General features: G+C 36.6%; 5 protein-coding genes and 1 long non-coding RNA gene across 6 annotated transcripts in view; 4 read left to right on the top strand and 2 right to left on the bottom strand.

Moving 5' to 3' along the window:
- LOC144961762 (uncharacterized) overlaps positions 1-4128 on the top strand; it is a 15432-nt gene extending 11304 nt beyond the window's left edge. The window contains exon 3 of the mRNA XM_078894849.1: positions 3826-4128. Within this exon, the coding sequence (XP_078750975.1) occupies positions 3826-4093 (268 nt within the window). The 3' untranslated portion in view covers positions 4094-4128. The remainder of the gene's footprint in view (positions 1-3825) is intronic.
- The window catches only part of LOC144961763 (uncharacterized), a 49181-nt gene extending 27400 nt beyond the window's left edge, over positions 1-21781 (top strand). Inside the window, exon 3 of the mRNA XM_078894850.1 lies at positions 20495-21781. Within this exon, the coding sequence (XP_078750976.1) occupies positions 20495-20632 (138 nt within the window). The 3' untranslated portion in view covers positions 20633-21781. The remainder of the gene's footprint in view (positions 1-20494) is intronic.
- An 11448-nt stretch (positions 21782-33229) lies between these two features.
- On the bottom strand, positions 33230-70905 carry LOC144961759 (exosome complex exonuclease RRP44-like). Its single transcript, XM_078894847.1, has 12 exons — positions 70732-70905; positions 68921-69258; positions 67211-67318; positions 66402-66473; positions 65842-65916; positions 55107-55193; positions 53053-53210; positions 48786-49003; positions 42415-42505; positions 41489-41566; positions 39878-40039; positions 33230-34839 (listed from the first exon to the last, which is right to left on the bottom strand). Exons 7-12 carry the CDS (start codon positions 53140-53142, stop codon positions 34765-34767), a joined length of 714 nt encoding a protein of 237 aa, XP_078750973.1. The 5' UTR covers positions 53143-53210; positions 55107-55193; positions 65842-65916; positions 66402-66473; positions 67211-67318; positions 68921-69258; positions 70732-70905; the 3' UTR covers positions 33230-34764.
- A 5097-nt stretch (positions 70906-76002) lies between these two features.
- Positions 76003-108147, top strand: LOC144961758 (transmembrane reductase CYB561D2-like). The gene is made up of 6 exons (XM_078894846.1): positions 76003-76126; positions 79509-79664; positions 85304-85341; positions 88720-88852; positions 93149-93310; positions 100132-108147. Coding segments are annotated over exons 2-6 (402 nt in total). The 5' UTR covers positions 76003-76126; positions 79509-79597; the 3' UTR covers positions 100134-108147.
- Positions 108148-110077: 1930 nt separating this feature from the next.
- On the top strand, positions 110078-113426 carry LOC144961760 (uncharacterized). The gene is made up of 2 exons (XR_013643271.1): positions 110078-110122; positions 112079-113426. It is a non-coding gene; the product is annotated as an uncharacterized LOC144961760 (long non-coding RNA).
- A 2469-nt stretch (positions 113427-115895) lies between these two features.
- The window catches only part of LOC144961764 (uncharacterized), a 22501-nt gene continuing 15896 nt past the window's right edge, over positions 115896-122500 (bottom strand). The window contains exons 8-11 of the mRNA XM_078894851.1: positions 121142-121270; positions 117934-118003; positions 116625-116683; positions 115896-116083 (exon numbers count right to left, since the gene is read on the bottom strand). Coding sequence (XP_078750977.1) covers positions 115896-116083; positions 116625-116683; positions 117934-118003; positions 121142-121270 — 446 coding nt within the window. The remainder of the gene's footprint in view (positions 116084-116624; positions 116684-117933; positions 118004-121141; positions 121271-122500) is intronic.

Raw genomic sequence — 122500 nt, forward strand, 5'->3', positions numbered from 1 at the left:
AGCAAACAGGAAAAAAAATTACCAAGTCAATTATTGTAGATGCCATCTACTAGTAAGTTGTGGATCATATTGACACGACTATGTCACTAAATAAATAGATGCATAATGTCACAACAAAAACAACAAAATGATGTAAACTTATATTGCCTATATACATTTAATGAGAAAATATGATTTTAACTGACTTTTCCGTAGTAAAATCATGGGGAATAAATGGCCCTCAAATAAGAAATAAATAGGACTTTTGAGTATTTTACTATGTGCAAGTCATGGGGGCCAAATGGACCCCAAATCAGAAAATAGGACTTTCTAGTATTTTTCTCTTTGCAAGTCATGGGGGCCAAATGGACCCCAAATCAGGAAATAGGACTTTCTAGTATTTTTCTCTTTGCAAGTCATGGGGGCCAAATGGACCCCAAATCAGGAAATAGGACTTTCTATTTTAGTATGGAAATAGGGTTAAACAAAATGGCGGTTTCGGTAGAACCCTGTAAATCCCTTAAAATATTTTTTTAACCCTAGAGGAAAAAGCAAACAATAATAATAATACGTAAAAAGATAACGGAGATACCAAGAGAGAACACAATCATGGACTCCCTAGCCAAGCTGACCAGATTTCCCTAGAATATCAGGAATTTAATCGACGAGCTCAAATGGCTTGTTCAGGATAGGTTGACCAGGATTTTTTTTCTCTCACTCCCCCCCCCCCCCCCCTCTCTCTCTCTATCCGTCAAAACGTCTTTTCAATAAAATATTTTCATTTCTTGCGATGTTGTCGCAATAAAATTAGTTGAGATGTTTGCAATTATACAAATGAATATAAATATACGTCAACGTTCATATGGTCAGCGTGTTCATCTGGCAAGTTGAATTTCTACATATGACTATAGTTGTGGGTTTAAATTCCACTGTCGCCATTAAAACATCAGGACAAAAAGGCTCCATGTTCCAAACTAATATTCCTTCTACCCTCTTAATTTTTAAAAAGTTATTTTAATACGCCCCCCCCCCCCACCACCCACCGAAAAAAATAGACCTGAGAACATCCCGCTCTTTTTTTCAATAGTTATTCCATTTTATGTTTCTATTTCCTCTTACTATTTTCATTTTGAGTGAAAAATAGATTGATCTAAATGATGAAATGATTGGATGAACATTCCTGTAAATAACCGTTTGTGGAGAGTGTTGGGAGATAAATATTAACTCCAAGTTGATATATTTAGAATTAAGGTGTCGTATGTAATTGTTAAAATGAGTCATTTAGACCCTTCTCATCACATTTTAATAGATCCGGCTTGTTCAAATTTAAATTATATTATTAAGGAAGGAGCTGGGAGGGGGGGGGGGGGGGGGGGGTGAGTCTCTAAGAGACAGAGGAGATAATCAGATTGAAACCCATTTTTAATGGAGAGTGTGTTTGTGTGTTAGTTACTACTTACCTTACCGTACCGGAGTTCCGTGTCCCTGAAGAGGTTGAATGTCATGGAACGCCATCTTCACGCCCAATGCCATTACCTAACAGTCGTTTATCTTTTTCCAGTTGTTGCATCCACCTTTCCTATCCAGGACTTCCTTGGTTTGAACCGTGCTACTAAAAACCGATAAAGATACCCCCCCCCCCCACCCTAAAAAAGAGCCCCAAAAAACTAACACCTGATAACATATTAAATTTAAGAAAAACAAGCATCAGAATAAGTGAAAAAGGTTTTAAGTTGAGTGTAATAAGGATAAAATTACCATACTCAATCTACCAATAATTTTCGAAATAGCAAATACCAAAAACATTAAAAAAAAACTCACACACACACACAAAAATGACAACAACAAACAAAAAGCAAATATATAATAATAATAATAATAATAATAATAATAATAATAATAATAATAATAATAATAATAATAATAATAATAATAATAATAATAATAATAATAACAACAACAATAATAATAATAATAATAATAATAATAATAATAATAATAATAATAATAAAATAATAATAATTCCCACTGAAATCCATATACAGTGTTTCTGTGTTTGCTCACTAGTGGTGTCAATATAGGTAGTTCCGAGTTTACTCCCCCTGTAATACTGTGTTCACTTTGCAGTGGTGTCGCTTCACATAGTCCCAGGTTCACTCCCCACCGGTGTTTACCTCATATAGGTAGTTCCGAGTTTACTCCCCCTGTAATACTGTGTTACCTTTGCAGTGGTGTCGCTTCACATAGTCCCAGGTTCACTCCCCACTGGTGTTTACCTCATATAGGTAGTTCCGAGTTTACTCCCCCTGTAATACTGTGTTACCTTTGCAGTGGTGTCGCTTCACATAGTCCCAGGTTCACTCCCCACTGGTGTTTACCTCATATAGGTAGTTCCGAGTTTACTCCCCCTGTAATACTGTGTTCACTTTGCAGTGGTGTCGCTTCACATAGTCCCAGGTTCACTCCCCACTGGTGTTTACCTCATATAGGTAGTTCCGAGTTTACTCCCCCTGTAATACTGTGTTCACTTTGCAGTGGTGTCGCTTCACATAGTCCCAGGTTCACTCCCCACTGGTGTTTACCTCATATAGGTAGTTCCGAGTTTACTCCCCCTGTAATACTGTGTTCACTTTGCAGTGGTGTCGCTTCACATAGTCCCAGGTTCACTCCCCACTGGTGTTTACCTCATATAGGTAGTTCCGAGTTTACTCCCCCTGTAATACTGTGTTCACTTTGCAGTGGTGTCGCTTCACATAGTCCCAGGTTCACTCCCCAATGGTGTCCATTTCCCATAGTCTTGGATTCACTCTCCACTGGTGTCCATCTAAAGAAGTGGATATATTCCTCTCGTGTCCATATCCTATAGTCTCTCGTTGTCTTCCCACTCGTTTCTACATCTTACAGCCTCCAGTTCATTCCTCATCTTTTCCACCGTCCTATAGCCCCAGGTTTATTCCCCCCTGTGTTCACATCTCAAAGTCCTAGTTTACTGTCACTGGTCTACTTGGCTATATGGTTTTGTGGTATGACACTCGCTTTAGGATCGGAATGTCCTGGTTCAGCCTCGCTCGGCGCATAGTTGAGTCCTTGCAAAAAGCCCTTGACTCACATTGTTTTACCTTCCTCATGTGTAAAATGGGTACCTGAGCATTATCAGCCGTCTCTGTCCGAAATAAAAGTGTAATATCTCCTAACAGGCGCCATGTCTCGTTCTATATGTTAAATGGATATTGCCCTATACATTTGAAAAAAAAAACCCACTTAAGTTCCCACTACATTCCGTATTCTCGCGTTTTTTCACCACTACTGTTCAAATCCCCGGTTCTCTAGGTTTCTTCCCCTCTAATATTGACACATTAAATGGTCCTTGGTTCACCTATTGCAGTTCAGCGGTTGGAAACACTATGTCGGTTACAGTGCTCTTTTGATAACAACATTGCTGTGAAAAAATTGCTGCGCAATTGTTCACTTCTTAAAGTGAAATTGCCTTCCTTTAGTTTTATACATTGAACTATAAATATCTAATTCACTACCTCCTGTAATAGTAAAAAGAGAGAATGTAAAAAGACTGTTGGATCCACATTATACGGAACTGGAATAAATCCCCACGATAGCTTCTTTATTTTATACTCGACTGACCTAAGGTCACTAATCTTTCTTCATATGATATGGATTCTACTCCATGACGCATTCTTGTTGCTCGCTTTTGCATATTTTCAATGTTGAAATCTTTTAACATGTAATCCGTGATATTTTAGCAATTTTACTCTCGACTTAGATTATCTAATCAGTTGTTTCAATTGTAGCATCGTTTGGAATAAGATGATATCCTTATGTTGTCCACAGCCGTAGTAATACTATTATAGGTATAAAGCAAGACACGAAATGCAAATTCTCAACTGGACAAAAATCTATGTTTAAAGGCTGTTATACCCTTGGAGATGATCGAAGGATCTTGGAAGGATGGTCGGACCCTGGGGTAAGTAGGTTTAACAATTGTATGTATTTAGTTGAGACAGTAACTTGTGTCTCTACTTGTAATACAGTCAATTATAGTGTGATGACAGGTAATGATTATCAGCAAACCGTAATTCTGGTGTTGGTTTCTTGTTGATGAAGAAATTTTTAATATATTTAAAGAGAGGAATGATGGAGTAAAATTGGTGTAGTAAAATGGAAGAGCATGAAACGGGGGGGGGGGGGGGGGGGGGGGGGAGATCATATGGCATGGTGTGTTTAGATTGAAGAAGATGAAGAGATTGAGTGGCGTGTTAGATCATGATAAAAGAAAATGAGCGGGGCCACCTGGCATGTTATGTCAAGATTAAAGAGGATGAGGGATGGTGGTCCCCTGCCATGTTGTGTCAAGTTTGAGGAGGATGTGAAGGTCAAGTTGTATGATATGGCAATATTGGAGAGTAGGAGAATGATCATCTGTCATTTTTTGCTAAGATTGAATAGGAGGGAGAGAGTAATCTGGCTTCTTGTGGAATTATTAGGACGATGAGAGGGCCATCTGTTAGTTGGGGCACGAAAGAGGTCATTTGTCATGGGGGAGTGTGGATCATTTGGAATACTGTAAAAAGATTTTAGAGGAGGTAGGCCATATATGGAATATTGTCACGAAATTGAAGGGGAGGAATGAGGAACGCATCGAATGTTGTGACGAGACCGATGAGGAGAGAGAGAGAGAGAGAGAGAGAGAGAGAGAGAGAGAGAGAGAGAGAGAGAGAGAGAGAGAGAGAGAGAGCGAGAGAGAGAGAGAGATGGGGGGAGGGAGCGAGAGAAATAGAGGGAGAGGGAGAGAGAGAGAGAGAGAGAGAGAGAGAGAGAGAGAGAGAGAGAGAGAGAGAGAGAGAGAGAGAGAGAGATCATCTGGAAAGTTTATGACACGATTGAAGGGAAGGTAGGGGGTTCATCCGAAATTGTGTGACAAGTTTGAAAAAGAGGAAGGAGGGTCATCTGGAATGTTGTGACAAGATTGAAGAGGAGGAATGGAGTCTCTCTGGAATGTTGTGACACGATTGAAGAAGAAAGATGGGGCCATCTAGAAAAAACAAAATTGAAGAGAAGGGAGGGTTTATTCATCTTGAATATTAGCACAATTGATGAGGAGAGGAAGGAATGTTGTGACAAGATAAAAGGGCATAGAGGGAATCGTCTGGAATGTTGTGACAAGATAAAGGAGGAGAGATGGACACATATGGAATGTTGTGACAAGAATTATTTGACGTGAGGGTGTTTTTAGAGTTTTATGAATTTTTGGTTGGTGGTTTAAATGAACTTACTAATATGGGCTCGAATCTAATTTTGTGGACAATAGTCTTTTAAACCTGCAGGTTATGAATTCTTCACAGACTGATAATGTTTGTTTTTGTTATTTCTTTTTTTTTTTTTTGTTGTCACTGGCTGTTTTTGTCCTTGAAATTGGACAAAGCCCGATGTCTTATTTTTGGACAAACACATAAGCCGGCGTCCAATCGTGATTGCAATCTTGATGCCAATATGAAAGAACGCCTGATTTGATACACAAATTTGTGACTGTGTTAGGACTTCTAGTGACTTTCCACGGATGTTTTTATTCGATTAAGGATTTCTTATGGTCTATTAAGGAGCTCATTTAGTCGATTAAGGATTTCTTATGGTCGATTAAGGAGTTCTTTTGTCGATTCAGTTCTTATGGTCGATTAAGTTCTTTTGGACCCTTAAAGATTTCATTTGGTCGAAAAGGGATTTCTTAGGACGATTAAGTATTTCTTTCGGTCGATTAAACTTTGTGTTTGGTCGATAAAGGATTTCATTTGGTCGAAAAAGGATTCCTTTTGACCGATTAAGGAATTATTGTGGTCTATTAAGGACCAGTTAATCAAAGTAAAAAAGATTTAATTTGCTTGGGTACTCATGAATTTACAAAATTTATGGAAAACTAAAGGTCTTCTCCATAATCTGAGAACATTAACGGTATTAAATGTAATAAGAATAATATGTCTTTACTGGTTTTGGATTTTAAAAATGCAAAAGGTAGAGGACTATTTATAACCAAATCAAAGTTGGTTTTTTTGTCAAAAACTCAGCACAGCTGATGCCATTTGGACTCATACATGGTTGGCTGCAAATATAAACAAGGCAAAGATAGACATCAACATTACCGGTTTTTGATATGCCATTAACTGTTGATACCATACGATTAACAAGATTATCAAAATACGTCAGGAAATAGAAGACGATGATAAATTAAGAATCCTACGATTTCAGTTGAGCAAAATGACCATTAATCCAGAATTTTACGAGGCTACAAACACAAAAACGATCAAAACCAGTGCCTGAACTCAACAAAGCCATAGCTTAAGCTCAATGTTTTTCGTAATATTCAGGGTGTCCATATGGTTTTCATCTTCCTCTAAGGAAAGGTCATGCATTTATGCTTATAACTCACAGGTCTTCATTTTTTCAAATAAGTTAGCAAAAGTTACACCACACCGGTACGTCAGAACCCTTTTTTTTGTAATGTGATGGCCTGTAACAATCTGGTCATAAATAGCTCAACAAAATTTCGTAGCCCAGTTTGGCAGACAATTACAAGACATGAAAACGATTTTTTTAATCTAAGAAAAAAGAAAATGGTATTCTAATTTTGCTGAGACACCTAGTGAACGTTTGGTATCGGAGATGCATACAAGAGTTATAGACCCATATGTCTTTGCTGTAGAAATGATTTTCGTGAATATATTCTAGAATGTTATGCTGCATCCCATTTTCGTGAATATCGGCCATAGAAATTTTTTCAGTAGGACGGTGTTCCTCCTCCTTGGACAAAAACCTTTCGCAAATCTAGGAACGACACGTTTCTAGAGAGATGTATCGGGAGAGATAGACTCGATTACCTGGCCGTCTGGGTCATCGGACATTTCTCCGTATGACTGTATGTTATGGGGCTACATCAGAGATATTGTTTATTCTGCTCCCATACTAGAAGTTGGCACGCTTACCATGAAAATCAGAGCTTTTATTGAGTCTGTCACGCCATAAAATAACACAACATACGGGAATTACTTAAAAATATGGAAATATGTTGAATTCTTTCATAGGTAGCCATGGCAACCATAAAGTTAAAGACAACAGTAAACAAAATAAAAAGTATTTTTGTTTTATAACTCCGTGTTTAAATTATATTGGCTGTTAAAGGTGTTATTAAATACGCAAGGCCCTTCATACATTAAATGCATTGAAGGATGTTTGGAGCGTCCTGCAACCATTTGTTTAAACATATAAAAGTATTGGATACTATATTGCTGAGATAAGGGAGGAAACGTTTCAGTCTGTCGAATATATGTTAACGATTGGGCAATTAGGATGTAGTGATCACTTGGAAAGGGAAGTGGATTAATCTGAATAAAGATTACTTCCATTTATAAGAAAGACACGAACATGCAAAGAATGGAAATAGATTGAATTGATAAAATAATATATTTTACCAAAAACGTCTTTTTAAATATTACTATAATATAATATCCAGACATGACAAGCACTTTTTGTATACACGGAAACACCCGACTTGCTATTTGGATCGGAAAGGTTAATTTCACTACAAACCTGATTACGATATTTGGAGGACATGAATTCACACCAAAAATTTCTGAACTAATTTTGAACAACATAGCAAATATAGAGGTCCTTCAGAAAAAAAAATTCTTCACTTTTGTTCGTTAAATATGGAAGACAATATATAAATAAATACCAAAATTATTAATATAAAACACTTTGGTGTTGATATTGTAGATTTTATCAAATGTTTTAAGAGTTATTAAGACATTTTAAAACAAATATTATACATTTTCACTGTCTGGACAGTTTATTTGTTTACATGTTGATGTGTTGAATGAGAAAGCATTGACAACCATCCTACAAATAGCTGACACTGAAACAAACAAGACGACATCTCACTTTGCCATGACACAACACAGTGACTCAATACACCTGCCACAGTCAAACCATGGAATCCCACCTCGCTTGGATAACACACGTAATAAAAGTCACTCAAGTAATCCTTAACTATTAGCGAATATGATTTGTAAAGACAATGACATGGATTAAAGAATCAACACACATGATTGAAAAAACACATAGTAATAGTGAAGTTTTACACAAGAACACGTGTCAACGATTCCCATTAAAGCAATGAACACACTTAGGAAAAAATCTCATAGTCCTGTTATCAACAATATTGCAAGTGTTCAAAATAAACTAGGAAAAATCTCCAATTAATGAAGATAAAATGTCAATCAATTAATAAGAAACATGCGTCTTTTATCGACATTATGCAAAATGACAAACGAGATATCATCAATGGCATTGAGTCATGGTTGGATTCTTCTATTCAGGATAATGAATAATTTCCATCAAAATTCAACATATACTGAAAAGACTGCAATTGATGAGATGTTTTTATTGCCATCAACCAGGAGTCTATAAGCTCGTTAGTTCCAGAACGGGAGGAAACGTTTATGATAAGTTGGGTCAAAATTGAAATTTAAGGTTTCAGGACACTGTACATCTTTCTACTATCGACCCAAAGTGGGGGGTGAAGTAAGTTTCGAGCTATTCAAGAATTGCAAAGTGAAAATAAGAACCATCACCAATGCATCTTCATAATAGAAGGGAATTTTGACTTCCCGGGTTGTGACAGGAAAACTAAAATATTAAAAGAAAAGACCCCTTTTACACAGCTACACATTGATTTATTAAAATATCTTAGACGTCACTGCACCCACTCAGCTCACAGAGGAACCAACTCGCATGGGGAACACATTAGTTTTATTAATCACCAATAATTCCAGTCTTATAATTCATCAAGATGTCATCCAGGCATCTCAGACAATGATGCAGATATCATTGAGGTTGACATGAACCCGAGAAATAATGTACAGAAACAGAGTAAAACCCTCTCTACAGAAAAGCAAACTGGGAAGGTCTGAGAAAGGAAATAGCTGAAACAGCTAGCGAACCTTTAAGTATGCCAACACTTAACACTGAAGAAATTTGGCAAAAACTCAAGCATTTTTAGAGATAGGAATTAGTGAACATAAACAACCACATAAAACGTGTAACAACAAAAACAGCCTTACGTGGATTACAAAGCCCATAAGAAAAATGATAAGACAGCGAGACCGGTGTTATAAAAAGTATATACAGATGAACGATTACAATTTTTATGAGAAATATACAGTTCTGAAGCATCTTGTATAAAAGAAATTACGTTAAAAATACTGGGACTTCGTGGAGGACATCATTAGCCTTTATGAGAATGGAAACCAGTTTACTGGTATTGCAAAAGTATAGTGCTACATTAAACACAGAAAAAATGGACAGAAATGGGATAGCCTCAATCATTGAAAATGGAAAGCTCATCACCACAACATTTGACAAAGCGACAGCCTTAAATGCCTAATATCAGTCTGTCTTTTCTAAAAAGCAACCTTTGACCTTGAAACAAATTGAAAAAGCAAAACAGCATAGCAAACAAATGCAGTGACATCAATAAAAGGCAGCCTGTGATAGAAAACAATTGTTACGGAACAGTGCTTTGTAAAACTTCTTCGAAACTAGGATCGTGCAAAGGGCAGAGGATCGGATAACATACAAGCAAGAGTTTTGAAAGAGACTGCATACCTTGCCTTCGTTTGATTTTTCAGAGATCACTCGACTTTGGTGAAGTCCCTGAGAATTGGAGAACAGCTTATGTTCTTCCCATTTATAAAAAGGGACAAACTATTAGCTTACAATTCATAAGTTAGACCTCAAAATAAATAAGAATGCATGCCACTGTCTGGTACCCACATGCAGAACGCCTTATTGATAAATTGAAGGCAGTACAGATACGAGCCTCTCGTTTTGCTACGGGATATTACGAGAAAACATCAGGTGTGAACAGTGTGAATGATCAACTAGAATGGATGTCGCTCCAAACTAGAGAAAAGCTCATCGCCTGACCATGATGTATAGGATAAAGAACAACATAGTAGCTATTACAAATCCTGACCTACAAACAAAGACACGAAGATCTGGGACTTCCGACATGGACAGAATTATCTCCTTGACATCTATCAAAAACCTCAGAAAATTCTCATTTTATCCCATAACCATCACAGATTGGAACAATTCAACACGAGAAATTGCATCTGAACCCACTTTAGATTTATTGACAGATCTTCTAGATTCCTGCTGAATTTTTAACTTAATGTTATTGCTCATGTCAAAAACTTCATGAGTGAAGGTGGACATTAAAGGAAGATACAGATTTAGATTAGATATCACTATCTGATACAGTTTCTTCAATTGTCGCAAATCTATGGATGATTGTTGGAGTGTGGCGGAAGTTGTGAATTCCTTCTTGATTGAAACTCGAAGCTAAGTTTATCTTTTTAGCACATGTATTTTATTACTGTTGCATTGTTTGTTTTTAATTTATGTAGCATTGATTTCTCACGTTTTGACTTTGGGATTCTGATACTTAGAGTAGATTCTATAACATTCTAGGGCCATTCCATCCAGCGGCGTGGCATGCTTACAGTATAAAGTGGTGCCAGACGAAAATGTCTTACACATGCTACATTTGTAAATCTAAAAGAAAGAAAAAAAAGAACATTAGATACTTGTAAAGTAAATTTGCATGGTGATGTTTCTATCCCTGCAAATCTTTTCAATAGTTTGTTTATAGAAATCACGAACAAATATATTGATTGGAGTTTGGACACTGAGGGAAATGGCTAAAGGGACACATGCAGACATTGAATGTCAATCGAACAAAGGGTAATTTCAAAACTTACAAAGTGTAAGAATGTAAACAGCCCATGGCCTATTAAAAGAGTACTGTAGTTACGTCATGAAACAGCCCCATTCCACTTCGGAAATCAAACATGACACCATACAAGATCTCTCTCTCTCTCTCTCTCTCTCTCTCTCTCTCTCTCTCTCTCTCTCTCTCTCTCTATCTATCTATCTATCTATCTATCTACCTATCTCTGTGTGTGTGTGTGTGTGTGAGAGAGAGAGAGAGAGATGAACGCGCGCGCACACACACACACACACACACAAAGTCAAACACGCATATTCACGCGAAGATCATGCATTTAGCATCACTATCAAGAAATGTTTGACTTAACTCGTTCACATTCCTTCATATCAATTTTTGCAGCATTAATAATAATAATCATGATGATGATGATGATGATGATGATGATGATGATGATGATGATGATGATGATGATGATGATAGATAAATAGTAATAAAATAATAATAATAATAATAATAATAATAATAATAATAATAATAATAATAATAATAATAATAATAATAATAATAATAATAATAATAAATTAATATATACAATAATCACGACAGAGAGAGAGAGAAACAAATAAACTTCTTATATAATCGTGATTTCGATAATAATAAAGATGGTCGAAGTTACCATACTATGACTATGACGTAAATGACCAACATTAGCTATTATTCCCCAGTCCAACAGAGTTGGAGCAAAAATTTCTCGGCACCTGAGGCGGGTTTTTCTCGTATGTGAAGATAGTAAAAATTCGAGCCATTTTCTCAGGTATTCAATGTGGCAGCACTATAGTAATAGCCTTAAATGAGCCAGCAAAAATCCGCTCCTTGCAATCGTTTGAGTGGGGAAATCCAGTCACTCGCTCAGCCATGGTACACAGTCGCTGACAGTCATCAACGGACTGTGTGAATCGGGAGAAAAGCGTGGATAGAAGGCGTTGTGACAGAAAGGGAGTCTGTTTCGCACTGTTGATAAAAGGCGATATATACCATTTCTCAGTTTTATATATTTTTAAAAATGCTGTTATCCATTTTTAAAACATGGATGTGGTGCCAGGCACCATTTGAACCAATAGTGCCACGCCCCTGATTCCATCATTATCACGTTGTTTTGATTATAGAGTTTCGCGTGAGACTGGACTTACACAATAAATCGGATATCCGCCGGCGATTTTTAGACTGAGATTTCTCAATCTTTATTGTAGATTCATCACTTTTGTTATTTAGTTCTTTGTATTTATAAGTTTATACTGAGGTTTTTTTGTTTTAAAAATCAATAGCATCAACAAAGTGACTGAATCAAAATCAAAACATCGATTTATTGAGAGACAATCACCTATTGATGTTTTTGATCTAATATCAACACATTTAGATGGGAATGATTATAAGTTAAAGACCATCTGGATTGGTGATTTCTTTTCACGTTTCATCCGAAATAAAGAGAACGATGGGTTTGTATGGTGTTGCTATTGTAAATTTGAGACCAAATATAGTGGAAGTGGTGTTCGATTACTAAAAGTTCACTCTAAAAGTAAATCCAATTAGACTTACATAATCATAAACATTTCAAATCAAAGACTCCCAGCAGCTGTACAAGCTACCAAATATAAAATAGATGGAACATTTTCGTATTCTAGTTTAACAACAGTGCCTCTCCCATATTGAGCAGCTCATAATTCAGATCTTTTAGGACTTACCAGGAAATACTCCACGGTGCCTTCTAGTCCCAGGCCAATTACACAATAGGATAATGATCATTTATGGCCCAGCATATTCTACCTCTTTCCGTGGCATCTCACCTTATTCAGTTAACACAGGAAATAGCAAATAAACAGAAATCACTAGCTTAAATGCACATGGAAAGACAAGCGGTCACATACAAGCTCCGCAATGGCTTATCTGAACCGGTCAAAGTCTTGCAAAATAGCCCGTTTTCACCCAATATTGATGAATCAAGTTCTAGTAGTTAAAAAAGAGAATTCTCATTAGTTTGTTATCATTGTAGTAATTTAAAGAAAAGTATTTGTGATTTATATGCTAGCATTGAAATGACAATTGTAAATGCAGAGACAATGTTTAAGACTGTGAGAAACACGTTTTAAAATGATCAGGCAGATTCATTTTACACATTTGATTTTAGCGCTTTCTGACTCAGGTGCTTTTTTGAGGTGATCATTAAATGGCTTTTGGGCTAGATTAAAAGAAATTTCACCTTTAATGATATTGATGGAGCTGAATGTCACCATATTCACAATGCTGTTAAAAAATCCGCATCAATTCTTGAGAGTGATTGGTCGCTTATCAAGCTCTTGGATGAAGTATTCAGTGACTTTGACTATAGTTCCGATGTAGGAGATGACCTATAGACAATATGTGGACTGATCGAGTTGTCAGAGCACACTCCCATTCAAAGAGCTGGACATAGATGGATGTCAGTCAATGATGCCTCACTTTGATTCTTAGGGGAAAATGAAGCTCTTACCGTTTTTTAATCAGTTTGGTTCACTGTAGATGAAAAGAAAGAACAACAACAAAAAGTGTCTGCTCTTCTCAAACATGTAAAGAAAGGCTCCAAGACTAGGATAATTCTCATATTACACAGACTTTAAAAAAAAACGGGCAGGCGGGGGGAAAGAAGGAGGATAGTCGGCAAAATCTTCAGGAAATCACAAGAAAGCTAATTACTAACTAATGCCATTGTCATTGTCAGCATTTTTCCTCGTTTTAAGACTTTCATTCTCACTTTTGGACAGAAAGATCAAATGGTGAATAGACATTTCAATGGGTCTGTGTTAGTTTTTAGGACCATTTTTACTTGCTTCTTAACTCGTGAATGTGTAAAAGAATTTAGTAGGGATATCAGCAAAGCCAGCATTGATTGTGATAAGATACGTCCTTTGAAATAATTTATGTAGTCGATGCTGCACAGAACATTATAATTGACACGGATAGTCAGGAAGCAAATGCATTCAGTAAAACAGTACACTCAGCTTTCAGAGAAACAGGGAAATATCTTAAGTTCAAGGTTCCTATTATCAATAAAACCCTACCTCTCTGTCACCGATAGATCCAGATTTATGTGGTCATAGCAGGGCTTTATTAGGCTTACAAGATTATTTTTGATTTGTTGCCAACAATAGTCAGGCCTGAAGAAAAGGATATATTTTCTGCTGCAGCTTCCAACCTCCAAAGTTTATCAATAAAAGAGAAGAAATTGGATAGGTGGTGGACATAGGTGAGATCAAAGCCCAAATATGAAATACTAAGTCCAGTAATGAAGGCTTGTCTTTCTATCTTCACGGGGTTTAGAGTAGAATCTTCATTCAGTGTAATGATTAATGTAATCACAGGCACAGCAAACAGATTCGATGTAGGGACATATGAAGCCAAAGTCCTTAAAGTTAGAGGTGAAAAGAACTGAATAATTTTTATCGAGAAGATCCTGTACATAGTCTTGTTGATTCACCCCTTTGCTACTCCATGCAAACAGTTGGAAAGAGAATGAAGACTAAACATGAAAAGCCAGCAAAGACAAAGGCTCCAAAAAAAAAAAAAAAGGTTAAATCATCAATCAATCAAAGAGCAGACGAATTAAGAATAGCAATAGAGATAAATACAGCCCACTGATCCATTAACTAAAACATAAGAAAAATAAATTTCAAGGCCATCCATGAAAAGGAAAATCTCTGATGCTGATGTTTGTAGTAGTAGTAGTAGTAGTAGTAGTAGTAGTAAGTAGTAGTAGTAGTAGTAGTAGTAGTAGTAGTAGTAGTAGTAGTAGCAGTTTATTATTATTATTATTATTATTATTATTATTATTATTATTATTATTATTATTATTATTATTATTATTATTATTATTATTATTATATTGTCATGGTCTCAAGTGAGTAAAGAGCTACTCGACTATGCATAAAGATATATGTAGAATGAGGCCCCAGAATTTACTAGTTACTATAAATGAAAAACAATTAACGATTTGTTTACAATGAAATAAAAATAATGATGAAATTTAATTAAAAGAGATAAACAGTGATCGTGGCAGTTACATATAGAGATGTGAATATATTACGTAACTTATGATAATATGTCAGATTCGTAAGTTTACGTTTCCAGGCAGTTGACAGGCTTGGATGATATATTCGTCTGATAACAGGCTCGGGCTCGTAAAATTCCACTTCCAGGCAATTGGTAAGGGGTTATTGTGTAACTCTTTGACAGCGGGCTTGGGTTTGATCCTTGAAGATTGTACAATCAAATTTAAAAGCTCCGGCGTCTTAATGGTGTAGATATAATATCTACAAAGTCCCAAAAGATAAAAATCTCCAGTATATATAAGGAATAGAGCGACTGGCCGTCCGGCATAGATTGTGGAGAGAAGTGAGTGTCGAATGTTAGACCTATCAGCTTTTATAATAAGTGGCTACGTGACAGAATGTAGAACGAAAAGTATTCACTAATTAGAAATTAATTCGAGGGAAGGCTATAAAAGGAAAGACGATCTAATATTAGAAGGTAAAGTTTATCTAAGCCTACCGAAATATAACTGGAGTGAGATGAATTCAGTTCTTAATAAAATAAAAATTTAATAAGATAATTGTGAACAACCTTTACTGTGACACCCCCCACCCACGTTTAAAATATACTCTTTAACCATTATGGGAAAGATAGATTTTACAAACGGAAGTAAATTTACTATCATGATACTCTAGCATTAATCCATTGTTTTGATTTGTGCTACAATTAAATTATTTATTAACTAGACATGGACTCTGAGCAGCGGCAGCGTAGTATGGTTCCTTCAATGTTCTGCTAAGGGGTGTCAATGGATGTGCGCTGTTAAAGTTTTCTGCGTAGATTTTTAATTTGTCCAAGTTTTCTGGCTTTCTCTCTTTAAAGAATGCGACTAAATCTGGGTTGCAAGCTTGATAGATTCGATTCTTCAGCGTGAGATAGTAAAGGCCTGCAAAGTCGTCTTGTTTTACGTTTGCCAACTCAAGCCACCGATTTAGAAATTGAGTAATTCGGTTCACGAATGTATTAAAGTCTTCTCCACTTTCCGGTTTTGCAGTGTGAAACCTTTCCTGGTAACCATCTTCCGTTAATCTAAATCTTTTTAGTAGAGCGTCTTTAATTTTACCATAATCATCTGCATCTTCAGTTGTTAAGGTATAGAAAACTTTTAGCGGTTCTCCAGATAAGCAGTTAATCAAGGCTGTGGCCCATTTGCTTTCTGGCCAACGATAACCTTTAGCCTGAACTTCGAATCGGTGTAAGAAGGATTCTAGACAGTCTGAGCGTTCATCGTATGTTGGCATGCGTGGAAGTTTCCCGAAAAATTCATCACTATTATTATGTTTTCTTTCATGACCGGTTTTTGTTTTTTCAATTTCCAGCATCATTTGGGTCCTTTTGGTTTCTTCTTCTGCTAAAGCTATTTGTCTTTTTAGTTCCCTTTCTTGGACTCTTTCTTCTCGTTCTTCTCTACGTATTCTTTCTTCATTTTCTTCTCTACGAATTCTTTCTTCGCGTTCTTTTTCTTCTCTACGAATTCTTTCTTCATTTTCTTCTCTACGAATTCTTTCTTCGTGTTCTTTTTCTTCTCTACGAATTCTTTCTTCGTGTTCTTTTTCTCTTCGCACCATGAAAATATTCTTTCCTGGGGTATTTCTAAGTCCTTTGCGAGACTTAAGTATCTTTTATATGCTTCCATTTTTGCAATAAATTAGTTACGATATTTTATATATATTATATTGACAGGATACTGTTACTGACTGTTTTATTTATTTACACTTACTGGAATGAACTGTTCTATTTTAAGAAATCTCTCTCTCTCTTATTTCAACTTATTATGTATGTTGAATTTGATGCCTTTTATCGTTATATCTTATAAAATGTGTCAATACAATGCGGAGTTATTATGACTTGTGTCAATAACAATGTGTCAATCGCGTGTACTCTAAACTATGTTACTAAGAAAAATTTATCACCAATGTTTGTGACTCGTCGCTAGTTTGTGTACAATTATTCGCAATGACGCTAATATACTAGAGTGTGATAACAATAATAGGATGCCAAAATAATCCCAAGTTATCTATCACTAAATATAACACGACGGCTAGTAGACTCCTTTTATTATTATTTAGTTTTTAAAGACTCACTTTTCAGAACATAATATATAAGTGGTTTTCGGTAACAGTAATATGCCAAAAATGCATTTAAAACAAATCACTATGCAAAACAAATCACGATGTCTATAGTTACTATGTGATGCCCAACTCATGTAAAAGAGAATAATGAAGGATATATTTACCAACTCAGTTCGTGGCTGGGACCTCTCTCTTGTTCAATGGTTGTTCAACAATTGTAATTAGGCATTGAAGAGTGTTTAACAGTGATGTCTGAAATACAAAACAATAAAATATCGTAAGATTTACAATAGTTACAAAATGTGTTCACAACACTGAGTGATTTGATGATAGGTGAATGAATCGTTATGGAATGTAAACATATTGAAAACAATTCATGAATGAGGCAAACAACAAAATGAAATGAGTGATATAATAACAAAGTGGACAAGGAATGAATGAATGAATGAAAAACTGAGTGAATAGATGAATGAATGAATGGATAATGTATGAATGAAAGAATGAAGGGAGGAATAAATGTATGAATGATTGGATAAATGAGTGAATAAACGAATGAATGGATGAATGAATGAATAAATAAATAAATGAATGAACAATGAATGAATGAATAATTTATAAATGAATAAATGAATGAAGGAATGAATCAATAAAATGCTATTCAATTTGAATGAAAGAATGAATGGATAAATTGCTATTCCATTTAAATGAAAAATGAAAAAGAAAAAAAAAATAATCCTATAAATAGGGAGTTCAATTAAAATATGATCAAGTGGGGCAATTAAGAGTTTTACAATTTAAACTTTAAAGTTAGATGAAATAGATATATGTAACTAAATAAATTCAATTCTTTATATGTGTCCCCTCCAAAATGTCATGGTCTCAAGTGAGTAAAGAGCTACTCGACTATGCATAAAGATATATGTAGAATGAGGCCCCAGAATTTACTAGTTACTATAAATGAAAAACAATTAACGATTTGTTTACAATGAAATAAAAATAATGATGAAATTTAATTAAAAGAGATAAACAGTGATCGTGGCAGTTACAAATAGAGATGTGAATATATTACGTAACTTATGATAATATGTCAGATTCGTAAGTTTACGTTTCCAGGCAGTTGACAGGCTTGGATGATATATTCCTCTGATAACAGGCTCGGGCTCGTAAAATAACACTTCCAGGCAATTGGTAAGGGGTTATTGTGTAACTCTTTGACAGCGGGCTCGGGTTTGATCCTTGAAGATTGTACAATCAAATTTAAAAGCTCCGGCGTCTTAATGGTGTAGATATAATATCTACAAAGTCCCAAAAGATAAAAATCTTCCAGTATATATAAGGAATAGAGCGACTGGCCGTCCGGCATAGATTGTGGAGAGAAGTGAGTGTCGAATGTTAGACCTATCAGCTTTTATAATAAGTGGCTACGTGACAGAATGTAGAACGAAAAGTATTCACTAATTAGAAATTAATTCGAGGGAAGGCTATAAAAGGAAAGACGATCTAATATTAGAAGGTAAAGTTTATCTAAGCCTACCGAAATATAACTGGAGTGAGATGAATTCAGTTCTTAATAAAATAAAATTTAATAAGATAATTGTGAACAACCTTTACTGTGACAATTATTATTATTATTATTATTATTATTATTATTATTATTATTATATTATTATTATTATTATTATTATTATTATTATTATATTATTATTATTATTATTATTATTATTATTATTATTATTATATTATTATTATTATTATTATTATTATTATTATTATTATTATTATTATTATTATTATATTATCATATTATATCATCATCATCATCATCATCATCATCATCATCATCATCATCTCATATATATATATATTATTATTATTATTATTATTATTATTATTATTATTATTATTATTATTATTATTATATTATTATTATTATTATTATTATTATTATTATTATTATTATTATTATTATTATTATTTATTATTTATTATTATTAAACAAACATCTATTAAAATGATGATCTTAAATCTTTCTTTAATTGAAAGTAGAAATCTCCAATTCCTCTATAGGTATTAGTTTTATACGGTAAACAGATTATCATTGTGGTGAAAAGGCTTCACGTGTCAAACTGTCAAACTTCTCTTTTCTGGATTTAAATTTCGATTTTTTAGAATATTATTATTATTAATTAATTTATTACCAAAGAAGTTAAACCTGAGTATTATCTACCCGAAACCATCACAGTGAACGCATCAAATGGGCAATAATAATACTTGATATCATAAATAGATGAAAACAGTTAAATATTTAGTGTAGATCTGAAATCCGTAAAGTAATTAAGTTAATACATTATTTTGAATGCAACGATTTGCGTAAAAACGCCAAACTGGCAATTTTTTACAGTGTCGAAATTGATTGTTTTTGAGAGTTTTAGCGTCGTCGGTACATATTTTATGATATCTGTTTGACTCAACTAACTTTCAAACTGACTTTAACTTATAAAAGGAAATCACATGACGTCCTAATGCTGTCACTAATAATTTATACTTATACCGACATCCCTTATTTATTATTTTTTGTATTTATTTTCAATTCCATTGTATTTATTTTCCAACAACAGTCTACACGTTTTTATAGGGAATGAGATTAGCGGAAGAGTAGCGTCCCTTGATTGGACGTCACCCATAGTCTGTGACGTTATCGGCTGAAAAGTTATTAGAGAGAGAACGTCATGTTGGTTGTGCGCATGCGTCTCTCGTCCTCGCTTCCGTCCCGCCTCCCCTCTTTTCACTTAATTAATTGCGCACCTTTTTAGAAAGATCTAGTATTCTATTTTAATTCGTGCTTCCTTACAAAGGAGCATACTATTTCCTGCCAACCAATGTTTTGTTTATTCATCTTAACTACGCCACTACCAAATCATCTCATACATTTGTGGTGTTTCATTTATCCTGCTTTATTGATAAAGGGGAAACCCGAAACGTTCATTTGATCTGTTTTTGTAATTAAATTGAAGCTTACATTCAATTTCAAAGTATTATTTTTTCTTCGAGCTTTGAGCAGCAATATTTACAGTGAATAAATTATGTCGAATGGAACGATTTGCGTAAAAACGCCAAACTGACAACTTTTTACAGTGTTGAAATTGGTTGGCTCTGAGAGTTTTAGTGTCGTCGGTACGTATTTTATGATATCTGTTTGACTCAACGAAATTTCAAACTGACTTTAAATTATAAAAGGAAATCAAGTTATCTGTTTATCTATCTATAAAAAGTACATTTCTAATTTTCAAATCTTTCAGTAGAGTTGTGCGCTGTATAATTTTTTTTATCGACTCAAATAAGCACATTGTTCTCCACAAGCTATATTTTTTAAAGAAAGGATGTGCGCGTTGGTTTTAAATTTTTTATTTTCATTTCTCATCTCCCTGATTTTGACAAGATTGACGGATGGTAAAGAGGGGAATGCCAAATGAAACACAATGAATTTGTATTTTACTAATATCATTCCATTTCTTTTCACCAACAGGTAGATAATTCATTGATGTTACTAAGAAGAGAAAAGACGGCTAGTCCTTGCTTCCGTGTTTTGGACATTCTATCTGGCGATCTATCTTTGGATATGACAAGATTGGAAAAGAAGATTTCTATACTGATTCTTTTATGAATGGGATATTCAATGACTGTGTATAGTTGGTAAATGTAAACCAACAAGAGATGTGACAATATCGATGTATAAATTGCTATTGTGGTTGTTATCAATTGATCGTTTTTGTCTCAAATAGTGAAATAATTGACCTATATTTTCTATCTTATCCAGTACCGTTTTAGACGTAATTACTAACTAGTAATACTGTGCAACACTAATATTCTTCTTCTTTTTCTTCATCTTCTTCTTCTTCTTCTTCTTCTTCTTCTTCTTTTTCTTCTTCTTCTTCTTCTTCTTTTTGCTCATTTTCTTCTTCATCTTCTTCTTCTTCTACTTCTTATTCTTCTTTTCTCTCCATCCTGTCTTTATTGCTGACCTTCAAATAGATGAAGGAATGTAACAATTATCACTTGATGACTAAAAGCAATCCTTTATATAATTTATTTCAATAGGTTTGCTGAATTCACCTTAATTAATTCACACGCTTGACAAATCGATGTCAGTGACGTCAATCATGAAAAATATATTTGTAGTTTGTTTTCTGTTAAAAGTCAATATTATTAGAAATCAAACTATACGTCAATGATTTAGGAAATAATGACTATTATAACAATAAAGATACCTTTTACAAATCATGTTATTTACAAAACATCATCGAGTCATGTGACATAAATATAGAACTTTTATTGAAAACCGACTAATATCGAGTAAAAGTGTTTAATTTTACACGATTAGACTTTTTTTTATTTTTCGACGTTTTACAATATTGATCATTTTATATCATACTTTTCATAAATAGTCCTATGGAATTTTTAATAATTATGAAGATAAATTTAGACTTTTCTGTATTTAATTCTAAAACACTAAAAGTCCTGTGGATTGTTAAGATTACCTTTCAATTGAACTGAAATGTTAAGTTTTGCTCCGGTTCTACTCTTCCAAATCCCCTTTTATGTTTGTCTATGAAAACTGTTATTCTGGAATAAATCAAATTTTACTGCTCTTTAAACGTCGATTAATTGTATTGTATGTTACAAATTTATTTTGTAAAATGTTTTTAAATTTGTCAATTTGTCATTGAGTGTGGCAATGTGGAATTACATCTCTGGGTTTCCCAGATATTATTATTCACATATAAACGTGGAATAAAGGAAAACAAATGCATAATATATGGTTTCTTGTTAAAATTTTGATTTGTATTATAATATATAATAATGTGTGTTTTGTGGTCTATACATGTATGAATGTGTTATAAACGTGGATGGCAAAAAAAATAATAGCAAAGACCTGAGTGACGTCATCTTCATTCTTACACACAAACTAACATACATAGCTGTCGTTGTTACTGTAAATCAAGGATGGTCAAGAAAATGAGTTAGATTACTTTTTATGTTGGCTTGAGGAAATTAGTTCGAAAAATCCTATTCGGGGTAAAAATTAGTTCGAGAGAGTAATGTTTTGACGATCTTTTGCCTTTTCTGCTCCAGCTGTGTAAAACCTCCAGCACAAAATTTGTTCATATCAGGCTTTAAGGTCACACAGAAAAACGTGAGCTTTTGTATAAAGCAAAATCTCTGAACAAATGGCCCCTGACCAACAGCAATAGGTAACATATAGAACGAGACATAACGGTTGTTAGGCGATATTACAATTTAATTTCCTACACAGACAGCGCTGTTACGGCCAGGTAATCATTCTACAGTTGATTACGGTGAGAGAGTTTGAATAATTATAATGATTATTATAATAAGATAATAATAATGATGATGATGATGATGATGACGATGACGATGATTATGATGATGATGATGATGATGATAAAAAAGATGATGATGATGATGATGATGATGATGATGATGATGATAATAATAATAACAATAATAATAATAATAATAATAATAATAATAATAATAATAAATAATAATAATAATAATAATAATATAATAATATAATAATAATATAATAATAATAATAATAATAATAATAATAATAATAATAATAATAATAATAATAATAATAATAATAGATAATAATAATAATAATAATAATAATAATAATAATAATAATAATAATAATAATAATAATAATGATAATTATAATGATATGATGATGATGATGATGATGATGATGATGATGATGATGATGATGATGATGATGATGATAATGATAATAATAATAATAATAATAATAATAATAATAATAATAATAATAATAATAATAATAATGATGATGATGATGATGATGATGATGACGATGATGATAATAATAATAATGATAATTAGTTACTGACTGACTTAAAGCGTTTGGCTTCCTCATCATCCGATTGGGACGCATCAGCTGCCTCTCTAATCATCTGTGTCATTTCCTATCACAGTTCACAGTCTTTTGCTGTGGGTGCTAAGTTCATAAGGTCTTCCTTTGATTTTAATGTTTGTTATTTTGAAGGAGTTTTAGGTCTCGATTGAGGACAGTATAAATTGACATGGGTGGTCTACCTTGATAATTCTTGTGTCCAGATGGGATGAAAAACCTATTAATGGCATTATTAGCTGGTATATTTTCATCTATTCTGAGTATATGCCCAGTAAGCCCCCATCTTGCCTCCAGGATAATAATAATAATAATAATAATAATAATAATAATAATAATAATAATAATAATAATAATAATAATAATAATAATAATAATAATAATAATACTGATATAATAATAATAATAATAATAATAATAATAAATAGTAATAATAATAATAATAATAATAATAATAATGATAATAATAATAATAATAATATAATAATAATAATAATAATAATAATAATAATAATAATAATAATAATAATAATAATAATAATAATAATAATAATCATAATAATAGATGGTTTTTATATAGCGCCCAATAACAACTATACTGAAAGGACTGACATATTAGGGAGCGTTCACATATTACGTCATCAGCTAGGGGGGGAGGGGGGTCTACCAAATGTTGACATGTGTTGACATGGGGGAGGGGGGGGGGTCAGACCCAAGATGATGTCATCAAAACCGATTGCAAATTAAAATTTTATGTCCCCATTGTATCGTAAAACATAAATTATCAAGAGTTTCTGATATTAATAAAATGATTGAATGTGTTTTATCAAACGTTGATAATCAATGTTTATGGTTTGAAAAATGAATAATAAATATTGTGAAATTAAAGTTATCTTTTAGTTTTTATTAAATTAGATGACGTCATCATCTGTTGGGGGAGGGGGGGGGTCAGGTCAATGATGACAAGTGATGACGTGGGAGGGGGGGGGGGTCTAAAAAGGGCAAATTTTTGATTACGTAATATGTGAACGCTCCCTTATGGAATCTTCAGCTCCCGCTAGTGGGGGCCAACTAGAAATCTAGAAAATTCAAACCAAAATAACAGCAGGGGCATTATACTGCAAGATCTACCTTTTTAGAGAATGATTGTGAATGCTGGGTCCAAAAAATATTTAAATTTAATTATTACTATTATCAGCAGTGAATGATTCAGGATGATTTCTTTAGTGTATCAAGTGGTACCTTTACAATCAAGTCCTGAGAGGCCAGTTCGGCTAAGGACACCAGCTGCCACCAAGATAAGACTTACAACAATAAAAAATATTATAGGTTTCATTTGTTTGTGCTCCATGATGAATGATAAAGATTAAAAGAACATGTAGATAGTACAATACCATTTAAAACAGAATAAACCCGACTGACTGTTATTGTCAATTATAAGTGGGACTGGAACTTGTTTTATTCATTACTTATTGTATTGTAAACGTGATATCCTTAGACAGTATACGAACCATTAATCATTGCTGTTTAATATTTCCATGTAATCTGTAACAGGGAAATCATAAGATTTGCAGACCTCTATATAATTTAATTATAATTAATGGGGCGATTCTATGAGTGCAGGAGCTGACAACCTATCTAAAACGCTCACTTGATGTGGAGAATTATCACATAAAATTTTCTTTAAAAAATAATTGAACATCCACCTTAAATACCACATTACACCTCATATAACCCCGTAAATCCCCCCCCCCCCCCCCCAAAAAAAAAAGCCCCAATCCAACGACAACACTCCAAAATTCAAGATACAGACACCAGAACCATTTACAAGCACGCCAAACATCTAAAGACCACCACTAGACAGATCGTTTAAAACAGCATTGACATTTCCAACAAGAACAAAAATAACAAGAAGACACTCCATCCCCTAATCCCGTCATCACAGACATCCTATCTAAAGGGAACTGCCTCTCTGGATAGGAAGAGAAAAGCATCACTTTTGGGGGGAGGGTAATAGAAAAGTTCAAAGTCGGCCATTAAACGAAAAAGCAGCACAGGAATGAAGTTAAAAGCAAGCAACATAACACCCTAACTCAGACATATAGACACATCTCCATAACATACACATTCACATACACGCACAACACATACCACAATAACCCAACACCACCACAAATACACAGGACATGGCATACAGTCATACACATAAAATATACACGCACCCACAACCGTATACATACTGACATAGAGTAACACACCATGAACAACCAACATTATAAAACCCATAACCCCAAAACACACAATAACTTCACACAAAACACACACAAACAATGACAAACAAACAGACAAGAGCCTAACACACATACAAAAACGGTATTAACAAAAAGGGTCAACCAATAAGGCATGCTTATATGACTGTCATTGACTGTAAACAGTGAACTATAATTGTCAGATTTTTCATGAATGGCGTATGTTTTTCCAGTTTTTCTCAGATGTCCTTCTATCAAAAGTTGTAAAACTTTGTGTCAACCTCCGAATCAGTTCTCTTAACTGAATAAAGATTTAGCCCGTATTGGTGCCATATGACAAAATACATTCTTCATCAGGACCTATACAAAGCTACGTTAAATCCGCTGAGATAAAATTAGAGATCTTACACTGCTAAATATGTAACATTTTCAAATCACAAAGTAAGAGATGAATTCATCGTTTTTCAAAAAAATCTTGTGCTGACATGGTAGTTCCGGCTAGTTCACACACGCATTAACTGTTATAAAGTAACAACTTATGTAGTTTGCATCCAATTTTGACTTTATAATTTATTGTACTTTTTTATTTACATCACATCGCAATTACCGAAGACTTATATGAATCAATAGCTTTAACTCATTAGAACTAGTGATTAAATACTCAAAATTGTCAAATTAACAATAAATGTTTTTATTTAACTTTGAAAAATGGTATCTGTGCATGAACGTTCCAAACAGCATTTAAAGTTTTCTTTTAAAACTATAAGCTCTTAAACAATACGATGTCATACGGAATCGTTATAAGTTCGTCTCTTGAAAAGCTGCGAAAAGAAGTTTACTTGTATATATCGATAAGCCATTAAAGAGGACAGCTATGGAATTTGAATTTCACAATCAACCCTAAGTTTCGCAAGTTATTGTTGTTAGTTGCATAGAATTAAACGAATGAGAATACGTACGAAGCCTAAAAAGTGTCCACCAATGAAAGCATTCAGCGCCATTTTGTTGTTGGCTGAGAATGTAGTCATTACCATACATTCGGTATCTATGTCAACATAACGACACAAGAAAAACAACAAACAATATAAAAATCCACAATAAAATGTTTCAGAACTGTTGCGTATATTTATGGCACAACGAAGCTGTCAAAAAATGAAGTTAGATAATGTGTGTAATCATGTATTATAATAACCTGTAATGTGTTTTCCAACCACCACATCATCTACTACTACAACCACCACCACAATATCATCACTAACACTACTACTACAACCACCAGCCCCATATCATTATTACTACCACTACTACTACTACACCACCAGCACATCATCATCACTACCACTACTACTACAATCACCACAACCACATCGTCATCACTACCACTACTACTGCAACCACCACCACCATATCATCATCATTACCACTACTACCACAACCACCACCACCACTACTACTACAACCACCACCACATCATCACTACCTCAACTACTACAACCACCACCACAATAGCATCACTACCACTACTACCACAACCACCAGCACCACATCATTATCACTACCACTACTGAACCACCACCAGCACATAATCATCACTACCACTACTACTACAACCACCACAACCACATCGTCATCACGACCACTACTACTACAACCATCACCATATCATTACCATTACCACTACTACTACAACCACCACAATCACCATATCATTACCATTACCACTACTTCTACAACCACCACAACCACATCGTCATCACTACCACTACTAATGCAACCACCACTACCACCATATCATCACCATTACAACTACTACTACAACCACCACAACCACATCATCATCACTACCACTACTACTACAACCACCACCATATCATTACCATTACCACTACTACTACAACCACCACAACCACCATATCATTACCATTACCACTACTACTACAACCACCACAACCACATCGTCATCACTACCACTACCACCATATCATCACCATTACAACTACTACTACAACCACCACAACCACATCATCATCACTACCACTACTACTACAACCACCACCACATCATCATCACTATCACTACTACTACAACTACAACCACCACCACATTATCATCACTACCACTACTACTACTGCAACCACCACCGCCATATCATCACCATTGAAATATTTATTTTTTTTTAAATTGAGCTTTATATAGTGCAATATCTACTAAATGTGCTCAAAGCGCTTTACAAGGGGTCCCTGGTCAACATTTAACATGTAGGACGGACATGACGCCTGTTAGGCGATATTACAATTTTTCGGACAAAGACAACTCTGTTAACGACCAGGTACTCATTTTACACCTGAGTACGGTGAGAGAATGTGAGTAAAGAGCCTTTTCCAAGGACTCAACTATGCGCCGAGCGCGAGGCTCGAACCCAGGACCTTCCGATCCGAAAGCGAGTGTCATACTACTAGACCACATAGCCGCATCATTACCACTACTACTACAAACACCACCACCACATCATCATCACGACCACTACTACTACAACCACCACCACCACCATATCATTACCATTACCACTACTACTACAACTACAACCACCACCACATCATCATCACTACCACTACTACTACAACTACAATCATCACGACCACCACATCATCATCACTATTACTACTACAACCACAACCACCACCAACACCACATCACCTCACTAACACCAGTACTATAATCACTACCATTAGGTTTTGGAGCTTTACTTCATTTGAAATAAGGAAACTTCGGAATTGTATTTGGCATTGTGTTTATATATCATAATATAATTCTAATCAGTTATCTATTTAGAACTAGATACTATACAATATGTATGCCAAATACCACCCCAATTCCCCTTTCTTGTGTGCGGGAATTCCTCCTTTCGGCATTGAAATTGAGTGCGAGAGAGTCATCACTACACACATAAACAACAGAAACAATTTAAAAACATGACTATAACACGCAACCACTCACACACGAGGCTATACTATTTATCCCTTTCTCTATATAGAACAGGACAAGACAAACAATAGCTTGACTCTCGCTACACTTCGCATTGATGTTTGTCGTCTCACGAGTTCAACTCTCGGTCGACCTGTCAATATTCCTTTTTGCCTCGGACGTAATCATTAATATAATGTTGTGTGGTTTTGACCGTGAGAAAACCTTAAGAAGTCACATTTATATCATTTTAGAGAGATCGTTTTGAATAATTTTGAGTTAAACGAGCGAGCAGCAACTTGTTTTCATGAACGGCCGATCAGCGCTTGTTTACTATAGTAACGCGATTCCCAGCCAACATCAAAATGGCGGATATTTTTCTCATCGAGGCCGCTGGTTGGTTAGCCAATAAGAGCACCGTACGGTTTTCATTGGGTAAATTCCTTGGTTAGTTGTTGTTTTTATTGTTGTTGAACACAAGCACATATTTGAAGAAACAATGTATCATTAATTGATGAATTTCTACTTTTGACTGGTCTACATTAAATTTATGTAATCCTCTTTGGCATAAATAGCAAGCTATGTCTCAACAATTTGAAATTAAAATAATGTTGGAAGCGCGTCACTTTCATTTGTATTAATCAATAATGTATATTGGTGTTTATGAAATGTAGATGTGTCTATCGTTCCTTCATATCCGGAAACTGTACGAACATCATATAAGTTTCAATTAACAGAACATTCCATTTTAACAAATTCTTTCGAAATGTATGAACGTAAAATCATAATTTTAACACTATTAATCATCTTTGAGTTCCGATCCTTACCAGTTATCGATTTTAATATAGCTGTAATAAGCGAAACCTTCCTATGTTTTAAAATTCGTGAAAAATATTTTTTATTAGGACAAAATGATCCAGAGTTTCATACAAGTTTTTGCAGCTGTGCATCGAGAACAACTGAGAACGCCAAACTTAACAATAGCGACAGATGGAACATCGCCAAACTTAACAATATCGACAGATGGAACATACATCACCACGAATTTGACCAAATAGGAAGACTAGGGATGATAGATATACGAAGAAATGGTTTTCAATACCACTTATATAACGATTACGGATAAGCTAAACGACTACGAAGACTTTTATATGACTTTGAAAGATTGGATTGAAAGGAATAAAACACTTAGAATTAATAATTGCAGAGACTGCAATGCTACTGTTGACCCAAATGATTGTTCGATAGACGAATCCTGGAGGGATAAAAGGAATAGAGAAATAAGACAAATAATGGAAATATTTATTTTAATAGATGCTTATATAACAATTTACCGTTAGGAAAGGAGAAAACCTATAACAGTACACAACAGCAGGGAAAATGAGATATGTTAATAGGCTATAAAAGAATAAGTAAGTAAGTAAAGTAAAGTAAATTATGAATTTATATAGCGCCTAAACATCCGCTCTGCGGCGCTTTACATAATAAAAATGTTTTAAAATATTGTTTTTAAACAAATTAAAAACAACAAAACAACACAAAATTAAAAATCACGACACTACATAATAAGCATGAATACAGAAACAAAATCTAAGCAACATCTATTTCATGAAAAATTTGCCTCACGGAACAACTCAGTCTTCAGACATTTCCTGAAAGATGATACATTTTTACAGGACTTTGTCCGAGGACTGAGTGCGTTCCATAGGCGTGAAGCAATGGATGAAAAGGCTTTTTTCACAAGTCTAGCCGCTTTGTTTTGAATTTTTTGTAGTTGATGAATTAATCTGCTTTGACAGCCAATGAGAAGGGCATTACAATAATCTAATCAGCTAGTAATAAAAGAATTAACAAGCATCTTTGTAATATCCTCATCAATATAATGTGTGATTCTTCCAATGTTTCTAATATGATAGTTACAACATTGACATATTTTTTAAACATGATCTTCCATGGATAACCCTTGATCTAAATACACCCCGAGATTTCTCACACAAGAGCTAGGTTTAATATTATTTTCACTCACTAGTATCTCATTTTTATATATTTTTGAAAGTTGATACCTATTTCCAAAACGTATCATTTCCGTCCACAGTGTTGAATAGGCGAGCTTTTGGTCCCCAACCTGCCCCGCGGTCAAGAGGTCATTCACTCCATCAAATTCCCGACCAGTGCAACGGGTTATCTCCCGTGATGCTTAACAGATTTGTTACTGATTTCTGGTTAAATTACAATCGCCTTTGCACAACCACAGTCAATTTTACCAATTTAAACAAATTGGCAACACATTGAGAAAACGTTGATCTGTATTTTGGTACCAAACACTCTATCATTAGAATTATTGTCTTTGAGATATTTTGCATTTAACCATCAGCACAATTTTGATTATAGTTTGTTAAATTTAATTTATTGATTGCATTATTATAAGCAAACAAACCGATAGAAACTCTCAAAACTTGCTCTAACCGATGGAGGAATAAAGTAACCTTTTATTCATTCCCTCACAATTTGTGCGTCGCTCTTAGTTCTTTGATGATATGCGATAACATATTGGCACAGCTGTCCGATTTGTTACGCTTTGATCATTGCTGGTTCAGAGGCATATGGCTTCTGGTCAAGATATCTTCATCACACCGCAGAGGGAGACAAGCTCGGTTGTGTTGGTACGAAACTTACTGTTAAAATTGAAGAAGTGATTTGTGGTGGAGAAGAAGAGAGGCACCGAAGAGTGGCAGTGATTCAGAGATGAAGACATTGACTATTGAGTAAGTAATCAGCAATACTATGTGGGGACCTTGTCTTATTATACTATATACAGTGTACTATAACTATAATTCATAGTTATAGTACACTGTAAGGGGAACACTCCTATACCATCTGTTATTGAATTGAACAAATAACACTAAACGCCGCACCTCATTATTTAATGAGATCTTACAAAAGCCACCCATGTTTACACCCCTCACATTCTCATATTAAAATGAGCTTTTATATAGCGCAGCATCCACTAAACGTGCTCAAAGCGCTTTACAAGGGTCCCTGACCAATAACAACACGTAACGTATAGAACAAGAGGGCTCTAGAAATGACTTGGGTTTGATACGAATATTTTTGTATTCGTGGATAGCTCACACGGTAGAGCCACGCTCTCACCTGCCAGGCGGAGTTGTCGTACCAATAAGGTCGCAGGTTCAAACCCCACCACCGCCGCGAAAAATTTTTATTCTCTATTGTCTTCTGGCACTTTTCTACTCACTTCATATCTTGTTGTTACCAACATAAGTGCCTGCTCCACTCACTTTTCTGAATTAAAAATTCACCCCATATACCGGAGCATACTCAATGTCTCAATCGTTTCTATGTTATATGTTTGTGTTGAGAATATTGGCTATTAAGCTTAACTGCTGGTCAAATAACTTCACGATGGTTGTGTGCTCTAGAAATGACTTGGGTTTGATACGAATATTTTTGTGTTCGTGGATAGCTCACATGGTAGAGCCACGCTCTCACCTGCCAGGCGGAGTTGTCGTACCAATCAGGTCGCAGGTTCAAACCCCACCACCGCCGCGAAAAATTTTTATTCTCTATTGTCTTCTGGCACTTTTCCACTGGCAATTTTTTTTTTCAGACAGTCCTGTGAGTGAATGTGAGTAAAGAGCCTTTTCCAAGGACTCAACTATGCGCCGAGTGAGGCTCGAATCCAGGACCTTCCACTCTGAAAGCGAGTGTCATACCACCAGACCACAAATATTCTTAGTAAAATATTCAACATGGAAATCTCAAAATAATAGGCCTCGTCCCAACTCATGCTAAATTTCCGTTCTGCACTGTAGTCTATAGATAGAAATATATAAATTGTTTATCCCACTAATACTAAGTGTTTGATTAAATGAACACGTCGCCTTAATTTACCAGTATAGGGATGAAAATCTGCATTTATTGCGTAATAAGTTTAAATTTGTCTCATAAAAGAAACCGATATGCCTATCAAATTTTCCAATTCGTCAAAATTAATTGAACCAAACTGGCAACCCTGATGCCTTTAATGATTAATAATATTGGGAAGGAAAGTGAGAGCAAGGCTGTGGATCCATGAAGAATCAACTTGCCCCTGGGATCCCAAAGGGGAATAGAATTGAATAGTCTGATGTCACATCCGCCCAGCAACCAGCAGGTTGGTTCTAAACAAGGAAAATTGGAATTTTTTATTCTTCATGCTGGCTAGATCTAGAACTTTTTAACATTTCATGCGATCAGAATGTATAAAAGTCAAAACATGATCAGATTTAAAATGTTTTTCTCCTCCGGATACACTTTCATGCCCGTTTGAGAAGTATTTCATAACGGCATCCACCATTGTTCTGATAGTTTAGAACCAGTTAGTATGCTACTATTGTTTGTTTTTGTTTTTAAGGGTTTTACGGCGCTTCCAACACATTTCGGTTATATCAGCCCCAGTAAAAAGGAAGAAAATAGGATAGTAAAAAGTTATAGAATTACAATTAAAGCACCCAAGAAAAAAGTAAGACGTAGGGGAAATAGGAACAAATAGGGATCAGATGTAGATTCCAAGAGCATACCACCAATGTACTTAGTTTGAGATCACCTATAAGTCTCATCCGGACACAAGCACAAAATCCAACAAAGAGGAATACACTCAAATGCTTACATTATACATTGAAAATAACAATTATAATAATACATAACAGAGAGATGATTTACAAGGAAAAAAACATCTCCCAAAACAATAACCATGCATTTGACTGTTTCCCTCCCAGCTAGGACTCCGGCCAGGGCCAGGATAAAACCAAGTAATCTCATTCCAAGACAAAGACAGAAAGCATGTTGGAAAACAGTTATAAGGGGATAGAAGACACAGTATGTACCCCCCTGCCCACTATGGGAGGTCAGGAACCCCACCCAGAGTATGCTACTATGCGTCATTACAAGGGAAGTGACGTCACGACTGTTGAAGAGCATTAAATTCCCCCCTCCATGTTCAGCAATCAATATAATTTATAAGTTCACGAGATCTACTGCAACCTTCATTAAAGTAAAACACATTTTTATAACAAGAAACTCAAATGCAATGACTAAGTAAAAACTTTTATTTTGCAAACTCTCACTTATGAATAACAAATGATAATTCACTTACAATTTAATCGACAATTCCTTCACCCATACTGATACTCAAAGTGAATTGTAAAATTGTACTTATTAAAACATATGTATAGTTGTTTTCAGAAATGAGCAACTTGCATATATTATGTTCATTTACTTAAATTACAACTTTTTGTAATTACGTTCATTCATACAGCACAGGACAAAATTCTCAAAAACTTCTGAAGTATGGTATTCTATTCGATACATCCATGAATTATAGATTTATTGTCCATATTTCTTTGTGTGTAAACATCCAACATATGCATAAAAGCAAACACGCGATCAATAGCATTGTTAGGTAACCCGTTTTCATACAGATCAGTGTACGAGTATTGTTTTTGTTTTTGTTTTTAAGGCGCTTGCAACACATTTAGGTTATATCAGCGCCAGTAAAAAGGAAGAAAATGGGATAGTAAAAAGTTCTAGAATTACAATTTAAGCAGCCAAGAGAAAGAAAGACAAAGGGGAACTGGGAACAAATAGGGATCAGATGTAGATTCCAAGAGCATACCACCAATGTATTTAGTTTGAGATCACCTATAAGTCTCATCCGGACACAAGCACAAGATCCATCAAAGAGGAACACACTCAAATGCTTACATTATACATTTAAAATAACAAATATAATAATACTTAACAGAGAGATGATTTACAAGGAAAAAAATATCATCTCCCAAAACAATAACAATGCATTTGACTGTTTTCCTCCCAGCCAGGACTCCGGCCAGGTCCAGGACAAAACCAAGTAATCTCATTCCAAGACAAAGACAGAAAGCATGTTGGAAAACAGACATAAGGGGATAGAAGACACAGTATGCACCCCCTGCCCACTATGGGAGGTCAGGAACCCCACCCAGTGTGTATGAGTATCTTCACCCATAAATGTGATATAATGCCCATTCAGCAGAATATGATTAAATGAACACACTGCGGTGGAAGGTTTGTCATTAGACATACAAAGAGTAATAAAACTAAAGCAACAGTTACAGCTCTTGGTATCTTAACATCTTTTCATTCATGGCAAAGAAGGATAAAGAGAAATTTCAATATGGAATAGGGAAGTAAATTTTATCTTCATGTAATGAGATTTTCTTTTTGTTTTCTTAATTCAATAACATAATTATTGAACAACATTTCGTAAAAAATTTCTTGAAATCTTTTAAAAACATTTTGGTTGAGTAAATATTTTTTATGATATTAATATTACACAAATATTCTAAGTTTGGGTGACATGAACGAGCTTAACATAACAGTTAAATACTCTCCAAATGTTGCCCCTGAGGAAGAGGCATGGATAAAATAGTAAATAAAACATTTTCAATAAATATTTTATAAAAAGTATTGAGAAAAAAAAGGAAGAAATTCAAATTCAAACTGCTCATCTCTGAAAACAACCAACTGTATTCAACAATACGAGATAATTCTTTAATGTTTCATTTTTTTTCGGGAGGCTTTCCACTTTATTTAGCATTTGTAGGAGCATCTGTGTGCGTTTTTTCCGTTTTCAATACTAACGGATGGGACACTGAATCCAGGAATCTAAGGAAAAGATAGGGGGGGGGGGAGATAAACCAAGAAAATAAATTAAAATGTAATGGAATTTATTTTCCTTTCAAATCCACTGAAATAATGTGCAGAGTGCATGCACCTATCTTGCAAATTTTGAACATTTTCCCCTTCATTCGTTTCACATGATCTGGCATTGACATTATATATCCAATATCCTTGCAAAATCAAACCAAGATCTCTGTAACTTTGTTTCAATGCCTGATATTTCATGGACCAAAGATATTTTTGCCTCATCAGTGATGATAATGGCAATTTGTCAAAAAGGAGGAAATTGTATCATTCCATTTGGCAAACTCAAGCCGAAATACAAACATTTCATTACATCTTATGAATTGTCCTTAACCAAACTGCTATCTACATCAAGAGAAAATAATTTTTTGGCCCAAAGGCTATTTTACTGCAACCTAGTGGTTATGCAGTTTATAAATTAGACTCATAAATATCTAACAACTTGCAAAATATAACCTATAATCTAAACAAAAGAACAATAGTAAATTGAAAATAATTTGAACAATTGCTTTCAGTCGATCGTCACCCTTGCTTATTGTAATATTTTATCTTTCTATGACAAGATGACCTCTAAAAACAAAACGTGAAAAAGAGAGACAGAGAGAGTGAGTTATGAATTGATTTTTTTCTTTTTTTTTTCCAATTCCTACCAACATCTATTCGTCCAAGGACACCACTGGCCTTGCCTTGGGTCACTTTTGATATGCGATGCCACCCCAATCACTGTTCGAGAGTATTCAAGTCCTCTTGTAGCAATTTTTGATTGTTTTCAGATTTTATTGGTCTGTATATTAGACAGTCATCGGCGAATAGCCTAATCTGAGATTTTACTCGTAGAGGTAGGTCATTGATGAAACAAAGAAATTGTATGGGTCCTAGCACCGTTCCCTGTGGTACTCCTGATGTGAGTGGAAATTCATTCGATGACGTGCCGTCTAGGACTACTTTCATGGTACGTTTGTGAGGAAATTACAAAGCCATGTGTGTAGAGAGCCACGTATTCCGTAATTTTCTAGTTTCTGTAGGAGTTTTTGGTGGGGCACAATATCAAATGCTTTGGAAAAGTCGAGGATGCCGATGTCTGCCTGAGTGTTGGCACTCTGGAGTCGTTTACAGTTATTAGGAGTTGGCTTTCATATGAGTATCCTTTGCGAAACCCGTGATTCAGGTCAGTTAGGATGTCATTGTTCTCAAAGTGGTTCATCATGTTCTTACAGGTTATATGCTCTAATAGTTTGGATATTACAGACGTCAGTGAGATTGGACGGTAATCTCTGCTTTATTTTTGTTGCCTTTTTTAATACAAGTGCGATGTTTGCCTTCAGCCAGTCATTAGGGGGCATCCCGGCGCCGACCGATTTTTGGAAAATTATGCATAATGAGGGGGCCAAACTCTCAGCACACTCCTTAGTACTGTGTTGCGGATGTTATCTGGACCTGACGCCTTAGATGGGTCGACGTTTTTCAGCAACGTTTCAACTCCTGAGATGTTTATGTTGATATTATTAAGAGATTGGTCACACCTCTGTGATGTCGGTGGGGTGGTTGCATCGTGTGGATCGTAGGGGGTAAAGACAAATTCAAATTGATCCAAGAGGATCGTTCCTTTCATGTTCTTTCAATGGGGCTACACCAATAGAATCGTTTTTCTTGCTTTTTATGTAGTTCCAAAATGGCTTGGTTTTGTTTGTTTCAAGTCCTTTTTCTATAACATTGTTAATGTGCGTCCATTCTGCTTGCCTTATTTCACGCCTACTTTGACGCTGCAAAGATTTGTATGTGTCCCAGGTTCGGCTCAGTTTAGCCTGCTCGAAGGCTTTTGCATTGCGTCTTAGTAGTGCTTGTATTTTCCTAATCATCCACGGTGGCGTACTTGTATTTTTATGTACTTTTTGGGGAATTGACTCCTTGATTGCACTGAGTTGGCAGGGGTGAAAATGGCTCTACATTTCATTTACATCCATACTGCTTTTGTGCTGTTCTGTGATCTCTGAAGACAGTCGCTCGATTTCTTTTCGTAGTGCGGCCCAGTTGGCCTTTTTGAAAAGGTATCGTGTTTTGGGGGTTGGTTCATATAATTGGGATTTAGTGTAGTTTAAGTAACAACGCAGGCATGATCTGATATTCCTGGTTGTGATGTTGAATGGATCAGTGATGGATTGGATACGAAAACAAGATCTAAAATAGTCACCGCGTGTGCATTCTTCGTGAATTTGTGTGAGGTGCGTTCCTGCTGTAATGTCGATGAGGCTTTGTTGTATTGCACGTTGTGGGAAGACAGATAACGTTTTTGAACCGTCCCAGTTTATATCAGGACAGTTAAAGTCTCATGTTAGAATCATTTGGTTTTGATTTTTTTCTGAGTTGATTATTTCAAGCGATTTTTGCAGTTTTACGATGTCAGTTTCGTTTCGATGGGGTATGTAGAACGATCCAACAAGGATGTCTTTATGGCCTTGGATTTTAACGCTTACCCAAATTATTTCACATTCAGTTTTCAACTTTGTTTGCTCACAGCCTTAGCTTTCTATCAACGAGTATGAATACTCCACCTCCCGGTCGCCTGGTCTCATTTTCACTTCCTTCATCTTCTGCTAGGTAGTTTTTTGTCATTTCGAAATACCTCGTAATAATGATAATGATAATATAATAATATAATAATAATTAATAATAATATAATAATAATAATAATAATAATAATAAATAATAATAATAATAATAATAATAATAATAATAATAATAATAATAATAATAATAATAATAATAATAATAATAATAATAATAATAATAATAATAATAATAATAATAATAATAATAATAAAAATAATAAAGAAGAAGAAGAAGAAAGAGAAAGAAAGAAGAAGAAGAAGAAGAAAGAAGAAGAAGAAGAAGAAGAAGAAGAAGAAGATTTTTTGTTTGTTTGTTTGTCTCTTCCAACACAATTGAGGTTATATGAGAGACCGCTGAAACAAAAAAACAAGCAATCTAACAAAAATAGTACAAATGTAAATCAAAATCATAACCTAAAGATATCATAAGCTAAATTATAAATAACCAAGAACAAACAGGCAGAAGATTTACAGAAAAAAAAATATCCCCTGTCAAAATACAATCACAAACCAAAGAAGCAGGATAGGCTAGTAAAGAGAAGAAGAAGCGACATCACTATCGGATCGTACACTCATGCGAACATCATAGGTATATGATTCAAGGGTGATGCTCCCATTCAACCACCCGCAAGAAGAAGAAGAAGAAGAAGAAGAAGAAGAAGAAGAAGAAGAAGAAGAAGAAGAAGAAGAAGAAGAAGAAGAAAAGGAAGAAGAAGAATTTAGTAAAAAGTCCAGTGCAGTATGCATTCCTATTCCTCTTACTCTTTGTTTTCACAAATTACTCATACAAATCTGAAATTTATAATTTCCCTATTTTCAATGTACAAATTTCACACAATCCTAGTCTTCACTGATTCCTCGTCTTCAATACTTGCATCAAGCAAGGACGAGGAATATAGACTGTGCTGTAAATTACAAATTACACCTGAAGGGATAAATCATTGACTTTTTAAAAAGACCTTCTACTAAGAGATAAAGCCTTTCGAAACTTTTCACTACTTTTTCTTTTTAAAATGCTTAACTCATAAATTAGATACGGCAAACCCTCTTATCGAGTTATGGCTTTATTGCAGACAGAGAATTTCAACTCAAATCATCACTCTCTAGTTCTCATTGTTAGTCTGTCAAATAAAACATGTTTGGTATTTTCAAATCAAATCTCAAATCTTCATCTTTTAAAAAATGTTTATGTTTTTTTCATAGGATTTGCCGTTATTTCATAGCTCTTAGTTGAAGACGAGGAGTAAACACCGGTTGTGGATCCGGCGCTCTGCTACTCCAATACCGTAACTGACAGTTGTCTTTTCTCTCCACTCGGCTGATCGCGTCAGCAATATTTATAGAAACGCCAATGGCAGCATCGTAAAGAAAATTGAAGAAGCTTTCATTCGATACTAGATTCGCATTTTAAAGATTTTTTTTTAATTTGAAAAGTTAAGTTAAAACTTTTAATTGATAAAAATATTAAGAACAATTAGAAAATTTGGACGATTCTGTTATCGAAAGAAAATTTTAGATCAGGGTTTTAAAATGATGTACCTATACGAAAGCAAGATTTATAGCTTTGCACTCACCAGCCAACTGAAAAGATGAAACTACAACTACAACTAGCTACTAGAACATTTGCCGCATTCACTTTACTCATACGTCAGCTCAGGCAAGAGGCACGATCGTTGATATTTTGTAACTCTGCGTTGAAATTGACAATTTTGGCTTTATCTGGTAATTTGGGGGAAAATTATTTCTATGTTACTTAGAGTTGAGCTCAAGAAAAAAAAATACACGTATTGTTTATAAAAAGATGTGTATTGTCAGTAAGTTTCAGAAATCTGGCTTTATTATTTATGAAAATATGGCATTTTGAAAATGGACAAAAGGTTGCTTTCAAAGCATCCCGAATTTGGGGGATTTTCTAGAAATTTCGAAATACCATATCTTTTTAAAAATTTTTAAGCGATTTAAATAATTTTTGTACCATTTTTATCAGGAAAAAAAGTTCTACCTATTGAATGCAACTTAAAGAAAACAATTATATAATCTAAATTTGGGTTTTCCGTACCTACATAAATAATACATCAAACCAAAAGAATAAATATAAACACAAAGAGTTGATCCACACAAGCACCCAATGTTAAATGTGACAAATTAGGGAACAGGCACTAGTGTAAGATAGAAATGTGAAAATAAGTGTGTTTAAAACAGTGCCAGACAAAGCAAGAAAGAAAAATACAAGAAAAAAAAGAATCCCAAAATCTCAGTCTTCCTTGAAGAGGCAGGCTGATTTTTTGGGATGTTTTTTTTTTCTTGTATTTTTCTTTCTTGCTTTGTCTGGCACTGTTTCAAACAAACTTTTTCAGATCTTTGATGTTAAATGTGCTAAGCTATATCACCTCTTCGTCATAATGAAACAGGACCGAGGATTGGGAGCCACCAGCACTATTGAGGAACACAGTGCCTTCCAAGCCATATTTGGGTATGAGGACCTGCAATGCATTCTTTCTCACAAACAAAACTGTGCCATCTTCGTCTTCGATACGGTTCTTGAAAAAGAGCTTAAATATTTGAAAAAATATTAGATTTATCAGTGTGTTAAGAAGTATTGTTCAGAAAAAAATAAAAAAAATAATCCTGGTTTAAAAATCACCTAGAGGACATGCTTACTGTTGCACAAAAGTATTTAAACAGACCACTCCCAAAAAAAATAAATATTGAATTTTGATGAATGAAATATCTTAAAATATATTAAATTAATCAGTGTGTAAAGTATTGTTCAGAAAAATAAAATCCTGGTTTATATCACCAAGAAGACATACACAAAGTAGCACAAAAATATTTAAATATACTTTTCCCCAAAACAATTTTTTAAAATTGAATTTGGTTGAAAATAAAGCTATAGATAAGACATACAACACAAACTAGTGTGCTCAATCTCTTTTAAATTCATTCAATGATTACCATCCTATTTCATTCCGACTTATAAGTGTCGTTTTTCATGTGATTGCCGTGTAAACAAATTATGAAACAGACCTGACACAAACAACCTTCTAAATATTCAATACTTTCATTTAAAAACAAGTTAATTTCAAGAGAAAAGAAACAGTATTTACCTTGAAATAAAATAAAATTTCAACCCTTCTCTAAAAGCATATTTTCAAAATGCTTTAGAATAAATATATCTACTAAGATATTCAAACTAGAATTAGATATATGAGTAAATAATTTAAAATATCTATTAAAAAAATACAGGAATGATTCTTGAGTTGAAAAAATTCCTTTCCTGTCAATTGCTAATTTTATTCTTTATTATAACTGACTGATTAAGCTAAATTTTGTGCATGATTTTTTGAAATGAAAACATCTGTACGAGTGAAATGTGGATGAAATATAAATTCACATTCTTAACTATCGATAAGCATAATTCATGAGATGGATACATTAATACAATGTATTCTGATAAACCTAAAACAATGTAAACATTTTGTGACAACTGTCAAATTTATTACAAAATATGGATTTAATATGAATTAAAACAGAACTAGGTGGTATCTTTTTCTATTAATTTCCTTACGAGTTTACTTGATTAATAATACAGTATTGAAAATATCAAATTAAAAAATTAAGGAGCAGGTATCGGTGTAAGATAAAGATCTGGACAAGTGTGTATGAAAGATGCCAGACAAAGCAAGAATGAAAAATACAAGAAAGAAAAAAACATCCAAAAAATCAGTCGACCTTGATTGGGGATCGAACCTCAGACTTTCTGAGTACTGGCAAGATGTGCTACCATTACGATGGTAACACGTCTGACCGGTAATCAGAATGTCTGCTGTCCGATCCTCAGTCGAGGTCAACTGATTATTTTGGGATGTTTTTTTAATTGTACTTTTCATTCTTGCTTTGTCTGGCATCTTTCATACACACTTGTTGATGGTTTTTTCTTGTATTTTTCTCTGGCACCTTTCATACACACTTGTTCAGATCTTTATCTAATAATAACTTACATGAGTGTTTAGATTAACAGAAGCCTTCTCAGCATGTTGAGCCATTTTATGTCTGTAGTTCAGGTTGTTAGAAATGGTCTAAATAGAAAAAAATATGTAACGTTCGTATTTTAAATGTATACTCAATAACACAAGACTGAACGGCATGTATCTAGATTACTTCCCTCTAAGTCAAGGGCCAGGTCTAAACTAAGTAATTTAATTCCAAGACAAGGACAGAAAGGTGAAGTTGTCATTCAGAGCCACTAGGCTATGGAGCCAGAGCGTGAAACAGACAACAGCAATTGATTGCTACCCTTTGGACAGGAGACTAGACTATCCCAAAGTACTTTTCACCAGATCTAACAGACCCAAGCTACCAAATCACTGCTGGGTGGACAGAGGGGTCAGAAAAAAACCTTGACTGCACCCGGGATCAATCTCAGTCCCTTTGATTGTGAAGCAAGTGCTCTACCAACTGATTTATCAGGATCCCGACAAGGACAGAAAGCAACCTGGAAATAGAAATATTTGGGGCTAAAAGTCTCAGCAACAGATCTCCCAGTGCACCATGGGGGCGGGGGGGTTGAAAGACTATCCAATTATGAAAAGTAGAAAAATCTTTAGAATTGGCCTTATTTTCCTCTTATTATTAATAAAATTCAAACTGTTACAGAAAAAGGAATAAAACTAATAGAGTTTTTCTATATTTTAATATTTCTGATGAGCATTCAATTCATTTCAATGAAATCCTTGTAATCAGAAATTTAAAAAATTAAATTAAAAACAAAAACAACCCCTCCACCCCCAAAAAAAAACATCAAAAAAACATGCAAACAAAAAACAACAACAAAATATAATAATAATAAAGTTCATTTTTTAAATCACATAAAAATCCAAGTTCTCATGTGAAAGGATCGAATTATTTTTCTTCCATCCAAGGCTACCTGTATTTTTGATTTATCAAGAAGATCAGGATATGAGACATCCGCTCCAATACAAATGGCCAGCAATCTATGGACTATGATATCTGAGTATCTGGGAAATAAAAAACAATCACAAAAAAAAAGAATTAAAAAAAAAAACAAAGCAAAATACAACAGTCTTGTCTTCATCGAAATATACCCTTTCAATAATACGAGGGCTCTTTCAGAAATAACCGAAAAATGCCCATTGCTCAGCAACCAGTGGAGATTTTTTAATTCTGTAAAAGACATGATATTTCTTATTTCCTTACGGATATTCCCAGAAATTATGAAGTGCATCATTTTGCACAATGAATTTCTAGACGATTTTAAAGATGGCGGCCCACCTTGAAACTTGGTCAAAGGAGGAAATCAGAGCTGTCATACGTTTTTTGAACGCCAAAAGTCTGAATCCTACCGAAATTCATAAAGAACTTCAGAGTGTATATGGTGAGCATGTTATAAGCCGTATACAAGTCTATCACTGGTGTAATTTGTTTGAAGCCGGCCATTCCGACTTGACAGACAGGGAAGGGAGAGGGCGTTCGATAACTGCGACGTCAGAAGACAATGTGAAGAGAGTTGATGAGCTTATTCGTCAAGACAGGAGGTTGAAACTTCATGAAATCGCAAGCAGTCTTGAAATTTCGGAAACTTCTGCTCATAGAATTGTATTTGATGAACTTGGCTACAGAAAAGTGAGCGCAAGATGGGTTCCTAAGCAATTGACAGACAATCATAAAGAACAAAGATTGGACATCTGCAGGGAACTTTTGAGAAGAAGCAAGAGCTCACGCAGGGTTCACGGGCATACTGCCAACGCCGGCGGAGACTTTCTAGGGTACGATGTGACTTTTCTTGACAGCATAGTCACCGGTGATGAGACTTGGTTGCACCATTGCACCCCATAAACAAAGCAAGATTCGATGACATGGAAACATCCATCCTCACCTGTCGTGAAGAAATTCAAAGTCATGCGGTCAGCAAAGAAAATAATGGGAACTGTTTTCTGGGACAGTCGTGGTGTTATATTGTTCGAAACCTTACAACCTGGAGAAACAATCAATGCTGCAAGGTACTGTCAAACTCTTGACAAGCTTAGGGAGGCCATTCGCAGAAAGCGCCCAGGGCAGTTGACCAACGGGGTCATTTTGCAACACGACAACGCTACACCCCACACAGCACGAGTGACGCAAGGTTGGCGAAAGAAATATGGATGGGAGATTTTGCCACACCCACCACACAGTCCAGACCTCGCACCATCTGATTTGGGCCACTGAAACGTGAGCTGGCAGGAAAGCGCTTTGATGTCGATGAAGAGCTTGTTGACCATGTGCGGAAATGGCTACAAAACCTTGACGGAAATTTCTTCCGAGAGGGTATCTATTCCATCGTGCGGCGTTGGCAGAAGTGTGTCGACAGACTTGGCTGTTACGTAGAGAAATGAAGGACGAGTCAAGGTATGAACACGTGCAAGAATTTTGTTGATAGCATAAAAAACGCGTAGTTTACAGGCATTTTTCGGTTAATTATGAAAGAGCCCTCGTATGATATGTGGCGAATGATGATGACAGATTAAAAGAAACAGTTAATTTGTCTTTTCATTTTCTTTTTAGGGGGAGGGAGGGGGAGCGGGGTGCACAGTAAAACATAATTTCTGGTATGTACCAACTACAATGCAAGAAATAAAATATGCTATTAGTATTTTAATAGATTATTATATCATTGACAAAATGTAAAACATTCCTGTTAAAACTTCATAATAATATTCTGGAAAAACAGTAATAATTCTTCTTCTTCGTTCCCGTCACGTCACATGGTCAGTCCGGTCTGGTGAATGAAGCCCACAGGTCCTGAGCTCGTCCTCATTGCCGTATAGCTTCTTTGAGTATGGGGTTGGGTCAGGCCAGAAGTTTCTTCTCAACTGGTTGTACCTTGGACATTCCATTAGGACATGATGTCCATTTTCATTTTCAAGTCCGCAGTCACATTGTCCAGAGGCACCTGCTCTGGACATCCCCCACATATGTTCCTTTAACTGGTTGTGCCCAGTTCTCAGTCTGAAGATGATGACCTGTTCCTTTCTGTCGAGCACCTTGATTGGGTCATTCATGTTGTATTCTGGGTGCTTCTCTCTCCATCTCTGAGACTGGATAAATTTGGCCATTTTGTTAATTTCTCCTGTTGAGTACGTTGGGGAGGGTTGCTGCATGCGACTGCCTGCCTTTGCCAGTTGGTCAGCGATCTGATTTCCAAGTATCCCACAGTGTCCTGGAATCCACTGCAGTACAATGTTGGTAAACTTGCTTAGCTTCAAGGTCTTCCACCAAGGCGTCTATATCATCCGCAAAGGACATCATTATATCCTCCAGAATTTTCTTAGCATCTGTTAAAATCACTATGTATCTTGGTTTTTCATTTTTTGAGAGGATTTGCTTAACAGCTTCATGGATTGCATCTGCCTCTGACTTGTAGATTGAAGTGCGAGTATCAGTCGGTTTGCTGATCTCCTTCTGTTGACCATTTGTGTAGTCGATGTGCACTCCCAGGTCCCCGCACGTGTGTTCTTTATTGCATGAACCATCTGTATAGATTCTTGTCCATTTTTTTCAGGGTAGTTTTGATCAATGCACTTCTGTACAGACTTCTTGATTTCTTCGCCGTGTTTTTGTTTTGGTGAAATGTCATCAACGGAAGTCTTGATTTTCAAGTGATTTTGCCTTTTCCAAATTGGTACTCTGATATTTGCTTTGCATTTTTGGGTCATTATTTCGTCAAGTTCGTGATCTTTTTCAATTTGCTGGGCTCTTTCAATAAAGCGTGATCTTTTCAGCCGCCTAGTTTTCTTTTGTTGCGCTCTAGCGTGAAGAGGCTGATCTGTCATTGCTTTCACGTCTGTGTATTCAAAATTTTTGATTCCCTTCTTTCTGATAGAGATGTAAGTCCTGTTATGGTTTCCATTGCATGTATCGGTGTCGATTTCATTCCTCCACTTATTATCCTCATGTTGCTGTTTTGCACTTTGTCCAGTTTTTCCATTTGAGTTTTGGCGCAGTTTCCCCATGCAGATATCCCGTATTCTAGAGCTGGTCTCACATATCCTGTGTAAGTTTGTTTCAGTATATCGGAGCTAGCTCCCCAAGTTGTTCCAGCTAGTTTTTTTCAAGAGTTGTGTTCGTTTTACCCCAACTTTCTGACTGTTGCTGATTTGATTTTTCCATGTTAGTCTTGGGTCAAAATGGACTCCTAGGTATTTTGGTGCGTCGTCTTTTTCCAATTCATGGTCTTCAATATGTAGCTTTGCTTTTTCATCTTTTGGGGAGAGGCTAAATATTGTGAACTTTGTCCTCACTGCATTTATTTTCATCGCCCAGTTGTCAGTCCATTCTTTGATATTATTCAGTGTGATTTGCATCCTGTGTTGAGCCTTGATTAAGTTTTGGTCAGAGTTAATCAGAGCTAGGTCATCTGCGTACATCGACATTTTCACTCCTCGACATAGTGTTTCTCTTATCTCATTTACATAGAGAAGAAATAGTGTAGGTGATAGTACTCCACCTTGTGGGACTCCATGTTTTAGTTTTGCTTCTCTACTTTTGTGACCTTGTGTTGTTACTCATGCCTTTCTTGTTTTTAGGTAGTTTGGTATCCAGTTGAGCATATGGTGGATCATATGACCTTATCGCGGTCGGAGGGCTTGCGTGTCTCGATGATCGTAAGTGAGAGGCCAGACCAAGAATGATCTACAACGGTCAGCATCGTCAACAAGGAAGGAAGAAGGGAGGAAATCAACCGTCGAGTTCAGCTTCCCCTAGTCCACACCCTTGGGTGTGGGTGTTGTCCGCGACGTGGGGGAGGGGTGAAAAGGGACTGACTCTCTACAGGACATCCTTCCGGATTCCCAACTTAGACCATCTGACCGCGGGTAGATGGAGCTCGTCATCTGGGGACCGACATCCATCTAAGAGAAGGACACTCTGAGCAAAAACCCGGACAGATGGAGTTCGTAAACGGGGGACCGCAATCCATCTAAGAGAAGGACGCTCCGAACAAAAAGCCAGACAGATCGAGTTCGCTAACTGGTGACCGCAATTGATCTAGGAGAAGGACACTCTGAAGCAAAACCGCCACTGCCTTGTGGACAGACCTTGGATGGTCAAAGGCTAAGGAAGCAAATCCTGAAAAACAGCACGCCAAAGACAGAGCGGCGGGGCCGGAAGGCGCAAATATCACAGGAAACTGGAAACTGCCACTGCATGCTTAAATCCCAATATGACACGTCACAATAATCAAATCCGATGTGGTGCGAAGCCCGTGGAATCCCGCCGGACGGGCCTAGTGCGGGCCTCAATGGCCCACCCAAGCGATCTGGTGGTACCTTGACTTCATCTTGCGGAACCAGGGGAGGAGGATCAAGGTTACATGCGACTGGAACACCAAACACAATTAAAATCCTTCAATGGAATACTGAGAGCGTTGCGAAGAATAAAATAGCCCTTGAAAAGAGACTCAAAGAGCAGGACATCAAAATTGCCTGAATTCAAGAAACTCACCTCACGGACAACATGAGATTTGCCATCAGAGGGTACCAGGTAATAAGGCATGATAGAAAGGATCACAAAGGAGGCGTGATGACATTAGTAAAAAACGACTACCCCACCGCAGGCATAAAAATTGATACACAAGAGCAATCAGAAATACAGCAAATTAAAGTATGTATCGGAAAGAAAGAACTCCTGATTTTTAATTGCTATTGCCCACCAAACAAAGAGCTTCATTTAGACAAAATGAAAATCCAGGAAGAAAGATGTCTGGTACTAGGGGACTTTAACAGTCACTCTCAAAGCTGGGGATATGGAGATATGGACAAACGTGGTGAAACAGTAGAAAACTGGCAAATTGAAACAAAACTTCAGCTATTGTATGACGATGAAGATGAGGACACATATTTCTAAAGAGCGTGGAAAACCACATCTACCCCAGATCTTACGTTTGCCACAGATGATATAGCAAAAACGATAAGTAGAACAGTACAGCCCCAACTGGGTGGTAGCGACCATAGGCCAATCATCACAAACATCAATCATCAAAATGAAAACAAAACACAAACTATCCCAAGATGGAACTACGAGTACAAAAGAGCAAAATGGGAAAGCTTTGAACAACTTACAGACAGCCACTGCAAAAACATAAACTGTAAAACCGAGAATGTCAACAAAAGTTCAAAAGAACTGACAAAGGCCATCCTAAAAGCAGCAATGAAAGTATCCCAAGGGGAGCAAGGAAAAATTATATACCACTCTGGACAGACGATCTTAATCAGTTAAGTAATGAAGTATCGGAAACAAGAGAAAAGGCTGAAGCAGACCCATGTGATGACAATATTGCAGCATATAAAGAGGCAGAAGCTACCTTTAAAAAAGAAATGGCAACGACATCCAAAATGGCATGGAAAGAAAAAACGCATAGCCTTAACTTCGAAAAAGATGGAATTAAACTTTGGAAACTTACAAAAGCCCTAAATAGAGAACTGAATCACTACGCCCCTCCCGCTTTGGAAAAAGGAGGAGAACTTGTCAGTCCACAACAAGCTGCAGACCTATCCATGGAGCAGTTCAAAAAAATTAGTGACAACACAATAGAAAAAGAACTGAAGAAAAGAGTTAAAAAAGAATGCAGAAAACAAAAAAAGGAACTCAAGGAAGCCATAGATGAAGTAATGACAAAGAAGCTAACTATGGAAGAACTAGAAAGCTCTCTCAAAGTGTTAAAAACAAAGAAATCGGCAGGCCCAGACGAAGTAACAAATGAGATGCTTATCCATCTTGGAAAGACAGCGAAAAAGAAGCTATTACAACTCTACAACAGCACTTGGAAAACTGGTAAAATACCAGATATATGGAAAAAGGCTTTTATTGTCCCAATTAAGAAAGAAGGAAAACAAGCAAATGAAGCCGCAAATTACCGACCTATAAGTCTTACAAGCTGCATGTGCAAGCTGGTAGAAAGAATTATCAACTCCAGACTGATGTGGTATCTTGAAAACTATAATGTGCTTATAAATGAACAAGCTGGTTTCAGAAGACACAGGAGTACTGAAAATCAAGTAACCTACATATCCCAAGAAATAGAAGACTCGTTTCAGGGTGGAAAGAAAAAAATTGTGGTATGGGTGGACTTTGAAAAAGCATTCGACAAAGTGTGGAAAAAAGGTCTGGTATATAAACTACAAAAATCAAAAGTAATAATTCATTTCCTCACATCAAGAAGTAAAAGATGTTTGATTATCATAATCATTGCTGAAAGAAAGAAGTGACAAGGTAAGAGTCTGTTTTAGCTTGTGACCTACTGACCTTTGGATGGGAGAAGTGAAATGTGTGTAGATGGGCGTGGCCAGACCATAGTGCTGAAACTCTGCAGGTTGCAGTGTGCCACTGAAGTAGACAGCCTGCATCATACAGCGAGTGGTCATAATTCGGATCATGGTGTTAAAGTAAGGGTTGTCTGGCACCACCGCCTTGTCCAGGCCCTCTGCCAGGCTTTTGCCACTTGACACATCGATGTGAAAACCCTGTTTGACAGATTAAAGTTAAACGCCATCAATGGAATCAAAGATTGTGTGGTAGGATGTCTTGCCTCGTACAAACGTCAAGCAATGTTGAACATCCTTTAAGACCAGATGGGTGACTGTTGTAATCTCTCGTCCCACAATGGCATATTTGGGTAAGGTATACCTATCCCACTGGACGCAGATTTTAATTGAATTAGTGCCAGTTTGCAGGCAGCTATGGATGTTAGTAAAAAATGGGTTCCTTACAGGTGACTTTTACAGTAAGATATAAAGCCTGTAAGAAAAACTAAAAGGAGCATTGTGAAGAAGCTCTATGAGCATTATGAGTTATAGAAATCTGGACATCCAGCTATAATCTTATACTTATATCCTGTGCTCTGCCTGTCCTTCAGAGCCATTAGGCCCAAGAAGCTGGGATTTATCCCGGTTTCTGAAGCATGACACTGAAAATAGCAATTGCTTGATATTCTTTGGATAGGACGCTAGCTTTAACAAACCCAGTTACCCAATCAATGCTGGGCGGACAGGGTCATAAATAAATCTCGACTGCACCCGGATAGATCTCAGTCTCTTGCAAGGGAGATAAATGCTCTATCAACAGAGCTGTCAGTTCCCCTGTGCAATCAATCTTCACTTATTCATGGCAGAGGGGAGAATAAAAAAAAACCCTAAAAGATAGGAGTACAGGTTAAATATCATCATCATCATCATTGCCTTTTTCACCCTGGGTCAGGGTATAGGCCACAGACAAACAGTTTCCATCCTTCTCTATCCTGAGCTAACTTTTTTTTATCTCATTCCAGGTCTTACCACTTCTCTGTATATCAGCTTCTTTAATTCTTCTCCATGTTCCTCGTGGCCTTCCCCTTGATCTTCTGCCCTGAGGGTTCTAGTCCAATACTTTATTTGTTATAGTGGGGTCATTCTTTCTAAGCGTGTGTCCAATCCACCTCAATCGTCTTCTTCCTATTTCCTCTCCCACTGGTTTCTGTTGTGTTCTTTTCCATACTTCTTCATTTCTTATTCTATCCATCCATTTTATTCTGAGTAGCTTACGCATGCACCTGTTTACGAAAATCGGTACCCTCCTTATGCATGCCTGTGATGCGTCCCAAGTTTCACATCCATACAGTAGGACAGACTTCACGTTTGAGTTGAAAAGTCTTAGCTTAAGTCGAAGGGAGATATCTTTAGTTCTCCAAACTTTGTTCAAAGATGTGAATGCAGCCTGTGTCTTTCCTATTCGTGCTTTCACCTCTGCTTCCGTGCCTCCATCCTTGTCAACTATACTTCAGAGATAGCAGAAAGTGTCTATATCTTCGAGTTCCTGATCTTCTACTTTGATCTGCTCCCTTTGACGCTTACCTATCCTCAAGACCTTCGACTTTGCAGGGTGAATTCTTAGACCAATTGATTCCGAGAGGCTGTTTATAATTGTGGTTTTTGTTTGCATCTGGTCCTGGGTGTGGGACAAAAGAGCCAGATCATCCAACTGTGTCCAGGGGGTCCACTGTATCCCATTTCTTCGCCCTTTGGAGGTTTCCTTCATTAGCCAATCAATGGCAAGGATGAACAGGAATGGTGAGAGCAAGCATCCCTACTTGACACCAGTCTTAATTTCAAAGCTGTCAGTAAGCTGATCTTCATGTACAACCCTGCAACTTGATCCTTCATACAATTCCTTAATAAGGTTTACTATCTTTTCAGGGAGTCTATAATGTGCCAGAATTTTCCACAAAGTTGCTCTGTCAATACTATCGAAAGCCTTCTCGTAATCCAGAAAGTTGACAATAAGAGGAGAGTTCCATTCTATAGACTGTTCCACTATGACTCGCAGAGAGGCAATCTGGTCGGTTGTTGAACGGTTTTTCCGAAAACCTGCCTGTTCATCCCGCAGTTTAGCATCTGTTGCATTCTTCATTCTCTCTAAAATAATACGGTTGAAAACCTTTCCTGGGATAGAAAGAAGAGTGATTCCTCGATAATTATTACAATTACTGAGGTCCCCTTTCTTTGGAAGCTTGATGAGATGTCCTTCCTTCCAATCCTTTGGGAATATCCTGTCATTCCAGATTCACTCAAATAGTGGGTGCAGGGCCTCAGCATTTCTTTCAGCATCAACTTTTAGAGCCTCCGATGGAATCTGGTCTGGTCCAGGAGCTTTCCCCCTTTTCATCTTGTTAATGGCACCTACAATCTCTGCTATCGATGGTGGAGCAGAGCTGATTGGTAGCTCATTCCTCGCAGGCAAAATTTCTGGCTGGTTGTCTGGTGGTGGTCCGTTCAGAAGGCAGTTGAAATGTTCCCTTCATCGTTCAGATTGAGCCTCTTTTCCAAAAATAGTTTTCCCATCTTTGTTTTTGACTGGTACCTCTGGTTTCCCATATTTTCAAGCAAGTGTCTTGGTAGTTTGATAAAGGATCATCATGTGTCCTCCTGTCGCTGCTGCTTCTGCTTTCTCTGCAAGTCTGTTCATGAATGCTTCCTTGTCTTTCTTCACAGATCTTTTGACTTCCTTAGCTATGGATCGATACTGCTCTTGTGCATCCAGTCTTGAAGCCCTTGTTCGGCTTGCATTCACTTGTTCCTTCCTTGTTCTCCTCTTTTCAATAAGGTCCAAGGTGGTTGGACTTATCCATTCTTTATGTTCCGATTTCTTTACCCCCAATACCTCGTGGCAAGTTGTTATGTAGACTTCCTTGATCTTTGCCCAATGTGACTCTACATCTATGTCCTCCTCGAGCTCAATAAGAGGTTGGAATCTATTACTCAATTGTAGTTTGAATTCCTATTCTTTTCCAAACAAGTGCATTCACCTCGAATTTTCTTCTTGTATGTGATCTGGCCCATGTTTTCTGAGTCGGAGCTTAAGCTTTGCCAATAGCAGGTGGTGGTCTGATCCAACATCTGTCCCTCTCCGTACTGTCACATCTTCCAATGAACGTCTGAATCTTCGAGAGATACAAAAATGATCAATCGGATTCTCTGTCACACCATCTGGTGAGACCCAAGTTGCTTTGTGGATCCTCTTATGGGGGAACACTGATCCTCCAATCACCAATCTGTTGAATGCACAGAAATTTGCAAATCTCTCACCATTATCGTTCATTTCTCCCATGCCATGACGTCCCATGATACCTTCATAACCTACGTTATCCTGTCCCACTTTAGCATTAGCATCTCCCATCAATATGTTGATGTCTTTCCTTGGCAACTTGTCAATGACTTGTTGTAGCAGACTATAAAATGTATCTTTGTCCTCATCTGTTGCATCATTTGTTGGGGCATAGATTTGTACAATGTTCATGCTGATCTTCTTACTCCGTGTTGTAAAGGACGCCATGATGATCCTTTCTTCATGTTGTTCCCATCCTCTCAGTGACTTCTGGGCAAAATTGCTTAGAGTAATTCCTACTCCCTGTGTATGAATCCCGTCCCCTCTCCATGAATATAAAATCTTCTCCCCAGACTTGAGGTGTTTCTGTCCGGATTGTATCCAGTGGGTTTCGCTTACTCCAAGTATATGCAGCCTGTATCTTCTCATCTCAGTCACAACTTGAGAGCTTTTTCCTGCATCATATATGGTGTGAACGTTCCACAACGCAATTCGAAGCTGCTTGTTTGGCGAAGACGTCATCGGGTCAGCAGAGTCCTTACGGCTTTGTCTGTTTTCCTTCATAAATTCTGTCATTCCAGAAACTCTTCGGTCGCCCAAGCTAAAAAAAGGATTTGGTTTGTCTGTGTGCGTTTCTGTAACGGTTTGAGTTTAACGGAAAGGGGTGTTAACCCGTTGCCAACCCCGAACCTGGAGGACCAGGTGACTCAAAGATGGGGGAATCACACACCATTAGTCGCCTTTTACGACACGCTGGCTTGGCGTTGGGCTATTCTTGACCCTCTCAGTTGAGGGACCGGGACACCATACTGGGTAATGTTTATTGTATAAATCCAATTTATACAATACAGTACAAAAAGTCATATTCTAATAAATAAATAAGACTGATTTGATAATATCCAAATTGCAATGTCGATTGACAAATAATACTTACTTTGGAGGAGGCATTCTTGAAAAAGTGGTTCAAAATTTGAAGCAGGAGGGGCAGGGTGGCGATGCAATAAGCGCTATCGGGGCAACTCATTGACAATCTTCTCTGCTACAGAAATGTTGGTGAGCAACATGAACTCCTCTACCATGGAATTTGTTTCTCTGTAAGAGATAATGATTGTCATATGAAATTAGTCAAAAGCAAGGATGAAAGTTGAGGTCAATCAATTTCCCTGAACAACCCCATCAGGGTTACTCTTTGTCCGGTTTTAGCCAGAAAACCGGCTATTTTGAATTTTTTGGCTGATCTTGTTCGGTATTGGTGAGTTAATTTTTTTTTAAAGATGAAAGTATTGGTTGTTTAAAGGCTGCAGCAATAAAGGGGAAATTAGATGGATATAATGTATCCTTTTCTATTATTTAAAGCTGATAGCATCTGATGAAGAGAAGCTTTGCATGAAATATGCTGGTTATGAGACATATTTCAGGCTTTTTAAAATTTCAGCAAAGGGCATCCCTGCCCGTGGTGAGGTTTAAATCCCTAAATGTGAAGTGATTCAAAGCACAGCAATCTAACAACACAAGTTAACCTTCTAATTTCTCCTATTGAATCTGCATGATAGAGAAAAAAAATCAGAGCGCAGGTTAAGAAAAAAAATCTAAATTTTTCAGAAATTCCAGGAATAACAAACAACTTTCACCCCTAGTCAAAAGATAGGTAGTTAATGTTTATTTAGAGCAGACAGTCCAATCATCATTCATACAGAATCATTGGTTTCTAAGCATAAGATATAATATAGGATAATACATAGTAAAACAGATATACTATGTAAACTTGTCGGAAATGTCATAGTCAAATCGAGTATAATTTCTCTATGTTATGAGTAAGTATAGAGCAATTGATCATGAATGGAAATCACAACACAATTTATTCTCAGTCAAGTGTTGGCAATATCAATGTGCGGCTATGTGGTGTTGTGGTATGACACTGGCTTCCAGATCGGAAGGTCCGGGGTTCGCGCCTTACTCGGCGCATAGTTGAGTCCTTGGAGAAGGCTCTTTAGTCCCATTCTGTCACTGTACTCAGGTGAAAAATGAGTACATGGCCATTAACAGTGTTGTCTCTGTCCGAAAAAATTTTTAATATCGCCTAACAGGCGTCATGTACCATTCTTTTCCCCATTAAGTGCATTCATCAGCTGTTAAACATAGCTGTTGGCCTGGGATCCCTTGTAATGCGCTTAGTGGATATTGCGCTATACAAAATCTCATTTTATAATTTTTTAAAAAAAAATTTCAAGTCATGTGCTCCAACTGAAAAAAAGGAATTATATATTCTCCTGTACTTTCTATAAAATGTGAAATCATTAAAATACTCAAATTCCACTTCAAATTAAAAACACGATAAGAGGTCAAAGGATAAATAAGAAAATCCTCTCAAAAATCTGAAAAATAAAGTTGCAAATCAAAAAGGAATATACACAAATGTGGTAATGTGTCAGAATGACCCAGATGCCTACAACTAAATTTAGAGTCTAAATTATAAAGATTAGTTAAATTGAATTGCTTTAATTTAAAAGGGCAAACTTAGTTTCTTCAACTAAAGGTATAAAAAACTCCTAATTCTGTGTATAACGATTATTAATTAAAACTATGACATAATAGTAGATTTATTAGTGATTGTATAGTGCCGAGTCTAAATTATAAATACAAGTTAAATCAAATTGCTTTAATTTAAAGGGACAAACATAGTTTCTTCAACTAAAGGTATAAAAAAACTCCCAAATTCTGTATAGTACTAAAATTAAAATTATGACATAATACTAGATTGAATAGTGATGATAAAGTCCAGATTACAATTAAAATTAATTGTTTGTTTTTAAAAATCTAGTTTGAAAAAAAAAACAACACAAACTAAAATAACATGACATATTCATTAATGCTCGCCATTACTGTCAATGAGGATGAGAGAGGAGCAGGAGCAGGAGGAAGAAGGGAAAAGGGGAGGGAGATGCGAACGTGCTTATTGCTTATTTATAATAATTCAATATAAAATACCTCAATTCTTTGACTTGAACGTCGATGGGATCATGAGTCTTACTGTCCACGTGGAAACGAATTTCTGTTGAAGCCAGACTTAGAGCTCTGGTGATGATTTAAAAACAAAAGAATTCTTTTTTTAATAAATGTAAGTCACATAACAGCGAACTTTTCAAAGAGCTAAAACGGGACACCCTAAAGCACACTTAGTAATAATAATAATAATAATAATAATAATAATAATAATAATAATAATAATAATAATAATAATAATAATATAATAAAAAATAATAATATATATGATAGATGAATGATGATGATGATGATGATGATGATGATGATGATGATGATGATGATGATGATTAATATATATATATAATATATAATAATTATAATAATAATAATAATATAATTAATAATAATAATAATAATAATAATAATATTTAATAATAATAATTATAATAATAATAATAAATAATAATAAATAATAATTAAATCGATTATTACAATGATATACAAATTGATATATTTGGAATATTTGACAAATAGATGGATACATGTAGATAGAGGGATATATAAATAGACAAATATCTATATTATTAAATATGTAGTGCTACTAATTATTATGAATTTTACATCTTTGTCTCCAAACTTTGTAAGAGCCAATGATGGCACTGTTGCTTATATATTTTGAAAGGACTTTTGCTTCTGTGCTTTTAATGCCCAGAATCTTTAAGCCATTCACAAATCATTCATAATTTAAAGTCAGTTTGAAAGTTTGTTGAGGCAAACATCATAAAAATTGTACCAACGACACTAACACTCGCAAAAACAACCAATCTTGACACTGTAAAAAAATTGTCAGTTGGGCGTTTTTACGCAAATTGTTGAATTCGAAATAATGTATTCATTTAATTACTTTAAGGATTTCAGATCTACACTAAGTTTTCAACAGTTTTCATCGATTTATGACATCAAGTATTATTATTGCCCCTTTGATACTTTCAATGTGATGGTTTCGGGTGGATAATACCCTGGTTTAACTTATGGCCACACCTTCAACTCTATCTGTCCAGTATAAACATCAAGTACATAAAATCCTGTGAGAGGGGGTTTTTTCCTCTCCTAGGAACTGTCCGATTGGCTTTTCTCAGCAAATCGTGACATTCATAATGATATTATTTACTTGATCACATTAAGGTACTCGTATTTACAGAAATTTTAAACGAGTTTCACCGATTAACAACATCAACTAATATTACTGTCATTTTTATGACATCGATGTGATAATTATTGCCCTAGCAAACCGCCAAAATGGTTTGTTGTTGTACTTGATGTACTTTACCACTCAATTCACTTCATTGGCGACGAGAAACGGGATCATCTGACTGAAATTAACAAGCAAACAGCTAAGTAGAGCATTAAGAGCTAAGCTATTAAAATAGTTAGCTAAAAAGATGGCACTATACGGCCAAATTAAAGAATTCATCCAGTCAGATGAAAATATCAATGACTATCTAGACAGGCTAGATTTTTATCTAGAAGCGAACAGGGTGGAAGAAGACACAAAGAAAAGAGCAATATTGCTAACAGTGGTGGGTCCACAACAATTTAGACTACTAAAGGACTTGTGTGCTCAAGAAAAACCAGGAACCAAGTCATTCGATGGGCTATGTCAGCTACTAAGAAATCATCATGCTCCAGCCCCACCAAAATTTCTTTGTAGAGTGAAATTTGACGCGAGAACCAGACATTCTAGCGAGACGATTGCACAGTTTGTAGCAGAATTACGACACCTCAGCGAATGCTGTGAATTTGGAGAGCTGTTGAATGACCGACTGTGTGAGAAATTTGTCACGGGAATTAACTATCCAGAAATTCAGAGAAAACTGCTACTGGAACGAAACCTCACATTGGATAAAGCGATCCAAGTTGCTACTTCTATGCAACAGTCGACAGATGCTGCCCGATTTATGGCACCGTTATCAGCTTCAGCCAACGCCGTGACTGATAAACTATTCACCAAAGGTAGAGGGTTCAACGCAAGACAGGCATATACGATTCCGACAATTTCTAAAACCAGGTCAATAAAATGTCATCGCTGCACCGAGTCCACATGCACTGCAACAGTGCAAATTCAAAACAGCAACCTGTTACAAATGTAACAAGCAAGGCACATAGCAAAAACTGCTTGTTTAAAAGCACGACACATGCTTCACACGGCGACGAATCAAAATTACGTAGAAATCGATCAGTTTCGCAACGATGAAGGTCAACTGACACAAGCCCGGACTTCAACATGTTCACCGTGTCAGATTCACCGCAAACTCCCATCAACGTTCCAATCTCACTGAACGACAAGGTAATCAAATTTCAACTCCACCCAGGACTGCCCTCACCATTATTAGTGAAAAGGAGTTCCACAGAGCAGCGATAAGTAATGCTACTCTACAAAAATGTAACAAAAATCTGAAAACGTACACAGGTGATTGTGTTCCGGTGGTTGGAGAGTGTGTGGTAGACGTGTATTACCAATATCAGTTCGTGAAGCTCCCCATCATAGTTGTGACGGGCAAAGGACCACCTTTGCTGGGAAGGAACTGGCTGAACGCCATAAAGCTCGACTGGAAGAGCATTTTCACAACTTCTAGAGGAGAAATAAACCAACTGAAGAACGAAACTTTGAATTTGAAACAAGTGTTGAAGAGCAACGATTCAGTTTTCGGAACGTGTGGACTGTTGAATGATAGAACAGTGACAATCAGCATGAAAAATACAAATCCAAGGTATTGTAAAGCTAGAGTGCCACCCTACGCAATGAGAGAAAAGATTGAACATGAGCTCAATAGATTAGAACAGAGTGACATTATTTGGAAAGAAGAACATTCAGATTGGGCTACTCCAATAGTCCCTGTGCTAAAGAAGGATAGTTCAGTTAGACTGTGTGGTGACTACAAAATTACAGTTAACAAGGAGATTGAGTTGAATAGATATCCTATTCCAAACATTGAAGATATTTCACTCAAGTTAGCAAACGGTGACAAATTCACTGAACTTGACCTGTCACATGCATACACACAGTTGGCACTCCATTCAGATTCAAAAAAGTACACAACTATAAACACACACAAGGGTCTTTATCAGTATGAAAGGCTTTGTTTTGGTATTTCATCAAGCCCAGGAATTTTCCAGGCTGTCATGGATAGCATTTTTCAGGATGTGTCAAATGTTTGTGTATACTTTGACAATTTGTATATTACAGGAAAAGATGATACTGAGCATCTTCAAACCCTTGAAAATGGTCGGTGAGAAAGGTATTAAAATAAATAGAAACAACTGTCAGTTTAGGTTGCCAGAAATATATTTTTTGGGCTATAGATTGAGCAATGAAGGTATCGAACCACAGCAAGAAAAAACCAGAGCTATAAAAGAAGCTCCAAAACCAGAAAACTGTCAACAACTGAAAGCCTTTTTTGGCATGGTAAATTACTATGCAAAATTCTGTGACAACCTTTCCAGTACTTTGGCCCCACTGTATAAACTATTACAGAAAAACATGACTTGGCATTGGGGGAAAGATCAAGAGAAAGCATTTAGAGCCGCAAAAGAGGCTTTGTCGTCTGATACCTTGTTGCAGGGCTGCCTACCCCAGATTTCAAACTTCAGGAACACTTTACGCGGAAATTTTTTTTCCACGCGAGGAATGCAAGCACCAACTCATGCAAAGCTTGGTAAACAGATTGGTTTACTAATAATATTGACACTTTTTAAAGATAAAAAGTTACTCACCAAAATATTTACATATATACATAAACTTAGAAAGAGGGTGGAGGATTTAAGCCTGAAGAGACCTGTAATAGGCACTCTTCAAACTCTTCAAATCCTTTTTGGAGTAGCTCCTCCCTAGTGCATCCCCAGGTCTAGACTTGGCCACAACCAGAGCCTCAAGTGTTTGTTGAGACATGCTGCCTCTGAAGTCTGTCTTGTTTTTTCTAACAACAGAGAAAATTCTCTCACAATGAGCAGAAGAATGAGGAATGGTGAGGAGAGAAAGCATTATCCTAGGCAGGTGGTTAAAAATGAATTCACTATCTTCCTTGAGAAGGCCGACTTGGTGCCAGTAAGTGTCTGCTCTGTCTGTTTGTATGTGTGATGTGTCTGTGCATTGGTATGTTGAAAATTCTTTCTGTATGTCTGTAAATGTTGCATTGCTAATCAGTTGAGGGAATTTTTTGAGGAAGAACAGCATGTCTGTAAATGTGGTGTTGTTCTGCTGAGCAGGATCCGCGATACTGATGTGTTTGAGAAGTGGATCAGTGAGGGGCAGTTTTTTTTTCATGTAGGAGCATGCAGCCTGATAAAACTTGATGACATCTTTGTAAAACGTTTCTACCCTCTCTGGTTTGGGAGTTCCTTCAAAGACCAGCTGGAGAGCTTCGTCACCAATGATAACATCAGAAGACTGCTTGGTGTTATGAGGTGAGAGAAAATCAACGTCCAAAATGTCAACTTCCTTGATGGCAGATGGCTTGACAAAATTGATCAAGGTGTCTTTAAACAATTTCCTTAACTTTGCCTGCAATTCCTGAATCATGGGTTTGTCACATTGGAGTTCAGTGTTGATTGATTCAAACTGCTTCACAGCATGAAAAAGAAACATACAGTAAAGCTTGTTTGTGGTGGAACTGAAGATGTTTTTTAGATCCCTGACCTTCTTTTTCGTGTTACATCCCTCCTTCATGCCTTTCTCCTCCTCCCTAAAAAAAGTATAGAGGGCATCCCAACTACTGATGAGCCTAGGAAGGCACATTCCAGTGCTCAGCCATCTGGTAGCCACATGCTTCAGTATCTTTGTTTCCTGAATATGATGGAACAGCTGACAGCATTTCAGATCAGACTGCCTCTTGCTACTCTTATCCAAGTAGTAGAAAACATCAATAAGAAGCTGGCTGGGACTGAAGGGCAAGGAAGCAGCACCTAATAGACAAAACAAATTAAGAGGGGTCATAATCATCTGAATGGGTAGCAGTACAATTAAAATCTGTAAGGTAAAACAAAAAACTTATAGACAACTAAATGAAAAATAAAGTTTTGTATGTTGCCCATAACATTTATATAAATAATTGTGTTGCTAATCTGTCTGCAACCAGGATCCCTTCCCCACTCATACTCACAACATTGAAAAGTACAATGCATTTGAGGCAATAAATCCAAGTTTTGAAATTTGAATTTTTTTAAAATCAAAGACAACTTCGTGGTATAAGTAGAATTAATCAGTTTGGTCTTTAAAAAATTATATATATATGAGAGAGAGAGAGAGAGAGAGAGAGAGAGAGAGAGAGAGAGAGAGAGAGAGATAGAGAGAGAGAGACAGAGAGAGAGAGAGAGAGAGAGAGAGAGAGAGAGAGAGAGAGAGAGAGAGAGAGAGAGAGAGAGAGAGAGAGAGAGAGATAAAAGGAGCAGAGTAAAGCCTTATAAACCATTCGAAGTGGACCTAAATTATTGGAGATCAAACTGTCACAAAATACTCACCTTTTTCAGCAGCAATGTGAATTAAATGGCACACACATCCAGACAAATACAATTCCTGATTCTTTTTCAGCATGCAGCCATACAGCCCAGATTCCTTGCCCACCATGACGTTGGCATTGTCACTCCCAAGAGCCAGACAGTTCTCCCAAGGAATTGAATGAACACCAAACTCAGCCTCAATCAAGCCAAAGATTCTAGCACCTGAAACTGAAATGGTTAAATCAAACAAATAAAAATGAGTGACCTTGATATAAAACGTTATATAACTATAACAATTACGGGATGTCTACACTTATTAAGAGCGCACTCCTTTGTAGGTAAAAAATAGAACAATTCATAACAGCATCAATAGCCTCATTATCTACCTGTAACATATTTCCAAAAGCCTCCAATTTACAATTTAATTAATAAAAATAAAAATGAATATGATAATAATAATACTAATAATAATAATAATAATAATAATAATGAAAATAATAATAATGATAACAATAATAATAAGTCAGAGTCAGACTTATTTTAAACACATCCCACAATACTATTTATAATATTTATAGGATATGAATAAAACCAATAGAAATAGGAATTTTATTATTAATTTATATTTTGAAAATATTATTTTTAAAAATTAGACTCACCTGTAGCAGATCCATCGATAGCAGGAACTGACAGTGCATCCGATCGTACTTCCATTATGTCAGGGTTGAAAGTTCTAACTACCAGTGGAAACAGTTTTTCGCCACCTCTATCGTTACTGCCGTCCGTTGAGATGGTAAAACATTGTGTTTTCAATCGTTCAACCAAACTGTCCACAGTGAGCGCAGACATTTCTTTAGCTATAGCAGTGCCTTTACTACGACCACACTGAAAGGATTTTGCAATCTTGGAGTCAGGGAACATTGATTTTACCCCTTTACTTAGCTTATCAAGTGATACCATGGGAAGATTTAAATCAATTACAATATCCACCATTTTTGCCTCCGCACTTATCACTTGCATGTCAAAGTCGGTCACATTTCCACTTGGTGCTTTATTGAAAAATCCAGAAATCAAAGTGTTTGACTTTACTTTTTTCTTCAAATCACAATTTTTAATATGGCGTGCGCCTTCAACGTGTCTCCTCACATCATCAACTCCACCGTGTTTAATTCCGAATGCAGAATTACAAACTTCACAAAATACGCGAGAATCGTCACTGCTCACTGGTTTAATAAAATTATATTTCTCCGTGTATTCCTCACGGTAACATTGAAATCGTCTTTTTGAAGAAGATTCTTCAGTGGAAGTAATTTTCCTTTTCCCAATGGTAGACATTCTTGTTGACCAAGTTTACTTTTAAAAATTAGAGATATAAGACGAACGGGATAGTTGTATTTAAATCTTGAAGCCGCGACCAACGTGAATCAGAACGACGAAATGATATGATGGGAAGTGACCGGAGAATAGTAATGAACGTCGATAACAAAACAAAAATAACTAAATTATTTCATTTTTTTTACACCAAAAGAGCTAAGTTGATATTTTATTCAAAGTTTGAGGCAAGAAACTTGGCTCTGATTGATTGGTGCCAAAAAGTCCAATCTGGCAATACGTCGTCAAAGTCGTATTTCGAAATAATGTTTATTAAAGCATCCCAATCGGAGAAAATAAAATTCGCATTTTACTTCCGGAACAAAAAAATTAACATCCGTATTTTCCGGAACATCGTTGCATTTTTTCAAATTTCCGTAACAATTCCGGAAATTCCGTAACGGTAGGCAGCTATGTTGTTGATTCACTACAGCCCAAAGAAAGAATTGGTATTAACTTGTGATGCTTCATCAGATGGGCTAGGTGTAGTGTTATTATGATAAAATAGCAGTAGAGATTCAATTCTTAACTTCAATCTTTGCATGTACGAGAGTGTAAATGTTGCTGCTCGAAGCTCGAAGAAATAAATGATAACGTGAAGTTGAATGTAAGCTTCAATTTAATTACAAAAACAGATCAAATGAATGTTTCGAGTTTCCCTTTATCAACAAAACAGGATGAATGAAACACCACAGATGAATGAGATGATGTGGTAGTGGCGTCGTTAAGATGAATAAACAAAACATTGGTTGGCAGGAAATATCACGCTCCTTTGTAAGGAAGCACGAATTAAAATAGAATACTAGATATTTCTAAAAAGTGTGCAATAAATTAAGTGAAAAGAGGGGAGGCGGGGAGGAACTGTGTAAAGCAGTTTAGAAAGTGAAATATACAATGAAATATAAAAACGTGTAGACTATTCTTGGAAAATAAATATAATGGAATTGAAAATAAATACAAAAAAAAATATAAAAAAGAAATAAGGGATGTCGGTATAAGTATAATCATTAGTGGCAGCAGCAGCAGCAGGAACAGTAAGTACTTTTATTATTATTATTATCATTATTATTATTATTATTATTATTATTATTATTATTATTATTATTATTATTATTATAAGTAGTAGCAGCAGCAGCAGTAGTAGTAGTAGTAGTAGTAGTAGTAGTAGTAGTAGTAGTAGTAGTAGTAGTAGTAGTAGTAGTAGTAGTAGTAGTAGTAGTGGTAGTAGTTGTAGTCAAAGTTGTAATGATACTGATATATAATAAAAGGAAATGATGATGGATGGCCGGGGGGAGGGCAAGAGACAAAGGTAGTATAATATTTAAATTAGGTCCATTCTCGAGTTCATGCCCTGAGGTGAAAGGGTGTTCAGTTTTAGTATCAGTTCTGCCTCCCTATATTTTCTATGTTGTTTAGTGGTGTGACAGAACTGAAGGACGGCAACTTGGATGTCGTACAATCCTCGATGACTAGACCCATTGAAGTGGTGGGCGACAACCTCGTCGTTTTCAATAGAATGCAGATGTTGTCCAAACCTGTCGCTTAGTCTCTTGCCAGTTTCTCCCATGTATGTCTTGTGGCAACGTTTGCATATTCTAGCTTAAATCACGTTACGATCTGTGCAGTTGAATGAGTGTCGGATGTACTCTTTATCCGGGAATTTGATGGAATTTTCCACGAATAAGTGTGGGCATGTCCTGCATCTGCAACGTCCACAAGGCTCCGTCTTACGTTGATTACTGGCCATATCCATCGTCAAGTGGCTCCTAACTAGTATGTCCCTCAAATTACGGTCCCGTCTGTAGGCGATTAGCGGCGGTTTGTTGAATATATCCCTCGTTTCTACATGCTCCTGAAGAATCAGACGGTAGTTGGTTTTAAGATTTTGATGACTTCCTTGTTGTGTGGATGATTGGTGATGACTAGGATAGGTCTGTCTGTTTTGCTGTCACTGTTGTTAACTAGTTTCATGGCAGCTTCCCTAGAGATATTTTGGATTTTGTCAACCGCTTGTTTTAATATGGATTCAGGATAATGGAGGTTGCGGAAAAAGTCAAGCATTTTATCCTTTCCTACCGTGAAGTCCTCATCATCCTGGCAGATACGTCTTAGTCTTAGTAGCTGTGAAAATGGAATTGAATCCTTGCATTTGGTGGGATGTGAGGATGGGTAGAGAAGGTAGCTGTGACTGTCCGTTTCCTTGTAGTGGATAGACTTCTTGAGTCCACTTTGGGTGAGGGAAACTGCGATGTCCAGGAAGGCTACGTGAGTGGTGGATATCTGATGAGTGTACTTTATTGCTGGATGGAAGTTATTGAGGGCAGTGATGAATTTTGTTGAGTTGCATTTTAGTCATGTTGGTAACGCAGATGCAATCGTCGATATATCTTTTATAAAAAGCTGGTTGGTGGCCGTCGTATTGGGAGAAAAATTTTAACTCGAGGTGGCCCATGAATAAATTGGCGTACGATGGTCCCATTTTGGTGCCCATGGCCACTCCCGAGATCTGATGAAAAATTGGCCGTTGAATTCAAAAGAGTTGAGAGTCAAGACTAACTCTGTAAGTCGAATGATGGCATCGGCATTAAATTCGGGTAATGGGTGTTTGTCGATGAAGTATCAGATGGCTTGTAATCCGTCTTGATGGGGAATGGAGATGTAGAGGCTATGGACGTCCATCGTAAATATGAATCTATTGTCGGGTTGTGTGAAGCTGATGTCGCGGAATAGATGAAGGGCGTGATTGGTATCTTTAATATATGTGGGAAGATTGATGACGATTTTTTTGAAGATGTTGTCAAGGAAGAGAGAGATTTTTTCTGTGGGGCAGGAAATGGCCGAAACGATGTGTCTTCCAAGGGGCAAATCTGTGGCATTTTTCATTTAGTGTATTTTAGGGAGCATGTAAAAACAGGGATTTCCAAGTTTGCTGGGTGCCAGAGTTAATATATTGGAGTTATTGGGCACCAACTTGTCTTCGATGAGTGTGATGATGAATTTGTGCACGATGTCGTTGTGTTTGATGGTGATATCAGACGGGACCGATGCGTAATAAGAGGTGTTATCTAGTTGTCGTTGGGCTTCCTTCTTATATAATTCTGCATCCCAGACGACAACCGCTCCCCCTTTATCCGCCGGTTTGATGATGATGTCTTTTCTATTTCTGAGGGAGCGGATGGCGGACCACTCTTCCTTCGTCAAATTACTCCGTTTGATGGGTGGCACCCCGCCTCCCCTCTTTTTACTTAATTAATTGCACACTTTTTAGAAATATCAAGTATTCTATTTTAATTCATGCTTCCTTAAAAAGGAGCATAATATTTCCTGCCAACCAATGTTTTGTTTATTCATCTTTTTTTTGTTTGTTTGTTGCTTTAGGTCTCTTCCAACACAATTGAGGTTATATGAGAGACCGCTGAAACAAAAAAAAAACAAGCAATCTAACAAAAATAGTACAAATGTAAATCAAAACCATAACCTAAAGATATCATAAGCTAAATTATAAATAACCAAGAACAAACAGGCAGAAGATTTACAGAGAAAAAAAATATCCCTGTCAAAAATACAATCACAAACCAAAGAAGCAGGATATGCTAGTAAAGAGAAGAAGAAACGACATCACTATCGGATCGTACACCCATGCGAACATCATAGGTATATGATTCAAGGGTGATGCTCCCATCCAACCACCCGCTTATTCATCTTAACTACGCCACTACCACATCATCTCATTCATCTGTGGTGTTTCATTCATCCTGTTTTGTTGATAAAGTGGAAATACGAAACGTTCATTTGATCTGTTTTTGTAATTAAATTGAAGCTTACATTCAGCTTCACGTATTATTTATTTCATGTACGAGAGGCATCTCACCTGGGTTGGATGCAAGTGAAGGTTGGGTGGATCCTGATGGTTGTTCTTGCCGAGTAGAATTTTGACTTTCCACATCTGGATACATCAAAAAGAAAGAAAATAAAACCAATGTCATCTTTTCATCCTCTCCTATAAGCACAAATGCAAATGAGGTGTAAAATCAAAGATAAAGAAGATTTCTAAAATGGTGAGGTCACTTTATTTCCATCACATTGGACAGCCAGAATAATGGAAATAAACATTTTATAAGTCAACAAATCTCAATCAATAGGACTCGGACTTTTAAGCAAATTTCATAAAAGTAAAGAGATGATAAAAATGCAATGGATCAGTGTCTTAATAAAAAGAGGATCCTTGTAAATTGAATGAACTAGTATCGAGATATAATAAATTTCAAACAAGCTAAGCATACATACATCACAATTTCACCATGCTGTAATTGCTGTTTTGTTTGTAGTCACTACAAACGCGGAAGCCACGAAAGACATTGACGTAAGTAAAAACCAATATTTTATAAACAACATACAGCTAATCATTATCAAATTCATCTATAGTCTTACCAGTAGAGCAGGATATGCTTGTTTCATCTTGTGCAAGTGAAGGATTTAACACAGACACCTCTTTTTGAAAACCTGATAAAAGTAAAAACAAGACCAATTAAGATCTCAGGGATCGCTGATCTTTCTTAAATAGATAGAATATCATACAAATGGGATGTAAAGCCCTACAAGAATATAGTTTTATTTAATGAAATGTAAGATAAACATTTATTTTTTAAATTTCAATGCGGAGAAGAAAATCAAAAGAACTGTACACTATATTACAATAAACAGATATATGGAGTTCATAAAAAATATGACACTACTTTTGCGTATCACTTTTTACCTTTTTTAACAGTCTTGAGCAACACATTAAGATTTGAATCTTTCACTGCAGTTGCATTTAATTTAGATTAACTTCAAATGCTGCAATCTAACTCTCTATGGTTACGGTTCTCTAAGCGACCCAACTTGTATACGATAACAAAAAGCTAGATGTTCCTCACACAAGCAAATTATGTTTTTGTATGGACTCAGTGCCAGCTACATTTGAGTTGATTTACATGACAGGAGATGATGTGTAAAAATATTTTCATTCAATTTTCAGAAATAAATACTGGATTTTGATTCAATTTAATCGGACAAGAGCATACTTTGCCAGGCCAGAGCTACTGTTTTCACCCAAAGATCAGTCAGACGCAGTTATGACAGCCTGTTGGCCAAGAAAATCTGTGACTGTGATAATGGTCTTTTGATCAAAATCAAAAATTAGACCAGCAGCTGTCGTTTGCCAAAACTTGGATTTATTGTGTCCAATAAGCATAACTTACTGTTTCCCGTTACATCAAGAAAAGGTGGTAAAGTCTGAACTTTCAGAACTGTTCCCAATTGTCTGGCACAAAATCTGCTGGGTCAGAAAATACACTTCCTGATTCAATCTAAAATAAAGAATAAAGAAAATCAGCATTTCCCAGCCAAAGTCCCACCTCTGAACAATCTTTAATAAAATGTATTGATTCAAGTACAGAAAACAAATATGCAAAACAACTCTGTGCATCCATTGTCGTCAATGACATACCTACGTGTGTGACATCAGCTATTGGACAAAGTCTATAACAATTACATAGGCAAAGCAATGTCACATTCCTGCATTAATTAGAATAATGGAATTCCAACTAACTGTTTAAAAATGAGGTTAGTTTTTATCAAGAAGTAGAAAAAAAATTAATTGTAAACGTCTAGTAGAGAGATGAGCTGGCGTTACCAATACTTAGCTTCTATACCAGGACAAATCATTCGTTTGGACAGAAAAATAAATAAAAAACTTACTGCTTACCGTCTGAAGATTTGAAGATGCATTTGTTTTCTATCAAAAAATATTCGGTACTAGACAATCCGTATGAATTTCAAAAGTTGTGTTTCAAATTGAAATTATATCCTAAATATTTTCATGATTCATTCCTCGCGTAATCGTGGAGGCTTACGTCTGTTTTCAAGGTGCCGCCCAAGGTTTTTTATAAAAGTTTGAGAAAAAGATACGGAAAAAAGTGTCCCTAGATAGGTATGCAATTTGGTGCATTAGTGCAGTAAAACGCTGTGATTATCCCCAGACACCTGTCTGGGGATAATAAAAATTCGTTATCCCCAGACACCTGTTTAGATGCCAAGCATCCTGGCAGTAAAAGAAATCCCAGTTGCCAAGCCTTTTGGCCAAAATGGACGAAAATTGAGTGCTTTCAGAAAAAAAAATCACTAAAAAAAAAAGTAATCATCACACATACTTCATATTTTCAGAGGTATATAAGAATAGATGTGGGTACAGTTTGACGTAATGTGATATGCAAATTAGGTCACATGACCTTGGCGGCCATCTTGGATATCTAATTAATATTCATTTTTCATGTATTTCTGTGTTTATGGGCCTGTATCTCCACCATATATGAATAAAAATGTTTTTTTATTGTTATATGTTATTGAGTAATGATTGAACAAAAAGTACAGAAAATATCATATTGATATCTCTTCATTTACTGTGGGGTTTTTTCTTCGTTGTGTGGGGGGTGGGAGGGAGAAAAAATAAGTAACATATTTCCTCTCCCAAAACATCGGGGGAAAAAAGCTGAAAATACTTCACAGGCATAACCTTTTCTTCATTAAACCCAACATCCCTTGCTCCAGAATTGTTTTCACCCTCAATGAGCCATTCAGCTGGATTATGAGTCTCTTCATGTGTCAATACATTCCATATCCATTGGTTACCATCACCTCGAGCATTTGTGCCACGCCCCCTTCTGTTTACATTCTGTAAATTGTCCCCTAAACCCCCTGGAACATCACTAAAATCACTGTCTGACCCTCCCTCGTCACTCCTCGAACTAGATTCAATGTCCGTAATCTCCAATTCTGATAAAAATTTATTTCCTGAGTCACTATCATGTCTATACACGTCAATCTCTTCATCTGATTCCCTAGTGGAATACAAACAAAGCCTTGGCAACGGAAAATTACGATAAAAACAATGTAAAAATCAAGGAATTTACCCAATGGAAACCGTACGGTGCTCTTATTGGTTAACCAACCAGCGGCCTCGATGAGAAAAATATCCGCCATTTTGATGTTGGCTGGGAATCGCGTTACTATAGTAAACAAGCGCTGATCGGCCGTTCATGAAAACAAGTTGATGCTCTCTCGTTTAACTCAAAATTATTCAAAACGATCTCTCTAAAATGATATAAATGTGACTTCTTAAGGTTTTCTTCACGGTCAAAACCACACAACATTCTATTAATGATTACGTCCGAGGCAAAAAGGAATATTGACAGGTCGACCGAGAGTTGAAGTGTAGCGAGAGTCAAGCTATTGTTTGTCTTGTCCTATTCTATATAGAGAAAAGGATAAATAGTATAGCCTCGTGTGTGAGTGGTTGCGTGTCATAGTCTTGTTTTTAAATTGTTTCTGTTGTTTATGTGTGTAGTGATGACTCTCTCACACTCAATTTCAATGCCGAAAGAGGAATTCCCGCACACAAGAAAGGGGAATTGGGGTGGTATTTGGCATACATATTGTATAGTATCTAGTTCTAAATAGATAACTGATTAGAATTATATTATGATATATAAACACAATGCCAAATACAATTCCGAAGTTTCCTTATTTCGAATGAAGTAAAGCTCCAAAACCTAATGGTAGTGATTGTAGTACTGAGTGTTAGTGAGGTGATGTGGTGTTGGTGGTGGTTGTAGTTGTAGTAGTAATAGTGATGATGATGTGGTGGTGGTGATGATTGTAGTTGTAGTAGTAGTGGTAGTGATGATGATGTGGTGGTGGTTGTAGTAGTAGTGGTAATGGTAATGATATGGTGGTGGTGGTGGTTGTAGTAGTAGGGTCGTGATGATGATGTGGTGGTGTTGTGTAGTAGTAGTGGTAATGATGCGGCTATGTGGTCTAGTAGTATGACACTCGCTTCCGGCGCATAGTCGAGTCCTTGGAAAAGGCTCTTTACTCACATTCTCTCACCGTACTCAGGTGTAAAATGAGTACCTGGCCGTTAACAGAGTTGTCTTTGTCCGAAAAATTGTAATATCGCCTAACAGGCGTCATGTCCCGTCCTACATGTTAAATGTTGACCAGGGACCCCTTGTAAAGCGCTTTGAGCACATTTAGTAGATATTGCACTATATAAAGCTCAATTTAAAAAAAATAAATATTTCAATGATGATGATATGGTGGTGGTGGTTGCAGTAGTAGTAGTGGTAGTGATGATAATGTGGTGGTGGTTGTAGTTGTAGTAGTAGTGATAGTGATGATGATGTGGTGGTGGTTGTAGTAGTAGTGGTAGTGATGATGATGTGGTTGTGGTGGTTGTAGTAGTAGTTGTAATGGTGATGATATGGTGGTAGTGGTGGTTGTAGTAGTAGTGGTAATGGTAATGATATGGTGGTGGTTGTAGTAGTAGTGGTCGTGATGACGATGTGGTTGTGGTGGTTGTAGTAGTAGTGGTAGTGATGCTATTGTGGTGGTGGTTGTAGTAGTTGAGGTAGTGATGTGGTGGTGGTTGTAGTAGTAGTGGTGGTGGTGGTTGTTGTGGTAGTAGTGGTAATGATGATGAGATGATATGGTGGTGGTGTTTGCAGTAGTAGTGGTAGTGATGACGATGTGGTTGTGGTGATTGTAGTAGTGGTAGTGATGATGATGTGCTGGTGGTAGTGTAGTAGTAGTGGTAGTGATAATGATGTGGGGCTGGTGGTTGTAGTAGTAGTGTTAGTAATGATATTGTGGTGGTGGTTGTAGTGGTAGATGATGTGGTGGTTGGAAAACACATTACAGGTTATTATAATACATGATTACACACATTCTCTAACTTCATTTTTTGACAGCTTCGTTGTGCCATAAATATACGCAACAGTTCTGAAACATTTTATTGTGGATTTTGATATTGTTTGCTGTTTTTCTTGTGTCGTTATGTTGACATAGATACCGAATGAATGGTAATTACTACATTCTCAGCCAACAACAAAATGGCGCTGAATGCTTTCATTGGTGGACACTTTTTAGGCTTCGTACGTATTCTCATTCGTTTAATTCTATGGTAAAAATCGAATTTAAATCATGAATGCACGAGAAAATGCTGTCAATAGCCGTCAGTGAGATGTATGGCAGTTCAGCAGTATAATTACTGCTCGCAGAATTTATTATTCGCCTCGATAATAGCGGTCATTGACTCGTCGCCGTAGAGCGACCGTGGCAACTCAGCGACCTTTTTTTTTTGGTCGCCGTGCGGCGACCGTGGCAACTAAAGAGTTAACTGTTTTGGGACACAACCACCAGTATTTTTTCCAGAATATTTGGTATTTTTCACGCCTAGTTTGGCATTTTGCATAAAATCTTTCTGCCCACTTGCTACATGCGTCTGGGGATAACAAATTTTCTTTATCCCCAGACACCTGTCTGGGGATAACAAAAATTGGTTATCCCCAGACAGGTGTCTGGGAATAATGACAGCCTATTCCTATTGCCTATATTCCTTATTTATTTGGAATTGTATTCTTGATCAAAATTGATGATATATGCGCTTTGGTAAAATGCTCACAACATCCGCCACTGGGAATAATAAGGAGGCCTTCCAAAAGCTCCTACCTAGAATTTCTTTCAATTTGCATTTTCACCGTGGATCTTTTGTCATTTATCAATATATAGATAGTCTAGACATCTAAATCTAAGTATTGGTAACACCGGCGCACCTCTCTGGCATTTTAAAAACTCTTGAACAACGTGATTGATTTGTGAAAGTTTAAAATTTCCTAATTATACAGTACTACCGCAAACTCGGGGACCCAAATAATCTTGGGGTTTTGGGAGGGGGGAAACAATTTTTTTTTAATTTTGGGTCCCAGAGTTTGCGGTAGTACCATTGGTACTAACAATTAATACCTGCAAATAAGTGCACGTCTGATTGTAGTCTGATTGGTATAGTGTGCCTAATCATAGAAATGGCTGTGCTGTACTAGACTGTAGTCTCTGTCTCTACTTCTTAGATAAATACCAGGGTTGCCAGATTATTTTTCAACAAAATGCCAGGGGAAGACTCAAAAAATGCCAAAACATTAAAAAAAATGCCAAAGTCTGTTGACTCCCACCCCCACTAAGAAAACTACTCACTTTTGATAGACAATTTACTATCATATCCTGGTGGCTTGCGTGTTTTATCTTCTTTTTTTTTTCTTTTTTTTTTTTTTTTTTGAATTATACTAAATTTCCTGTTGGGGTAATTTTTTACTTACTGACTACTAAGTGGAGTGCTAAACCACTACACCACGGTTGGATTTTAAGAATGAAAAGAAATACATTAACATGAAAGGTAAATACGTAAAGGAGTGAAATCATTGGATGCTGTAAAATCAGACCACCCTAACGAACAGAGTTTAAAGTTAACAGGCGACCATGACGCAAATATACACGAGTTTTGCAGGAGATTCCCAGAAAACTTACGAGGATACTTGTCGAGGGCTGAATTTGAGTGAATATCTGAGGGAGGCAGGGCTAGTTCAGGGTGTGAGTTTTAATAGCAAAGTTTTCCGATGTGAAGAGATTTGTTTTTACGCGTTTAGAAAGGTGTCATTTGAAGTATAATATACAAGAAAAGAAAATGCCAAATGAAAATGCCAAATGCCAAATGATTTTTCTAATGCCAAACGGTTTTCAAAAATGCCAGATTTGTGGAATCTGGCATTTAAAATGCCAAACTGGCAACCCTGATAAATACTCTTAATCTTAAAATTTAGTGATAACTAAGACTAAGAGCTGAGTGGCGCAAATTTCGTTTCATCTATAGCTTGTTGCTTTCATTTCGCTTATTTTTTAAAGGGTGATTTCAAAGTCTTTGCCCATTCGTTTGTCTAAGCCCCAATAAATTTCAATACGTTGGCTCACTTACTTCTGAGAAAAACCTGCTAAAGAAAGACCAAAAGCCAAAAGCCAAAAGCCACTCGAAAATCGAAAACGAATACTCGATTTGAAAGGTCAGATGTCAAGATCAAGGTCAAGGGTCGTGTTCGACCGCATGATTAAATTCTCTTTGGAACTGTATATTCCTACTTCAATGTAATAAATACACACATGTGTATTCCCTACACCGGAAGAGAATATAAAATGGCTGGATGTTTTAGCACGCGTAACTGTAACCGGGATGGACGAGTTAGGGATTCACGTCCCTTTTTAGGCAATTTAATTTTTTTTTGGTATATTATGCATACTGCCTTGGTCAAAATTATTAATTCTCAAGTCCACATTTGGACACACGAGTGATTCCTGACTCGAGAAATTTGATTGACATTTTTACAATTTTTATTTGTTTACTGTTACCTTTATTATTTATTTTTAGCACCCGATGAAGACTTTGGATATGAGAGTCCCTCTTCTGAAAAACCTGTAGTTTAGTTCGTTCACCTGTAATAATGGTAAATATACGTGAATTTTAAGCTGATTTTTATGTTTCTTTGATTAATGCCAGGTTCAGGCGAGGTTTAGGACAATGCCGACTTTGTCTTGGTGAAAATTTTCAAGTTTAATCTGTCCTAATATGAAGATTAGAAATTTTCTTTACTTAAACTTTTAAAAAAAGTATTTTAGTACTTGGTTAACATAGGTATTGAAATAAATCCTCTAAGTTATTGAGTCAAAATTTATTGCCTTATGCATTCGTAGTATGTAACAATATGAGTTCCGGAGATGAAAAAACAAACAAACCCGAACAACTTTATAGTTATAGTGTCTTGGATGGGTCTCGAATTATTTTCAAGGGAGCCTCAGAGAGAGAGAGAGAGAGAGAGAGAGAGAGAGAGAGAGAGAGAGAGAGAGAGAGAGAGAGAGAGAGAGAGAGAGAGAGAGAGAGAGAGAGGACAAAAATTCAGAACTGCTTTGAATTTTTAATTTTTTTTTGCCCGGGTCCTGTCCTTTTAAAAGTCTTACGGGCTTGGGACATTTTTGTTCTGTTTTAGGCAATATCGGACTCAGAAAAATGGATGAGGGTGAGATCTACAATCTGTATATTGTTTTAAAATGTTTGTAACAAATTTAGGTAATTTATTCGGGACCAGTCAAAAGAAAAAAAATTGGATACCAGTTTTAAAAAACTTTAATTTTAAAACATTAACGCACGAGGAAAAAAAAAAAGGAAAGGGGGAATGGTTCAAGTAGAGAACAGTTATAGATTCCAATAGCGTACTCTCAGAGTAGAATGCGCACAATGTTTAAAAATCATTATAATCAAAACAAAAAAATCCAACACTCCATAACAGTAACAGAGACTACAAGAAAAATAGATCATCTTCAAAAAAGATAACTATACATAGACTGCTCCCCTCTCAGCCAAGGGCTCAGGCCAAGGCCAGGAAAATTGAATTCTCATTCTAATACAAAGAGCAAATTGGAAAACAGATAAAGGGGGAAGAGGAAGATATTGGAGCTAGAACAAGTGATCTACCTGTCCATGAGGGGAGGTACATTAACTCCACCCAGGATGGGACCTTAGACTAAGGAAGAAAAAAAAACCATAAGAAAAAAGGGGTACAAGTTCGCTAGCGAAAAGATCTACTTAGATCCAGGAGTAAACTATCCTTTAGTCTGATCTGAAAAAAGTTGACTGACATGCAATACACTGAATTGGCTGCAATCGCATAGTATATTAAAGCCTAACAATGATATGGAGAGAATAATGGATGCACGTTTTCTTCAAGATCCTCTCTCTCTCTCTCTCTCTCTCTCTCTCTCTCTCTATATATATATATATATATATATATATATATATATATATATATTATATATATATATATATATTATATATATATATATACGAGTAAAAAGCCCGCAATTTCGCGGGGAAAGAACTATTTTCATTTGATATTGCCAGAATCATTTTCTTGATTAGCTTGATTACGATTAGATGTACATTTTAATCGATGTGCTTGTCGTCGCTGTCATGCTTTATTCGGCATGATTTTAGTTTATCAGTCAGTAGATATCAATATCAATAAGTCGCAAGTCTTTACCACGCTTTACTTGGGAGTGCTTTGCACTACCTTCAATACTTCACAAATTAAAATGGCGGCCGAGAATCAAAACAATGGTCAAATTAGGAAATTTTAAACTTTCACAAATCTATCAAAGTTTGTTCTAGAATTTTAAAAACGCTTTTATATGATGACAAATTGATTAAATAAACGCCTGACAAAAGATCAACGGTGAAAATAGAAATTGAATGAATACTGGGGATGTAGTAGCTTTCGGAATGTCTCCCCTTTACTTATGTGAGGTCAAATGAAAATCTGAAGCGGACGCGAAAAATATCAAGTCCCCGAATCTGTCTACTTTTGGTTTGTTCGGGCTAGAAGAACCAATTGACAGTTTGCCGAAACGTTTAACTAAATATTTCCCAGGGCAATAATTATCACATCGATGACATAAAAACGACAGTAATATCAGCAGTAATATTAGTTGATGTTGTTAATCAGTGAAACTTGTTTATGATTTCTGTAAATCCGAATACCGTCATGTGATCAAGTGAATTATATCACTATGAATGCCACGATTTGCTGAAAAAATGCAAATCTGACAGTTCCTAGCAAACATACAGAACGAACTAAACTACACGTTTTGCAGGAGAGAGATCTCATATCCAAATTCTTCACTTTATCCTATAAATAAATGATATAGGTAAAAGTAAACAAATAAGAATTGTAAAAATGTTAATCAAATTTCTCAAGTCTGATGTCTTCAGGAATCACTCATGTTCCAAAATGTGGAATTTGAGAATCAATAATTTTTACCAAAAAAAAAAAAAAAAATAGAAAAGGAAAAAAAAATGAAAAAAAATCTAGAAAGGGACGTGAACCCCTGACTCGGCACACCTCGGTTACAGTTACGCATGTCAAAACATTCAGCAACCTCGCCTTCTCGGTCAGACCGTTTTGTTTCCTTTGTTTATACTAATCGCTCCCATTGTAGAGAATACCTATGTGTGTATTTGGTACACTGGTGTAGGGAAAACACAGATGTGTATTCAGTAAATCGGTGTAGGGAATACACAGTTCCATTCTCTTTTTAATCAAGATTAACTTTGACTTTTGACCTTTGAGTTGAGACTATTGTTTGCACTAGCATTCGCCTCAGGTTCTCTCTCATAAATTTTTCATTCACAAAATACTGCGAAAAGAGGTGGCAATAAAAGTATTCCAAACAAGAATTTTTCAGTAAGTTCGAATATTTTCTATGTTTGTAGTTTATAGTTTTTGTTTCATTTCCAGATTTTCTACACCTGCGTTGGCTAAGGAAGGGGGGAGGGGACTCGCATCGGCATCAGCAGATAAAAGAAAAAAAAAATCACTGTCGTGTGTCAGTGTCGTCAGTAGCAATTACGGGATTCTCCGTTTTATGTTGAATTGAAAATTTCCTCGGGAACGGGTTGGATCAAACTCAGACACCTAGATTGTTTTCTTAAAAAATCGTATTCTTCACGTCAGATGCCTGTACTGTAACTGTAAGACAAACAACTCTTTAACTTTAACTGAAATTCGTCACTATTCTAGTGAAGTGTAAGACAAGTGGAAACAAGGGTTGAAATTGTAGTCAACAAGAATCATGCATCTCTTACCCTCAGGTTAGGTTTTATACTTAATTGATGCATCTCTTACCCTCAGGTTATGTTTTATACTTAATTGTAATCGTAGCTTGTCAATGCAGGCCCCAAGTTACATTTTTTAATAAGCCAATAAGCCAGCCGTTGTGAGAGTAGTTAGTTTGTTTTGTATATAAGTATCGCTGTGATTATTCCCAGACAGGGTCTGCCAATAGCGAAAATTTGTTATCCCCAGACAGGTGTCTGGGAATAACCAATTTTCGTTAATCCCAGACACTTCTTTGAAACACTGATCTTTCAAACAATTATCCACATTCCAGAATACGGAATGTTTCGAAATTTTATGCAAATTGAAATAAGTAAAGTTCTGGGTGGGGATCCTGACCTCCCATTGTGGGCAGGGAGGTACATGCTCTGTCTTCTATCCCCCCATACCCGTTTCCCAATTGTTTCCTGTCATTGTCTTGGAATGAGATTACTTAGTTTTGTCCTGATCCTTGCCGGAGCTCCTTGGCTGGGAGGGAAACAGTCGAATGTATAGTTATAGTTTTGGGAGATGATATTTTTTTCCTTGTAAATCATCTCTCTGTTATACATTGTGTTATGTTTAGTTTACATATTATATTATATAATTGGTAAACATTTGAGTGTATTCCTCTTAGTTGGGACCTGTGCTTGTGTCTGGATGAGACTTTTAGGTGATCTCAAACTAAGTACATTGGTGGTTTGCTCTTGGAATCTACATCTGATCCCTATTTGTTCTCAGTTCCCCTATGTCTTACTTTTTCTTGGGTGCTTTAATTGTAATTCTATAACTCTTTACTGTCCCATTTTCTTCCTTTTTACTGGCGCTGATATAACCTAAATGTGTTGCAAGCGCCGTAAAACCCTTAAAAAACAAAAAAAAACAAATAAGTAAAGTTAATAAAATATCAATAAAAATGTAAAATTAACCAACAATAAATCAGTCGTTATTAGGTACATATTCATGTCATAAACACACTATTCGTCGACCTTCATGCGGGTGTCATGGCCGAATGCTTAAGTGGTCTGCCCCCAAGGGCATGTCAGATTCGACGATATGGGTTCGAATCCTGGTTCTGCCACTTTTTTTATTTTTTTATTCCGTCTTCTTTTTATACAGAGCATTGTAAATGATAAATGTCCCATCCACCCCCCACCCCCTCCCACCTCTTTTTTTTTAGATTAATCTTTCTCTCTCTCTCTCTCTCTCTCTCTCTCTCTCTCTCTCTCTCTCTCTCTCTCTCTCTCTCTCTCTCTCTCTTTCTCTTTCTCTCTTTTTAGTTCCTTTCTAGCAAATTGTCATATATTCGTCCCCACTCCGATCTCAAAGAGTATATTCTAAAAAGAATAAACAATTAAAAAAGCAAACAAACAGAAATATTCAGAGAGCGACCAAATGGTCATATAGAGGAGAAAAACGATAATTTTTAAAATTTTAAAATTAAAACAATTTAAAGAAATTCATGCTCAGTAATAGAACAAGCCCAAACAAAAAAGAATAAAAGAATAGACTCCCTCAAAAAAAAAAAAAAAAGGGGGGGGGGGGGGAGCGATCAGATTTGAGTCTGTGCAGCTAAAAGGAGCAAAATGAAAGGTGGTCTAACCCACTGAGCTGTCTATTCACACCGGTATCGATGTATCTTAAAATTCACATCTCTGATTAGAATATGTTGTTGGATCTAGTTTTGTGGATGTGTGATAATAAATTGCATTGTCTTGTATGAAGAAGACAGGGGAAAAAACAAGTGTTGTCGTTTTTGGGCTTTGGGGCGAACAACACCTTGGCCTAGGAATTCGTCCGCGAAATAAACAAATTCCTGGCCATCATCAATATCCCCAAAATTGTGGTCAGAATGAACAAATTATAGAATCAAAAGATGATCAATAAAGTTAACAGTAGTGAAAATTTAAATGGTTGGTGGACCATGAACAGATTTGATGATTAACAACTTTCTTGCTGGTTGAAAAAAAAAAAAAGGCGAATTGCCAGTTTGACGTTTTCAGTTCAAAGTGACAAAAGAAATTTCATTGACATTTATCACTATTTACTTTCATCTTATGTTAAATATCACTTGATGTGGACTGTTTTGGGACACAAATAACCACTGGTATTTTTTTCAGAATATTTGGTATTTTTCACGCCTAGTTGGGCAGTTTGCATCTTCCAACACCTGTCTGGGAATAACAGGTGTCTGGGAATAACAAATTTTCGTTATTCCCAGACAGGTGTCTGTGAATAATGACAGCCTATAAGTATATAATAGGGAAGGCAAGGCAAGGACACACAGTGCAATTCTATTCATTCACCATGCTTAAATTGATAATGATAATGGCCTTCATTTTTTCCTGTCAGATGAAATGAAATGTCGACTCCATACAGTGCAACTTGCCTGTTACTGCTTAGCTTCCTTTTAGTCCTACAAATCTTACAATATCGTTCACTACCTAAGTCAGGTATTCATTTCATTTACACCTGTTACACCTCATACTCATAATCATAGTTTTTGTCATCGAAAAAGTAAAAGGAGCTTAGAAGGGTTCTAGCATAATATATTAACCAGAATATCACCCCACTCAAACTAACCGGGCAATCCTCAGCATCCATTTCAGACATTGGACTTGCTATACTTTACAAGTCATGTCTCCATAAAATCCAACACCTCTGTTCCCAGCATTTCTCTTTCAGCGCTGAGGCCATATTCTAATTTCCGTCACTAAATGGCTGACACCTGTTTGAGGCAGCATGAGAATGACAAGCAAAGACATAGCGACATTTGAATTCGGAGCAAAATGTCAATGAAAATAACCCCCTAGGGCCAATTTAATGTTCTGATGAAAGAAATGATACCAATGGTTCAATTTATATTACAGTCTAGGACAGATATAAATAATATTGATATTTTCGGGACTGCAGTAAAATGTCGATATAAGTTTGTCTTTGTTTTTTGTTGTTAGTTTTTTGTCTTAACCAGATTCATCCCAGGGTTCTCTCCCAGCATTTAAATCAGCAGGAAAGAGACAGAATTCAGACAATTCTACTGTGACAGCAATATTACTGAGGATGGTTGCTCACATATCAGCCTTGGTGCTACCATCCATCATTATCTATTATGCCGTAGCTGAATACAGTAAGTGTGATTACTTTTTAAAGAAATGAACGATCATTTATACAGTGAAATTCCTAGGTGTCCCAATGTTCTACGTATTCATCATGGTGCCGCTATGTTGTCTTGTGGTATGACACTCGCTTTCGGATCGGAAGGTCCTGGGTTCGAACCTCACTCAGCACATAGTTGAGTCCTTGGAAAAGGCTCTTTACTCACATTCTCTCACCGTACTCAGGTGTAAAAAGAGTGCCTGGGCGTTAACAGCATTGTGTCTGTCAGAAAAAAAGTATTATATCACCTAAAACTAGCAGGCGTCATGTCCCGTCTTACATGTTAAGTGTTGCTGTTGGCCAGGGACCCCTTGTAAAGCGCTTTGGGCACGTTTAGTGGATCTTGCGTTATATAAAAGCTCAAAGCTCAATTAATGAATGCCATTTATTTCCACAAGATCATCATCATCATGGCTTATCTCTCCTGGACGTGTCTCTGTAGCTGCTAATAGAAACAAGCTTCTGTCCGGTGCCATCCTTCCACATTCAGTCACTGGCTTATATTATATCCTGGACGTGTCTTTGTAGCTGCTAATAGAAACAAGCTTCTGTCCTGTGCCATCCTTCCACATTCAGTCACTGGCTTATATTACATCCTGGATGTGTCTTTGTAGCTGCTAATAGAAACAAGCTTCTGTCCTGTGCCATCCTTCCACATTCAGTCACGGGCTTATATTATATCCTTTTGCTGATGTCTTGTGACCATCTTCTTCTTGGTCTCCCTCTCCCTCTTTTGCCCTCCACAATACCCTCTAGAATTTTTTTTTCAAGGCTGTCATGTCTCTAGATAAAAGTCCAAAGAAAGCAAGTTTTAGTTTCTTTATCATCTTGATGAGATATGGCTCCTTAATATGTGTATATAATGATCACAGGCGTTTATTGCTTTCAGTTTAGTTCGCCAGGTAAATCTAGCCAGTCTAGTGATGATGAGTCATAGCTTTACACTGAGAGAGGGAGACAATTTTTTCGCTGTTTTGATCGTTTTTTTCTGAATTTCAAACTAATGTAGTATTGCCGTTATTAAGTGCAGAAAAAATATTTTTATACTACCAAACAGTTTATTAACAGAGTTTTCATTGATTATTTAATCATTATTATAATGTTGTTAAAAAGCAAGAGGGATAACCATGAAATTGATACATAAATTTAAGTGAATTAAAATTTTTAAGAGAATATTTTAACATGTTCAACACTTAAGATTTTTAAACAAAAGTAATGGAAATGATGTTGAATATCTGTAAAATGTACACATATAAATTTTATACCAGTAGATTGAGGCGTTTTTGAGATATCAGTTCACCTGTACGTAAAAGTAAGGATTTTGAGTAAGGTAAAACTGAAATCCAATCACAGCATTGTCTTAATAGATATTTTTTAATAAACCAGAAACATAGTCAAATGTGATTCACTTATATTTATCCCAGAAACAACGAATTATAAGAATTCCATTAAATATTGTTATATAAGGACATTCATTTAAAGACAATCAAAACCACTAAGAAAATCTTAAAGAGTTCTTAAAATTTTTATAACCTTATTTTTGAGATATCCATGCCCATTACTTTTTTTTTATGTACTTGACTTGCACCTCTTTTAATTTGTGCCTCTTTTAATTTGTGTGCCATATAGACTGCATATAGCACATCACTGGTGAAAGATTAGGATCATATTCACCTCATTAAGTATTGTCTCTTGTTCAGAGTTTTCTCATTGAACCAAAGGTATCAATACCTGCATCGCATTTCTTTAAATTATGTATCAGTGAGATACATTTCTCGCAAATTGAAATATTTAAATATGTCAGAATTTCTCATTTATATTTATAGTCAATTGTTGATAAAGTCTAGAGTCTTTTAATCCTCTCAGCTCTGTACTCTTTCACAACAAATTCGACATATTTCATTTGTACTGGTGTGATGACCGTCTTCAGTGTGTCTCCATGACCTGAACAGAACTTAAATAAGTAAATTTATGAAATATCTAAAATTTCCGCTTAAATTCAATGAAATCAAATTAAATAAATGTCTCTTATCATCACTATCTAGTTTTATTATTGGGTTTCTAAAATAATATGAAATATTCTCCTCTTTGTTGGTAACAAAAATAATTATTGAGATTCCTTTCCACACCCTCTATTCTTAAATCCCTGAATCTACATAATAAAGTATATATCATATGAAAGATAATTTCATCTACTTTTCTCTGATCCCTCACACTTGATGATAAAAAGTGTTGATTTGATATTTTGAATTTTTAAATATTTCTTAAACTTATGATTTTAATATTTATTTCATAAAAAACTCTGATTATTCAAAAGAGCAAAACACAAACTTATCATTTAATGATGTAAACAAAAATAATTGCGTCTTGTAGAGGAAAAGCTGGTCTTTGTATCCATATATGTTTGAAAATTATGAAAAAGATGCTGCGTCCACAACAGGCTGAGAAAATTGAGTATTTTGATGAAATTTCTACTACTCTCTGCCTGAGAGAAATTCAGAGCGATGAGATTTACCTGCAGACATAATTTATTGCCAATGCACCCCGTCTTGACAGGTGTTATCACTGTGGTTGACGGTGGATTGTTTACATTACTTGACGGTAGCCAGTGAGGGAAGAAGTAACTAAACTGAAAGTTTGGGCCCTATTTAAACGGCTGTGTGATACAATAGATAGTTTTGTTCTTATTGTCAGATATCTCTCAGCTGTCATCTGCAAATAATCATAACTGGGATCCAGGTGTAAGTCTTTCTGCCATATCATTAATGTCGATTAAGAATAGGAGGGGGACAAGAACTGTACCCTGAGGAACACCAGACATCACTTGGCCTAACTTTAATGATGCACCATCCACGACAACTACCAGTCTTCGATTGGTCAAGAAGAAGATAATCCATTGGAATGTTTTGTTCTGTATTAATAAAGGGAGTCATTATTTTAAAAAGTAGTCCTTCAGAGCCGTTCAGCCCATTCAGAGTTTATCCTGGCTTCTATAACGTGAAACGGACAATAGCAATTGCTTGCTATCCTTTGGATAGGATGCTAGTCTATCGCAAAGTACTTCCACCAAATTTAACAGACTCAGCTACCCATTCACTGTTGGGTGGGCAGGGAGGTCAGAATTTAAAATATTCGACTGCACCTGGGATCGATCTCGGTCTCCATAATTTCAGGGCCAGTGTCCGACGGTGGACTTTGTACGATGGTGGACTTTATATGATGGTGGACTTTGTATGATGGTGGACTTTATATGATGGTGGACTTTGTATGATGATGGACTTTATATGATGGTGGACTTTGTACGATGGTGGACTTTGTCGAAAACTTAGTATGATGGTGGACTTTGTATGATGGTGGACTTTGTCGAAAGCTTTGCTGAAGTTTAAGAAAATTGCATCAGTTTGTAATTTCGTATTTATGTTTTTTTTCTAAGTGATTGATTGTTTTCATCACTTGTGTTTCAAATGACCTTTTATTCCTAAAACCATGCTGTGATTCTGTTAGAATTTCTTTGGCCTCTATATGATTCATAATTTTAGAAAAATATGACATGATCTAGAATTTTACTTGTGATTGATGTAATAAAAACTGGTCTATAATTCTCTGCTTTAGTGTTTTTTCCCTTTGCGTAATTCTGTTATTTTTCCTTTTTTTTTTCCCAATCGTTAGATTCTTTTCCTTGGTTCAATGAACTCTGGAAAATTTAATATGTCAGTATAGGAAAATATAATATGTCAGTATATGAAAATTTAATATGTCAGTATAGGAAAATACAATATGTCAGTATATGAAAATTGAATATGTCAGTATAGGAAAATTTAATATGTCAGTATAGGAAAATACAATATGTCAGTATATGAAAATTTAATATGTCAATATAGGAAAATACAATATGTCAGTATATGAAAATTTAATATGTCAATATAGGGGATAGAGTTTTAAATTAATTTTCCTGGTATATCATCAGGACCTTTTGCTTTGTGTTCCTTAATTGCATTTAGAAGCTTTGCAAGGCCTCTCTCTGATATTTTGATGTCCTCCATTATAGGCATGTCAAAGTTGTCTTGGTCGTCCTCCATTATAGGCATGTCAAAGTTGTCTTGGTAATCCTCCGTTATAGGTATGTCAAAGTTGTCTTGGTCGTCCTCCGTTATAGGCATGTCAAAGTTGTCTGGTCGTCCTCCATTATAGGCATGTCAAAGTTGTCTTGGTCGTCCTCCATTATAGGCATGTCAAAGTTGTCTTGGTCATCCTCCATTATAGGCATGTCAAAGTTGTCTTGGTCGTCCTCCATTATAGGCATGTCAAAGTTGTCTTGGTGGTCCTCCATTATAGACATGTCAAAGTTGTGTTGGTCGTCCTCCATTATAGGCATGTCAAAGTTGTCTTGGTCGTCCTCCGTTATAGGCATGTCAAAGTTGTCTTGGTCGTCCTCCTTTATAGGCATGTTAAAGTTGTCTTGGTCGTCCTCCATTATAGGCATGTCAAAGTTGTCTTGGTCGTCCTCCATTATAGGCATGTCAAAGTTGTCTTGGTCATCCTCCATTATAGGCATGTCAAAGTTGTCTTTGTCGTCCTCCATTATAGGCATGTCAAAGTTGTCTTGGTCATCCTCCATTATAGGCATGTCAAAGTTGTCTTGGTCATCCTCCATTATAGGCATGTCAAAGTTGTCTTGGTCGTCCTCTATTATAGGCATGTCAAAGTTGTCTTGGTCGTCCTCCGTTATAGGCATGTCAGAGTTGTCTTGGTCATCCTCCATTATAGGCATGTCAAAGTTGTCTTGGTCGTCCTCCATTATAGGCATGTCAAAGTTGTCTTGGTCGTCCTCCATTATAGGCATGTCAAAGTTGTCTTGGTCGTCCTCGATTATAGGCATGTCAAAGTTGTCTTGGTCGTCCTCCATTATAGGCATGTCAAAGTTGTCTTGGTCTTGTAAAATATAAGTTTTTGGGATTGTTGGTGGATCGGAGAAAACTTAAACAAACTGGTTATTCAATATATTGGCCTTAAGTTTTGGGTCAGATTGGAATGTTCAGTTCTTGTCTTTGAGTGTATCAATTCCACTTTTGTCTCTATTTTTACTTTTGATGTATTATTATTTGTATTGGTGTTGCTTTCATCATTTATTATTTTGTTAACTTGACTCTACAGCATTCTCTTTGAGTTTCCATTTTAATCGTTTTGAAGTCGTCATTTGCTGCTTCATAGTTAGGTTTATTTTATTTTATTATTATTTTATTATTTTTTGGCCGGGGGGGGGGGGGGGGGGGGTGGCCTTTAGAAATGGTTTGTGTTTCTTTTTAACAAGTCTCTTGGTCTGCATGTTAAACCATGATTTGTATGTTTTTGTAGTAATTTTTTGGGAGACATCAACAAGATTGGTTTGATGTGAGTTGTGTGTAGTTACAAGAATTTGCCAAATTTTCATGGTCAAAACTGGTCAGCACCCTGTGATGTTGCACATGAAATTGTGTGTAGTTTACAAGTTTTTGTACAAGTATTTTACCTGTCAGAACTAATATGCATGAGACTGAATCAATGAATTTTATATTATTTATGTTTCCTTTTTTTTTATCTTCTCATAAAATACATTTCTATTTCCTATAGGTCTGTTCTCTTGGCACCCAATTCTAATGGTCCTTGGGGTAAGTTACTATACTATGACTACACTCAGTTTTGAATATTTAAAGTTCTACAAATACATACCAGCTTTCTAGTATTATAGGTGACTAATACAGTCTTGTACCAAAATGAGCTGCTATTATGGCAGTCTGTTGACTGTTATACCCGAGTGTTTATAGCATTGTATTATAATTATACACAAAGAATGACAAGAAACTTCCTGGGTGGTGACCTCTGACCTCCCAGGATTAGTATAGAGGTAACGTGCTGTGTCTTCTATCCGATCCCCTTTGTGCTTGATTGAGATTGCTCGTTTGTTTTGTTTTTTCCCTGGTCCTTTGGGGGGGATCCTTGGCTGGGAGGGATGATATTTTTCCCCTGTAAATCATCTCTCAGTTATGTACTTTTATAATAATAAATTTTGAATATATTGTAGGTTTGTAAACATTTAAGTGTATTCATCATAGCAGTATTCTTCACTTTCCGGATGCTATTTAGCTCATAGCAAAATAAAGGCATTGATGGATTGATGGTAGAATCTTCTGGTCCCCATTTGAACCAGTTTCCTTTGTCTTTCCTTTTTCTTTGGTGCTTTTTACTTCAAATCTACAACTTTTCTTTGATCATCTTCCTTTTTACTGGCACTGAAATGATATAATATTGTCACAAGTGCTGTGACACCTCTAAAAAAACAAAAAGAAAGATAATTTCTATATTATCATTATTTAAGAAAGCTTTTTAAATTCAATCAAAGTGATACAAGGCTGATAGAAGCAAAAATTATTTTAACTACCTCAAAAAAGAACAAAATACCAAACACAGAACGTTTCGGGATCAAAACCCTTCTTCAGCCAACAACAAAAAAGCAATAAAGACATAGATACATTACTAAATTCCAGATATACGACAGATTATATATTTATGTCTTGAAGAAGGGTTTTGAGCCCGAAACGTTCCATGTTATTGTGTTCTTTGTTGAAGCTGTTATATTTATTTTTCTTTATTACTTTTTACATTCAATCAATGAGGCAAAAAAACAGGCTTGTAAGATAATAATGTTTCAGTGATACATTTTGTGTCATTGCCTTTTCTATGAGATTCCATCAATACAAAAGATAGAAATACAAAAGCACAGTTTTTAGAATTCACAGTTCCAGTCTTCTATTTATAAAAATCATTGTATTATCTCAAGTCAAACGGTTGTTGGTTTTTATCAGCTCTGAATATCTCCTTTGCTGTTATGGAGAATACACATTGGTTCTTTCATTGCCAAAATGTCAAAAGTTCATATTCCTCATCACTTTGCTTCTAAATATAGTTTCTCGACTGGGATATATATATATATATATATATATATATTATATATATATATATATATATATATATATATATATATATATATATATATATATATATACATTTATAATTTGCTCATTGTTACATTCTAGCACTATTCGTACCAGACTTTACCATACATCATAACACGAATCAATATTATATTATATATATATATATATATATGTGTGTGTGTGTTTGTGTGTGTATGTGTTTGTGTGTATGTGTGTGTTTCAATTGAAATCTATGCAAGTCTCGTCATTTATTCAATGGAAGTAAACATTGGATTTCTGAATTGGTGTAGCAATGTGGAAGGTCTGATTTCATTATTCATTATTATCCTCCCTATTTCATTGGATGCACTCGAGTTTTTAAAATTATTTTTTAGATTGCATACTCAGAGAGATAAAGTTAAAGCCGTATATTTTCCTGTAATTATAATGAAATGGCATCGTAGCATCAATGAGTATTGCAGCTTTTGTTTTGTGCTGTCACAGTTTATGGTTTAAAAGTTTTTTAAAACAACAGTGTGGTAATTTAAAATATAGTCATCAAAGTTTTGTATCACGAAAACCTGATTCTTCAAAGGAATTATTATTTCTATATAAATGGGTTCGCGTACACTTGCGTCCATAACTGTATCTTACACGTGTAAAACAGCCTTTAATGCTGAAACATTGTAATGGTAACCTAATGTGGTAAATGGTAATAATGGTAACCTTATATGGTAAATAGTGTGGACATGTGGCCTAGTGGTATGACACTTGCTTTCGGATCGGAAGGTCCTGGGTTCGAGCCTCGCTGGGCACATAGTTGAGTACTTGGAGAAGGCTCTTTATTCACATTCTCTCACCGTACTCAGGTGTAAAATGAATACCTGGCCGTTAACAGCGTTGTCTCTGTCAGAAAAAATTATAACATCGCCTAACAGGCGTCATGTCCCGTCCTAAGTGTTAAATATTGCTTTTGACCAACAACCCCTTGTAAAGCGCTTTATTGCGCTATATAAAAGCTTAATTTTTTAATTTGTTTATTTATTTTTTTAATAGTAACCTGTTATGATAAATGGTAGTAAAGGTAAACTTATATATGTTAAATCTGGGTGGGGTTCTTGACTTCCCATAGCGGGCAGGAAGGCACTTACTGTGTGTTCTATCCCCTTATATCTGTTTTCCAACATACATTCTATCTTTGTCTTGGAATGAGATTACTTGGTTTTGTCCTGGCCCTGGCTGGTTACCCTGCTTGGGAGGGAAACAGCCAAATGCATAGTTATTGTTTTGGGAGATGATATTTATTTCCTTGTAAATCATCTCTCATTTACGTATTATTATATGGATGTATAATGTAAGCATTTGAGTTTATTCCTCTTTGTTGGATTTTGTGCTTGTGTCCGGGTGAGACTTATAGGTAATCTCAAACTAAGTACATTGGTGGTATGCTCTCGGAATCTACATATGATCCCTATTTGTTCCCAGTTCCCCTTTGTCTTACTTTCTCTTGGGTGCTTTAATTGTAGTTCTAGAACTTTTTTACTATCCCATTTTCTGCCTTTTTACTGGCACTGATATGACCTAAATGTGTTGCAAGTGCCGTAAAACCCTTAAAAGCAAACAAACATTATATGGTAAATGATAATAATGGTAACCTAATGTGGCATGCAAAGCTTTTGAATGTTAAACAGCCTTTAACGCTGTGTAACGATTCAGGCTGTTCCTAGCGAGTCAGTAGAGCACGGCAATGGTAATATTGGTAAGCTAATACGGTGTACAAAGCCAAGTCTTTATAACCAGGACAAATACTCTTCTTCCTCTTTTCAAATGAAACACGAAAAGGTGCTTAAAAACTGTAGCTTCTTTTACAACAGCCTGTGTGTGTAGAAAGTTCTTTGTATGATCTTTTGAATATTTATTCATTTAAAGATACATTAAAGGTTAATAAGGGGAAAAAATGGATTGCCCTTTAAACAAAGGCAATGCATAATCTGAAATTTGATTTTTGTGTTTTCTTTAACTTCCAGACCCAATACTAATCTGATATCTTGTCTTGATCACTTTCTAATCCAGTGTTCCCTCTTAATGTTGGAAGGCATTGTCATCTTTTCCAAGGACTCGTCCCTGTTCCCATCCATGGCACGGACGACCAAAGCCTCTATACACTACTGGTTGGTGGGAATTGGAGGAACTTGTGTTTTGTCAGGTAGAGATCACCAGGTCATCTTCAAAGTCAAACTAGTGCTTTGCTATGAATTGGACTATCTTGAGTGATTGAAAGAAAACAGAAATTAATGACAATTCTCTAACTAATTAGGGGTCCCTGATATCGCTGTGGATACATGATTCACTTTACACTAAAGGGACAGGTATCGACCATAGCTGACCTCCCTGCACCCCAGCAGTGATTGGTCTACTAGATCTGATAGAATGTACTTTGCGATAGATTAGCGTCCTATCCAAAGAGTAGCAAGCAAGCAATTTTGCCCATTGAGACATTAAAAAAGGGGATAATCTCTGGCTCCATGGGTCTTATTGTCTGTGAATGACTCCTTTTTTCTTTCTCTCATGAAATGTGAACCAGTGGGGTAGAATCAGCGACATCTATATGAAGTCCTAGGGTAGAACCAATGGTTTGACTAAAACAATCGAGGACAGAAAGCACAGGATACTAAGATCTAAGAAAAAAGGTGTGTATGAAACGGAGCCGGACAAAGCACGAAAGAAAAATACAAGAAAAAAAAAACTGTCTGTCTGCCTGTCTGTCTGTCTCTCTCTCTCTCTCTCTCTCTCTCTCTCTCTCTCTCTCTCTCTCTCTCTCTCTCTCTCTCTCTCTCTCTCTTTCTCTCTCTCTTTCTCTCTCTCTCTCTCTCTCTCTCTCTCTCTCTCTCTCTCTCTCTCTCTCTCTCCACACATTTACTTTTTTCATTGTGTGTCAATTCCATGTATTTCTATCAGCAATTCATTAATTTTTGAAGGCTTTGTTTACTTTTCTGCTTTTATTGTTTTTAAGATGTTTATCCTCCGGCAATCTCTGTAAGATAAAACTTTTGTTTCTAACAAACATGGGTCAAAGTCTGCCGGCTGTGACCGGCATGCTGGCCAATTGAAAAATTGAAATTGACCTTGCCGGCAAATGAAAAGCCCTGCCGGCAAATGAAAAGCCCTGCCGGCGAGATGAGTAAATTGCCGGCTTAGTAAAAAAAAAATCATCATGGTCAGATTTAAAAAAAAAAAAAAAAAAATTATTTCGTTTTCATCGGATGAGCATAATTTTGATAATTTACTTTCGTTATGATCCGGTTTCAGTTTTTAATATTTCGTTTTCAATTTAAAGATCCAAACAATCAACTGAAAGATCACAATTTGTTTGTTGGGGACCAAGCATACCCCACTTTGATGAGAGCTATGAAAGATAAAATGAAATTTCCTTGGTTGAAAAAGTTTTTTTCTTCACTGAGAGAAGGATATGTGCAGGCTACTTCAATGCTTATGAAGCTGCCTATCGATCACCCTGTTCTTTCAAAGCTATCGTTTATAAGCCCTTGTCATCAACGGTCATCATGCACAGGGCCTGCTGTCATGGAACTTGCAAAGAAATTGCCTAATGTTGTACCAGAGACAGAACTAGGAAGTTTGGACGCTGAACTAAGGAATTATGTGTGTGATGATGAAATCACTTTGATAAACTGCGCAGATGATGATGATGATTTTAATATTGACCATGACTACTGGAGGTTGATTTTTAAATTGAAAAGTAGAACTGGGCCTCGGTACCCTGTTCTCTCAAAATTGGTCAAAGCAATCCTCAGCATTTTTAGTGGGCCTAATTTGGAAGGCTCATTTAATGTTTTAAATGATATCATAGAGGAAGACAGGACGAGATTGACCAACCATAATTATGAAGCATTGTTGATGGTCAAGAGCTATTTAAATGCCAGGGATTTAAACTCGGCAACAATGGACATCCCCAGGTCAATGATTAAATCTATAAATTCGTCCTATACGAAATATAATAATTACTTAAATAAAAGGGATGCCCATTTACCAACTTGTGGAAGACCATCAACATTATCATCACTGACTACAATACAATCATCTACATCGTCAGCTACACCATCTACATCGTCAGCTACATCATTTGCATCAGCATCGTCAGCTACATCATCAACATCTACATCGTCAGCTACATCATTTGCATCAGCATCGTCAGCTACATCATCAACATCTACATCACCAGCTACATCATTTGCATCAGCATCGTCAGCTACATCATCAACATCTACATCGTCAGCTACATCATTTGCATCAGCATCATCAGCTACATCATCAACATCTACATCGCCAGCTACATCATTTGCATCAGCATTGTCAGCTACATCATCAACATCTACATCGTCAGCTACATCATTTGCATCAGCATCGTCAGCTACATCATCAACATCTACATCGTCAGCTACATCATTTGGATCAACATCGTCAGCTACATCATCAACATCTACATCGTCAGCTACATCATTTGCATCAGCATCGTCAGCTACATCATCAACATCTACATCGTCAGCTACATCATTTGCATCAACATCGTCAGCTACATCATCAACATCTACATCGTCAGCTACATCATTTGCATCAGCATCGTCAGCTACATCATCAACATCTACATCGTCAGCTACATCATTTGCATCAGCATCGTCAGCTACATCATCAACATCTACATCGTCAGCTACATCATTTGCATCAGCATCGTCAGCTACATCATCAACATCTACATCGTCAGCTACATCATTTGCATCAGCATCGTCAGCTACATCATCAACATTTACATCGTCAGCTACATCATTTGCATCAGCATCGTCAGCTACATCATCAACATCTACATCGTCAGCTACATCATTTGCATCAGCATCGTCAGCTACATCATCAAAATCTACATCGTCAGCTACATCATTTGGATCAACATCGTCAGCTACATCATCAACATCTACATCGTCAGCTACATCATTTGCATCAACATCGTCAGCTACATCATCAACATCTACATCGTCAGCTACATCATTTGCATCAGCATCGTCAGCTACAACATCTACATCGTCAGCTACGCCATCTGTATTACCAGCCACTATATCTTCATCATCAGTTACACCATCTCCATCAGTCTCTACTGCATCATCTGCCACTTTAAAAAGAAAGCAAGCCTCATTAATGGGTTTCTTTTCGAAAAGGCAGAAAACCTCTTGATGTTAGCCTTAAGGCTAGTATTGACAGTGATAGGACACATGTAATTTTGTGAAAGTGATACGCCAATTGTTAATTTTATTGATTAAATGATTTCTGGTATTTTTGGATTTGATATTTGCTGCTGACTGCTTCCTATATTTGAATAGAGCTACAAGTACACTTAATTAAGGTAGGTATATACGCAGTTCGTTTAAAACATGCTTATTAAGATTTCTAACTTATGATCATAATGACCGGTTTTGTCTGCAGGCTTTTTGTTTTGCTGGCTCAGTCCTGGCAGGCTTTTTATTTTTTCCAACTTTTACCCATGCCAACAAAGTAATTTCAGAGCACAAAGACTAAGCTAGTTGTATCATTTCGTTAATAAAGAAAGATATCGATTTCGCCTCAATCATGAACCAATGCAGCTAGACAAAGAAATAAGAACATGGAGTGTGTATCAAAATGTGCAAACACACACAAACATCTACACACTGACACACAGAGCACTGATACCAATCCGACGACACAAAACCAGGCATTTTAATCGCCAACTAGCACGTGTGATCAGTTCTCACCAATTAAGAATCTTTCATTTGTAAGGTTTGTAGGGAAAATGCTAGGCTTGTCTACAGTTTTTTGGTTGAACCATGCAACTGTGGAGTCAACCATGCATTCTCGGAGGTAGATAAAGACACGCCCTTTGCTGTGAGATCTTACATGCTATTGCTGGAGGAAATGACTCAGAATTATTAAGCCTGGGACAGGGTGGCTCTCTGAGGGACAGTCAACTCTCGTTTTGAATGCATCACTGATAGTGGCATTTTAACACTTGAAGAAATTTATATAACTTATCGTCATTATTTATGTTGAATTATTATGTTTGAGCTTGTTGATACGGGGTAAGGTGCTATATAAAAACCATATATTATTGTTACTATTATTATTATTATTATTGTTATATTTTTATGTAGAAAAAGGATTTTTATTTTATGAAATTACCAAAAATTGAAATTTGATAATTTTGACCATTTTCACTTTATAACCGACTTTCTTCATTTTCCAAATCCCGACTTAATAACGCTTCGACGCTTGGGGTCACATATCAGGTTTTCACTGGCTTGGTGGGTTTGGGGTTTTTTGTGTGTTTTGTTTTTTGTTTTTTTTGTTTGTTTGTGGTTGTTTTGTTTTTTTTTTTGGTTTTGTTTTTTCTTATTTGTTGTTTTGGATTCATTTAGAATGAGAAGAGTAAGTTGTAACTTTTGATGTTTAACTCCATCAGGTCTTGCAGTCATCCATTTCCATAAAGAAAGACTGGGCAAGAATCACTACACCACGTGGCATGGCCTTTTTGGGGTGACAACTGTGGGTTATTTATGTGCCCAGTCTTTGGGGGGTGTTATACTCAAGTACCACAAATATCTCTCAGGGTTCATCAAGGTATGTATCAGTACTTGGGAAAAAGGAAAGTAAAAACAATAGCAATCCATTTTTTATAATGTAAAAAATAGGTAGCAGCTTGGTACAGCAGTATAGCCTGTGCTTCATACTCAGAAGGTTATGAGTTCGATGCCCACTTGCACTATGTGACCTTGAGCAAGTCACCTGGTTCTTGCTTACTTTGCTGGCAATGCATGGGATATTTCAATTTCAGTCTTTCAGTAGAATGGACCTTTTCAAAAGATTTCCCTTCGGACATGAATAAAGTGAATGCAATTATTTATTTATTTATTATTCATTAATTTGGTTAAATATTAAATATTTGTGATGTATTATTCATATGTCACTCTATGACTAAAGGTGCTGGTCTTCCCAATTTAATATTAGATATCTGTGATGTATCATTCATATGTCACTCTATGACTAAAGGTGCTGGTCTTCCCAATTTAATATTAGATATCTGTGATGTATCATTCATATGTCACTCTATGACTAAAGGTGCTGGTCTTCCCAATTTAATATTAGATATTTGTGATGTATCATTCATATGTCACTCTATGACTAAAGGTGCTGGTCTCCCCAATTTAATATTAGATATTTGTGATGTACTATTCATATGTCACTCTATGACTAAAGGTGCTGGTCTTCCCAATTTAATATTAGATATTTGTGATGTATTATTCATATGTCACTCTATGACTAAAGGTGCTGGTCTTCCCAATTTAATATTAGATATTTGTGATGTACTATTCATATGTCACTCTATGACTAAAGGTGCTGGTCTTCCCAATTTAATATTAGATATTTGTGATGTACTATTCATATGTCACTCTATGACTAAAGGTGCTGGTCTTCCCAATTTAATATTAGATATTTGTTATGTACTATTCATATGTCACTCTATGACTAAAGGTGCTGGTCTTCCCAATTTAATATTAGATATTTGTGATGTATTATTCATATGTCACTCTATGACTAAAGGTGCTGGTCTTCCCACAGTGCTCAGTCAGTAGGAATTTTATTTATTTTTAGCCAAGCAATAAAAGATGGTAAAAACAGGATATGAGTTTTGGATAAGAATTTAGTTTATTATAAAGTCAGGAAAGCTGAGAACAGATCTGGATGGACTTATCCGAACCAGCGACCACCTGAGCTCTAGTCCTTCGGTCATCTGGATGGACAACTCTACTGTAAAATCATATCTCATGTCTCCTCTACGACCAGTCAGGAGAATGAGTTGGGAGTGAGTTCCACATGATGGTTTACTGATTAGCGGTACTTTAAAGGGACCAAGAGTGATCCCGGGTGCTGTTGAGATTTTTTCCGTAGCCCCCTGTCCATCCAGCAATGAATGGGTAGCTTGGTCTGTTAGATCTAGTGGAAAGTACATTACATTATCGAGCATACTATCCAAATGATTGCTAGCAATTGCTATTGTCTGTTTCACGCTGTAGAAACTGGGAAGAATTCTGGCTCCATGGGCCTCATGGCTCTGAAGGGTGACTTTAAAAAACAAAAAGCGATTCGAGCACGTTTTTCTAATGAGTTTCTCCTATCTTCTTCTTTTCAACCTTGATTTGATCTCCCAGTCGGGTACCAGGCATGATAAATCTAGTCAGTGTGAAGACATCGTGTATAGGACCTGGTCATTCTACCAAGTTATGTCATCAACTCAGATGAATGTGAAGACATCGTGTATAGGACATGGTCATTCTACCAAGTTATGTCATCAACTCAGATGAATGTGAAGACATCGTGTATAGGACCTGGTCATTCTACCACATTATGTCATCATCAACTATCAGATGAATAGTGAAGACTTAGTGTATAGGTCATTCTACCACATTATGTCATCAACTCGAGTGAATGTGTGAAGACATCGTGTATAGGACCTGGTCATTCTACCACATTATGTCATCAACTCAGATGAATGTGTGAAGACATCGTGTATAGGACCTGGTCATTCTACCACATTATGTCATCAACTCAGATGAATGTGAAAACATCTTGTAAGGACCTGGTCATTCTACCACATTATGTCATCAACTCAGATTAATGTGAAGACATCGTGTATAGGACCTGGTCATTCTACCACATTATGTCGTCAGCTCAGATGAATGTGAAAACATCGTGTATAGGACCTGGTCATTCTACCACATTATGTCATCAGCTCAGATGAATGTGAAGACATCGTGTATAGGACCTGGTCATTTTACCACATTATGTCATCAACTCAGATGAATGTGAAGACATCGTGTATAGGACCTGCTCATTCTACCACATTATGTCATCAACTCAGATGAATATGAAGACATCGTGTATAGGACATGGTCATTCTACCACATTATGTCGTCAGCTCAGATGAATGTGAAGACATCGTGTAAGGACCTGGTCATTCTACCACATTATGTCATCAACTCAGATGAATGTGAAGACATTGTGTATAGGGACTGGTCATTCTGCCACATTATGTCATCAACTCAGATGAATGTGAAGTCATTGTGTATAGGACCTGGTCATTCTACCACGTTATGTCATCATCAACTCAGATGAATGTGAAGACATTGTGTTTAGGCCTGGTCATTCTACCACATTATGTCATCAACTCAGATGAATGTGAAGACATCGTGTATAGGACCTGGCTCATTCTACCACATATGTCTCACACTCAGATGAATGTGAAGACATCGTGTATAGGACCTGGTCATTCTACCACATTATGTCATCAACTCAGATGAATGTGTGAAGACATCGTGTATAGACCTGCTCATTCTACCATATTATGTCATCAACTCAGATGAATGTGAAACATGTGTGATAGGACCTGGTCATTCTACCACATTATGTCATCAACTCAGATGAATGTGAAGACATCGTGTATAGGACCTGCTCATTCTACCACATTATGTCATCAACTCAGATGAATGTGTGAAGACATCGTGTATAGGACCTGCTCATTCTACCACATTATGTCATCAACTCAGATGAAAGTGAAGACATCGTGTAAGGACCTGGTCATTCTACCACATTATGTCATCAACTCAGATGAATGTGAAGACATTGTGTATAGGACCTGGTCATTCTACCACATTATGTCATCAACTCAGATGAATGTGAAGGCATTGTTTAGAGGACCTGGTCATTCTACCACGTTATGTCATCATCAACTCAGATGAATGTGTGAAGACATCGTGTATAGGACCTGCTCATTCTACCACATTATGTCATCATCAACTCAGATGAATGTGAAGACATCGTGTATAGGACATGGTCATTCTACCACATTATGTCATCATCAACTCAGATGAATGTGAAGACATTGTGTTTAGGACCTGGTCATTCTACCACATTATGTCCTCAACTCAGATGAATGTGAAGACATCGTGTATAGGACTGGTCATTCTACCACATTATGTCTCAACTCAGATGAATGTGAAGACATCGTGTATAGGACCTGGTCATTCTCCACATTATGTCATCAACTCAGATGAATGTGAAGACATGTGTATAGGACCTGGTCATTCTACCACATTATGTCATCAACTCAGATGAATGTGAAGGAATTGTGTATAGGACATGGTCATTCTACCACATTATGTCATCAACTCAGATGAATGTGAAGGCATTGTGTATAGGACCTGGTCATTCTACCACATTATGTCATCACAACTCAAAATGAATGTGAAGACATCGTGTATAGCACCTGGTCATTCTACCACATTATGTCATCATCAACTCAGATGAATGTGTGAAGACATCGTGTATAGGACCTGGCATTCTACTACATTATGTCATCAACTCAGATGAATGTGAAGACATCGTGTATAGGACCTGGTCATTCTACCACATTATGTCATCAACTCAGATGAATGTGAAGACATGTGTATAGGACCGGTCATTCTACCACTTATGTCATCAACTCAGATGAATGTATGAAGACATCGTGTATAGGACATGGTCATTCTACCACATTATGTCGTCATCAACTCAGATGAATGTGAAGACATTGTGTATAGGCCTTGTCATTCTACCACATTATGTCATCAACTCAGATGAATGTGAAGACATCGTGTATAGGACCTGGTCATTCTACCACACTTATGTCATCAACTCAGATGAATGTGAAGACATCGTGTTAGGACCTGGTCATTCTACCACATTATGTCATCAACTCAGATGAATGTGAAGACATCGTGTATAGGACTGGTCATTCTACCACATTATGTCATCAACTCAGATGAATGTGAAGACATGTGTATAGGACTGGTCATTCTACCACATTATGTCATCAACTCAGATGAATGTGAAGACATCGTGTATAGGACCTGTCATTCTACCACATTATGTCATCAACTCAGATGAATGTGGAAGACATCGTGTATAGGACCTGCTATTCTACCACATTATGTCATCAACTCAGATGAATGTGAAGACATCGTGTATAGGACCTGTCATTCTACCACATTATGTCATCAACTCGATGAATGTGAAGACATGTGTATAGGACCTGGTCATTCTACCACATTATGTCATCAACTCAGATGAATTGAAGCATTGTGTAAGGACCTGGTCATTCTACCACATTATGTCTATCAACTCAGATGAATGTGAAGACATCGTGTATAGGACTGTCATTCTACCACATTATGTCTCAAACTCAGATGAATGTGAAGACATCGTGTATAGGACCTTCATTCTACCACATTATGTCATCAACTCAGATGAATGTGAAGACATCGTGTATAGGACTGGTCATTCTACCACATTATGTCATCAACTCAGATGAATGTGAAGACATGTGTATAGGACCTGGTCATTCTACCACATTATGTCATCAACTCAGATGAATGTGAAGACATCGTGTATAGGACTGGTCATTCTACCACATTATGTCTCAACTCAGATGAATGTGAAGACATCGTGTATAGGACCTGGTCATTCTACCACATTATGTCATCAACTCAGATGAATGTGAAGACATCGTGTATAGGACCTGTCATTCTACCACATTATGTCATCAACTCAGATGAATGTGAAGACATCGTGTAGGACCTGTCTTCTACCATTATGTCATCAACTCAGATGAATGTGAAGACATGTGTATAGGACCTGGTCATTCTCACCACATTATGTCATCAACTCAGATGAAGTGAAGGCGTGTATAGGACCTGGTCATTCTACCACGTTATGTCATCAACTCAGATGAATGTGTGAAGACATCGTGTATAGGACCTGCTCATTCTACCACATTATGTCATCAACTCAGATGAATGTGAAGACATCGTGTATAGGACCTGGTCATTCTACCACATTATGTCATCAACTCAGATGAATGTGAAGACATCGTGTATAGGAAACCTGATTTAACACTTATAGCATTCATCTAATATGTCAAACATCGTGAAGGAAAATGGTTCATTCTACCACATTATGTCATCAACTCAGATGAATGTGAAGACATCGTGTATAGACCTGTCATTCTACCACATTATGTCATCAACTCAGATGAATGTGAAGACATGTGTATAGGACCTGGTCATTCTACCACATTATGTCATCACTCAGATGAATGTGAAGACATGTGTATAGGACCTGGTCATTCTACCACATTATGTCATCAATCAGATGAATGTGAAGACATCGTGTATAGGACCTGGTCATTCTACCACATTATGTCCTCAACTCAGATGAATGTGAAGACTGTGTATAGGACTGGTCATTCTACCACATTATGTCATCAACTCAGATGAATGTGAAGACATTGTGTATAGGACCTGGTCATTCTACCACATTATGTCATCAACTCAGATGAATGTGAGACATGTGTATAGGACCTGGTCATTCTACACTTATGTCATCAACTCAGATGAATGTGAAGACATCGTGTATAGGACTGTCATTCTACCACATTATGTCATCAACTCAGATGAATGTGAAGACATGTGTATAGCCTGGTCATTCTACCACATTATGTCATCAACTCAGATGAATGTGAAGACATCGTGTATAGGACCTGGCTCATTCTACCACATTATGTCATCAACTCAGATGAATGTGAAGACATCGTGTATAGGACCTGTCATTCTACCACATTATGTCATCAACTCAGTATGAGTGAAGATGTGTATAGGACTGTATTCACATATGTCATCATCGTGAATGTGAGACTCGTGTATAGGACCTGGTCATTCTACCACATTATGTCATCAACTCAGATGAATGTGAAACATCGTGTATAGGACCTGTCATTCTACCACATTATGTCATCAATCAGATGATGTAGACTGTGTATAGAGCATTACACATATGTCATCAACTCAGATGAAGTGAAGACATCGTGTATAGGACCTGGTCATTCTACCACATTATGTCATCAACTCAGATGAATGTGAAGACATGTGTATAGGACCTGCTCATTCTACCAATTATGTTCAACTCAGATGAATGTGAAGACATTGTGTATAGGACCTGGTCATTCTACCACTATGTCATCATACTCAGATGATGTGAAGACATCTGTATAGACCTGTCATTCTACACATTATGTCATCAACTCAGATGAATGTGAAGAATGTGTATAGGACTAGTCATTCTACCATTATGTCACAACTCAGATGAATTGAAGAATGTGTATAGGCTGGTCATTCAAATTATGTCAATCACTAGATGATGTGAAGACATGTGTATAGGACTGTCATTCTACACATTTGTCTCACTCAGTTAATTTGTATCAGGTTAGATTGCTGGATTATAGAATATGTTCACCAGAGAATAACATCTTATAGGACTGTCTTGTCAATTTTGATATCACATTTTTTCGGTTAGAGGTCATTTAATTGTCATCAACTCAGGATGTGGCTCTGTATGACTGGTCTTCTACATCCAACTGGGTCATGCCATATCCATGGTATTATGTACGTTTGCATGGCCTGTGTGTCCAGCGGGCTCTTGTGGTCATGATCACATCACAACCACTTACCTTCCAATTGCAATGAAGAAACACAGCCAGAGATAGATTGTTTGGGATACAAGTCATATGTGATTGACCAACACAAACGGTATTATTGCAGGAAATATCATGTTTGAAAATAATATAGTTTACCATTATTTTTTTTTAAATGATCAGAAAATGAACAGTTTATTTTTTTGCAGTGTGAGAAAAGGCACAACCGAATGTCTCATATCTTGGTTGCAATTCAACTTTCAGCAGGAAATCATTTGACATATTACGATTGGAAGTGTTAGGTCACATTTATACTTGGGTTTTATTGACATTTAAAGTGCAATGAATTTTGTGAATAAATGTTTTTGTTTTTAGAAGTTGTTGGTTCTGAAAGGAACAGTTGATGAAGAAAAAGGAATATAAATATTACAGTTTCCAAAAATAACAAAATATTCAAGACAAAATGCTTTGACCTCAAAAGTAATTGGCTGAAGAAGGGTTTTGGCCCGGATACAAATTATTTCAAGTATTATGTTCTTTTTTTTTCGAATTTTTGTATTTTTTGTTGAGATTTTGTGTAAAACTAAATAAACTCGATCTTGTTTTTTTTTTATTATATGCAAACAATTTTGAGGAATCTGTGTGCGAAGATTAATAAGGAATTCACTTGGGACATTCAAATGAGTATAAGGAAACTGTATGTTCTTAGAATCCATGAGTTCTTGGAATCCATGAGTTCTTGGAATCTGTACTGAAGTGGAAAACATATAATAGTTACAATGAGTTATTTCTCTTGTTTTTTCCACACAATGTTTTTGTCATTTAACTTGAAAAAGTGATTAGTTGACCTTTTATCCAAAGTTCAGTAATCCAATGTGAATGACCTGCTTGGAAAATTGAAACTAAAATCTATAAATTTAAGATATACTTTGGCATTTATACATCGCAATACCCACTACATGTGCTCCAAGCACATTACAAGGGGTTCGTGACCAACAACAGTTATCATGTAGGATGGGACATGATGCCTGTTAGGCAATATAAGAGTAAAAGCGAGTTAAACCAAAATGGCGTCATCGTAAACGATAAACTAAAAAGATTTTGATATAATGTCATCTTTTTTCTTTCAACTTTTGTTCAATATAATGAACTATTAATAGTTTAAAAGGAAATATCCTTATATGGAGGCATGCTTATTTTCTATCAATATTTCTCCTCTGCTCAGGCCATGAGCACATGTTGATCCTGGATTGCAATTTGGTTTTAAAAATAGACAACTACAATATTCATGAATAGGGATCGCCCATCGACTTTTATTTAAAAAATAATATTCTTTACTTCAGCGGAAATGTAGTTACATTTATTTTTTTTAATTTAGTGAATAAAAAAATAAAAGATTGAGCTTTTATCAAATGCAATTTCCACTGAATATTCTCAAAGCTGTTACCAGCCAGATTATCATTTTACACCTGAGTGTTGTGAGATAGTGTGAGTGAAAGAACCAACTTTTCACCTCCCAGAGTGGGACTCAAACCATGGCCCTACATGTTCAAAGACAAGTGTCATACAAAACGATGATAGTTCTAAATTGAATTGAAATCATCTGCTTCTGATCTCTTTGGAAATTTTCACTGGTTACCTGTTGAGAAACGCATTATCTACACAATATGTTCCATCATCTATACAATATGTTCCATCATCTATAAAATATGTTCCATCATCTATAAAATATGTTCCATCATCTATAAAATATGTTCCATCATCTATAAAATATGTTCCATCATCTATAAAATATGTTCCATCATCTATACAATATGTTCCATCATCTATAAAATATGTTCCATCATCTATACAATATGTTCCATCATCTATAAAATATGTTCCATCATCTATAAAATATGTTCCATCATCTATAAAATATGTTCCATCATCTATAAAATATGTTCCATCATCTATAAAATATGTTCCATCATCTATACAATATGTTCCATCATCTATAAAATATGTTCCATCATCTATACAATATGTTCCATCATCTATAAAACACTAAATAGTCATACCCCTGAATATTTATAAGACCTTATATATCCCTATATTTTGGGTGGGGTCTTTGACCTCCTATGGAGGGCAGGAGGTCACGCTGTGCCTTCTTTCCCCTTATATCTGTTTTCTGAATTGCTTTCTGTTTTAGTCTTGGAATGGGATTACTTGGTTTTGTCCTAGCCCTGGCCAAAGACCTTGACTGGGAGGGAAACAGTGAAATGTATAGTTATAGTTTTGGGAGATGACATTTTTTCCCTTGTAAATCATCTCTTTATTATCTACTGTTACATTTGTTGTTATTGATAAATGTATTTGTTTGTAAACATTTGAGTATATTTGTCTGACTGGGGACCTGTGTTTGTGTCTGGATGAGATATTTTGGTTATCTCAAACCAAGTACATTGATCATGTTCTCTAAATACTACAACCGTTCCCTTTTTAAACCAATTCCCTTTTTTCCTACTTTTTAAACCAATTCCCTTTTGTCTTACTTTTTCTCGGATGCTTTTAATTGTAAATCTATAACTTTTATTTAACTGTAAAATTTTCTTTCTTTTTACTGGTGCTGAAATGACTGAACTGTGATGCAAGCACTGTAAAACCCTTAAAAACATAAAAACAAAACAAACACCCCTATTTTCAAAGTAGATTTCTAAGATTGAATAGCAGTCGATTCATCTTATCTAAACTGAAAACATCCCACAAAATTGTGAACAATCATTTGGATTTTCAGCACCCCATTTTGGAACGCTCTCCCCCGGAATATTAGAAGTGCTGACTCATTATCAGCTTTCAAATCTAAATTGAAAATCCACCTTTTTGTCTCATGATTTCGATTTTGTAAAATATGTTTTTTCCTGTCATGTGTGTCAAATTGCTAGGTAAGAAATTGAAATTGATATGTTGTTATTTTTCATTGTATTTCTTTCTTTATTTTAAGTGTAAAGTGCCTAGAGCCTGTTGAAATCAGGGTAAGGCGCCATACAAATGTCATTTATTATTATTTTTATTATTAACAAAAGAACCAAATCCCTGTAATTCGGATTTTACCATAAAAGTAATTGTCAAGTCATCTTGTTAGATTCCTTGTTTACTGTAAAAGTTAATTTAAAAACAGCTTCATAAAAGAACTAACTACCAAACACAGAACGTTTCAGGCTCAAAACCATTCTTCAGTCAACAAAAAAAACAAAACAAAACATAGATGCATTACTTAAAAACCAGATCTGCTGTCGATCTGGTTTTTAAGTCATGTGTTTTTTTGTATTTATTGTCTTTTTTGTTTTTGGCTGAAGAAAGTTTTTGAGCCTGAAACACTCCTTGTTTGGTATTTAGTTCTACTTTGAAGGTGTTATATTCATTTTTTGTTTATTACTTTTGACAGTCCACAACTTCTAACACTGGCAGCTTCGTATCACGTTGACTTTGACTTGTCTACAGTGGAAACCACTAGACAGAGCAAGAGTTTCACTTTCTTTGTGGATTTAATTATCAGATTTCATGCATTTCTTTTTCCTTTATATTTTTCATTTGAGATTCCTTGTTTTGGTTTAGGCTGGGTGTTGGTTTGAAAATAATTTTTGCTTCTATGGAATATTTGAAGGGTTTTAAAATATTTTAAACCTTTTATTTTTGACTTGCACCTACATAGCAGCCCCTCATTATGTATGTATACACCTGCATAGCAGCCCCTCTTTATGTATGTAAACACCTGCATAGCAGCCCCTCATTATATATGTATACACCTGCATAGCAGCCCCTCGTTATGTATGTATACACCTGCATAGCAGCCCCTCGTTATGAATGTATACACCTGCATAGCAGCCACTCATTATGTATGTATACACCTGCATAGCAGCCCCTCGTTATGTATGTTTACACCTGCATAGCAGTCCCTCATTATGTATGTCTGGGTGGGGTTCCCTACCTCCATAGTGGGCAGGGAGGTACATACTGTGTCTTCTATACCCCTATGTCTGTTTTCCAATTTGCTTTCTGTCTTTGTCTTGGAATGAGATTACTTGGTTTTGTCCTGGCCCTGGCCTGAGTCCTAGCTGGGAGGGAAACAGTCAAATGCATAGTTATTGTTTTGGGAGATGATATTTTTTTCCTTGTAAATCATCTCTCTGTTATGTATTATGTTTGTTATTTTTAATGTATAATGTAAGCATTTGAGTGTATTCCTCTTTGTTGGATTTTGTGCTTGTGTCCGGATGAGACTTATAGGTGATCTCAAACTAAGTACATTGATGGTTTGCTCGTGGAATCTGCATCTGATCCCTATTTGTTCCCAGTTCCCCTTTGTCTTCCTTTCTCTTGGGTGCTTTAATTGTAATTCTAGAACTTTTTACTATCCCATTTTCTTCCTTTTTACTGGCGCTGATATAACCTAAATGTGTTGCAAGCGCCGTAAAACCCTTAAAAACAAAAACAAAAACAAAACATCATTATGTATGTTTACACCTGCATAGCAGTCCCTCGTTATGTATGTATACACCTGCATAGCAGCCCCTCGATATGTATGTATACACCTGCATAGCACCCTCTCGTTACGTATGTATACACCTGCATAGCAGCCCCTCGTTATGTCTGTATACACCTGCATAGCAGTCCCTCGTTATGTATGGCATTGAATTCAATCATGGAACATACAGAGAGTATTGAAGGGATAGGAAACCTCAATCTAGATACTATTTTACAATCATCCAATCATGTTGCTGTTTTGGGCCGTGACTGTATTGCACCGTTTTATCTCCTTGAATAGTTGCCGCTACAGACAGTGAAGAGTTGTCCGCTATGCATCTGTAGACTTTGAAAAGTTGGCACTATGCATCTGTAGGCCTTGATAAGTTGTCAACTATGCATCTGTAGGCCTTCTGGGTGGGGATCCTGAGCTCCCATAGCGGGCAGGGAGGTACATACTGTGTTTTCTATCCCCTTATATCTGTTTTCCAACATGCTATCTGTCTTTGTCTTGGAATGAGATTACTTGGTTTTGTCCTGGCCCTGGCTGGGAGGGAAACAGTCAAATGCATAGTTATTGTTTTATGAGTAATGAGAGATGATATTTTTTTCCTTGTAAATCATCTCTCTGTTATGTATTATTATATTTATTTTTAATGTATGATGTAAGCATCTGAGTGTATTCCTCCTTGTTGGATTTTGTGCTTGTGTCCGGATGAGACTTATAGGTGATCTCAAGCTTAGTACATTGATGGTATGCTCTTGGAATCTACATCTGATCCCTATTAAGTTCCCAATTCCCCTTTGTCTTACTCTCTCTTGGCTGCTTTAATCGTAATTCTAGAACTTTCGACTATCCCATTTTCTTCCTTTTTACTGGCGCTGATATAAACTAATGTGTTACAAGCGCCGTAAAACCCTTAAAAACAAACAAACAAACATCTGTAGGCCTTGAAAAGTTGTCCGCTATGCATCTGTAGACTTTGAAACGTTGTTCGCTATACATCTGTAGACTTTGAAAAGTTGTCCACTATGCATCTGTAGGCCTTGAAAAGTTGTCCGCTATGCATCTGTAGACTTTGAAACGTTGTTCGCTATACATCTGTAGACTTTGAAACGTTGTCCACTATGCATCTGTAGGCCTTGAAAAGTTGTCCACTATGCATCTGTAGACTTTGAAACGTTGTTCGCTATGCATCTGTAGACTTTGAAAAGTTGTCCACTATACATCTGTAGACTTTGAAAAGTTGTCCACTATACATCTGTAGACTTTGAAAAGTTGTCCACTATGCATCTGTAGACTTTGAAACGTTGTTCGCTATACATCTGTAGACTTTGAAAAGTTGTCCACTATGCATCTGTAGACTTTGAAACGTTGTTCGCTATACATCTGTAGACTTTGAAAAGTTGTCCACTATGCATCTGTAGACTTTGAAACGTTGTCCACTATACATCTGTAGACTTTGAAAAGTTGTCCACTATGCATCTGTAGACTTTGAAACGTTGTTCGCTATACATCTGTAGACTTTGAAAAGTTGTCCACTATGCATCTGTAGACTTTGAAAAGTTGTCCACTATGCATCTGTAGACTTTGAAACGTTGTTCGCTATACATCTGTAGACTTTGAAAAGTTGTCCACTATACATCTGTAGACTTTGAAAAGTTGTCCACTATGCATCTGTAGACTTTGAAACGTTGTTCGCTATACATCTGTAGACTTTGAAAAGTTGTCCACTATGCATCTGTAGACTTTGAAACGTTGTTCGCTATACATCTGTAGACTTTGAAACGTTGTCCACTATGCATCTGTAGACTTTGAAACGTTGTTCGCTATACATCTGTAGACTTTGAAAAGTTGTCCACTATGCATCTGTAGACTTTGAAACGTTGTTCGCTATACATCTGTAGACTTTGAAAAGTTGTCCACTATACATCTGTAGACTTTGAAAAGTTGTCCACTATGCATCTGTAGGCCTTGAAAAGTTTTCCGCTATGTGATATATTATGTGACCCAGCGTAGAGGTGATAGGTCAGAGTGGTATTGATGCTGAATTTTGAATTCAAAATCAAAACGTAAAGCTTGGAATAAATTATTTGTGTCTTGGTGAGTAGAATTGAATACAGATTCACAAAACACAATATTTTATAATTTTGTCATTTTGCATGAAATTCATCTTTTGGCATTCACTACACTCTTAACATATTACCAGCTTGACACAGTCGGTCACATATATGTTTATGTATTGATTATAGTGGTTTTAACATTATTATTGAGGTCGAGATTATATTATGCCAAGCATCATCTTAATCACCACCCATCGTTATCATCATCATCATTATCACCATCATCACCTTTTTATGTACTGTCTATCTCCTAGATTTATAATTGTGAGCAATTTGTTAATGAATTAAATTAACGATAGGAGAGAATCTCCCATGATTGACCCAGGAGGTCTGTGTATTCCATCTATCTAGGAGGTCAGTCTTGCTGTGTCTTCTATCTAGGAGGTCAAACATGCTGTGTCTTCTATCTAGCTAGGAGGTTAAACATGCTGTGTCTTCTATCTAGGAGGTCAAACTTGATGTGTCTTCTATCTAGGAAGCCAGTCTTGCCGTGTCTTCTATCTAGGAGGTCAGTGTTGCTGTGTCTTCTATCTAGGAGGTCAAACATGCTGTGTCTTCTATCTATCTAGGAGGTCAAACTTGCTGTGTCTTCTATCTAGGAGGTCAAACATGCTGTGTCTTCTATCTAGGAGGTCAGTCTTGCTGTGTCTTCTATCTAGGAGGTCAAACTTGCTGTGCCTTCTATCTAGCTAGGAGGTCAAACTTGATGTGTCTTCTATCTAGCTAGGAGGTCAAACTTGATGTGCCTTCTATCTAGCTAGGAGATCAAACTTGCTGTGCCTTCTATCTAGCTTGGAGGTCAAACTTGATTTGCCTTCTATCTAGCTAGGAGGTCAAACTTGCTGTGCCTTCTATCTAGCTAGGAGGTCAAACTTGCCTTCCTCGAGCTGTTTTCACTTTCATTCTCTTCCCTTGTCGTTCATGGAGTGAGATTAATTGGAGTGGCCTTGACCTTTGATGTAACGTAAACAATATCTGGGTCCTTTTATTGTTTTTTTTTTTTGGTTTTGGTTTTGTTTTTTGTTTGTTTTTTCTTGTGAGATATTCAACATCAATTATACATTCTTCATTGAGGATCCTGATAACTCAGTGGATAGAGTGCTCGCTTCACATACAAAGGCACCAAGGTCAATCCCGGATGAAGTTCAGATTGATTATTCTGACTCCCCGTCCACCCAGCAGTGATCAGGTTGCTGGTTCTGATATAGTGAAAGGTGCTTTGGGATAGACTAGTGTCTTAACCAAGGGTGCCAAGCAATCTGTCTCACTCTCTCCTCTCTCTCTCTCTCTCTCTCTCTCTCTCTCTCTCTCTCTCTCTCTCTCTCTCTCTCTCTCTCTCTCTCTCTCTCTCTCTCTCTTTCGCTGCCCATAGTGGGCAGGGAGGTACTTGCCATGTCTTCCATCCCCTGTCTGTTTTCCAATTGCTTTCTGTCTTTGTCTTGGAATGAGATTACTTAGTTTTGCCACGGCCCTGGTCGGATACCTTGGCTGGGAGGGAATCAGTCAAATATATAGTTAGTTTTGGGAGATGATATATTTTTCCTTGTAAATCATCTCCCTGTTATGCATTGTATTATGTTTGTTGACATATTATATATGATTCGTAAAAATGTGAGTGTATTCCTCTTAGTGGGGACCTGTGCTTATGTCTGGGTGGGACATGGATCGAATCCCGTGTTTTGTTATCGGATTATTTTTTGTATTAGATTTTTTAGCAAGCTTTCATCTCCAGTTAGTGCTTCGGTTTACGACTTTAAAATAGATGTTTATATAATGAGCCCTTAATATCACGTTGAAAGGGCTATGACACTCCCATTAGTATGGCCATTATTATTATTATTATTATTATTATTATTATTATTATTATTATTATTATTATTATTATTATTATTATTATTATTATTCTGGGTGGGGTTCCTGACCTCCCATAGTGGGCAGAGAGGTACTTACTGTGTCTTCTATCCCCCCTACATCTGTTTTCCAATTGCTTTCTGTCTTTGTCGTGGAATGAGATTACTTGGTTTTGTCCCGAACCTGACCGGAGTTCTTGGCTGGGAGGGAAACAGTCGAATGTTTAGTTGTAGTTTTGGGAGATGATATTTTATTCCTTGGAAATCATCTCTCTGTTATGTATTGTTATATTTGTTATTTTGAATGTATAATGTAAACATTTGAGTGTATTTCTCTTAATGGGATCTTATGCTGGTGTCTGGGTGAGACATTTAGGTGATCTCAAACTAAGTACATTGATAGTGTGCTCTTGGAATCGACATCTGTTTCCTATTTGAACCAATTCCCCTTTGTCTTCCATTTCCGTGGGCACTTTTATTGTAATTCTATAACTCTTTACTGTCCCATTTCTTCCTTTTTACTCTGGGTGGGGTTCCTGCCTCCCATAGTGGGCAGGAAGGTACATACTGTGTCTTCTATCCCCCTATATCTGTTTTCCAACTAGCTGTCTGTCTTTGACTTGGTTTTGTCCTGGCCCTGGCCGGATACCTTGACTGGGAGGGAAACAGTCAAATGCATAGTTATTGTTTTGGGAGATGATATTTTTTTCCTTGTAAATCATCTCTCTGTTATGCATTGTATTATGTTTTCTTTATAGTATATACGATTTGTAAAACATTTGAGTGTATTCCTCTTAGTGGGGACCTGTGCTTTTGTCTGGATGAGACTTTTAGGTAATCTCAAACTAAGTGCTTTGATAGTGTGCTCTTGGAATCTACATCTGTTGCCTATTTGAACCAATTTCCCTTTTGTCTTCTCTTTTCTTGGCCACTTTAATTGTATTTCTATAACTTTTTACTAACTTATTTTCTTCCTTTTTACTGGCGCTGATATGACCTAAATGTGTTGCAAGTGCCGTAAAACCCTTAAAAACAAAAAAAAAAAACAACTTCCTTTTTACTGGCGATGATAGATCTTAATTTGTTGCCAGCGCCGTAAAACAGTTAAAAACAAACAAAACAATCTCTCTCTCTCTCTCTCTCTCTCTCTCTCTCTCTCTCTCTCTCTCTCTCTCTCTCTCTCTCTCTCTCTCTCTCTCTCTCTCTCTCTCTTTCTCTCTCTCTCACTCACTCTCTCACTCACTCCCTCTACTCCCCCCCCCCCCCCACTCATCCCTCGCATACTATATTTACCTATATTATTTCTTATTATTATTTCTTAATAAAAATGACATGGATCAAATCCATTGTTGTTCTGGGTGGGGATCCTGACCTCCCATAGCGGGCAGGGGGGGTACATACTAGTGCGGGGCGGTCCTTGGCAAGCTTAAGGACCATGGTCCTACGGTCCTTGGGAAATGAAGACCGCAAGGACCGGTCCTAGGACCGGTCCTTTTCGACATTGAACATTCCTGAGAGATTGTTGGAAATTCGAACCGGTTTGACCTTTCAGACCGTGGGATCGTTCATTCTTGAACCGTTAAAGACCGCTACACGATGAAAACCGTGGTCTACAGGAGTAAAACACACGGAGTAGTCACACTCATTTCAAATTGTAACCTAATTAGAGAAGAGGGTGATGCCTTCTTTATTTGCTCACCGTACTTCATTGTTACTTCGATAATTTAATAAAATTTGAAATTTATCCCCATTAACGGAGATAATGGCATCGCCCAAGGCATTGATCGAGTTGTTCGTGGCGTTGATACACACACGCAACTCCTACCCCCCCCCCCCCCCCCCCCTCCCCCCCACACACACATTAGAGGGCAGCGAGCATTGAAGAGTAAGAGAGAGACGTGAAGTTATAATAAGAGGGGGTGGATGAGGTAATAAGAGGGGTCGATGGTGACTTTTCGCCAGATCTAACCAAATCAGCTACCCATTCATTGCTGAGTAGACAGGGATTCAGAAAAAAATCGACTGCACCCAGGATCGATCTCTGGCCCTTTGCGTATAAAGAGAGTGCTCTATCAACTGAGCTATCGGGGTCCCCAAATATTCTATTGGACTTTTTTAAAATTCAGACGTTATAACTGGGTTTTTTTGAAGGAAGAAACTAATGAAACTCATATTATTTGATTAGTAAAAACACCAAACGAAATTTTAATATTATTGTATTATTTTAAATTATGACAACACTGCGATAGAAAGGAGTGGTGACAAGAGATGGACAAAAGAAAACAAAAAATCGGATTTGCTACTTGCTAGGTTCGACACACACACACACACACAAACACACACACATCTTTAGTAGTCACATACATTTCAAACAATAACCCATTAGAGAAGAGGGGTCATGCCTTCACCATAGATCATTGTCATTGCGATCATTATGGTGTAGTAAATTTTGAAATTTACCCCGTATAATGGAATCGTCCAAGGCGTCCGCCTCCTGTTCCCCCCATCTCACACACGAAAGGGCGGTTTGCGGAGTGGAGGTTGGTGGTCGTCTGCCTGTATGGTCGTCTGTGTCGTTTAGTGTATCGCAAAGGGGGGTGGGTGCGATTAATTAAGTGGGATGGGTGGTGATTGGTGGAAGATAAGCAACCGAAGTAACGAATCGCTGGGGAAGTAGTAGGCTATGGCGCGAGACCGTAGGACCGTGGTCCTTGCAAGGACCGCCCCGCACTAGTTGAAAGGTGATAAGAAGTGAGGACCGCCGCCGGTCTTCCCCTATGGGACCGGTCTTCGGTTCACAGCTAAAAGACCGTGGGACCGCGGTCTAGACCGGTCTTCAGCGCGGCACTAGTAGTCACATACATTTCAAACAATAACCCATTAGAGAAGAGGGGTCATGCCTTCACCATAGATCATTGTCATTGCGATCATTATGGTGTAGTAAATTTTGAAATTTACCTTGTATAATGGAATCGTCCAAGGCGTGCGCCTCCTGTTCCCCCCATCTCACACACGAAAGGGCGGTTTGCGGAGTGGAGGTTGGTGGTCGTCTGCCTGTATGGTCGTCTGTGTCGTTTAGTGTATCGCAAAGGGGGGTGGGTGCGATTAATTAAGTGGGATGGGTGGTGATTGGTGGAAGATAGGCAACCGAAGTAACGAATCGCTGGGGAAGTAGTAGGCTATGGCGCGAGACCGTAGGACCGTGGTCCTTGCAAGGACCGCCCCGCACTAGTTGAAAGGTGATAAGAAGTGAGGACCGCCGCCGGTCTTCCCCTATGGGACCGGTCTTCGGTTCACAGCTAAAAGACCGTGGGACCGCGGTCTAGACCGGTCTTCAGCGCGGCACTAGTACATACTGTGTCTTCTATCCCCTTATATCTGTTTTCCAACATGCTTTCTGTCTTTGTCTTGGAATGAGATTACTTGGTTTTGTCCTGGCCCTGGCCCGAGTCCTGGCTGGGAGGGAAACAGTCAAATGCATAGTTATTGTTTTGAGAGATGATATTTTTTTCCTTGTAAATAATCTCTCTGTTATGTATTATTATATTTATTTTTAATGTATGATGTAAGCATCTGAGTGTATTCCTCCTTGTTGGATTTTGTGCTTGTGTCCAGATGAGACATAGGTGATCTCAAGCTAAGTACATTGATGGTATGCTCTTGGAATCTACATCTGATCCCTATTTGTTCCCAATTCCCCTTTGTCTTACTCTCTCTTGGGTGCTTTAATTGTAATTCTAGAACATTCAACTATCCCATTTTCTTCCTTTTTACTGGCGCTGATATAACCTAAATGTGTTGCAAGCGCCGTAAAACCCTTAAAAACAAAAAAACAACAAATCCATTGTTTTGTTATCGGATTATTTTTTGTATTAGATTTTTTAGCAAGCTTTCATCTCCAGTTAGTGCTTCTGTTTACGACTTTAAAATAGATGTTTATATAATGAGCCCTTAATATCACGTTGAAAGGGCTTGACAGTCCATTAGTATGGCCATTATTGCCTATCCCCTTCATCTGAGAGCCGGTATTGATGTCTTGGTGAAGCTTTTATCTTGTGTCAGATTTCAGATGCCGCCATTGGGATCAAACTTCAGTTATTTCTCTTATTCACTCTGAACCTCGTGGCTGGGACTATCTGACCTCTCACAGTGGGCAAGGAGGTCACCTACTATGTCTTATATCCCTCTTTATCTGTTTTCCTACTTGATTTTTTTTTCATGTAATCTCAAACTAAATAAGCGGGTGGTTGGATGGGAGCATCACCCTTGAATCATATACCTATGATGTTCGCATGGGTGTACGATCTGATAGTGATGTCGTTTCTTCTTCTCTTTACTAGCCTATCCTGCTTCTTTGGTTTGTGATTGTATTTTTGACAGGGGATATTTTTTTTCTCCTGTAAATCTTCTGCCTGTTTGTTCTTGGTTATTTATAATTTAGCTTATGATATCTTTAGGTTATGATTTTGATTTACATTTGTACTATTTTTGTTGGATTGCTTGTTTTTTTGTTTCAGCGGTCTCTCATATAACCTCAATTGTGTTGGAAGAGACCTAAAGCAACAAACAAACAAACAAAAAATCAAACTAAATATACTGACATTGTGCTCTTGGAATCTACATCTGTTCCCGTTTTGTACCAATTCCCCTTTGACTTACTTTTTCTTGGGTGCTTAAATTATAATTCTAGAACTTTTACTATCTAATTTTCTTCCTTTTTATTAACGCTGATATGACCAAAATGTGTTGCAAGCGTCGTAAAACCAAACAAAACAAAACAAAACAAAAACAAACAAAATGTGTAGCTCATTGTTTTTGCTCTAGTGATGTCAGAAGTGATAAAAATCTAAATCCCTTGTCTTGCAACTTGGCTCTTATAAGATATGAAAACGTCGTTGTATGTCTGAAGTTTTATTGAATTGGCTAATCAACAAGTGCCTATTGGAACAAGAAATCGTCCATAAATTAAACAGACAAAAGCGACTGCTTACCACCCTTTGGATCGGACACTAGTATATTGCAAAGAGCTTTCCACTTGACCGAATCACCCCATCTACCAGATCACTGCTAGATAGACAAAAGGGGATCCAAAAAAACCCGAAATCCCACCCTCACCCAGATTGACACCAGGCCCGTAGTGTGTGAAGTAAAAAATAGAAATGAATACAAGAGCTTCCACAAAATTTAATAACCAAACACCGAAGGTTTCAGAGTCGTCCATCTGGTTTTTTAGTAATCTATGTGTGTTTTCATTGTTTTTTTTGTTGTTGGTCTTAGAAGGGTTTTGAGCTCGAAACGTTCCGTGTCTGGTAGTTTGTTCATTTTTTTTTTTTTTTTTTTTTTTTTTGAAGCTGTTTTATTCATTTTTATCGATTACTTTTTGCAGTCCGCGGGTTTTAGCAGCAGCTTGGTATCACTTTCACTTAATGTGTGAAGTGAGTGCTCTACCTACTGAGCTATCAGTCCTTCTTATCCAAATTATATCGCAGTCAAAGATATGACAATTTTAGTTGAGTGTGTTAGTCTTAGGGGAACCCTGTGCTTATGTCTGGATGAGACATTTAGATGATCTCAAACTAAGTACAATGGCAATGTGCTTTCTCTTGGAATCTACATCTGTTCCCTATTTGAACCATTCCCCTTTCTTACCTTTTCCTGTGTACTTTTAACTGTAAATCGAGAATATATGAGTATCCCACTATCTTCTTTTTTACTGGCGCTGTAATGACCAAAATTGTATTGCCAGTGCTGAAAACTGGGTAGGGTTATGACCTCCCATAGTGGACAGGGAGGTTCTTACTCTGTCCTCTATCCCCCTATATCTGTTTTCCAATTGCTCTCCGGTTGGGGTTCCTGACCTCCCATAGTGGACAGGGAGGTTCTTACTCTGTCCTCTATTCCCCTATATCTGTTTTCCAATTGCTTTCTGGGTAGGGTTCCTGACCTCCCATAGTGGACAGGGAGGTACTTACTCTGTCCTCTATCCCCCTATATCTGTTTTCCAATTGCTTTCTGGTTGGGGTTCCTGACCTCCCATAGTGGACAGGGAGGTTCTTACTCTGTCCTCTATTCCCCTATATCTGTTTTCCAATTGCTTTCTGGGTAGGGTTCCTGACCTCCCATAGTGGACAGGGAGGTACTTACTCTGTCCTCTATCCCCCTATATCTGTTTTCCAATTGCTTTCTGGGTGGGGTTCCTGACCTTCCATAGTGGACAGGGAGGTTCTTACTCTGTCCTCTATCCCCCTATATCTGTTTTCCAATTGCTTTCTGGTTGGGGTTCCTGACCTCCCATAATGGACAGGGAGGTACTCTACTCTGTCCTCTATCCCCCTATATCTGTTTTCCAATTGCTTTCTGTCTTTGTCCTGGAATGGGATTACTGGCCGGAGTCCTTTGCTGGGAGGGAAACAGTCGACTGTATATTTATAGTTTTGGGAGATGATTTTTTTTCCTTGTAAATCATCTCTCTCTCTGTTATGTATTGTATTTTTTGAACATATGATTTGTAAACATTTGAGTTTGTTCCTATTAGTATGGACCTGTGCTTGTGTCAGGATGAAACTTAGGTGATCTCAAACTATACACAAGGATAGTATGCTTTTGGAATCTACACCTGTTCCCTATTTGCGTCCTTTCCCGTTGTCTTAAATATCTTGTGCGCTTTTAATTGTAAATATAGAACTTTTTTACTGCCCCATTTTCTTCTTTTTCCTGGTGCTGAAATGACCTAAATGTGTCGCAAGCGCCGTAAAACCCTTAAAAACAAACAAAAACAAAACAAGTGCCGAAAAACCGTAAAAACAAACAAAAACAAAACAAGTGCCGAAAAACCTTAAAAACAAACCAAAATTTGTGTCACACCCATTTGGTCTTTGCTTTGAACCTGAGTTCTATTTTTCCACTGTACTGTGTAACCTTCATTTCAGCCTAGCTCATTTCACGTCGCTGCACTGCAACTTTTGCTTGGGTTATTCCAGTCATCCTTTGTACCGGACATTGTAGAAACATTGCCTGTTGGGAATGAATCATGGCAATTTAATTTAATTTTTTTTATTGACATTGAAATTTTGAAAAAGGAGGGAAAAGTGTCAAATTGAAAATGTAAGGAGGTGTGTGACGTCATAAGCTATGGCTATGGCCACTACCGCAGGGCAGTACCAATCTCATATAAACGTGGCCCACTGGAAAGACGGTTTAGAGGTTATAGTGCTGTAGCTGTCATCTGTTATTCCTTCCCATGATTGGGCCTCATCTTTGCTGACCATGTAAATAGCTCCATTGTTTGAGATGGCGTAGTAATATCCAGTGTCCGAATCTCTGCCTGTGATGATGGCAATCCGTGAACTGATTTCTGGAAGACATCAAGATCTGTATTTTATATTTGGATCTTAATTTGATATAAAAGAATTAATTTAATCAAATTGAATCCGATTTGTTCAAGCCACAATCTCATTTCCACTATGTAGATAAAAGTGCGGCCGATATCTCTATCAGAGTTTTAAAAAATCAAATAACAAAACTTGTACGTATCGGGATATCGACTAAATATTCTCAAAGCGTTTGACAATGATCACACCGGGCTCAACGCGCTCTACCAGGACCAGAGACAGCGCTGCCTTACACCAGAGAGGACTCTTCCATGCAAATCATTTCACTTTGAGTCTTGTTTTAACACGATGACCAGCTTGTTCTAAAGCCTTTCATTGTAGTTTGCTGAACAGCATTTCGCTTTTCTTGCTTGACAGGAATTCTGTTTAGTTACAAAAACACAAAAGGATTGGTGCTAACCTGAAATCCTACATTGAATTTTTTCCCGGTCGTCCCATTGTGTGGCTTAAATCTACTGGACTACAGATATTATCAGAAAAGAAAACCAACTGTCTTCAGCTTACCCATATATCTGGTAGGATTCCGCAGCTCTCTGTAACAGGAAGAAAACGTAGGTCCAGATCTGGCATCAGATGAAAGTCACATAGAAATGTTATGTACAGTCACATAGAAATGTTATGTACAGTCACATAGAAATGTTATGTACAATCTCAAATAAAATATTTTGAATATTGTCAATATTATTGACTCCCGTTAAAGAATTTTAAAACTTCTCAAAGAACTCCAAAAATGTAAGACATCTAATAAATCATTTTTCGGACACGAATCAAATTTTCAGTTAATATGTTGACAAAATGATATAGTCCTGTCGGTAGACTTGTGAAATTGTAGACAAAATGATATAGTCCTATTCGTAGACTTGTGAAACTGTAGACAAAATGATATAGTCATATTCGTAGACTTGTGAAACTGTAGACACAAGGATATAGTCCTATTCGTAGACTTGTGAAACTGTAGACAAAATGATATAGTCCTGTCGGTAGACTTGTGAAATTGTAGACAAAATGATATAGTCCTATTCGTAGACTTTTGAAACTGTAGACAAAATGATATAGTCCTATTCGTAGACTTGTGAAACTGTTGACACAATGATATAGTCCTGTCGGTAGACTTGTGAAATTGTAGACAAAATGATATAGTCCTATTCGTAGACTTGTGAAACTGTAGACAAAATGATATAGTCCTATTCGTAGACTTGTGAAATTGTAGACAAAATGTTACAGTCCTATTGGTAGATTTATGACATTGTAGAAAACAATTATATAGTCCTATTGGTAAACTTGTGAAATTGTAGACAAAATGAAATAGTCCAATTAGTAGACTGGTATTATTGTAGAAAAATTAGTTTAGTCCTATCGTTAGGTTAGGGGGGTTTTATAGACAATATGGTGTCGTTCGAATCATATTCTGGTGTAATTGTTGACAAAATGATATATTCCCATTGATAGGCTGGTAAAATTTTTGACAAAATGTTATGGAGGATTAGAAAAGTGAAATTTGGAGACTTCTACTTCTATGTTTTGTATAGAGTTCCATCCGTTCTTTTCAACGGGGGGTTAAATTCTTGTCAAACTTTAGGCAGAATTTTTACCTTATAATGAATTTAACATCATTCTGAATTGAGGTCTGAGACACAAATGGAAACTAGAAATCATGGATCTGAATACCCATTCTCACCTGCGTCGTAGAGACTTAACCATGAATCTAGGTACCCGTTCTCACCTGCGTCGTAGAGACTATACCATGGATCTTGGTACCCGTTCTCACCTGCGTCTTAAAGACTAAACCATGAATCTAGGTACCCATTCTCACCTGCGTCTTAGAGATGCCTCACAAAGAATCCCTTTGCTTTGAATTCTTGTGATGGACTCAAAGTGGGGAACTGGAAATAAATATTGGGTTGTCTTATACATCAATCAATCAATCAATCAATCAATCCATCAGCCAATAAATCAGAAAGGGGAGGGGATGTGAGTTTAATGATACTCTAAAACGATTGGATAAAACTCACAATAATAAAGATTTTAAAGCAAAAACGATTCTAATATTAAATAACACGTTTACACTAGTTTTATAGTGGTAGCCCCCCCCCCCCCCCCCCATCCCATAGTGAGCAGGGGTACAAACTGTCTCTTCTATCCCCATAATATATCTGTTTTCCAACATGCTTCCTTTCTTTGTCTTGGAATGAGATTACTTGGTTTTGTCCTGGTCCTGGCCGGAGTCTTAGCTGGGAGGGGAAACAATCAAATGCACAGTTATTGTTTTGGGAGATTATATTTTTTCCTTGTAAATCATCTCTCTGTTATGTTTGTTATTTTGAATGTATAATGTAAGCATTTGAGTGTATTCCTCTTTGTTGGGTTTTGTGCTTGTGTCCGGATGAGACTTATGGGTGATCTCAAACTAAGTACATTGATGCTCTTGTAATCTACATCTGATCCCTATTTGTCCCCTTTTCCCTTGTGTCTTACTTTTTGTTGGGTGCTTTAATTGTAGTTCTAGAACTTTTTACTATCCCATTTTCTTCCTTTTTACTGGCGCTGATATGATCTTAATGTGTTGCAAGCGCCGTGAAACCCTTAAAAACAAAAAACAAAACATATTGGTAAATGGCACGCGATATCAACGATGGAAAAACACTTTCGATTTTTACTTGAGCTTTTTATATAGCAAAAAATCCACTAAACGTGCTCTGGGTGAGAGAGGGATCTAGAAATGACTTTGGGTTTGAAACGAATATTTTTGTGTTCGTGGATAGCTCACACGGTAGAGCCACGCTCTCACCTGCCAGGCGGAGTTGTCGTACCAATAAGGTCGCAGGTTCAAACCCCACCACCGCCGCGAAAAAAATTTTTATTCTCTATTGTCTTCTGGCACTTTTCTACTCACTTCATATCTTGCTCTAGGCACTTTACAGAGTCGCTGACCAACAGCACCACGTAACATGTAGAAAGAGCCATGACGCCTGTAAGGCGATATTACATTTTTTTTCAGGCAGAGACAACGCTGTTAACGGCCAGGTTCTCATTTTACACTTGAGTACAATAAGAGAATGTGAGTAAAGAGCCCTTTCCAAGGACCCAACTATGCGCCGGGCGAGGCTTGGACCCAGGACCTTCAGATTCGAAAGTGAGTGTCATACATATTATCACAAGACCACCAGGGGCGGTTGGTCACATTGTATTTAAGGCGGCACAAATCCGAAATACAGAATCAAATTTTATTGGTCTAGTTAATTTAACTAAATTTGACCTACTTTGTATGTGTGCGTGTGTGTGTGTGTGTGTGTGTGTGTGTGTGTGTGGAGAGGGGGGGTATTGCAATTGTTTGTCTTTATGTTTGCATATGTGCGTATATTTGTGTGTGCATGTATGTGTGTGTGTGTTAGAATATTAATGAGACATACTCACAAAAGAGCATCAATTATCTTGTACAAAACGTGTCTGTTAACTTTCACCTGTTCATTATAACGACTCACAGACGCAGCATGTCCTGTTTCCAACTGATTTCTTATATCTACAACGTTGAAAAGTTTATATTTAACAGCATCTGTGACATGGCTATTTGATTCAGAATGTTTCTTCAGTGCCTGAGAGATGTGCGCAATATCACTGAATCCTCCTGTTGTCCGTTTTAGCTTACATCACCAAAAATCAAGCAATAAAAACAATGAAGCGTTTTACGGCTTTCACTTACACTGGCAGTAAGCCATTCAACAGTTTAAAAATAATCATTAAATCGGCGCTGACTCCCCGGAGTGTTAGAAACTAAGTTAAAATTCACTGGTTTGTGTGGACCTAAATCTTTCACCACTATTTTCTCTTGAGGGGATAAGTGTCGAAATTGATTTTCAATTTAAAAATCAACATGATTCATGATTGATTACAAATTACAGAAATAACTTTTTAAAATAAAATGATTCAAGAAATCTTTCCAAAGATAAAAACAGGTAGGTTTCATAAACAATGACAACAGCGATAAGACATTTTCTCTGAATACTAACGGTATGACACACAACTTTAGAATAATTGAATTTAAAAATCCACATTAAATTCCAAACGCAAAGCACTTGTTAACTTCATACACAATCAGCGACATCTTTATAATTATACTATTATTAGACAATGCACACAATACAAGTTACGTAGGGATCGTTGGGAGTGTGCGGGGAAAGGACTCCGTGGGGTCAGGGATTTTTATTTATAGTACCATGGGGCTCTTCTCGGTGCATACTTTGTTTAATGTTCTTTTTGATATTTAATATATATTTAAGCAAAACCAACAATGATAAAATATATATTTATTGCCATTCTCTTCATCCGTATATCTTAGTGAAGCAAAGCCTCTTCTTTCAGTGATAAAACTGATAGGGTTTTAATTTATCCCAAGTAGGACCTCAGGGCGTGCATCGCTAGATTGGCCGTCTTGGCCTAATTATTTAAGCAGTGAAAGACAATAGTTAGTTGGGGAGGGAGGGTGGAGGGAGATTGGGGAGTGGTAACACTAACTTTCTTCAAGGTACAACAGAGTATAGGATAAGGACAGGACGGTCAAACGAAGACTGGCTCATATAAACAACAAAAAACGTCCCCACCATACCACACCCGCCGCTCATTGTCACCCCGCGCAGGCAACGGGGGAAAGATGAAACGTGCCGATTTGACGCCACCTTCGCGGAGCGACGCACGAGTCATCAAATATTATATTCAAAACAAAAAGCAGTATGTGCTAAATTTTTAATTTTATCAAAATTTTAAAATTGAAGGTTTTTGTTTGGTTAACATGCTAATCTACGGAAAATATAGGGCGGCACAAAACAACTTCGCTCTATTGACCGACCGCCAGTGATGACCACATAGCCGCCGAAAAAAAGCTATAATAAACGAGAATATAACACTTTAGCTGCTTTTTTTTTCTTCAAAAGACACCAATTTTCAAGCTCATTAATAATATTTCCATATCATTAACCACTTAGTAGATAAATTATATCTTTTAAAATAAAAAAAAAGACACTTGCCATCCACAAAAGCCTGGCATCTCCACATTTCTCCACAGGGAACGCATTTGGTTGGCCAATATCCTGTGACGTTACAGGAACATGCCCCAGCGAAGCAACTTCCTGTTGACCCCCACGTGATTCGCTGTGCTGAGAAGGAATACGATTAAATCCAATAATATGTATTTTGAGACAATATATTTCATTCCGGTTTAAATCGCTTATTGGAATATACTAGGACATAATGGTGATCGGTCTCTTACCGATTTTGACGAGTTGGCAGATTGACTTTTACCTTTAAAAAAATAGCATGTATAGATAATGAAAAATGGAAAAGCTGCAGGACCTGATGCCATAACAATTGAAGCCTTGACTGGCCTGGGTGAATGGGGGATTGAATTCATCACAAACCTTCTAAGTCAAGTGTATGACACAGGAAAAATGCCAACTGATATGAAACGATCCATTTTTATAGCACTACCAAAAAAGCCAGGGGCAGTTGATTGTGAACAACACAGAACTATTAGCCTAATGAGCCACCTCACAAAAATTCTTTTGAAGATAATTTTACTAAGAATAAGAAATAAAATACGACCTGAAATTGGGGAGATGCAATTTGGTTTTGTTGAGGACAAGGGTACCAGAAATGGAATATTCACATTATCAATGCTGATGGAAAGATGTATTGAAGTAAATAAAGATCTGTATATGTGTTTCATCGACTATTCAAAAGCCTCTGATAAAGTACAACACGAAAAACTATTCAAAATTCTATCATCCTTGGACATTGATGGTAAAGATTTAAGAATATTACGGAATTTGTACTGGGAACAAGAAGCGGCAATGCGTGTTGACAACGAGCTAAGCAGTTTTACACCTATTAGAAGAGGAGTTAGGCAGGGGTGTGTTTTGTCTCCAGAGTTATTCAACCTCTATAGTGAAATGATATTAAGAGATATCGAACATAAGAAGGGGGTGTGTATTGGAGGAAAGAATGTAACAAATCTGAGGTATGCAGATGATACGGTTCTACTGGCAGAATCTGAACATGAACTACAAGAATTACTGGATGTTGTAGTCAGGAGTAGTGAAAATATGGGACTGGAACTGAATATATCTAAAACAGAATGTATGACGGTATCTAAAAATAATAACCCACCAGCCTGTGTAATAACAAGCAGAGGACAAACAATACAACAAGTTGAATGTTTCAAATATTTAGGCTTCAATGTAACATCCAATGGAAAATCAGATTGTGAAATAAAGAAAAGAATAGGTATGGCGAAGAATGCATTCAACCAGCTGCATACAATTATGAAAAACAGGAATATTAGCATGAAAACAAAAATCAAAGTCCTGGATTGCTATGTACTGTCTGTG

This window comes from Berghia stephanieae, unplaced genomic scaffold (genome assembly GCF_034508935.2).
Source record: "Berghia stephanieae isolate SIO BIC M18660-M18661 unplaced genomic scaffold, UCSD_Bste_1.3 scaffold4, whole genome shotgun sequence".
In the NCBI taxonomy this organism is placed as follows: domain Eukaryota; kingdom Metazoa; phylum Mollusca; class Gastropoda; order Nudibranchia; family Aeolidiidae; genus Berghia; species Berghia stephanieae.

Coding starts and splice junctions, on each gene's coding strand:
- LOC144961758 (XM_078894846.1), top strand. CDS start 79,598: ATGGTTGCTCACATATCAGCCTTGGTGCTACCATCCATCATTATCTAT. Junction 79,665..85,303: donor TTATGCCGTAGCTGAATACA/GTAAGTGTGATT, acceptor TATTTCCTATAG/GTCTGTTCTCTTGGCACCCA. Junction 85,342..88,719: donor CAATTCTAATGGTCCTTGGG/GTAAGTTACTAT, acceptor TTTCTAATCCAG/TGTTCCCTCTTAATGTTGGA.
- LOC144961759 (XM_078894847.1), bottom strand. CDS start 53,142: ATGAGTTGCCCCGATAGCGCTTATTGCATCGCCACCCTGCCCCTCCTG. Junction 42,506..48,785: donor TTCACTTCTCCCATCCAAAG/GTCAGTAGGTCA, acceptor TTTATTTCCCAG/ATACTCAGATATCATAGTCC. Junction 40,040..41,488: donor CTGTTAATCTAAACACTCAT/GTAAGTTATTAT, acceptor CAAATATTTAAG/CTCTTTTTCAAGAACCGTAT.